This window comes from Amblyomma americanum, chromosome 2 (assembly GCF_052857255.1).
Source record: "Amblyomma americanum isolate KBUSLIRL-KWMA chromosome 2, ASM5285725v1, whole genome shotgun sequence".
Classification (NCBI taxonomy): domain Eukaryota; kingdom Metazoa; phylum Arthropoda; class Arachnida; order Ixodida; family Ixodidae; genus Amblyomma; species Amblyomma americanum.
Genome location: NC_135498.1, coordinates 132,109,665 through 132,229,431, shown reverse-complemented (window position 1 = coordinate 132,229,431; position 119,767 = coordinate 132,109,665). Strand labels below are relative to the sequence as shown.

At 46.9% G+C, this 119,767-nt stretch overlaps 1 protein-coding gene across 6 annotated transcripts; it reads left to right on the top strand.

Annotated features, from left to right (window-relative positions):
• Window positions 1-36,969: 36,969 nt before the first annotated feature.
• Window positions 36,970-110,967, top strand: LOC144121806 (monocarboxylate transporter 9-like). 6 transcript variants are annotated; one of them, XM_077655207.1, is made up of 6 exons: window positions 36,970-37,150; window positions 58,151-58,242; window positions 61,924-62,159; window positions 73,487-73,630; window positions 79,577-80,584; window positions 110,675-110,967. In XM_077655207.1, the coding sequence occupies exons 3-6, from the start codon at window positions 61,967-61,969 to the stop codon at window positions 110,857-110,859; spliced, it is 1,530 nt and encodes a 509-aa protein (XP_077511333.1). In that variant the 5' UTR covers window positions 36,970-37,150; window positions 58,151-58,242; window positions 61,924-61,966; the 3' UTR covers window positions 110,860-110,967. The 6 variants fall into 6 exon arrangements, with proteins under 6 accessions (XP_077511333.1, XP_077511332.1, XP_077511331.1 ...); XM_077655206.1 differs by having other exon boundaries at window positions 61,921-62,159; XM_077655205.1 differs by lacking the exon at window positions 58,151-58,242.
• The last annotated feature ends 8,800 nt before the right edge of the window (window positions 110,968-119,767 follow it).

Below are 119,767 nucleotides of genomic sequence, written 5' to 3'. Positions count from 1 at the left end.
CACAGCCTACCCACCCGATAGTGATCAAACTGCCAACCGTGAGCGGTTGCAGGCAAATTAACGATTTATCGCTCGGGAAGAGCTACCTTGGCCGCGCAAGGCCCACCGCTGGGAAGCACCTGCCGACGCAGTGCAATTGCGCGTCGCTTAGCCTCTGCCCCGCTCCACCTAGGTAAAGCGCCGTGTTTGACCTGCAAACTCTCCTTTCACTCTATAAAAAGTTTTCACCACCACCACTGCGACAGGACGGGCCTGAGGACTCCCAGGGATATATGAACGAAAAGTAGAGCATGCTTTCTGCACATTTGGGAATTGGCACTTTATTGCGTCATGCCCCTAAAGCGGAGCTTGAGAGTTTTTATAGTTTTTTCCGAATCTGCGAAGCTCCCGCTGAAATTTTTTTTTTGTTCAGCGCTCGAGCTGCCTATCCGGAGAAGCCATGCGAAACGCTAGTATTGCGTTTTCTCCGACAACCGTTTATAGTCGTCCAACCCGACCGCGGCGGCTGCGTTTTTATGGAGGAAAAACGCAAAGGCGCCCGTGTGCTGTGCGATGTCAGTGCACGTTAAAGATCCCCAGGTGGTCGAAATTATTCCGGAGCCCTCCGTAGTCCTTTATCCCTTCCCTTACGGCGCGGTTCAGGTGTGCAGCGATATATGAGACAAATACTGCGCCATTTCCTGTCCCCAAAAACCAATTATTACTATTATTCACCTAGTATGCAACATCTGAGCATAAAATCAGCGTCTTCCGACTATTCGGCCGAATCAAGCTCCGATTCTTCTAAATTCTCTCATACTTCACAATCCTTACACCTAACCTGCTTTTTTTAAGTTTGAAGTTTTATTCATTGTTAAACAGGTAACAAAACCCGCAATAACGCTGGAGCTAAAGGCGTAGCCTGACAGGAACTCCTGCGCTATCGAGCAGTAACGGCAGACAAGGTGCAACTTCATCAGGTGCCATTTTCTCTGGAAAAAGGAATATCAGAATCATTTCTTTCATTTTTATCTCCCACAACCTATCTCCTAAGACAACAGTAAAACGAGCTTGTGGGAAAGTTTGTTGCTTTCTTGGAACATAACTGCAGCGCGAGAACCAAAAATATATAAGCAAGGAACAGCCCAGACACGGACTGTCGCAACGATAGCCCGTGTCTGTGGGCGTTTCTGCATTACGTGTCTTTGGTTTACGTGCAGAAGTTATGGCACTTAAAAATAATTGTGACACTTATAAGCTGGAAAATAGACCCCGAAATAACTTTCGTCCAGCCCTGAAAATCGTAGCTGCCGATTGATTAGCATAGCTGCTGGAAACAAGAAACAGCGTAGCTTTGACTACAGTTATAATATAAAATGATAAAAGACGATGACATCAGTTCTCTGCGCGACGTCGCTCCCGTTGTTGTCAGCCCGTCTTGTCCCGGCCGCCACGCGCAATCTTAAAAGCTGTGTATCTTGCTTCCTGACCGCACGCCTGTTTACCTGATAGCTATTGAAGCTTCCTGTATGTAGTCTTGCCTAGAGAATTTGCTATAACAAAGAAAACTTTTTAGTGCCCTAGCACTAGACGCTAGGGAAAAAACTTGCACTGGCATAGCTCGGCTATGCCAGGGTAAACTTAGCGAAGGCTAAGGCATAGCTTGGTTAGCCTTGGTTATTTTGATTGCAAGTCCAGGTTAGTGTGGTTGTCTGGCTTGTAAAATTCACGTTGTTCGTCAAGCGGTTGGTCACGTGACCAGTCACGTGGTTGGTCACTGTGGGACTGCGAGCACGGCGAAACGGCGTGGCCAATGTAGCTTTCGCCACAAAAAGTCGCCTTGTCTGCAACTGAAGCCTCGCGGTGACTGGGTTAAGCTAGGGTAATCTTGGAGGAGCGTCGCGGCAGCTGCAGCCGAGGGCAGAGTGGTTGCAAAAGTGAAGAGCGAGGAACGCGGTTGCATGCATGCACATTCAGGTCCCAGAAAGAAGAGGCAAAGGATGAAATCGCCACAGGAACGTGCAGTGCAGCAAAAAGTAAGTCATGAATGAAGGCAATCCTCCGAGAAATTTCGAAGCCGAAGGACTTGTACGGCGAGCTGAACAGCAACGCAAAAGAAGAGAGCGCCAATGTGAGTGAACGGATCAAGTTTTTATTCACTAATTACCTAATCCATACGGCACTTGACGGTGCGGGAAGAAACCAAGATTGGAGGTCCAATAGTGGTCGCCCCTTTCCAGCCAAATGAAAACACATCAACATAACGATCATCGAGCCGCAAAATTACAGAAAAGGTGAACGGGAAGCCAAATCTGAACCGTTCTGCAGTCCGTTGTCGAATGATTGGACGTATCGCTGTTCTCCGTGGATTGGAAAAAAGCCTCACCCACAGTACCATTTTCACCAATCCTGGGGGTACGATTCCATCTTTCTTAGTACATATCTCCGTCTAATGTTACTGAGGTGCGAAACTCCTGCGCAGCTGTTGTGCTAGTACTTGCCTTTGCTATCGCAACGTCGGCCGGCAAAAACAACTACAACAGCTTTGATCACAGCGCACTTGAAGCTCGTGCCATTAAATAAAAGTTGTCACTAAATGCGTCTAGGGGAGCAATCTATGATTGTCTGCTTATTTTCCCACATCTTTTCAACAGGCCAGTGGCACAGGCCTGAAGATTGGACCGCTTGTGTAACTGCGACAAGTGCCAGTTGCGCGATCAGTCGCCTATTCGGCGCCGCTCGCCGGACTGTAAAGTTACGCATTTGAAGCATGAACCCCATGTTTGCATTGTGCCGACTGCGAGGAGCTGACTACCGGCTGACACGATAACCTTTACACAAGTGCATTTATTCTTAATAAAGACCGTGAAGGGCCCACCGCCGGCCGAGGAGCGTATTCCACACAAAGTGGCGAGTAAGCAGACACCACGCTGGAAGGCATGCGTAGCTCGCTCGCAAGAAGGTGTCCCTTTGGAATAGAGGAGCTCCTTCCTGATTTAATGTGCGTCCACACTCATCATTCGCATGCAGAGGAGCTGTAACAATTATACCCAGCCACACTTGCTGTTAAAACCTGCTAAGCACTGAATAACAAGCCACACAGCCTAAGCAACGAGCAAGCTGAGAAGGCTGTCAGGAATTTCTTTTTCAGTACATTTGCAGGCTGTTGTAACAACACACTGATGTTTCGGTGTACCCGTGATAGAGACATCTGTAAATAATCATGTGATTGCATCCGATCTACTTCTCTTGATATGGGTTTTTGCACTAGTCACACTTGCCTAGTTTACTCCTTCTTAAGGCTTTGCCGGCAACAGCAGCAATTGTGGCAATGTTCGTGTTCTGCAGATAATAAAATGGTATAATCAGGGAAAAATAATACAGGAGCCGTACGGCATAACTCGCAAGCAGGTGTGTTATAGCTTGCTCTACACTGGAGCTCGCATCAAATGCAAAACTTAACCATACACACAGACAAGGCTTTTTAGCATGGCTTAAAAGCATGGCAGGTTTTTAGCATCACTGCTATGTACACAAATAGTCTTTGCATCGCCTATGGAGCTGCGCTTCATACCTTATGCCTTCACTTTTAGTTGGCGTGCACATTAATATTATATTTGAATTTTCAATTCTTCCAGCAGTGTTCTATTGCCTCAACCACAGCATAATTAACATGAGCCTGTACTGAGAAGGAATTTTGCTCTTTTTTTATGAATGAGAATACTAACATTTGCAGTATGCAATGAACCATTTTATTATTAACCACACACGATTTACAGAACAGTTTTCGCTTCAAAGAGCTGTGCCGAACACATTATCGCCTCCTCCTAGTTTTCAGCAGGGAGGGAACAGTACCATTCAGTGTAAATATTGTAATTCACATAAAGCATTAGAGCAGACAAATAAATTAACGGCACTGGTGTTCACGCTACGTGCGAAGTGACATTTATTGTTCAAAAATGACACGGCACTTTTTAAACACTAGCCTATCGCAAGCATTACAACGATTTCTTCACAGTAATCACACACATTCACTTGCAAAACATTGTCGTCTTTATTAAATCATGGGTAGAAAACCTACACACATCTCCACCAGCAGTATCCACACAACACTGGTTAACATCCACGCACAGTGAAACCTCAAATGAAGAAATTACAGAGCACTTAGAGCACTTACACAAAATATCGTTGATGTGAATTCTCGCTGGGCTATAGAGTACACACAGCGTTTGGTTTGAATGCATAAGCTAAATACCTAAATAAAATCAGAAATGTCGGTGGCAGTAAAGTGGTATGGGCTTTCATAATGCCGCCAGATACAATGCGTGGTGGCCATGAGGTTCCAGAAAATATCTAACAGATAAACTTGCATTCATTCATAGGGTTTTTGACTGTGTCCTGAACAGGTTTAACCCTTAAGTGTAATGTGGGTTTAATCTACAATTTATGCACATTAGGGCAAATTTATGTAGTATTTACTAATGTGGATTTACACTAGATTAAGCTGCAGGATAGTGAGTGAAAATTTAATAGTTCATAAAATACATATGTGAAAACCAGTGTCAGCTAGGAACTGTGACATCACTTGAGATTTAAATTTCATCAATCTAGTCTTTAAGTGGCCGGAATGCAGAGGTCTCATATTGCACACTAAAACAGCAAAAATAATCATAACTGAAAAGGCAAAGTGATCCATTTTACATGGTGTTAAGGTGAGCTGCGTCACCATCCTGTGGTTCAAGTCGTGCATAAAATTTTGAAAGAAATTTAGCGGCTTCATTGTTCACATTGTCTCTAAACAATCTCTGGGCCCCCGTAACACTTGCATAATAAACGGGCAACGCCATCAGGAAAGCACACTATGAAGGGGAACTGGCGTCAATAAATAGCTGTCTTGCATGTCTCATGTCATTGGCTCTATTTATTACTTTTTCTATGAAACTTCCATTGTTATGTTTCGTGGTTTAAGCAACCGTGGTTAGAGTACAGATTGGTTTGCTTCTCGGCATTTCACTAAGGAATGAATAAATGTGTGAGGTGAATTTTGCATGAAGAATATTTGCACACACTAGAGATGTATAAGTAATACTTGGCAGCGAAGGGGCGCTTTTTATATCTCAGCCACTTTGGAGAACTTTGCGTATCAATGACTCGATTGTCTCTTGCCATTCTCGGTGTGCTATATATTTCACACACATGCCTCAGGATGACATCCACCCTTCTGCATGAGCTCTTTAGCTTGGTGCCTACACACCTCCAGTGAAATAGTTTCTCATGAATTACAGACCAAACAGCTGCACGGTTGCACAGAAAAAAAACGTGATGAGAGCAGCGAAAACTGTTAGCTGCAAATGGAGGAACATTAGGGTTTGCAGAATTTGTATAAAGATAGAATTATGGCTGAAGAAAGCCTCGGTAAACAATGAAGGTAAGTTACCTGTGTGCTTTCATGGTTAATAAAACTTCAAAGAGCATACAATTCCAATGCATGCAAAAAGAGATTGGCAAGTGAAATTGGTTAAAAGAAGTATTTCTTTATTTTCATCACCAAATATATATGAAGTTTCAGAAACGTAAAACAACACACTATGGCCCTGCAGGCCCACGATGCGGACAATCGACTTCTGCTTCTCTAAGCTTCTCTCGGCATGTGTGTCGACGAATATCGTTCGAGTCGCATGTCAACACCTGTTTACGGGTGGGCTTCTGAGCAGAATGCCTGCCTAAGTGAGGGGTCCTGAGGCCCCCGCTCGATAATGAGTTCATGGTATGCACGAACAAAAAAAAAAGGCTACGCAGCACGCGGGCTTTAGACGAGTGTCTCTTATCACGTTCGCGTTCTCACGGTACGCGCCCACGTACAAAATCGAGGCTATTTGACCTGCGCCACCAACGCTTTCTGAACTTTCTTTGAAGAGTTGCAATTTCAACTTTAGCGTTAGCGCACGCAAACTCACAACGTCAAGAGACCAAATCGACACGATCGGTCACGCAAACATTATATCAGACTGCTTCGGCGAAAATGCAATGTGAACGCCCTATCCACGCACAAGGCCGAATCTCTTCGAAAGCACGTCTATCTTTGTGTGACTGCATTGCACAAATTCACACCCCAACTTATCTGCTGCCGCTTCTCGCCACACATTGCTGAATATTCTCAACTGAGAACACAACATGATGTCGACTCGACGTGTTCAGTGCTGTTTTCTACCAAGAAGTTAGCTAAAAAGCGAAATTCTCGGAGTTACCTCCGGCGAGAGCGGTGCTGCTTTCCCGCTAAATAATGGCAAAGTAGCCAAGGTCCTTGCCCGTAATAATGGATAAGCACTGTGTAAAAACGCTCCCATTTGTCAAACACATCGGTGACACAGGTATTATTCTCCACAGTAGATTCCGTAAAGACGTTCGTCGCTTAGCGCCATTTTGTTAGGCTCGACAAATACGCCAACGGCACAAATTCTGTCTCCGGAGCCCTTAGAGAATGTGAAAATTAAGCTTGTGCTCCGTGGGAAAGACGCAATTAGCCCTCACAAAACAGCGCGGATTTCGGCACAAGCAAACAACGTCCTTAAATCCATAAGCGACGATCAATGCGTGAACCTGCACTCGTGCCATGTTGCCAGACTTCGCAGCACCTACTGAAGTTGAGTTGTGCTCGCAAATAGCGAGGCGGCAAGCCGAGCCTGAGCGACGAGGACGGTATAAGCTTGCTAAACGGGATGCGGAAACAGATGGAGGGCGAGAAACGCGAAGAGCGAGAAAGAATATCGAAAGATAAATTCGCCGCAGACACGTGCAGTAAAGAGGAGTGTACAAGTGGTTTCTGAGGCTACGAACGGAGGAACGACGACTCGAAGTGAAAGGAGCAGATAAATGGGCTTATCGCAAGAGGAAAGCTGGTGAACAACTGCAGAGAACATTTGGGTCAACTGGAATTTTCACGCTTATAGAAAACATAGCAGTGATAAACAAGGCTAAACAGAGGTAAACGTGCTAGTTTACTTAAGTCGCATTTAGCTTAACCAAGTGAATCGAGGGCCAGTTTCTTTCTTGTTTTTTCAACGGGGAAAGTTGGCAATGTGCTAGAAATATTCCTTAGCGAATGTTCACAACATAAAACTTTAAGTGAGAACTCATAATGCAAGCGCTGACTACGTTCCTCTGAGCAAGCAGAGAAGGCGTGTTTCCACCCTGTAGCTTTCGCTCCCTTTCCAGAAAACGTTATCGCGGAGTATACAGTCGCGCGTAGCAGGAGGAGCGTGCTTTCATTCCCCATTAGCTTTACAAGTGCATCTCTCCCTCCCTGCTTCGCTGCGCGCAGCTTGGCTTGTACGACTAGACTTCCCACAAGTGGCGTTTTTCACCAAACTCCACCAACACAGCTGCGGCGCCGAGAACTACACCAAGCGCCTTGGCGCGCGCTGAGCCGAATGATTTCCTCTGTTGCCTTGTCGGAACATTAAAGCCTTAGTCTAAGATTGTTGCTGCAAACATCTACCTCGCTGCTATATTTCGTTCCCACGCTAGCGAAGCAGAAGCGTCGCTAGGTCTCATTACATGGGTTTTCGGATTGCAACAATGAAGGGAAAGCGTGGGAATAGCGTGTTTGCATGCTTTACCGTAATGCTTCCAGAACCACGCCAGTGAAGTTATTATCAGGCAGTCTATATACACTCGACCAGCACTGTTCCGGAACAGTTGTGCGAGATTCTGTTCAGAAATATCGCTAAGCAGTATGACTAATTTGCAGATTTCATGGGAAAAAAGTTGTGGGGGGGGGGGGCTTTCTTTGTAGTGGCAAGAACGACATGGCAAGAGCTCAGCACGTTCGCAATAGTCACACATGACTGCTGAGTGCATTTCCCTATCGATCTTTAAGAATGCGTAGTTATTTAAGAGAGAGAGAGAGAGAGAGAGAGAGAGAGTGTGTGTGTGTGTGTGTGTGTGTGTGTGTGTGCGTGCGTGCGTGCGTGCGTGCGTGTGTGTGTGTGTGTGTGTGTGTGTGTGTGTGCGTGCGTGCGTGCGTGCGTGCGTGCGTGCGTGTGTGTGTGTGTGTGTGTGTGTGTGTGTGTGTGTGTGTGTGTGTGTGTGTGTGTGTGTGTGTGTGTGTGTGTGTGTGTGTGTGTGCGTGCGTGCGTGCGTGCGTGCGTGCGTGTGTGTGTGTGTGTGTGTGTGTGTGTGTGTGTGTGTGTGTGTGTGTGTGTGTGTGTGTGTGTGTGTGTGTGTGTGTGTGTGTGTGTGTGTGTGTGTGTGTGTGTGTGTGTGTGTGTGTGTGTGTGTGTGTGTGTGTGTGTGTGTGTGTGTGTGTGTGTGTGTGTGTGTGCGTGTGTGTGTGTGTGTGTGTGAAGTTACAGCAGCAAGGTGATCGCGAAAGTCTAATACAAGCGGAATTCTATCTAATCTGACCGCACAAGCAGTGCTTCGTAAAGTTATGCTTGGCGCATGATGGCATTAGCTACCTATGTGCCATTAAACCCAACGCGCGCGCGCACACACACGCACGCACGCACACACACGCACACACGCACACACACGCACACACAAACACACCGTCGCGGTGGCTGAGTGGTTATGGCGCTCGGCTGCTGGCCCGAAAGACGCGGATTCAATCCAGGCCGCGGCGGCCGAATTTTGATGGAGGCGAAATTCTAGAGGCCCATGTACTGTGCGATGTCAGTGCACGTTAAAGAACTGCAGGTGGCCGAAATTTCCGGAGCCCTTCTCTACGGCCTCTCTCATAGCCAGAGTTGCTTTGGGACGTTAACCCCCATAAACCAACCCACACACACATACCCGCACAAACGCACATACACGCACGCACGCACGCACACACACGCGCGCACACACATACACAATACTCCGTACAGCCGTGAAATCGGGTGAAATCAGGCATCTCCTCAAATCCGTGAAAATGGCTAATACTGCGTGAGAACTTTTATGGCAATGTAAAAAAAGCTAAAAGCAGAAATAATACCTGTCTACCTCCGCAAAAGACATAGCCTCCTGTAGCAGTACATATGCTCCCTACACATACTAATACTCATTATTTAGGGCATATTTCTAGCATCACCGCCAGATATCAGCTATAGAGGATCACAGCAAGAACAGTGTTTTCATTACAAGGAATTTTAATGCCTTAATGCAAAAGACTTCTATAGACGGCGCCAGCTACAACGCCAACGAAGCGAAGCTGCCACACAAATTGCAACACGTCAGGCGGCTACACTATGTGGTGTTACGTTTGGAGACGCCAACATGCCAAGAATATTCAAGCCACTGGGAATCATCAATCCACAGAGGCTTCAAAGGGCCGTCGATGTGGTTGCAGCGGCACGTGTGCAGTTGCTGGCGTCTACAGGGGTCCTTCACCCCCCCCCCCCCTGCCGTTTACAAGGTGAAACGGCCCTCCGCTGTCTGAGAACAGCTTTGGTGAACCTGTCTTTTGTTCTCAACGCCGGACCCACCCGGGACATGTTTCTCCCGGAGGGGACGACGGGGGAGCCGGCGAGCGGCGGGACTGCAAATGAGCCGTGGCAAATGCGGCCGGGTTTGACTAAGCCAACGTCGCCGAAATCCTCGTGCTTCGAAAACAACTTCGTCTTAGACTGTGCTGTTCCTTATACGTGGAACCTTCTGCAAACTGCAGTGGCAACCTTTCGGTCCCACGCTCCACGTGAAAGCTTCTGCAAACTGCGGTGGCAACCTTTCGTTCCCTCACTACCGCTGTGAAGTGCAGGTGACTGACCTTCGACGCTGCCATGGGACCCCCTTCGGGCGATTCATCACTGAAGCCTGGACAGCGCGGACCATAATCTGCCAGAAGTGGCAAGAGTGTGAGGCTGGGGGCGTCCTGGAAGGCGGACCTGGAAGACTGGACACGTGATTTACATCACAGTGATTCGACGCAATTTTAATGAACTAGATTCCCCAACTAGGGACCTGAGGACAGCGGACCCTATTTAAGCACCGATCTGGCGTGTGATCAGCCAGCTCCCGATTCACTCTTTCGAACTTTGTAAAAATGTAAATAAACCCTTTCAGTCTCTTCTTCACCTCGCAGCCCCTCTCATCTCTTCGTCACCCCCACAACAGCAGTCTCCCGATCCGGAACCCGGGGACACCGACCTTGGCGAGAGACGGCACAGGCGAACCAGGAGCCCGCATCTAACAACTGGTGGCAGCGGTGGGATCGAAGCGCAATCCCCCAACACCGGTGGCCTGCTATGAACTTGGAGCCCCACTCCTAACAACTGGTTGGCAGCGGTTGGATCGACCATGCGGCGTGGTGTTGCTTCTGTGGGTGAGTGCTTGAACTTAGCTTGAGATTCGCCAGGCTTCAAATGTTTGGGTTAATACTTTGAACTGCTGGGAATCGAGGGAAGTTGTTCAGTGAGACAAGTGTGTGTAGCTCACGTCAACAGCTGTGCAGCAAAGTTCAAGGCTCGGAGCAGTAAACGTGGATCTAATGAAGTTGCTAAAGACAGATTTCCTGTCATTGTGCGAAGAGTTGGGTGTAGACGTAGGGGTTAAGATCAAAAACTCGGACATTTGCAAATTGCTCTTGGAAACCGCCGAGGAAGGAATAATTATTGATACATGGGAACTCCTCAATGCAGAGCGAAAGAGAAAGGAAGATGAGCGAAAGCAAGAGGAAAATGACCGAAAGAAAGAGAAAAATGAGCACCAACGGCTAGCGGCCGAGCGAGAGGAACGGGAGCTCAGAAGGTTACAGCTCGTGTATGAGATAAAGAAACTGGACGATGAGATCTCGAGATCTAAGGCTTCAAAGAAAGCGAGTCAGGCCGGATCTTTCCAGTTGGACAGACGTGACAACGTAAAACAGTATTGTGAAACAGCGCACACGTATGAGCTAAAGAAACTGGATGATGAGATCTTGAGAGGCATCACTCCAGAGAGAGCGAGTCAGGCCGGATCGTTCCAGTTGGACAGACGTGACGACGTAAAGCAGTACTATGAAACAGCGCACAACCGTCAGGAAGACTGCGGAGCTGTAATGTTGAAACGCAGTATCGAAAGCCACGCGGCGACAGAGGACGAAAGCTCCATTGCAGACGAGCAGGGCGTTTCAGGGGTAAGCGCTCAGGCCGGTAAGCGGGCGGTGGAGGACTGCCTTCAGGAAAACGAACTGCCCAACTCGGGGGCCGCGGAAGGTCCGTGTGTCAGCAGTGTGGAGCTGACACTGACCTGCGAAGTCAAAGCGGCCAGTTTGCAATTGGATGAATGTCTCCGAGGTGCCTCTGTAAAACTAGATCAAGCTAGTTATGATCAGGAGAGGCAAACGGAAGGGTCTAGGCGTAAAAACAGGAACAGCGCACGGACCAAGAAAAAACGGTTTAAATGCCAAGCCCTAAATGCAGGGGCGCAGACGGGTGCTAACGTTAGCACAGATAAAAGTGCGGCAGAAGCGGAAGAAAAGACTTCCCGCATGGGACCTTGTAATTTTGCGGCTAAAGTTACTGGTCAGGCGGCACGCGCAGATGCTTCTGAAGGTGACGGCAGTAACAGAAAGAGAAAAACTCGTCTACCAAGCAGAACAGGAGCGAGGTTCTTGAAAGGGCATCGGCCAGCATTAAGACCCAGGCAACCCCGACCTGACAGAAAGGCGTTAAAGAAAAAGGCAACGTGGCAGGAAAGATCAGCGGGCGCTAGGTTGCGGGACACCCGGCGCATGCGAGCTCAGGGGTCGAGCAATAGAGACCACGCATTTAGGTGTGTTCGGCGCTCACAATTGACAAGGATGGGTCCTGCACTTTCCGCACTGTATTCGAGGAAGCGCGCAGGGCGAAAGGGTAGGCTGGCTTGCTTGGGGCGAGAACAGAGAGCAGCTTCTCGCTCCGGTCGCTGTCCGTCGCCCGGAATCGGTTATCGGCACTGCATGGGCTACCGGGGCCTTCTGAGCGCGTTGAGGGGCCATGGAGATGACAGTAGCGATCAGGAATGTCTTTTTTTCAGTTGCCCTTTGTCACGAGTTGACAGCAGTACAATCAGTCAGAGCGCGACCCCGGAGGGCGCGGCTGAAGGACTAATCCTTTCGAAGCGGGGTGGTGAGCCATGTTTGACCCCGCGTAGCAATTCGAAGTAGCTGTTTTTTTATTCCTCTTTTTTGTGTGTGCGTGTAAAAACGAGGAAGGAAATGCTACTTTGTTTTAGGCTATAAATTTGGATTTGATCAAGTGTTACTGTTTTCGTAAAACTTAAATAAAGGTGATTGTGTCATTGAGTTAGAAAGGACGTGTGTCAATTTGAGATGCTAGCAAGTGATAAAGGCACTCACAGGAGTTCAGCGAAGACATTTCCCGAGTTGACGATGAGCTGTTTGCTTATGTAGAACCGTTCAGAGCAAGCAAAATTTTTTTGTGTTTGAATTTTGAGCACACGTTTCGCTTAATATCTTTAGCAAATATCAGAAGACAAGTTTTGATGGGGGAGGCCATAGTTAGGTATGAAACGTTTGTCTCATTCGCGACAGTGTAGCTAACACATTGCAGAGGCAATGAGAGTACGTGAATTTGTGCCCATTTGAGTACCTGTGTTTAGCGGCGCTGGGTTATCTAGCCGATTTTGGTATTCAAAGATTACGCGAATGAAGTGAGGCTGCAGAATTCTGCGGAGAACAGCTGTAGCAGCTTTCTGTACAAGTGATGGTGACAAGGCACATGGCTAACTCATTGAGTTTAAGAAAAGTCTCTCGCCAGTACAGGAAGGAGCAAGGATTGCGATGCGCAGTCGCATCTTTGTGAGTTAAACTCGAACAGTTGATTATTAGACTTGAGCGTCAAGCTTCTTTGAAAAAAAAAGCCAGTGGATTAGATTGAGCGTGGGCCAAATTTTAAGCAATCCATCGGTATTCTGGTTGTATAAGGGAATCAAAGCTTTGATTGATAAGGAATAGAGTTTCTAATCAAATTTGTACGCTTTGACACACCACCGCGTATTGTACAACTTGGCAGTCTGTCTTTGGCGACATCAGATAAGACGCGGACGCTCTCTTGACCCTGAATTCGGGCAAAATTGAGGTGCTAGTTGTTTGTTTATTCCAGTTTTGCTTCCAAATTTTCCACCCCTCTTCAAGTCGTGTACGGCGAATCGGGCCTTGGCAGCAAATTTGGCAGACATGGAAGCTGTCCTTAGTAGCCGAGATTATTGCTGTCAGCTACAAAATTTTGTGCTTACGTTTACATTGACAATGCAGTAGTATTGCATAACAGCCTGGCAGCTCTCGGGGGAATTTCGTGCACTGCCTGGGGAGTGGCGCCATGTTGAGTGGCTGATTTTGACTAATGCCTCCGTTGTCCGAGGTTTAGGACTCTACTCTGTGCTTGCAGACAAGATGAAGAAGGGCCTCCCACGCTACAACTCAAGTCATCTCTCCTCGACCAGTGATTGTGACCACTGGTCGATCGAGATTGTCCTGGCCGCGGAGGAGCTGTTACGTTTGGAGACGCCAACATGCCAAGAATATTCAAGCCACTGGGAATCATCAATCCACAGAGGCTTCAAAGGGCCGTCGATGTGGTTGCAGCGCCACGAGTGCAGGTGGTGGCGTCTACAAGGGCCCTTCCCCCCCCCCCCCCTGCTGTTTACGGGGTGAAACGGCCCTCCACTGTCTGAGAACGGCTTTGGTGAACCTGTCTTTTGTTCTCAACGCCGGACCCACCCGGGACATGTTTCTCCCGGAGGGGACGACGGGGGAGCCGGCGAGCGGCGGGACTGCAAATGAGCCGTGGCAAATGCGGCCGGGTTTGACTAAGCCAACGTCGCTGGAATCCTCGTGCTTCGAAAACAACTTCGTCTTAGACTGTGCTTTTCCTTATACGTGGAACCTTCTGCAAACTGCAGTGGCAACCTTTCGGTCCCACGCTCCACGTGAAAGCTTCTGCTAACTGCGGTGGCAACCTTTCGTTCCCACGCTACCACTGTGAAGTGCAGGTGACTGACCTTCGACGCTGCCATGGGACCCCCTTCGGGCTATTCATCACTGAAGCCTAGACAACGCGGACCATAATCTGCCAGAAGTGGCAAGGGCTTGGGGCTGGGGGCGCCCTGGAAGGCGGACCCGGAAGACTGGACACGTGATCTATATCACAGTGATTTGACGCATTTTTAATGAACTAGATTCCCCAACTAGGGTCCTGGAGACAGCGGACCCTATTTAAGCACCGATCTGGCGTGTGATCAGCCAGCTCCCGATTCACTCTTTCGAACTTTGTAAAAATGTAAATAAACCCTTTCAGTCTCTTCTTCACCTCGAAGCCCTTCTCATCTCTTCGTCACCCCCACAACAGCAGTCTCCCGATCCGGAACCCGGGGACACCGACCTTGGCGAGAGACGGCACAGGCGAACCAGGGACCCGCATCTAACAACTGGTGGCAGCGGTGGGATCGAAGCGCAATCCCCCAACACCGGTGGCCTGCTATGAACTTGGAGCCCCACTCCTAACAGTGGCTAGGTGACGCTGTTACCGACGCTCCAGCCTTGTAGTTTTCTCTTAATAGCCCCCTTGCTTGAGTACATGAAGCCAGCTGGCCCCAGAACGTGTTCTACTGCAGTAGCCCTCGCCCTCCCACCACCCTCCCCGCCAAAACAAAACTGTCGATAGAGTTGCGTAATTATGGCAGATGCGAATTAGGTACGCTGGAATTTAGGTTTTCACTTCAGTTTCGGTTCCGGGTCGAGCACAGGTTTTCGAGAGTCTGTAGTTTTTTTATATCAATGGGAGTTTCTGATACCTCTCAAGGCGCAGTGCTGCACAGGTTAAACTCTTCCCCACTGCCCTGCCATGGCAGACGCTGCCCTCACCGGGGCTTGTAAGTCCCAGGTTTTTCTTCCCGAGCAACCCCTCGTGAGTCGTGACCAATGAACTCAACTGCCACCTGCCACTATGGGCGGTTTGCTCACATTCCGGTGGGCAGGTTCTCATGACGTCACAAGGTCACGTGACATAGTTGGATCGCTTGTCGCCTAACTAGGTAGCAGGTGGGTAGTTTAAGGCTGACTCCAACCCGGTGGGCACACAAAGGGACCGCACAAACCGACAGCCACGACTGTTCGGTTCAGTGGAAGCCTCTATACAAGCGAACTAAAAGTCGCCAAGTGTAGCCCAAGCGTGCGCGCTGTTTCTCCTCCCCTTTCTCTTCTCCTCGCCGCTTCTCCACCCCGATAACCTCAGCAGCCCTTCCAAACTCGCGAGGACAGTGGTACCTCTGATGGCTTAGCTGTTTTATGAAGACTTCCTATTAACTGCTGTCGTAGTAAAACTCACGTGGACGAGACAAGAATTAGCAGCGCAACACACGGGAGAAGAGACCGCGGTGGCTGAGTTGTTATGGCACTCGGCTGCTGACGCGAAAGACACGGATCCGTTCCCGGCCGCGGCGACCGATTTACGACGGAGGCAAAATCCTAGAGGGCCGTGTAGTGTGTGATGTCAGTGCACGTTAAAGAGCGCCAGGTAGTCGAAATTTCCGGTGTCCATCACTACAGCGCCCTCATAGCCTGTGTCGCTTTGGGACCTTAAACCGCCATAAATAAAACCAAACAAGAAGAGAAACACCAACACGAGCGCCGCGACACCAACCTGACATGGAGGCCGGCTCACTAAGTGCAAAACTTATCCTGATATTCTGGACCCCTCAAAACAGCGTGTGAATTAAAAGTTGCTTACACTGTGCGGCTGGTGAGTTGCTGAATGCAAGTTATCGCTTTTTCTTTGCTCTAAATTAGGACAGAAAAGCGACACAAATTTCTTCCACCCTTACATAGCACAGCATTTCCGTTCTGCCTATACCGAGTGATATTTTTTGTTGTAATCTAAACTGATTTTTATTTTTAAAATGTTGAGAAATTCTCTGGTCCCGTCAGTGCATGCGTATTTCGCAGCAAGGCGGACATTATGCACTTGATGAACTTAGTTAAAAGACAAATAATGAATTTAAATTACCTAATAAACTTATACTTTTTTTGTTTTAAGCCGGAAGATTATATCGCGAAATTTAAGGTGGTCAATATCTAAGTCGAGTCCAGTTTTCAGATTTTCTGAACCAACAATATGTTAGGGAACACCAAGCTTCAAAGACACGCTTTTGAAAGCTGGTTTAGTTGGCTTTCTTGCTTTGCCCATTCGTAAAACGGGCATGATATCGTTGACAAAATCGCGTTAGCTTCCATATCATAAAAACACCAAATTCACATTTTACTAATGACCCACGCTGGAAAGACAACTTAACCATCTCCTCAAGGCGCGTTTTTCACCTTCAGCATTCGAACCACGTTGCACATTCGGAAAATTGAACAACTGGGCTGACCTTTGAAATTCCTGGCCTTGAATTTCGTGACATAATCTTACTCCCTAAAAGCGTGACAGTCGCCACCGAAGGAATCTTTACCGGTTAACAGTGTTTCGCTTGAAGTTGACTTTGATTAGTAGATTGATTTCACAAGCTCGTGCGCTGCGCCATCGTAGCCGCGATGCACCCTGGGAGTTGAGTTAGGACCGGTAGCCGCGTCTGCACAGCGCATGGTACAGGCGCGAGGCGCCGTCCTGTTTCCGTCCCCATACGGCGTATCGCTGCACGTCTGCTAGGTTTATGTGGCAATTGACTTTACGTGATCGGCGCCAGAGGGGTTCCAAACAGAAGGTTCCAGACGTTTTGTTCTCTCAAAGACAAGAAAGGCACCTAAAAGAGCTCATCGAGCTAGTAAAGGAGGCACCTGAGAAGTCCTGTTAAGCGTATTTGGCTGTCATCTACCTGTATATTAGTGTACATTACGAAATTGTAAAATTGTAATAGCGAACAGTACACAGTAAGGTTCACCTTCACAAAGATTCGGGAAGCTGTATGTACACCCATTTCCGGCCGATATAACACTGTACGGGAAATGCACGAACGCACTGATGCACGATACGTGCATTCACACCTCATGCCTAATGTAGGCAAAGTAGCGATAGTCCATTTACTAATTCATGCATTGAATATTGGCGGCGTTAAAGGCGTCGAAATGTCGAATTAATTCTCAGATTTTTGTTGCAAATCGATCTTTGGGCGAAAGTACCATTACCCTTCTAGCCATTTGCCATTCATGAATCTATATCGAATGCGTCTTCTTGAGCTCTAAAAAATGCAATTTTGATTTGTTCGCTCGTATTAGAAGCTATCAATTAAAATGGTTACCCTACTAATAAGAAACTAGTCAGCCGTATAAATACGCTACATTGCTTTTGCTGCAAAATATAGATATTGCTGTACAATAGAAAGAGATGTTTGTCCCAGGAGCCCGCTCAAAAACTAACTTATATGTCACCAAATTAATAACAAAACAGAAGTGGTGCGCTCAAAATCTCCTCTATTTGCTCTTACATTGTACACAGAAGACACGCATTTGTCAAGAGTTAATTCGCAGAAAACGGCATAACGAAGCTCGAGCTGTTCTCTTTTCTCCCTGGTAAGCTACCAAACGCTTAGTGAATGTATTTTTTTTTTCTACGAAAGTGGCATTAAAGTGCGTGATCGGCTTTTAAACAAATATGAAAGTTAACAAATAGGGCCACCAGCGTATGCTTCATGACAAATAAGGATGCTTAGATGGACTCTGAAGTTGAGCGTGTGACGGAATCCCGTCTGGCCGGGAGCGTACATTTGAAAAATAAGAGACGCCGACCAGTGAAGAAAGGTCCGTTATTGACGTCTCGGCATCCACACGGAAGCCTTGTTCGCAATGAATTCATAATTAAACAAGGGTCGTTTAAATATGGTTGAAACATCGGCGCAAAGAGCGTGCGTATATCGGGTGTAGATTGCCGTCGTTCCGGTTTAGCGTGTGTGGCGTTGTTTGTATGATTAGAGATTCCAGATGAAGTCGTGATGCTGCTACTTTTTCGGTTGCGATGATCCTTGCCTTGTCACAGTCAATTTTGTGGCCATTCACGACGGCGTGCTCCGCTAAGGCGTTGTTGCGTATGTTTTCATTTTTTACGTCCCGAGCGTGCTGCTGTAATCGCTTCCGGTAGTTTCCAGTTTCCCCGGTATACACACCAACCTTTCTTCACTGGTCGGCGTCTCTTATTTTTCAAATTAGATGGACTCTAAAAATGAACGCGGTAAATACACAGTCAAGAAACGCAAACAATGCATGAGGATGTAAAACACGTGCATCGGTATGTTTAAAACCATTCTTACGGGAAAATGCTCGAAAGTTCCGCTCAAGAGCTTTTAAATGTGACCTGCAGCACATCAAGACCGAAATTTCGAGTAACATGTGCAGCACTGTCGCGCCACTTACCTAATGCCTCTCGTCACAGCAGAGGCACCCACTTTTCAGCAGTGCTCCCTGTACCATCTGCAAAACGACCTTCATACCCCAGCCTCCCGTCCTCCACCCCAGATCCTCACAGACCCGCCGTTATGGCTCTGGTTCCTTTAGCTGAACATAAAAGACGCCACGACAGAAAAGTACTGAGAACGGATCTAATGCGTTTGCAGGCTAGATGTAAAGCGCGTTACCGCTCTGACAGCGCCGCGAAGGACTGCAATCATTATGGTTGCTTGGCTGGGTCCCGTAAGCGTGCGCATACACAGTGGGTTTCGCGATCCTGGCCCATGCTTGCCTTGGAATGCAATCGCCTCGTGACGGGAAAACAGAGCTCCTCAATCCTAACAGTGGAGAAATTTTCCTTAGGACTCACTTAAAAAAAAGGCACTCTGATTAAATTGAGCCTCGTCTGTTCATTTTGAAGCACCTCTGATACGCAAAAGACAAACGAAACTATGAAAAAAACGAGAAATTGTAATAAGAACTGTTATGAAGCTGCAAGAGGCGCTTAAAGCAATCATCTTAAGCGAAAAGTGGACAAAAAAGACAACTGCTTGATTGCAAAAAGCATTTCACTCAGTCGAAACCTCAGCAGTGATGCAGGTTTGGCGGAACCAGGGTGTAGAACAGTTTTATGTGAAAATGCTGGAAGATATCTATAACGACCGGAGAGCTACCATAGTCTTTCATAAACTCAGCAATAAAATTCCAATGAGGAAGGGTGTTAGGAAGGGAAGCACGATCTCGCCAATGCCATTCACCGCTGGTTTATAGGCGATGTTCCAAGACCTGGATTGTAAATAGTTGGGGATAAGAGTTAATGAAGAATACCTAAGTAATCTGCAATTCAATTATGACATTGCCTCGCATCGTGACTCGTGTGATGAGCTGCAAAGCATGATCATTGATTTAGGCAGGCAGAGCAGAACGGTTGGTCTAAGAATTATCATGCAGAAAACGAAAGTAATGTTCAACAGTCTCGCAAGGGAACAGCTGGTCACAACTGGTAGCCAGAGGCTGGTAGTGGTAAGGGAATACAATTACTTAGGGCAGGCAGTAGCAATTGATCCGGATCATGAGAGGGAAATAACTAGAAGAATAAGAATAAGGTCGAGCGCATGTGGCAAGTTCTCTCAAATCATGAATGGCAGTTTACCAATATCTCTCAAAAGAAAAGTATGCAGCAACTTTATCTTACCGGTGCTCACATTTGCGGCAGAAACGTGGAGGTAAACGTAAAGGTTTCAGCTCAATAAGTTAAGGACAACGCAGCGAGCTATGGAAAGAAAAATTGTAGGTGTAACGTTAAGTGACCGGAGACGGGCGGAGTGGACGAGGGAACTAACGCGGGTCAATGACCTCCTCGTCAAAATCAGGAAGAAGAAATTGGCTTTGACAGGGTTTGTTATGCGAAGGCGAGATATCCGCTGATCCTTAATGGTGACGGAGTGGATTCCAACACACGGCAAGCGTAGCAGGGGACGGCAGAAAGTTAGCTGGGAGGATGAGATTAAGAGCTTTGTGGGGGTACGTGGCCGCAGCTGGCAAAAGAGAGGGCTAATGTAGGAACATCGGAGAGGCTTTTGCCCTGCAGTGTGCGCATTCAGGCTGCTGCTGATGCTGATGAAGACTGTAAACTGTGGAGCTCTCTTGTCTAATCATGGCGAAAGAAAGACACCAAATAGCGCCTCAAATATTTGAGCACTGCTGTGACCATTTCTCAAACAATTATTGCAACAATTCAAAAGGTAATTCAGGATGGTGTTTTGAAAGTGCAGCGAGCGTTTCATTCACAAATTGAATTAACAGGGAAAGTCCGCATGAACACGGCACTGTGGGTGGTTGCTTAGAGGTGCTCCGCCGCCATTCCTAAACATGGCGTCCACCGAGTCTACCGAGTCTCCTGCGCCCAGCAGGTGAACGCTGGTGATCTTTCCTTCCCAACGATGGAGCCACCAATCATGAGGTGTGGGGCGGGGAGGAACACATTTTGAATTGTACAGCCGTTCTGATCGGCTGATATCTCTCCAGCGCTGCAAGCGACATGAAAGATTAAGTATAGGTGTTGCTATGACATCGAATTCGCGCTACCCGAAGAAGTGCCGCAAGGTGAGGCGCATGCCAATTCCAAACACTGCGTCCCTCAAGCGAGCGCCTCAGCGTCTGTGGGAGCTCAGGCAAACAACCGCGCCGCCTGTGCTTTAGTGACGCGACAAATGACGATAGCATGGGATCTCTATATAAAAGTGACCACAAAGCTTCAGCCGCAGCAATCGTCGTCGCTTCGGCGCAGATAGCTGCTGCCCCCCCCCCCCCCTCCGCTCGTCTTTTTCTCTCTTGTTTTGAATCTTTAAACTGTTCTGCCGTCAAAACCAAGTGATAGCGGCTCGTTTTCTGCCATTCGAACGGCCCTTGCATTTCCCTTTTCTTCCTCCATATCATTACTTAATTCACACGAACTAGAAGCCAGTTTTAGCTTCCTTTCAATAACTTATTACCGGTGCCCAAGAAATACCTTAATACCGGTGCCCGTAAACACTAGAGACAACGTTTAATGTGATGACCTCGGACAAAACGTGATATTTCTACCTTGAATAGCATTCCTTTGGAATAAGCTCTGTCAAGCCATCAGCATAGCCCTTCCTGAACTTGTGTGCTCGCAATTAACAGTTGCTTGTCTTTGAAAGCAGGCACTGCCGTACCCACGTTTCAAAAGCGCGCGCTCACAAAGAGGACCAGGTCTGTTCTCCACAGATCAGCAATCATTCGATGGCACGTTTAGCGGTAACGAGGCCGTGTTTTTTGCCTCGAGCCACGCTCACCGGAACGTTTTCTATTATAGCAAAATGCTATTGCTCCATCATGAAGGCGCGCTATCATTTCCTTTCTGTTCTCGCCGTGGTCTTCCTAAGCACACCGCAAGGCGATATACCTGAGTATCTCGTAGTTCTATATCCTTCTTACTGATGCTAAGGTCACACTAGACTGAAATTGGTTTCGCCTTCTCTCCTTTTTTATCTGTTTCAGAGCAACATGAGCAAGTCCTTTATGTGAAGCTTTAACCATCCCGATCTGTAAGGTGCTGTAAAGAACGGGCTTTATTTTTGTCTGTGATACATGAAACGTAGAGTTCGCATGTAAGGCGCAAATTAAAAATCTCAGCGTATTGTACAGCGTACGTTTCTGTGTGCCTAATACGGTCATAAAAAAGGCGGACACGTAGTGACCGAAATTTCAGCCCATACTCTGCTTAGCACCGCCCAGTGACGAATGAAGATGTGCTTAAAAGCGCAATGAGTTTGCACTGCACACCTAATTCTTTCATAAAATCAACATGGCCCGCTATTAGTTCAGTAGCAGGTGTTCGTCGAGAGCAGCTCTCCCCTGGTAGAACTTACCCACTCTTCCGAGCTCGGTTCGCCTCTGCTGCTGCTGTTGCAGCGGTCCCATCACTCGCGGCTTCAAACAAGCGTGCTGCAGAATTTCCTTACATCTGAGTTCTGCTTAAATTCAATTTTTTCGTGCGTTGTAAAAAAGCCAAGCAGCCAGGCATGCAGTAATTATATTAGTTACGGCGTTGATATAGAGAAAGCAATGGTGTTCCAGGAGCTACTATCAACTACTACAAAAGCAGAACTTTGCGCATTCGCTTCATTTGCGAGCTTAGGACAAAAGTTCTGACTTCATGACCTTATTCGGAATACGCCTTGCAGCAGGCATTTTTTTCTGATTAGGATGAAGTTGTTTACACCGTAATCTAAACAGTCCGTCCCGTATTGAAGCTCACAACAAGGACATGTCTGCAAGTTATCTGTTACCTCTTTATTCTGTGGTTTATGGTTTATGGAGTTTAACGCCCCAAAGCGACCCAGGTTATGAGGGACGCCGTAGTGAAGAGCTCCGGAAATTTAGACCATCTGGGGTTCTTTAACGCGCAGTGATATCGCACAGTACACGGGCCTCTATAATTTTGCCTCAATCGTAATTCGGTCGCCGCGACCGGGATCGAACCCGTGTCTTTCGCGTCCGCAGCCGAGTGCCATAACAACTCAGCCACCGTGCAGGCTGCTTATTCTGTGCTGTAACTTATGGCTGCTATCGAAACCCTATTACACTTCATGAAATAGATCCGTTATTCTCGTGTCGGTCATTCGTGAAACCAGATACGTATGTTTGTTTGCAGTACCCACAATCACTGAATCACTTCCTGCTACAAAATTTCGACCAAAAAGTTTTCAGCGCAGGTACTCTGCTTAAAGTATTCTCTACAAAATATGCTTATTATTGCCTTCACCAATAGCATTACACTACGTTTTAATGAGGAAGCAGTTATGATGACTCACCGACAAATAATGGCTCTCAGAAAAACAGTGGAAGAATTGCAAGGCGCATGAGGCCCCAGGACCCTGCGACACATTCAACCCCTAGGAAGTCGGCCGCATGGACAGGCTTGAAGGCGTTGATGTAACCCTGCTGGATGCCAGCCACAAAGGTGACCGCGCCAACAGCCCACACGCCGCCAACGTGCGGCATCAGCCAGAAACAAAGGGACAAGAGAGCCAAGCTGACGGCAGCGATTTGGCTCCGGCTATGTGTCACATTGTCGACGGTAACAGGAATCGCAAGACATCCCAGAAACCCGCCCACGCATTGAAATGCCACAAGTTGAGCTTTGGCGGCGAATAAAATGTCTTTGTCCTTGGCGTAGTCGACGATTGTAGAGCCCAATATAGGAAGTGTGATATCTCCAGCAGCCATTGCCACTAAGTGCACATAAAAACAACGCGATCTCAAGACCCTTATAGCCTCTGACATAAAACCAAGAACAATGACACTTCGTTGCAGATTGTGCGGTGGCTCTCGCGAGCAGGCAGGAGGCTTTGGTGCAAGCTCTTCTGTTCCTTGTGGTTGTGCTTGTTGTGCTTGTGATTACGTGTTTACTGCTTTTTCCGAACACCTTTTGCCGTGTGCATTGTAGTTGCTTGATGACATCGTCACGAATGTTAGACATGTCTGTTCGTAAAATACCTCCGTACGTTATAACGTGATCTTCCTTCTATAGGTGACCGGGAGCCCTTCCGCCTCTGCGCAAGAAGCCCTTGGTGGGACGGGCGTATCGCAGCAGCCACAACTGATTTAGACTCATCGCTATGCTTCCAGTCAAAATGAGGGTGCCTCCTAGGCTATTCGAACGCTAGGTACGACAGCAGTGAAGGGCCGACGACGCCTGACGAGACTCCCAGAACCTTGAAGCCCGTAGCTACGCCTCTGTTCTGGTCGAAGCATGATACGATGTGCGCCGATGTTCCAATTAAGGTAGTGCCTATTGATGCTCCCGTCAAAGAATAAAGAAAAAGTATAAGTGTTCGCCTGCGTCTACAGCAAGCGACTTGTATTCAGGAGTTTTTTCTGCGACATGATAAACTTGGAAAGACGCTTTCATGCCAAGCACCCAGCATTGCCTAGGAAGAATTCTCGAGTGTACAGAAGAGGCTTGGGAAACAAATCTAGTTGCACTGAAAGAGACTGACCATCGCAGACTTACGGGAAATCTGATTCGGTGACATTGACTTGCAGCGGGTGGCGGCAGGTATGAAAGGTTGAAACCACCCTTAGCTTGGAGGAGTGACTATGTGGGCATGTAACACATCTGCCTACATACTCGCTCCGCCCATTGGCTAGCTCTGTTTTCTTATGGTTACAAGAAAACATGAATTTTACTTAACTAATCGATGCGATATGGTGGCGCAACGAAAGCTGTGCAACTCACTTCTAGCTAATAACGAAAGAGAAGTTTATGTCCTAAAGTGCGCGATGACGACACTATAATTTACAAGAAATGTACGTACGTGATTCTATTAACGCTCTAAACGAAATAAGCGGACGACTGCTTTTGGTTTTTCAATTCCTCAATACCAGGATCTCTGGAAAGCGCCGACAAGGTCCTCTAAGCATAGGGCGCTGTAGCACTTTGGTGGCATCCTTTCTGTCATTACCGTTGTTTCTCAGGTCACAGGTAATGTCAATGAGCTAATTTTGCTGCTGTATGCAATGCGCCACGCGGTTTCAGCCAAGGGAACTAGAAGCGCTTTCCCCGAATTCACGGTAACGGTTGGAAAGCCAAACATGTGGAGGCTGCTGTAAGAGACTGTCGCTTTCCAGCTCGCCTAGATGAAACGCAGCACGATTTCTGACAGCTTCCAAGTCGTATTCATTTTTTCTCTTGCCGTGCATTTGATTTGTTTCTTCACTGCTTTTCTGTTTGTTAGTAACGACTAGCACTTCTTCGCCTCTTTCATATGCACACTGCAGATTTTATTGCCCTACTGAAAGCCCTTCAAGATTTTCTTTTTTCTGAAAAGGAAGTATAAATCAGCTTGCATAAAAAACCCTAGCATGGCGTAGCGAGCACACCTTACATGTTCTCAGTATACATAAGAACACATACTGTACATGACCCCCAAGGTTACCGTCATGAAGGTCATATTTGGGACGAACGCCGGACGAACAGGACACATTATGGCTTCAACTAGGATCCTGTTGTGAATGGACACTGTGCTGAATGGTTCCGAGTGCGAAACCTCGAAAAGAAATAGGGACATTCAAAATAAGAAAGTGTCGACTGGAAAGCTCCGCACTAATGTTGCTTAAGCCGTAAAACAACATGCCGCCGAAATCATAAGCTCCCGTGAAGGTTGAATTTCACAGAAATTGTCGCATGCTGTACAAACGAAAATGCTTTTAAAAGAGTGCGCAATAAACCGGGGAATCTTAGGGTAAGAAACCTATTGGGACCGCCGCAGTGGCTCAGTGGTTATGGCGCCCGGCTGCTGAACCGAAAAACACGGGTTCGATCCCGGCAGCGGAGGCGAAATTCTAGAGGCCCGTGTGCTGTCCAGTGTAGTGCACATTAAAAAACCCCAGGTGGCCGAAATTTCCGAAGCCCTTCACAATGGCGTTAAACCCCCATAAACCATAAAACAAGAAGCCGAATGGGTCATTCATTCTCAAAAGTCTGATGTGGGGCTCTGGACCACCACGGATCTGCCTGAGGAAAGTCGCGAACTTTTATTATTGCACCAGATATTGGGGTGCGCTCAAATATTTGTAGCAAATATAAGTTGGGTACTGAAGTTACATTTAGGCGTAGCCGTTAGCGAAAATTTAAGGCTTAGGAAAAACAATAAGATTCCAGAAAAATTTTATATTGGAAACGAGGCCCACGTAGAGGGGCCGAAATGACTTTTCTGTAACAATATTTTCCGGAACTTCATACTTTTCTGCAATGAACATTGCTGATATGAAGCACTTCCACCAAACGCTGGATTTCAGAAAAAAATTTTGGCACACCATTCTATTTTTATCTATGCATACAAATTTTCCGTTAACGTGAAGAAGGTAAGGACATATTTTACCATGTTTTATGCTGTCAGTATTTATACTCTTAGCTCCTGGTTCTTGCAATTTAGATTATTTTATACAAAACGGACTTCTTTGTTGCTTTGTGGACGATTATTCAACGTTAGAGGCATTTCGTACTACTCAGGCTGCATATATATGCCTCCAGTGTGGTGGAATATTTTTGTCAAGAAATTGTATTTCATGCAATAGACATTTTCTGATGCCTCGATGCAAATGGCAGTCAATGCCAACCCATGTGAAAATGCGAAGCATTGCTCCTAGGAAAGGATACTTAATGAACCATTGCGTTGCCATGCAGTTTCAGCACGGTTAGTTTTGTTTCAGAGCAGAAAAAAGTCTGGTCAGAACCTGTTCTCTGTACGGTAAGTCGGCGTCATTTATAAAGTATAAAGCACGGTGGCCATAATGACGTCTGGTGGAACATTCCAGTGAAGTACTCCCTGCTTCCTCCCCTCCACACCTCGGTAGACATGCAGCGTACGCTCAATTGTACAACATTAACACCATCTCGTGTTGCGTCGCCGTTCCATGTTCTCAAGGTAACAGTCCAGGGTTCATGTTGCCCGCTGTACTGCCGCAATCCTGCGCCCCCTCAAACCAAGTTGGCAGCGGAACAGCCAAGGTCTCTACGCAGAACAGCTCCTAGACCGAGAAGCAACGTGGGAATGTGGTCGACCCAGAGCTCTCTGTATAGGCATGCAGTGAGAGCAGCTTTGAGCTTGCAACGGAGTCGCTCGACTATTTGATTTTTGCAGGCATGGTATGCGGTGCTTGGTGACAAGCTGATGGCAGATGGTAGTAAAGAGAGCACATTCAGACTGCCGGCCGAGGTCCATTGTGACTGTGCCACGGCTGCTGGAGCGCGAGACCTAGTTTGAGTCGAAGGCCTGTGCAACTGTTTCTGCAGTGATGTCCGGAATGGGCATGGCTTCGGGCCAACGGGTGAAGGGGGTCAGTCATGGTAAGGTGGTACCGGCAGTAGTGGGACGTAGGAAGCGACCCAACCGGGTCGAGATGGACGTAGTCAAATCAATGACTAGGTGGCAGGAAAGACTATGTGGTTGATTACTGATTAATGGAACTTCATATTGTGGTGTAACGCTTGCTAATACATTTAATGAACATTTTCTTAATGCAGGCGCTTGTAATATCACAGCGGGAACGTATCGCCCATCACCTATAGACCTTCATATGAAAACTAGTTGTTGTGAGTCTCTATATCTGACCCCCGCGTCTGAAGAACAAGTCGTGGCTATCGTTAATTCCCTTAAAAATAACTGTTCACCAGGTGATGTCGATATAAATACGGTATCAGCAAAAGCCGCTATTAGAAGCATTAGTCCACCTTTAACACATATATGCAACAGAATGCTCCTGACTGGTATCTTCCCTGATAAGGTGAAATCAGCTCGAGTTACAGTAATCTACAAGGGAGGTGAGAAAAATGAGATGAACAATTATCGTCCTATCTCAATATTGCCACTGTTTTCTAAGATCGCAGAACGTGTGGTATATAAAAGGTTACGAAACTTCCTAGATAAAAAGAACATAATATGCAAAGAACAGTATGGATTCCAGGCTGGTAAATCCACGCAGACTGCTCTACTGGACATAAAAAATCGCCTTCTTTTTAACTTCGAACAAAAGCTTTTCACCATCGGAATATTTTTAGACTTTCGCAAAGCTTTTTATTTAATTAAACACGATATCTTATTACTAAAGCTAGAAAAATATGAAATTCGCGGTATTGCACACAAATTGTTGGAAAACTATCTTACAGGACGGTGGCAGTCTACATGGCTACAAGAGCTTAAATCCGACGCAGGTTTAATAAAATTCGGTGTACCACAAGGCTCTATCTTCTCGGCCCTCTACTTTTCATTTTATATATTAATGATATAGTAAATATACACTCCACTTCAACTATAGTCCTCTACGCTGATGACACCAATGTCTTCTTTTCCGGTCCCAACCTTAGCTTGCTTTAATATCGATCCAATACCTGGCTCAATGAACTGCGAACATGGCTTGATGCCAATATTCTTGAACTAAACCTAAAAAAAACTAAATATGTGCTTCTTCGCGCCAAAAATAAGCCCCTTGATCATAATATCCGACTATATGTTAATAACACGCAAATTGAGCAAGTGAATTCACGTAACTTTCTAGGAGTCTATTTTCGCAGTGACTTAGGCTGGACCGATCACGTCAATAGTCTGTGGATTCGAATATCAAGATCAATTGGGATAATTCAACGACTTCGTTATCTTCTTCCATTCCATGTAAAAAAACAGTTATATTTTTATCTTATTCAATCTCATATTATGTATAGTCTCTTAGTGTGGGGAACATGTATTAAAACTGACTCAAATAGGTTTTTCTCTCTACAAAAAAGAGCCTTGCGCACTTTGGGTAGACATACTCTTAGTACTAATGACATGTTTACCTCTTGTAAGGTGTTACCGATTTTTCTATGCTACAAACACTCCTTAGCACTCCTAATCTACCAAAAAATAAAACATGACTTGAATCTTTTTCCCGTTCTTATTTGAATAGAGCAATCACACATAACTTGCGCACAATTTCTTTGATTGGTTCTAGGCCTCGTACTAATTACGGCACCCAGACTACAGATCACCAAAAAACAGTTTTATGCAACACATATCTAACATTAATTGCTTGTGCCCAAGAGAGTGTCAACATTCATCAATTCAAGAAGAAAATGAGGCATCTTTTGAACACCGCCGTGTGAAATTTTGTTATGCATGCCTGCTGCATTTCATTGTTATTCCTACTGTACTGTGTGTATGTGTTTTTCTTTTGTACGCCACTTACTATTGCTCATTGTTGATAACCTCTTGAGTATTATTTTCTACCTGACCAGTGCTTGTGTAATTGCTTATTCTGAATTCATGTCTCGCCGTGTTTGGTGTACCACTGTTCTCATATGTTACTCCGCACCATCTGCACCGACGTGTAATGCGGGTGTTAGGCCTCGTCAGGAGACATCCTAGTCTCCTTTAGCCTCTCCCCGCGGACACCATGTATTGTTGCCCGAAATAAATGGAAAAAAAAGTTGTCTTCTTGTGGCGGGTCACTTTGGCAGACTAGTAAGCGAGGAACGAGCAGGTTCATTGGTGAACATCGCTGCAAATGCTCGGCCAGACATATCGCTGCTTTACGAGGCACTGCATAGCTTGGACGCTAGCATGGCAGGTGTGAAGGGAGCTGAAAGCCGCGCGACGAAAGGCATCCGGAAGGAAGGGGCGAGATATACCAGCCGCTTTGGTGCGACATGTGAACGGCTCCATAGAGCCGTTGCCATGTCGCACCAGACCGGTTGGTTGGTTAGCCACAAATAAAGACAGCACGAACCCACTACGGGAGAGTGGCCAAGACAGAGGCGGTGAAGTTTTGAGAACAGGAGCGTTTAGAGAGGGAAAGGAGTACTAATAGGTTTGGTTTTGGTTTTGGGGGTTTAACGTCCCAAAGTGACTCAGGCTATGAGGGATGCCGTAGTGAAGGGCTCCGGAAATTTCGCCCGCCTGGGGTTCTTTAACGTGCACTGACATCGCACAGCACATGGGCCCCTAGAATTTCGCCTACATCAAAATTCGACCGCCGCCCCGGGATCGAGCCCGCGTCTTTCGGGCCTGCAGCCAAGCGCCATAACCGCTGAGCCACCGCGGCGGCTGGAGTACTAATAGGGTATAGGCTGATACATTGGGTGACGCAACGAAAGGGATCCTGTTAAGTGGGAGATCGAAGACGGGACAATGGCTTTATGTGCAAATTCGAATACAACGCATGTAATGTTTAAATTTCACACTGGCTGAGAGCGGGAGAGAAAAAAAACTTAGAATTGGAGTCGCTCCGTTTATAGAAGAAAATTTTGCACAGCAGAACGCACACTCCTGTTACTTCGTCCAAGCAAAGAAGCGCCAATGGACGGAACACCCGCAGAGGACGCAGGCAGACCCAACTGGTCATACAGAATTTGTAATAGGCGCGTTCTCAAAGAAGAGAAGCAGCGGCAGAACAGCAGGAAGTGGTCTCAGGTACGGAACAAAAAGGGCACAGTGGGGAAACCACCAGGCCAGATCTACGAAAGTAGAAGTTTAGCAGACGAACCCGGCCGCGCAAACGCGTGAAAGAGACCTCCAGGCTGCACGAGCGTTAGTCTTTGCTACTCCAAGGATGCAGAAGATTCTGATATTCGGGAGATGGTGTAAGAGCCGAGGCAGCAAATCCTTGAAATACTGTGTAGCTGCGAAACCTCGCCGCTGCTGTATATGCACAGGTTGGCAGGGCAGCAACAATTGGGCCCCAGATAGAGGCCCCTGCTAAGAAATCTGCTACCTCATTTAAGTGAAAGCCCATGTGCCCCGGTACCCAAAGTCACCTTACCGATTTTAGAGGGAGTGGGATCAGTAGCTTAAAAATGCGTGATGCCCGAGACTCAGTGGGAGAGGGCAATAAAGAGCAAATAAACAGAGTCTGTCATAACCATGACTTGGGAAACGGCATTTTAGAATTTACGTAATGCTACGACTGATTCAGTAAAGAGAACCAGCGTAGCAGGTATTCGGAACTGAAGTGCCCGTTCCGTACTTGGGTGCACAGCACGCGCCGCTCATCTTTATTTCTGTCTTCTTCAGAAATGGCGCCAAGTCGTCGACTGTGAGCGCTCGTCTCAGCGCCTCTGCTGTGCGGCATAGGTGGGCGCTACAGTTAAAACCCTTTCAGAAGCGTTGTGCTATATCCAATACTCTAAAGATTTTTAAAAACCTGAAAAAATTTCCTAATTAAGTTGATCATATTACATGCCTTATTAATGGTGACCATTTCTGCGAGTTATCGAAGGATCGACGACTCAGTATCGCACTTCTGCATCGAAAATGAGTTTCGGCTGCTTATCTTGCATCGGTATCGGAAATGAAATTTTTGATGGCATCGGGCATCGGTATCGAAGATACTCTTCTGAAGTATCTGGCCCTGCTGAGCACGCTAAGCACGTCCAGCAAGATCCGCACGCAGACGGGGAAGGACTGTCACGTGCTACTGCTGACTGACACCGTATAGCAGCACCTCTGCTCAGGGCCAATTGGTGTTTGTCGGGGAACATCGAAAAAGCGACCTTTCTGGACGCCGCCTTCGTCTTTCTCCCAGGCCACGAAGGAGTTGTTGCTTCATACTTAATTACGTGAACCTAGTGAATGCGTTGTGGTGTTTGACATTGCGAAGAATCTTAAAGATGTGTTATTATGCGTACCTGTGTAAATATGAGTATGTTAATTAGGATTTATGTCATCGTGTGAGCGCTGAGTAGGTCACGCGAATGGGACCGAATAACGCTACCGTGTTCTACTCTTAAGAACGAAGCTTAAGCGTCGCCTAAGTTTGTTCCTTCGTCGTGAAACGCAACTGGCCGATTGTGCGATCTTCTTGAAAGACGAATTAGTGTGTCATGCGTCTTTGCGTTCCCGCTGGTTGCTTTTTTAAGTGACGCACATCCCACAGCGAATGTGTTCAGTGATTTGTTATTGGACATGTTCTGGCTTTGTGTCCAGGCAGTTTAGAGTTCGTGCGCATCATCTATTGGTGACCTTAAGAACACTAGTGGACAACGTGTCCTAGTGCGGAACCTGCATACCTAGTTTGGATACAGGAACTTAAAGGGCAAGGTAAGTAATTATTGTGAAATAAAAGAAGGTGTCAGGACAAAAAACTGCAGCTTGTTGGCACCTTTTCGTTTGAAGCAGCCTCTGTCTCACCCGTTCGTCAACAGTAATATGCGAAAGCAACTTCGGCAAATACTGAAGTTGTGAATTATGTCGTGTGCTTGCACACCTCGTCCAAGTGTATATTGTGGGTGCTGGTAATTTCTAAAATAAGCTGATATTAATTGTAATCTTGCAGCGCGGTACAAGACGCATAAGCCGTGCTCGTCCGTTCATCACTGGCGGGAAGTTCATGCAATATTTCCGGAATATTTAACAATACTTCGCCTTCCTGGAGGTGCAAATGGGAATAAATTTCCGCGCTGCTGCCACTGCGACCAATGTATGTTTCTTTTTGTTAAGTGCTTTGTATCCGGGTCCATCTAACTTGGGCCTATCGATGGTTTCTGTTCTTATGGTCATGGTAACATCTTTATTTGAACTGCAAATTTGAAAACGACTAGACAATGCCCAAAACCTTCTTCATTGGTATGAACCGGTGCGGCCTCTAAACAGAGAATGGGGGTGAAATTAAGCAGTTTTTAAGTCGGTGTAGCATCGGTACTATTTTATCGTGGTCCTTTACCCTGAGCCACCTTATTTGTGCCATTCGGTTCTTAAAAAAAACACTTCCTAAACGTACCGCAAATAACGGAGGTGGAAACCTATTTCCCTGGAACGCAGAACGCTCGTCCTATATTACCCGAGAGGCAGTACCTGGTGCGTGCTTGCCAGTATGCATGCCAGCCTCTCGCACCACACGTTTAACAAAAATTTCTAAAAGCGCCCTTTCAATAAGACGCAGTTGGTTCCCCAATGATATTTCCCCATATGCGTCGAAACTGCGTTGACGCGAGATAGCGATGATCCAATTGTGGCCAGGTGCAGTTGGAGGAATCCGCAGGTGGTGGTGCCACATGTGCTTCAATTTTAGGTGCTTTTACAAAATTTTGTCTCGTCAGTGGTCTGATCTTGATACCAGTCACTTAGTTGCTATCACGCGGCGTTAACCTATCAATATACTTTACTTAGTTTTCTACTTCAGTGTGCTTTTCAAAATTTAAAAAATTAGGCTTATTTAAGCAAGGCTTGAACTTCGTTATACGAGCGAAAGCTCTGTTAATGATGGTTGCCTGGCATCTGCATCGAAGAGTTGACGCGCTCGGGCCGGCGCGCGCTTTATCCATGGCGAAACTGAGCGACAGCGCGGCGAAGCCGCTGTTAAAAATCCCGCTCGCCACGTAACCCACAGCGGCGAGGCTCCGAGCGGGCGCTGCTGCGACGCCTCTCTGCAGTGGGTCACGTGGCGTCAGGTCATAGGGTGCACCTCCGCTCCGCCGGCTGTAGATCTAACGCGAGCCAAGTTTGACCTTGAGATTTGTACCTCGAGGAGCAGACCTGTCACTCTAAAAGGGCACCCCCGGCAGTACGCCTTCATAATTCATCTGACGCCGATTTAACTAACCCCGCCGCAGTTACCAGATAAGTCCTAGGGTCCCTCTACCTGCGAAGGCACCACCATTCCCCGTCTCCAGCTAGTTTCCTCCGTCAGGGGGATTTGCCTTTATTTCCTCGAAATACTCCCAAGAGGCTAAAAACGTTTCAGAGCTCATAAAAAAAAAAGGGAAGCTTTACCATTGCTATGAAGCAAGGCTTTAACGTGTTATGAAGTAACGCTTTTCCCTCATTAGGTAATATGGAGAGCAATGTAATCTGCATTGGTTACATCCTGCGCTGCGGATGCTTTGTCTGGCATCTAGCTATGGTGCCTTATTTAAAGCGTTCTAAGCACGGCGGAAGAAAGGCGCTCTGACGGCGTGGCCACGCTGTGGTGAGCAATTGGTCGCTTAGAGTGAACGGATGAATTTCCGCCACTTTGGGCACCACTGTGTTCAGGTTGTTGCTCTCAGATCCCTGCATGGGCTGCGGTTCGCCCAAAAGCCCGGGCCCTGCTGAATCCGCGAGCTGGGCCAGAAAATGCGCTTTCTAGAAGGGCCTGGGCCAGGCTAGGCTTGAATTTGCACGCCCGACCCGGGCGTGCAAATCCTATTATGCTATTATTCGTGCCTCTTAGGGTTTAAAATTTCTTTTCAGGTATCTCTTTGATCTCATGACCAAAAAATCCCAAAAATACTTTCCGCAATTTTTTCTGTTTGCGTGCCTGCCGCGATTCATCTAGGGACACTAGTTGCTGAGCCTCAAGACGTCGGCGCTTTGTGTTCCTCGCATCATGTTGCGAGACTAGCAGTCGTAAGACACGTCAGACGTCGCCAAGTGCTCTAACACACCCCACTCATGCTCTGCTCATTTTTGTAGGGCTTCTGAGCAGCGATTTGCAAAGTCGTTATATCATTCTGTAATAGTACGAAGTCACTTGGCGCCAGCCTCTGATAAAAGCAGTTAAAGAAGTTATTAAAAAGGGCATATATGTATTTAAAAATAAAACATGCATCCCTTGCGATTAATCCTGCCTGTTTTGCGGCTTACATAGCTTAGCGTAAACCTAGTCAATTATTCTTTTTTTTGGCTTTTTTTTTTAGAAGCTTCCGCAAGATGCCTCCACACTACATTTCGATATCATTGGGCTTCAGCGTAGCGAACACTTGCTGAACATTTTCAAACATTTGTGCGATTTCCTTTGCAAGATGTGCCCAGTAAAGCTTTAGTACTTTTTAAACAAGCTCGCAGTGCAGGATGTAAGTACCGTATACATCGGTTGGAGGATACCAGAAAAGAATCTCAAATTTGCGTCGCCTAGTCTAATAGGCAGAAGCAGTCAGCCTCTCAAAACAAATGCGTAAAGACGGTATACTGAAGAGATAAACGCGTTACATAAAAGTCTGACCATGGCAAAAGGCTTTTCAAGCTTTGTACACCACCAGAACACTGCAGTTATATAAGACTGCAAAACTTCAAGCATCATCCGGCCACGGCTCACTCTACGCGCGATGCAGGTCCCTTTACCACGACGGACCTTTGTTGTTCCAAGGTATCCCATACTTCCTTGCTTCAAAGCGCGGACTTCCGGCACAGTTTTTGCAATGCAGCGTGGAGAGCTGAGGCCTCTTCCATGTATTGCTTCGTCCATGCGAAAAGACGATATCCTTCACTGCGACATCTGGTGTATGCCTGCGCGAGCCTCGAAAAGTTTTGTGCTCTCCTTCGAAACCCGCATGTCGGCAGTATTTTGTCCCGAATGCCTACTTTATCCCCAGGTAGTCGAAATTATTCCGGAGCCCTCCCCTACGGCACCTCTCCCTTTCTTCTTTCACTTTCTTCTTTGTTCCTTCCCTTACAGCGCGATTCAGGTGTCCGCCGATATATGAGACAGATACTGCGTCATTTCCTTCCCCAAAAAACAATTATTATTATTATTAATATTACTACATGAAATTATGAGCCCACATGCCATCGGCCGGCATGAGCACCTGTTAAATTCGTACTATTCACATTGCACAAACGTGTCAGAACTATTATCTTCAAGAATACTTGCTTTGTTTGAGAAACAGAAACAGACAAACATCGCGCATGATGCACACAAAACTCGTCATATTTCTGACCTTATTTAATCAACGAACACCATTCTTCACACGTCGGTTGAAGAAGTGTCGCAACACCCCTAAAATAATAATATACTTAGTGACGCTTTCAAAGCGTGACGCTAGCCTTTAGGTGTTTTCATGTGGTGTCCCAAGATGAACTTCAGTGGCATTCGCTGCAGAACACACTTGGCGCCAATTGCGTTCGGCAAACTCACTCGCCTCAGCTGGAACACACTTCACGCTTTCCACCTGAGCTCTAAGCTTCGCTGTTTGGCGCAAATTCGCGTACATTGTGGACCTAGGAAAACCAATAAAATGGCTCGGAGTAGTGCTCGCGTCTTCCACCCAGAGTACATGTGCGCTCCCAATTTGTTGCAAACACTTGCAGCTCAGGAATCAGCTTAATCCCCGCCTCCACGTCTATGGCCCAACAGACTGCATTTTCTCTTTCCAGGCTGGTTAGCGCTTGGACTACACCCGCATCTGCAGGAATAGTGGAGGCTAGCAGTGCACCTAATAAACTGTCACGCAGTTCGTCTCGCTGTTCCTAGAAGACACGCCATGCGTGGACGAACAAGGGCAATGATCGTCTTGCGAAAAACAGTCGTAGCACAACACATGTGCCTTCTTGCCTTAAAACTTGCTAAAACCAGCTGTCTTTCACACTAGCGCCCACCCGCTTCTCTGAGATTCCCTGATGTTGCAGTACCGGAAAATAGAGCACGCATATTACAAATTCAGCAAAAAAAAGCACACAACATTATTCGCGCCGTTTGACGAAATGACGTAATGCTGGATAATTGTGCAGTTTAAAAATATTCAGCTAAATACGTAGCAACATTCGTCCGTGTCGTGAGATGTGCGAGCCTATGCAGGACAATTTTATTCTGTCTCTGCTATCGCCCTGAACTTTTTGTATCGCTAATATCGTCGCAGCGTCGCCGACACTTGACACAAAACAACGATCTGTACTGTAAGCATTCCCATAAAAAAAAGAAACATGCGTAAAGGAAATTTTTTCGGCCCGCAACGCCTAAATCTCCGTGTGCTAATGGGGAGAGTTCATTTACGCATCAATACAGCGACCTCCAAGAGGTGGCTGATTTTCTACTGATGCATTTCGCCAAGGGCTAAAGCATAGCCTGTTGACGGAGGAAGTGAACTGCACTGAAGTTAGTCATCCACAGCTTATCCTTAGCTAGATATCGTACGTATGTGACAACTGCTTGCTTGTTTCTCGCTATCAGGCGAGCAAATCAGCGGTTTAGTTCATCACCACCCTAGTCGTTGACTGCGAGGCTATCATAGACTACGTGCGACGCGCACTCGAACATTGTTTTCTTTTCCATTCGCCTATTCCCCGGTGATGTGTGTACACAGCCTTGACTCCTTTTGTATAACTGACGTCCACTGCGCCAAGGTGGGTGGACGCACGTTATATTATCAAGTTTTCGTGAAAAGGCACTACAGTGTAGATACTGAGTGACACGTGCTCTAGCAGTGTTCTGTCATGTTGCAGTTGCTGCAAACAACGACTCAGATTTGCCGTGCTTTAAGGTATCCCCAAATCTTTATTTCCGCTTTGCGATCTGGGACGTGTATACAGTCCACAATATTAAAGAGACAGAGTTGTAGTCGACGTAAGAAATCCTCAGGTACAAGTATCACACTTATGTTCTGAAAATAGAGCGCCCCGTTTTATTCCCGCTTGCCGGTAGAATAAATAAACCCTTTCGCACAGCTATGACGGGTCCGCCATTTGGCCGTGCTGAAAACAGCTTGAAACCACGCGCTGTAGAAGGAAAAGGAATGTGTGCTATGAGAAACATCACAGACGACAAAACATAACCTTGTGTAACTGGAATTCAAGCACGAATAAAAATTGCGAACAAAAGAACTTTGAAATAGCTCTCTCGAAATGCCGCCTAATTTGCACAGGTGTGCCCCAGCTGTGTTCGCATAGTTTGGCCTACAGTTAGCTGTCATATGTTCTGTGGCGCGTTGGCTGCAGCTCGTACAAAGCCAGTTTTCTTCCAAGTGCGACCTGTGCCAGATGCGTCAACTTGCTCCCTGCCAATAACCTCCCTCAGGCGCAAGTTGTTCTCTTGCCACTTTGGATAGTCATGTAAGCCAGCTCTGCGAGGACCCGGCAAGCGGTGAGTAAACCATGAAACTCTTACACACAGCGGAAAGCACAAATAAAGCTGCACGCCATGGGAACTCAGGCCCGTTTTTTAAACGTTCGCCACCTAAGATCATTTCCTTACAAAACCAAAGGAGGCCTTCGTGCTCCCTGAACTTAAGGTTCTCTACAAGGGCCACCCCGAATTCTGAAAGCTCCCTTTACACTCATTCACGAAAGGAGCCCATCGCCTAAACCTATGAGCCTTCTGCTCTCGAGATTATATCCAATAAATATGAAGAATATATCAATATTTGAAGAAAATTACCGTCTGTAGTTATGAATTTACATTTATATCGATATATCCGGGCATAATACGAATTTTACTGTTCACGTCCACGCTGATAGTATTGAAAATGTTGTATTCGACGGAAAAACCAGCTTTCCCGGCAACAAGTACTTGCTGCGTGCGGTTTTCTTATTTTCTGTCGGAAGCAGTCGGAAGTCGTGGCGCCATGCCCGGCAAAGCATTTCACCGAAGAGGAGGACGACCTCCTTAGTGAGCTTGTAAGTAAATATAAAAATGCAGTGGAATGCCAGAAAACTGATGCTGTTTCTCTCAACGCGAAATCGAGAGTGTGTGAGCGCTCGTGCACAGACTGCAACAGTATGCCCAGTGTTCGCCCACGAAAAGGGAAACAGCTGAAGTTGTGGTACGATTTGAAGCAGAAAGCGACGCAAAGAAGAGAAGTGATGGCTGCGGGTAAGTTTCCGTTTCATCTTTAAGTGACAATCTAGAAATTATAAAAAGTGTCATATTACAGGTGTAGGTCCACCGCCGGAGCATTTGGACCCAAGCAGAAATAGATTTTCTGCCGCATATTGCGGTGAGGGTACCCAACCCGTTTGACAGCGACGGGCTGCAGCCTGTCGTCTGCAGTCTGACGGCCTGACAGTCAGCAGTCTCATTGAGGGCATAATCCTCAAAGAGAGATGGAACGACGGAGGCGGCGATGGTAAGCGCAACGTTCCATTCTGGCAGTGTTGCGGTGGCCGGCGCCGACCTAGCTGCTTGAAGACCAGAGAAATATAATTGAATATTTGAGAGCAAGGAGCGTTTCGTGCAATTTTTTTCAATGCTGTTATCAACGTACCACGTATTTTGCTTTTAATGGTACAACCTCTGTAAAGAACGCAAAAGATGAAGTGATTACGAAAAAGCTTACCACTGTACTATAGTCACGATCAGAATGGCCTGCGACGCTCTAGCCGTCCCCTTTTCCTGGTTCGCGTTTGGCAGAAAATGAATACGCTGTTCTGCACAGAACCAGGTACACGGGCGCGCTGCTGGACAGCTATATACAGAACTTTGCAGCAGCACCCGACTCGCATCGATTCGTGACGTGAGCTCGTACCGCCTGATGTGTGTTGCGAGTCATACTGAGTGGGACAATACATGCTATTTACGCTAAATCAAAATCGTTTTGCCGCTTCCCACAACTTGCGGATACTCCAAATACCCTAATGCTCTCTTATCCGGAAATGCAGGCAGCTATTCTGGAATGTTCATATGCATGTTCTAGATTCCTCAGGTCATTTTTAAAGTCACAATATTCAAGCTCCCACGGCAACACAGCTCGGGAAGCTCGTGTGCCTTAGAGTTTAGTTTAGTTTATAGGGATTTAACGTCCCAAAGCGACTAAGACTAGGAGTGATGCCATATTAAAAGGCTCCGCAAATTTCGACCGCCAGGGGTTATTTAACGTGCACTGACATCGCACAGTACGCAGGCCTCTAGAATTTCACCTCTATCGAAATTCGACCGCCGCGGCAGGAATCGAACCCGCCTCTTTCGGGCCAGCATTCGAGCGCCATAATCACTTCGCCACCGCGGCTGCTCGTGTGTCTTAAAAGGCAGTTGCAATGTGTTTTCTGCCTTATTTGCGGTCTGATTATGTGAATTGGATCACAGCAGCAAATACTTGCTGTGAACCGTGATGCGCGGTCCGCTTTTGTGCTTAAGACACCAAGGAACGAGATCTGCTTTTGTTCAATGACATTTATTTCCTTGTTTGAACCAAGAACGTATTGAAATGCTTGATCACAATTTCTTGCAGCATACACGCAAAACAGCCAACCAAACGGTGTATGATGTGCTCCACAGCCCGCCAGCGCCTACTGTCAGCAATGCTGGGCTTGCAGCCGAATAGGAAGAGGGAACGCCTAGGCCTACACACAGCGACGACAACGGAACCGAGCCAGTGGTTCACCGTGGTTGGCCACGTGGTCGGTCACGTGGTGCGGAGCAGCTGCCGGCGGCGCGGCGCCGTGGCTAGTCACGCGGTTCGTCACGCGGTTGGTCACGTGACCATTAACGTGTGGGTCACGTGTTGCGGTTTCCAGAGGATGCGCAGACCGGCGAGGCGCGCGCGGCGGCGGCTCCGGCGCGCCAGCTGTGCGCAGTGTGACGTCACCGCTTGTCGCGCATGCGCAGCACGGCTCTCCAGGAGCCACTCGAAACTGCTCAACATCCGCCAGTGTAGCTTACGCCACAAAACACACGGCGCTCGTCCGCGCTGCGCACGGGCACGCCCTAGCCGTGCGCAAAAGAGCGCGCCGCGTGCGGAGCGTTGCAGAGAAGCTTGCCTTCAGGTCTAGGAGCGGGGTTACGAAGCATGAAGGTGACATGATGGCTCCCTTAGAGTGGGGAAGCACTAAGGACGCCCTAATTTAAAGCCCCTAGTAAGGGACGTTTCAGAATTGACATCAAGTCGCCTTACGCTGCGTGAGGCGCCCTTAGTAAACTAAGAAGCGTTTTATAATCCGGGCCAATATGCGTTTGCTAACGCTGTCCATCTAGCATGTGATCCAAAGCGAAGTGCGCGTGACACCGTATACCCGATGAGACTCGAAACGTGGTGTACTGAGCGGAAACGCAATCTTTTATTCGTGTAATAAAAATGCAACCAAAGCTCAATACAAGGTCATGCACGATCCAGAGAAAAACAAAGGTTGATTGTGGTGTACGCTCAAAGGTAAAGAAGGATTGGGCATATGAAATAAAGAGCAGGTCGCAACATCAACTTCGAGCAATTTTAATTGTTGTTTAGAAACCATCAAGGTTACTTAGAACTGGTTAAGGTTTTTGAGCGAACTTCAAGTAAACAGTTTTTGTATTTATACTAGCTGCAAAATTTAAGGAGAGTAGTCGTCCTGCTGATGTAGAAAGTATCTCATGACAGCTTCGATGTGCTGAATCGCGTTGTACGAGCGCAGTTTAACTTAAAGTTCACCCTGTTTAGTGTTACTGAACACTGAACACAACAAAATAAACGAAACACTACAATACCTTTCAAGACAAGATGCAGTACAGATGGCGGCTAGTACAACAGACGGAGAAAGTAGGCTAGAGAAAAGTCTTATGGATAATGATCTGATTTTGAATTCAAACTGCTTGGTCTGTACAAAACGCTCGAACTGACATGAGATAAAAATTCATGGCCAGTTTAAAATCCTTGTTGCAACCACCATTTCTGGCCAGGCCAAAATTCACGTCTTGGAGCCTTTGCAAAGCCTTGTTAGATATCCTACTTCGCAGGACCGTTTTAGTGAGAGGGACCGGGCCGAACACTTATTCGACGGCGGCGTTCGATAAGGGTAGTACCAAAAAAAGAGTGCCAGCTCAGACATCGGTGATCGTCGGCTTGGCACCAACATCTGCATTTATAACAATAATAATAATAATAATAATAATAATATTAATAATAATAATAATAATAATAATAATAATAATAATAATAATAATAATAATAATAATAATAATAATAATAATAATATCTAACCCGCACTCTTACCCGCAATTCATTTTGAACCGGCTATCCCTAGCTAGACTGTTGAGCATTACTTTGATTTTCTGCGTGTTAATTATTAGACCTACCATTCTGCTCAGCCTGTCTAACTCATTCATGATTTACAGTCCACCTCCTGAGTGAGTCGGCAAGGCAATGTCATTTTTTTTGGCTGCGAAGAGAATTGATAGTTTCGCGGAACTAGAGATGCTAATGCAGTTCAAGTGAGCTTAACATCACTATGCCGGAAAGCGAACCGCGAATGTGCTGAAGACGTACTTTGGTTTGGGCTAGTTATTTCATAGCTGTAGATGATGTCACGACGACGCGAAAGGAAGAAGGACTAAAGAAGCACAAGCACACAACAGGAAAAGTGCCAACTTGCCACTGTGCTTCGAACCGAAGAAAATCAGCTACGTTCAAATGAACCAAGCGTTTCGGCGGTGCCGGATAGAATTGTTTGGCACTCGCATTGCTCCGCATTTCACCAAATAGTCAGTTTGCGCGGTCTCTACTGCCTTGGATTAAATCTTTTAAATATCATAGGAGCTATATGCAGAGCTCGAGAGAAGCTACCCCGGCCTCCTGTCCGATGTATGGGTCCCTGCCTGCTGCCTTGCGGCCGTGAGTCATCGTAAGCTGCAGTCTCCAGAGAGCATTTTGCAGCGGCTCCAAGAGGGGAGGCCAGCCCCCCTGCCTTCCAACAAAGGCCGTCAGCTTGATCTACACCCTCCCGGCAGGCTAATTTTGGTTGCCTCCCGCGGCACAAGGAAAAGTGCCCGGTGTCCTTGCTGCTCATCGGATGACCCTGCCACATATGCAAGCTGTCTTGCAGTCGTTACCGCAATGCTCGTGAACACCTCGACGATGGCGTCCATGGTGGAGTTCAACCGTAGTTCAACATTAACTACCTATGCTTAGTTTCCTCTGCACCTCTTTTAGGCTACCTCCGTTCTTTAGAGCCTGCCGGATTCTCTCCATATTAAATTGCCTTATGTCGGCTTCCCCTCCCCCTTGCGGTTATTTTTTAACATCGGTATCTCTGGTACTTCTATTCTGTCTGTAGGGTTAGACGCCTCCATGCTTTGAAATTTGTCTCAGATTTTTCGTGTCCTGAGACAACTTGCCGTTATCGTCTCGAACCATCCTATCCCCTACTTCTATGGCGCACTCCGTAATGATAGCAGTGAGACTATCATTCTTTGTTTGAACAAGTATAAAACCTGCTTCCCCCTCCGTTTCGACGCGGCCGACCACCTTCATCTTCGTGCGTAAGAAAAGCACCGGCTGGGCGAGGAGAGAAGTCTCCCTCATGAGGGCAAGCGGAAGCAGCGATGGGAGCGCCATATTGAAAGTTTCGCGGAACTCCGCGGAGCCGAAGAGAGCCTCTTCTGGATCCGGCCAGCATCACAAGCAGTTGCAGTCGCACGCTCTCGTCACCCTCCGCGGGAGGCGCACTGAAATCCGTCGTGCCTTGCTGCTGGACTTCAGGTTTCAGCCTGCGAAGTGAACGCAGCAAACGAGCACTCTCGGCAAGTTCCCGAGCGAGTCCTCGGGGGTGGCTTTGCCCCAAGAATGCGGCGCGCACGGGAAAACCCGGACGCCTTTGTCGGCGCATACAAACGTTCGCCGCCGATACCACCGCAGAAGCGCTTCTGCTCCAGCCGGTAAGTCGGAAGGCCTTCTTATGTAGCCTTCTACTTCCGAGGAATGCCTCGTTGATGTTCTGCAGCTAGCTGGCCCGCTCTGTGTATTAATTGCAATCGTAATAAATAGCATATGAGTGTTCACGCTATGTGGTCCCTGCCTTTGCTCTCTCGAGCACGAACCCCCCAGCAGTTAGCGAGCGGAGACGCTGCATCCACGGAGTGGGAGTGCGGGGCGGAAGACTCTCCCCCGTATGTGCACAAACATTAAGATTGTCTTCCTCAGTTAAAGCCGAATATCTGTTCTCTAGCGAAATCCTGAATTCCTGTCGTTATTGGGCTTCCGCTTAACTAGTTCTTTTCCGTTCCCTCTTCAAATATATGCTAATACGAGACCTTACTATGCTGTGTGTCGCTACAACGCACATTTCTGACGACCTTCTGCACATCCTGCACATTGCCGCAGTAAGCGCATAGTATGAAGTCTTTCATTTTTAGTCTTATCAGGGGAGCTCGTCCAGGTCCACTTCCTGTTCTCTCTTTTGCGGAAGAAGGTATTCATGATTCGTATATTACTCGTATCTGCGAATTCGACTAATAACTCTCCCCTGCTATTCCTAGAACCTATCCTATTGTCACCTACCGCTTTGTCTCCAGCCTGCTTCTTGCCCACCTTCGCATTGAATTCACCCATGAGTACAGTGCAGTTTGATTTTACATTTTTCATTGCCGATTCCACGTCTTTATAGAAGCGTTCAACGGTCTGGTCATCATGGCTGGATGTAGGTGCGTAGGCCTGCGCCACTTTCAGTACCTCCTATTGAGCCTAATTACAATAGCTGCTACGGTCTCGTTAATACCATAGAACTTTTCTACGTTGCCAGCTATATCTTGATTAATGAGGGATCCTACACCTAGTTCTCGTCTAGCCGCTAATCCGCGATATCAAAGTATCTGAACGCCGCTTAGTGCTGTATACGCCTTCAGTGAACCCTGTGATATCCCATTTATTGCCTACTAATTCCTCGAACAGCACAGCTAGGCTAGTCTCACTAGATCAGGTGTTAAACTCTGCCCGGTTCAGATTCCAATGGCGGCCTGTCCGGAGCCAGAGTTTATTAGCACCCTCCGCTGCGTCACAGGTTTGGCTGGCGCCCTGGTCAGTTGCTTCGCTGCAGCTGGGGCTGAGGGCCGAGGGTTAATTTGTTTGCTCACAAAAGCTTGTGGCCAAGTACTACACCAGGGTGGCCAAATCCTGTTCTGCTGAGGGAGGGCGTTTTCGGCCATGGTCACTGAAATCAGGCCCCCACCCCACGCCTGTTTCTGCAATTCCATCGACAAGCAGAGGGTTTATTTTTTAACCCGGTGAAGTCAGCGCTTTCCTATTGTCCCGTTGTTCGGCGCTGTTCCCCGTCACAAAAAAGGACTCTACTGATAACTCCCCCAGCAATTCGTAAAGCCTATGCCATAGTCCCTCCCGCCTGGTCGTCAGCCTGTTTCTTGCGTACCTTGGCATTGAAGTCGGCCGTCAGTGCGGTGGACTGTTTTTACTTTGCTCATTGCCGATTTCATCTCTTCATAGCAACTTACGAAGATCTGGTCATCATGACTGAATGCAGGCTCGTAAGCCTGTACCTCCTTCAGTTTGTACCTCTAATTGGGCCCAATTGCGATAACTGCCACCCTCTCGCTACTACTATAGATTTACTCTATTTTGCCAGCTATATCCTGATTGACGAGGAATCCCAGACATAGTTCGTGTCTGCCCGGTAATCCACGGTAGTGTGGTACGTGTCTGCCCTTTAACACTGTGTACACCTCACCTGTCCTCCTAACCTCCCTGAACTCCGCTAGATCCTTGAACAGCACTCCTAGGCTAGCTTCGCTGGATGAGGTTAGCTTCGCTGGATAGCCTGAACCGTTCCCAGGATAAGTTCAAAATGGCAGCCTGTCCGGAACCAGGGATTCTTAACACCCTCCGCTGCGTCTAAGATCTGACCGCTGTCTTTATCAGCTGCCCTGGAGCCGCTAGGGGCTCAGGACTGAAGGCTAATTGGTTTATTAATATAGGGATTTGTGATCAAAGTACTAGACCAGGGTGAGGAAGTGCGTTGTCCGTTGTGATCACCGAGATCTGGCCAAACACCAGGCGTGATTATGCAATTCCTTGACGACCGAAGTTTTTTATCCGATGGAGAGTCGCTCGGCACCAGGATTCGAACCCAGGTCCTCCAGCACGCGAGGTGGGTGCTGTACATCTACGCCATTCTCACTTATGCGCAATGCGTAACTTAGTGCGTGTAAGAGCCCCACGTAACATACAGGGCGATCACATTTCCCGAGGTTAATCTGACTAAATTTGCACAGGCGACGACAGGAGCTGCAATTCTGTCCTCGTTCTCATCACTCTCAATTTGTTTTCCTTGACGTGGTTGTGCAAGCCTATGTATGTTGGCGCTGAAAGTGAATCTTCTTTTCCGGCTTGCAAAGTTTTCTCGGAAACGCCATGCGTGCTGATGTTACGTAAACTAGGAATCACTTTTCTGCCTTCATGCTGTCGGGAACCGCGCGTTTTTCGACTGCGAGGGTAAATTTGCGGCACCTCTTCGTTCACTCTATCCGAGTTTCGCTGTCACGATAGTTCGTTGCGCTTAAGACGCAGTTTCATTTGTTGGGCCAAACGCCTAAATTTTTAGGGCCACAGCCACAAGGGTAACCGCGTTTTCGAAATTTTAAAAACTGATTTGGATAAAAACTACGGTGGGTTACACGTCTTTATGTTATTAATGGACCTACCAGTAATAGTTTAAAGGTCAACTAGTCAGTGTTAGTTAACCAGACTGCTTGATAGCACATGTTAGCTGTTTGTCGATGTACTCTATCGCTGTTTATTCTATGCCAAAAAAAAAGCGCTATTCTTGCTCACAAACTCTTTTTGTTTAAATTCGGTAGTCTTAGCTGAACCACAGTGCATATATCGACGGTTTCATCAGCTTCTTTCGTATTAAGTGAACGCTAGTTATAACCCCGGCGGTTTTGAGTGGGGCCGACTGTTTTTCTGCTCACATCTTGGGAATATGTTTGAACCCAGGAACACCGAAACAGGTACTTCTCTCTGCAAGTTCTGTAACAAACATTATTAGCACACGTCCACGCAACGCTCGCTAGCGCTGACGCTGCATACAGGCCCCGACGTAAGGTCGATGTGCAAGTTCTCGACTATTTGCCATTTGCTGGATGACTAGAACGTGCGATTTATCTGCCAGCTTGAAGCTGATTTTCTATACCGGTCGCACATTACCGCAGTGTTAGTTGCATTTAACATGTTATGTGGGCGTGTAACCTGATATTTCGACGAATCTCGAGTCCGGAAAAAAGCGCCCTAATTCTAGAGCCATCGCTATGGCTCACAACGCAGGCCCTGGTTGGTTGCATAACCGTTCATTAATTAAGCCTCATGAACGGTTCCTAGTCAATATGTTTCCTCAGAGAGCAATTACTCATTAGCATCTACCTGAGCGCCGGCCTACGGCTACAAAGGAAACCATACACTCTAAGAAAAAAGGTATAAAAAGGATGCATCCCCAAGATGTATGCTATCTGAAGACGCATGGACTAAAGATGCACTGTCCTAACACCCACGTGGACGTCGTTAGTCTGTTTAGAAAAACTGACACCTTTTTCTTTACTCTCTTTAAAACCAGCCCGGTTCCCCCTGCCGGAAAACGCCGTACAACGAAGTGTGCAGCCCGCACCCCCTCCCCTCTTGAAGATAGCCCTCTCCCGAAAGCGGGCTGGCTGGGTTATTTTGAGGACAATAATTATGAGCTATGCTGGCTTCGCCTAGCCTGGGCAGGTAGGCGTGAGTCATCTCTGGAGACACGCTACCCCCTGCATTGATCCTTTTGATCACTGACTAAAGGACGCTTGCGAAACTGGCCGCGCCTCTTCGCTTCTGCAAGAGCCACGAAGGTGCTAGCACTAAAGCCCGGAAGCGTTTTTCATGGACGGACACGTACAGCGATCTCCTCCCCCTTTTTGCCTAACATGGTCGGCAAAAAATGGCGGACGAGGAGGCTTGGTGCGTGCACAGAACATTCATGGAAAAATGTGCATTTTCCGTGATCGGCCACGACAACCATCACGAAAGCAAACATTCTCTTGGCTAGTAACGATCAAAACAATAACTAACATTCGGCGCATGGGCTTTCATACTTACGATTGGGTATCGTTTTATAAACGCAATAAATCAGCAAAGACCGACGGCATGATAGGTTCTGTGTCGCTCCGTTGACCAATTGCAGCTCTGAACGAAATCCACATTTTAGCGGCTCACTCTAACAAACATACCAGAGGCATGATGATTATTTGAATTATAACTTCGATTTATAATTAACCTTTTAATAAGGCAGTAATAAAAGCTTTAAAATGAGCCGTTTTGCTTCAGAGCTCTAATAGTTAGCGTTGTTGTTCATTTTCTAATGGCGTATGGTAAACACCAGGTCACTTATTTACCCCCGTGCAATTCCGAATCACGTTCGCTGCTTTTCGAGGAAACCCTCGTCATAGCACGTGTTCCTTGAGCAAATAAAGCGACATAATGCTATACGAAATCCGCACTACACTCTCTCACCAGACTCATGAAACACGAGGCGAATCGTACCCTCCACCCACTAAGAATGTCCTCGATAGTGCGTTGCTGGTTACGGTCCCTCAAATCTTAAATGGAATATCAACAATGCTAGACAATTAAAGAAAAGGAATTCACTTTACCATGTATAAAATTTATTAAATGGAAGGCAGACGAACGAGCGATATTGTTGACGCAGTAATTTTATGTTAACTGAGGATATATTGTAATGTAACTCATATCCAGAATAAATTGCACTCTCTAGAGTAGCATGCCAGACCGAAAACCAGGCAGACCTCTCCTGTTCCTTTAAAGTCCCGCCTCTCTGTACTCTTATATTTGTGCCCCATTTCCATAAAAATGAGCCTTACTCGCTCATAAATACGTCATCTTCACCACTGATACTACAACGCTGAAATACAAAAACTAGGGAAGGAATAATTCGGCAGATGAGTTGCATTGTGAATGTGGACTGCATATTCCATAATTTATATATATATATATATATATATATATATATATATATATATATATATATATATATATATATATATATATATATATATATACCAGCAGACGAGTTGAAGGAAATGAGGGGCCCGTTTGACAAATTTATGACGGGAGCCAACAGTCACCGAAACCAAGGTGCATAGGGGAACGTTAATTTTTTTTTTTTAATGTGTTATGCTTATCAGTAGGATAATAATTCTTAGATTAATAAATTGCTTAAAGAAAATTACTTATAAAGCAGCAGAAAAAACAACCATGCCGCCGGTGGGATCCGAACCCACGACCTCCGAATAACGGCAAGAGCACCGGACGCGTTATTCGGAGGTCGTGGGTTCGGATCCCACCGGCGGCATGGTTGTTTTTTCTGCTGCTTTATAAGTAATTTTCTTTAGGCAATTTATTAATCTAAGAATTATTATCCTACTGATAAGCATAACACATTAAAAAAAAAAATTAACGTTCCCCTATGCACCTTGGTTTCGGTGACTGTTGGCTCCCGTCATAAATATATCTATATATATATATATATATATATATATATATATATATATATATATATATATATATATATATATATATATATATATATATATATAAATTAACGTTCCCCTATGCACCTTGGTTTCGGTGACTGTTGGCTCCCTTCATAAATTTGTCAAACGGGCCCCTCATTTCCTTTAACTTGTCTGCTAATAGCTTAACGAGGGTCTCGGTTCTGGCAGTCTTGATGCCATAGGTAGTATAAGAGGGCTCTCGCACAGTTTCCGCCCTCGCCGTTAGATGACGTTCTACGTTACACTCGCGGTATTACAGGACGTGCTACGTCCGCCGCTATGGTCGAGGGTGGCGCTGGTGAACATTCTCAAGGCTCGCTTACACCCAGTAAACACAAATACCCACGAGAGCAGAAGCTTGGACAGCCGTCGCCGTAGCTCAGTTGGTAAGAGCACCGGACGCGATATTCGGAGGTCGTGGGCTCGGATCCCACCGGCGGCATGGTTGTTTTTTCTGCTGCTTTATAAGTAATTATCTCTATAATTATCTTTATAAGTAATTATATATATATATATATATATATATATATATATATATATATATATATATATATATATATATATATATATATATATATATATATGTATATATATATGAAAAGTTGTGAAGCGCCTCATTTAGCCATAGATTTATTTTGAGTCGACGTTTCGGACAGAGCTTCTCCTTTCTCAAGACTGCAGTTAAAGCTATCATCATCCTCTTCTTAAGGAGAAGGCTTTGGCACACATGTACGACACATGAACCAAAGAAAGAAACGGAGGATGGAAAGACGATGGGCACAAAGGAAAAAAAAGCAGTAAAGAGAGAGAGAGAGAGAGAGAAAGGAAAAGGGAAAAAATAAAAACAGAAAAACGCGCTGTCCCCAGCTGCCCACCCCGAAGCCGCGGGGAGCCGACTTGGGCTGCCGAATAGGTTTCTGATGACGGAAGTCTCCTGTCCTGTCTGCATTTGATTCTGCTTATTTCTTTACTCTTTATGGCCGGGGCACGCGAGTGCACGCATCTCCAATTTATATATGCTGGACGATTTCGCCACAGCCCGTTTCTGTGCACCTTACTCGCTTAAATGCTCCCACCATTGTCATTTAGCCCCCACAGGACACTTGCCCGAACTCGGATGTTTTGTCATTGTCTGTCTGGGTGTTTTCATGCGCAGTGCACGAGTGTCTATTTAAGCTCACAGTGCCGCTGATTCGGCCTAGACTCTGGCTGCCGAAGAGGTTCCAGATGACGGAAATTTCCGGCCCTGTCTACATTTTATTGTGCTTATTTGTTTACAGTTTATGGCTTGGGCAGGCGAGTGCACGCGTCTCTAATTTTTATCTGTTGGACGTTCCCACCACCGTCTGTTTCTGTGCACTTTACTCGCCGCCGCACTGTTGCCTTGAAGGGTGGCCATTATCCCCTCCCACTCCTCGTTTTTCTTTCTTTTTTTCTCGTCCCGGGTCGACTCCCTGCGGCTGCGGGGTTGGCGGCGGGGAACAGCTCGTTTTCGTTTTTTTTTCGCTTTTTTTCCTTTTTCTCTCTCTTTTCTAGTATTCTTTCATTTGTGCCCATCTTCTTTCCAGCCTCCATTTGTTCCTTTTGTTCATGTGTCGTACATGTGTGCCAATGCCAACCCTAGAGAAGAGGAAGATCACAGTAACTGCATTCTTGAGAAAGGACAGGCTCTGTCCGAAACGTCGACTCAAAATAAATCTACGGCTAAATGAAACGTTTCACAACATTGCATTTTGCCTCTAGCAACCAAATACGTTTATCTTTCTATACTGCATTTCATCGATGGCTGCTAGCAACGCTTCTAAAACAGTTTTTTAGAAATTTCCTCTTCATGCGCCAAAATGGACAGTAATTGGAGATTCACAGACTAAACACCTCTTCAACCACTTTGACGCTGAGAATCGGTGCTCCCAGGCCTTCATTACTCTACATGGAGCCAAGATCAGCGACCTCAAGAATCTACCGGACTTTGTGCCTCCAAGTGTGATCGGTGGGATTCTGCATTTGGGAACAAATGATCTCAGCAGCGACGACATCCAGACCACTATCGGAAGGTATGCATAAGCCTTGAACATCATCCACACTGAGTGACCCAAAATTCAAGAAACATATGCAACGCTGGTACTACCCCGCGTCCCAAACAGCCGGTGACGGTGTAGTAACTGGCGATTCGTTGATAAATTCAATCGCCGGGCTGAGAGGTTCAACTGCCAGCTTGGTGAAGTTTGTCGACGAGAAACCAATGCGTTTTTCTTCAACCATTCGCTGGAGACCTATCCACCATCCAGTGTCCTCGCAGCAGATAAAGTTCATCCAAGTTTTGGTGGAGTTTCAATCTTGTCATGGCACATTTATAACCTCCTCCTTGACTACCAGCGACATTTCCTGACAGAATGGCAACACGACCAGCCGACAAGAGAGGATTACAGCCGGTTCCCCGTGCAGTGTCACACCCGAGTAGCTCGCACCTACTCAGAGGTTTTTAAGAGCCACCAGGAAGAATACATACAAGCCGGAGACCCACAGTTCCCGACCGTCGCGGAGATGCAGCGACAGGTAGAGGAGGTTAAAACACTGGTCCTACAAGGGTGCCGTCCCAAAAAACCGTAAGAAAACCCAGGGCTCTTCTCCGAGATGGCCGGTGCAAGATCAACCGCGACCCAACGCAGAGCTCTACTGCCAACACCAACGCGGCCACCACCTCTTCGCAAATTGGACAGTAAAGTTGTTCCCGCAATCCCGAACTCGCCCAGGGACGCCACATGAGAGAGCACCGCCGAGAGACCCACTTCAGCAACAAGCTTATCCGCTGGAACCCACCGGCAGCAACCTCCATCTAAGGCCAAACATGTGTATACCCCCACCACTCCCAGCACAACACCGAAATCCGGAGCGAGCGGCGCCAGTACTCCCGCAAGCCCAGGCGGAGCATCAGGCCCTTCTAGTGCAGCGCAGCGTCAGCTGCCTTCCACGGTGGAGGGCCAGGATTATATGATACCCATCCAGGAAGAAGGACTTCCCAGCACCCATCTGTCACGCTACGATCTTCGAAAGCGCTGCGGTTCGGCACAACGGGTTCGTCAACAGTGACATTCAGGCCGCGTGAGTACGCCGACTAGCTCTCGATCATCCTACCGACAGCCTTCCTCAAATAACTCCAAATTTTTAAAATTAAAAAAATTGTGGATAAACGATTTAGGCATGAACTACATATTCATAGCCTAAAGGCGTATCTTCAATCAAAAATCGTACAAAAAGGTTTACAAGTGTCGTTAACGCCATCAATGGGTGACCTGTGTGAAGAGGAGAAGGATAATTTAAATCGTATGCTACAATCTGCCTCTTTAAATTTGCTTGAAGTTACCATTGTCCACTTTGAGAAGGCGTTGGTGGCTCTGAGAATGGAAGAGAGTCGTGCTCATCAACAAATTAGCCTTACCGCGCCGGAGGCCACAGAGCTTATGTTCTTTGAGGAAAAGAGAGCGACTGAGGTACGCAAGACCAAACTAAAAATATTCATTCCAGACGGGGCTCCACACCTCGCGTGTTCAAATTCAATAACAAGCGAAAAAGAATCAAGAACGGAAGCAGCTACAATTATTATCCCCACTATCACAGCAAGCTCCAACAACAAATCCAATAGAACGACACATCAACAGTTCAAAAAACACGCGTAGAACGATCTGTAATGACAGAATCTACTTATAATAATCCTGCGCTTCCAAGCGCCGACGTTGCTTTCCAGCATAATATTATTAATCTATCATCCAGGGCCTTAACGACGGAGGAAAGATCCGTCCTCTCTCGAGGCCTAACATTTTGCCCCACCACCGGTAAATGCAACGAATTCTCGCTGTTAAAATATTTGGACAACTTTGCACGAATGTTGCGACTCCGGGAATACTTTTTTGATCGGGCACGGGCTACCGCGAATAGCAGAGAATTCGTCGTTACTAACCGCCACTGGACTCCTAATATAGGAAGGGACAAGCACTTAGACGTGTACGTTAACGCCGTCCAGAAGTTCATAATTTACGCCTACAAGAACCACCCTCCAGGAAAGCAGAACTTGTCTAAAAACGAACGGGATGCATTGAAGGCTCTCAGCAGGACAGATATAATCATAAAGCCAGTGGATAAGGGAGGTCGTAAAGTTATCATGGACAGAGAAAAATACATTGAAGAAGGCTTGAGACAACTCTCTATCATTGGTTTCTATCAACGTCTTGAAGCAGACCCATCTCCGCAATACCGACATTTTGTAGCGGAGACTGGATCATCTTGCGAATAATGGGGACATATCCCTACGGTTATCTAAAGCCCTCACCGCACCACACCCGTCGCCAGGCCGAATTTACACGTTACCGAAAGACCACAGAAAGAATAATCCTGGCTGCCCTATAGTATCCGGCATCGGCACGAATACGGAACCAATTTCCAGTTACATTGACACACTAAATAGACATATTTTAACAACACACGCATCCTACATACGTGACACAAACCATTTCCTTCGCGCAATAGCAGGTCTCAAACTCCCGGAAAGAGCCTTCCTGGCAACACTAGATGTTGTCTCTCTCTACACAAACATTCCTCATTTCGATGGCATCAAATCTCTGATCAAAGCGTATGAACAAAACAGAAAGGAGGAATCTCCTACCCACGTGTTTTAGAAATACTGGCGAAAATCGTACTCCAATATAACATCTTCGAATTTAACAATTAACACTATTTGCAAATCAACGGCACAGCCATGGGTACAAGGATGGCACCGACCTACGCCAATATCTTCATGCATAGTATTGAATCCAAATTTCTGAAATATTGCCCCATTAAGCCCACCCTATACAAACGCTACTTGGATGACATCTTTTTAATGTGGGCTGACACAAAGCAAGAATTCAAACGTTTTATTGAAAACTTCAACCTCGTCCACCCCAACATATCTTTCACTTACACGTACTCCAACACCACAATTAACTTTCTAGATGTTGAGATTTCGGAAAACGAGGGCTCACTTACCACCGGTGTATACAGAAAGCCGACGGACCGCCAACAATACCTACACTTCCAAAGCTGCCATCCTCGTCCCTCTAAAACAAGCATCCCATACTCTCAGGCACATCGATTTAGAAGAATATGTTCCCAAGACGAGGACTTCGGAAAAAAATACAAACGCATCCAAGATGTCATCATTAAGCAACGATACCCCCCCCCCCCCTTCCCCGCCATTGTCATTGAAAGGGCATCTAAACTCAACAAAGAGGAAATACTGGAGGGACGTCGCTACAGCGAGAAAACAGATCACGGGGCCAATCTCGTTCTCACCTTCACCAGCAACCCGCCTAACGTAAGCAAATTCCTGAGAAAACATTTCAACATTCTCGAACAAAGCGAGCGCCTCACAAAAATTTTCACTGCTCCCTCTAAAGCAGTCTACAGACGACCAAAAAACACTCAAAACATTCATTCTGGTACACTCAAAAACATATAACCAGCCGGTTTTGGGGTGCCGGCCCTGTGAAAAAAGTAGATGTCAGGTCATCAAACACATAAAAACATCAAGCTGTGCAGTAAGCAAAGCTTCAGGCTTCAAATGGCAAATTAATGGCAAATTTGATTGCGATTCCTGCAACGTAATATACCTCCTAGAATGCAGTGTGTGCAGTATGCAGTACATTGTACCGACCGTCAACCCTCTACGAATTCGCTTTAATAACCACCGCGCGCATATCTTATCCCTACCCAACCTTCCCTTGTCAAAACACATTAATGAGAGAAACCACCCATTTGATACCATTAAGTTAAGTCCTACAGGGTGGGTTCCACAGCACCCGTGAAAGAGAACAACGCGAGTCGTACTTTATTTACAAATTTTAAAACAATTCCTCACGGCATTAATGAAAGTCCAGGTGTATTGTCCTCCATCCGGCCGTTGCAGGACCGTTGCTGACCTTACGAGTGCCAACTTGACACACCTCGGTCGTTTCTCGCCAACGACATCTTTTTCAAGTTCACACAAATTTCCTCTACCACAACCCCATCCTGCCCCTATCTTCCCACTTCGATTACTTTGCCGAGCGGGGTGCAATTGAAGAACCCTTGCCTAAGTGCTCCCGCCATTCGCATTTACCTCCCACACGACACTTGCCCGAACTCAGATGTTTTGCCACCTTTTACTTTTTCTTCTGTGTGTGTCTGGGTGTTTTCAGGCACAGTGCACGTGTGTCTAGTTAAGCTCACGGTGCCGCTGATTCTGCCTTGACTCGGGCTGCCGAAGAGGTTCCAGATGACGGAAGTCTCCTGTCCTGTCTGCATTTGATTCTCTTTATTTCTTTACTCTTTATGGCCGGGGCACGCGAGTGCACGCATCTCTAATTTTTATCTGTCGGACGTTTCCGCCATCGTCTATTTCTGTGCACCTTACTCGCTTAAATGCTCCCGCCGTTGTCATTTAGCCACCACACGACACTTGCCCGAACTCGGATGTTTTCCCATTGTGTGTCTGGGTGTTTTTATGCACAGTGCACGTGTGTCTAGTTAAGCTCATGGCGCCACTGATTCGGCCTTGAGTCTGGCTGCCGAAGAGGTTCCAGATGACGGAAGTTTCCGGCCCTGTCTGCATTTTATTCCGCTTATTTGTTTTACTCTTTAAGGCCGGAGAACGCGAGTGCACGCGTCTATAATTTTTATCTGTTGAACGATCCCGCCAACGTCTGTTTCTGTGCGCATTACTCGCCGCCGCTCTGTTGCCTTGAGGGATGGCAATTATGACCTCCTGCTCCTCGTTTTTTTTTTCTTTTCCCGGGCCGGCTCCCGGCGGCTGCTGGGTGGGCAGCAGGGGACAGCACGTTTTTCGTTTTGATTTTTTCCTTCTTTCTCTTTCTCTCTCTCTCTTTTCTCGTATTCTTTACTTTGTGGCCATCTCCTTTCCAGCATACGTTCGCTTGTTGTTTTGTTCATGTGTCGTACATGTGCGCCAGTGCCAACTCCTTAAGAAGAGGAAGAAGATCGCTGTAACTGCAGTCTTGAGAAAAGACAGGCTCTGTCCGAAACGTCGACTCAAAATAAATCTATGGCTAAATGAAGCGTTTCACAAGTTTGCATTTTGCCTCTACCAACCAAATATGTTTTTCTTTCTATATATATATATATATATATATATATATATATATATATATATATATATATATATATATATATATATATATATATATATATATTACAAGGATATATATAGTACAAGGATATATATATATCCTTGTACCCATATATATATATATATATATATATATATATATATATATATGTTACGAACGTAGGTTGCGTTGGCTCCGCAGAATAAAGATTTAAGAGAAGTGGGCACTTCTCTTAAATCTATATATATTTATATATATATATATATATATATATATATATATATATATATATATATATATATATATATATATATATATATATATATATATATATGCACGCTCTTTTTTGTGTTTAGAGCACTTTTACTCTGACACGAGCCAGGTCTCACAGTTGCAGTTTTGCTGGTCGCTCTGAAACTTCTCAACACAGCGTAAAAGACGTTTCCTTTCCAACATGTTTACGGATTCTTTCTCTGAACACTAGATAGTGAAGCCCACAGTAATCAGTTTTCAAGACAGCTGCGTTTCCTGGTCATGTTTTGGTGTGTTCAAATGTTTCACACAGAAGCAGTTCGTTTTCAGCTTATTTTAACTTGATAAACAGGGAGCGAGGCGACCAACGCAGTTTCAGTCTATTACGAGCCTGTCTCTTGCTCCTCTCTTGCTGGAATTGTGCTGCACGCTTAGAAGAGCAGAAATTAGCTTAGACTCTGTGTACGTGTATGTAACTTTTAGCTTTTCAGTTGTTTTGTGCAGCTTTAATACAGTGAAGTAGTAGAGATAGGCAGAAATAGAGTTGTCTCCAATTATTTTTCGAATAGTAATGCTATATAAGCATCGAATTCAGCAACAAACCGGGTGGCACAAGAAACTGTAACCAAGGCGCTAATATTAAGGCAGTGCATAGTGAATTCTGATGGAATGGCTCATGGGTCAGGAAATAACTTTTTCTTCTAATAAGTAATGATAATCCGTAAACAGTATATTCTAGTAGATAGATGAAACCCGGAGACCCAAGCTCGAAAATAAATGAAGCTTTGGCGTATAAAAAGATCGTAAGTTGCTTCGGATGACTGAGACTTTTACCTTGTACGCACAAATAGAACTGAACTAAAAGACGCACATCCTATCGCACTGCTGAACTCATCTTTAACAAAAACATAAATTTAGTGGTGGTACTAGCTTTTCCTGAGGAAAATGAAAGCGCGTATTATAGAAGGAATCGCCCAAACCGCCCCTGTTGCTTCAAGCGTCTGAACACGTGCTTGGGCTGGCAGAGCGCTGGCAGTGCTCGATTTCTGCTCAGCAGACCCATCCTTGAGAATATTTCGAGAACTTCGCGTACACACGAGTGTTGAGAGGTGAAAACTGCTGAATCAGCAGTGGTCGACTGTTGTTTGAAACCCTCTTCTGCGCCATCTTCCTCAAAAAAAAACAAATGTCTGGCATCCCCTTCGTTCTCCTGAAAATTCTGAACACTCGGTACGAGTTTACTAAGCTACTTTGGAACAGAGCTGGTTTTTTTTTTGCTTTCTTCGGAATCTCCTGAAGCATGCGCCCCATAAGTAGCAAAGAAAGTTGAAATATAATATCACTATTACGAACTCTTACTGTATCTGACGTGCAATCAGTAATTCTGTAGCATTTATGTAGCTTTTTAGCCAGTTCTATGAATGACTTCGAAGTACAGGAAGGGAAATTTATTTATAGTTAATTTGCAGTGCTTTCCATATACGGCAGTAAATGAGCCAATCCATTTACGGCAACATCTGCGTATTTACCCACACTGTGTAATAGCTGGCTACCACAAAAGCATCAAACGCACACTGCAAGGAAGAGGAGGAACAGTCGAAACAAGAAAAGGCTCGCCGCGCTCGTTGTCTCTGACAGCGAGAGAGCTGTGGACGCTCCGACAGCGCGGAAAAATACGTGCCACAGGGGCAGAGCGGCGCACGCACAAATAATGCAAGAAGCCTGCCTCCTCGCGAGCACGCGGCGTAACATTGGAGCACTGCTGGGAAATATGCTGAGTGACGTTCCATCAGTCAGAGGAGAAAAGGTAAGGAGAGCAAGCGCGGCTCATTGCCGAACAAAAGTAAGACGCAAAGCAGTGTTTTTTATACATTTTGTAATTTTCCCTTCGCTATTTAGGTCACGTGCCTGCCTTTTTGGATTGGCTATTTGCTCCCCTAACGTCGAAGACGAAGCCGCTATTTACCCTAGCTGCATATACTACAGCCTTCTAGAACCCCGCATGTCGTAATTTTTGCGGGGCGTGTGTGTGCGTGCGTGCGTGTTGTACGGGCCCGCGTTTGTTTTGAAATCGGTTGTGCTCAGCGTTTAATTCATCGTGCACGCTTCATCGATGTGTAACGCTGCAGTGAGCGACATCTTCGCGAAAGCGTCAACGTCTGAAAGAAACAGCGCACGCCAGATCGTCGCCGCGAGCTCATCGTACGTATTCTTTGCGCCAAATTTCAACCGTACATTTAAGTGACCTTTTCGTTTGGTCGTACGTGGTTGTTTTTTTTTCACCTACCATCAAATTATGGTGTGTTGAATAACTATGTTTTATCATGGATTGTGTGCGCGAGCCGCTGCTTGTTGCTATTTTTTTTAAAGCCGGATGTGTAGCGGCCGGAGGGAGCCGATTCGTGTATAGGCACGATCGCAATGGCGCAATGTGCATCTTTCTTTTTCGCTGCAGGCTCTGATCCTTCGTCTCCTCCGCGAAAGAATTTTGCCTGTCGTCTCTTCAACGCAACGTATTTGTCCCTGCTTACGACCATTTTGGATCAGGTATGTCCAAAGCACAGTATCCGTTCAGAAAAGGGGAGAGTAAATTAATGTGCACGTTTCTGTGGCACGTACTGCGCGCAGTGCTCACATCTTCCACAGTACTGTATCTTATTTTTATTGGACAGTAACCGTGTTATAATTTTAGCGCTACAAGACGACTCCACCGGCCAGGTTTTTTTTTTTCTCTTGCGGGTGAATGGACGGCACCAATTTTTTTTTTTTACCATGGAGCAGAAAGTAAACGATAAAACAATAAACGTGGAACGTTGATAGGCAAGAAATTCGCAGCTCATTTGTGCTCTACGTTTCCTAGCGGGCGGCAATTTTCGCACATATATTGCAATATTCTTTGCTAACCCACAGAGTGACTGATCATGCCAGCAGTTTTACTGTATTTGAATGGAAGGTGCGTGTGCGAATGGTGTTAAGTTGATATGTAACTTGTTCTTCACTCAGGTTGAGAACTAATGGTGAAAAGTGGTCTTGTTTAGTTCTTTGGACAAGTGAAAGGCTCTGGGCTGTCTGGTGACCACAAATTTGACCACAGAAGCATTCAGCCTATGTCACCTCTTTTTGTGGTGTTGTATTCTCTTAAGTTCAGCTCAACGCGCAATCCTTGTTGGAGAGTGTAGTCTTTGTAATGTAGTTTCTAAGCTTTTCTGTTATGAAATTTTGAATCTCCTAAACAGTAACAATATAGTTCTTTTTCTTCTGCAGTTGCTGTTGTTAGACAAAATGTTCGTTATGTTCGGCACTTAGTGACAATTCACTGGTACTCAGCGATTGTGGTGTATAAGTTTGTCTATGCTTACTGTGCGAGCAGCTGTTCGGTAAAAACTAGTGCACTGCGTCAATTACACCGCTTATAAATACGTGGCAAGTGCTGTAATGGATAAAATTTAGATTCAAATGTTGTAGTTTCTTACTGCCTAAATATTCGTGTTGTTTCTTGAGCGTGTGTGCTGCCATTACGTGGTTTAATGATTATAAAAGTTATGGTCAACCGTTACACTAATGCTAACAATGGTGCCTCTTTTGCAGTGCACCTGGCAGTATGAGGGATGCAAAGGCGCACAAGCAATTTCGCTACTGGCACTGAAGTTCAGCCTGCCTTATTATAACCGAAAACGTAGCATATGGACGGGACGTAGAAGGGTGAAGGCAGGACGATTGCTACACTTACAACTGAAATGAATGAAATGCGACAGTAAACCACACCCCATCGCAGAGCAACAACACGCATGCGCATAACATAAAACAAGGTAAAACAAACTGATAATCTTAAAACGTGTGGAAAAAGATAACAAAGGAGAAAAGAGAAAGAGCTATAGATAATAAAAAGTGCTAAGAAAACTCAAGTGCGTTTTAAAAACTTCAATTCCTTCTCCATCAGATACACAGATGGGGTACTAATGCACATACCTTCACTACATTTTGAAATTTCCTGGGCTTCCAAGATTTCCCTAGCCAATTGGGTTTTACCACGCCCTACAATCTTAGTACTATTAAGCAGGGGAAAACAACACTTCTATATATATATATATATATATATATATATATATATATATATATATATATATATATATATATATATATATATATATATACACCACTGTATAGTGCATAGATACCCTTTGCAAAAGGGCATAAACTTGTATCTCTAGAGGGGTAACATTATCCACCATTTGAGGGTATACACTGGCACCACACGGGTGCAAACTTTGTTCTCTTTATGTCGGTCTAAGTTCAATCTTTAAGAGAGTAACTTTACACCTCTAGACGTAGCATAAATTTACCTGTTAAAGGGGTAAACTTGCACATTTCATGTTAGGTTACGTTTATGCTGTCTGCAGACTAAAACTTACCCCTCTTAGAAGGGCGTAATGTAATACCTTGCTCGCTTAATGTTGCTCTTCTTACTGCAGTGCAAGTTTAGGGTATTAGGAGCGTAACATTACACATGTGCAAGAGTATTACTTAGTCTCCAAGAAACAGCGTAATCTTACACCAAAAAATGATGTCAGCTCAGCGACAAGTGGCTTAAGCCCCAACTCGATGGACACATCCTAGACATACCATGGAGTGCCTGCGCGCCCAGCGCCGCGCTGCGACGGGCGTCGAAAAAAGGCATCCAACCCCATCCTCCGTGTGCTGCTTGCGCGTTCCCCTCTCGAGCCGACCGAAGGAATTTCAAGCGTGAAGGGAATTTGGGGGCGCTGAAAGGACAACTTAAACCGCGAAGAAAAGTTCCAGGAACCTGAGAGAGCTTCAAGCCATGAAGAAAAGAGTGCCCCGAGAGCCCCGCGGTCCTCCTATTGTTGTAAACCGGACCCCGCTTCCGATGCGCGCGCAAGCGCGCTCGCTCAGGCGCGGATGTCTGACTTGTACAGATATCTGCGCCCTACTCGCGCCTGCGCGCGCGTCACGCTTTGCGCATGCGCATACAGGATTCAGCGTACGCCCGCGCGCCTAGGCGCTCTGCCGGTACGCGTAGGATGTGTCCATCCAGTTGGGGCTTTACCCGCCAAAAAGAGTAAGATCACACTCTTTTTGTTTAGAGTGTAGATGCAGACAAAGCATTCGTGCAGGTCCAGTGATCTCCCGTAAAACCGCCTTTACAGGCGTAATGAGTAGTTACACCTTTATTAGACATTTTACACCACATTCGTGGTTTCCCAAATATATTTTAACAAGTTTATCCCATTCTTTTTTTCCTAATTTATGAGGAATTTTTAACTCCACTGACAGGTGTTGCGGGCCAAATATCGAGCTTCTTTGAAGTTGTCACCGCTTGTGTTCATGCCACACTGCCACCGCTTAAAAGTGTTTTGAAACGCAAACCACCCAAGCTCCGAGACACCTGCAGTGATAGTGTTACGTGGCGGCCGGCCTAAGAATGGATAACAAAGCCAAAGAGAAGATTTTAATAGCAACTGGCCTAGCGCGAGCGCTCCGTCCCGCGCCACTGCCAGCTTCGTCTTCTTATTCACAATAATACAAGACAGGAACGTTAACGGCAGTGAACTCAAATTTCTACCCCTTTTTGCATCCTATTTAGCGCACGCAGTTAGTAAAAACACTATAATTTCATATTAACGCCTTCTCATCCCCACTTCAAGGCTTATTTGGAGAATAGTTGAGGTCTGAAAACTGAATAACAGTTAATACCACTTGTTACTTCAAGAGCGTGCAGAGTCTGCATGGTGTCGTACTGCGTACACTGCATGCGTGATCTTTTAGGTAGAAATAGAGGTTTTTCGTTTTACTGAGGCGAGCGGGGAAGAACAGAGGAATGGAGCAGAGAGAGAAGCTGTAGCTGAAAGCGGACAGCTTGAGTGATATGCAAGAGTTTTGTGGCAACTTAGCCCTTATAAAAAAATGGTTTGTCGACTTCTTATAGACTCTCTTGCTTTCTTGCAGATATTTCAATATGTCTATTTATGGTGTATCTACTAAAACTGTATGCGATAAATCTATAGTGTGTCTATAAGCCGCCTATAGGATGGCATTGTCTATATATTAGCCTGTAGAATTTACCTAAAAAAGGCTATAACCAAATGCCAAAATTCAGACAGTACATATGCTGTCTAAAGAAGTTTTTATGCAAAGAAATTCATTGCTGCAGCAGTTTCGCCTAGCTTTTAGATAGTAAATCTCTAAATTACTTTTACTTCGCAGCAGCAGTGGAGAACACCCGCAGTATTTTCTACGTTCTGCAAGCAGCATGCGCCCCTCACCTGATCTCGTCGACGTCTGCTGGGCCGTGCCATTTCTGACGGCGTGCGCCAGCTTCTTGTTTTCGATGCCCAAGACCAACTCTGGCATCCTGTTCGTCCTCTTTGTCGACCATTTCGGAGTTAGCCGGGAGACCGCCTCCTGGCCGAAGACAATAGAATCGGCCGCAAGCAGTTTTATGGGTAACACACTGATCTGTGCACAATCCCGTCCAGCACATCGTTGTACTGCTTTTTCTAGATTTCTTGCAATATATGGAGCAGAGTTCTGATTTTTCGAGGCAGTGATTGTCGAGAAAGTTTCTGAGTCAGCGATGCAAAGGTTGCATTCACTGAGGCACCCCTAGCTGCAGACATGCCCAATCTTAAGCCAAGAAATCAACACGGCCATTTTTAGAGGAGGCGCGCAGTTACACAGTTCGGTGGCGTATTCATTCACCAGGGTAATTTCCAGTGGAAGGACTAATCTCTTCGCGTTCAGCAGGACTCCGGAACAAGGAACAGGCACGCGTACCATATAGAACGGCTTTCTCCGGCAACCAATCCAAATGTGCTACAGCTATTTATCCCTCCAATATTAAAAACACTGTCTGCAGAAATGAAATGAGACTGGTGCCGTATTTTCCGCACGTAGCCAGGCTGCCGTGAGCGCACACAAGGCGCACTGAAGGCAGACTGGAGATGCTGCGGTAGCAATCCCTTGTAGGCGTCGAGGGTAACCTACGTGGCGTGAACCTGCCCCATTGCTGTCCTCCTGTGGCTGATAATAAACATCTGACCTCATCAGAAGCGAATAGGGTAGCCCGATAGCCGTTGAAGGTTTTATGTGTATTACAGGGGTGCTGTGAAATTGACAATCAGAATATGTAAATAAGCGAAAAACGTAGCGCAATGCAGCCCAGATCTTCAAATCTAATTAGTAGCAAGAGCGCTGTAAATGAAAGCGCAAAATGAATGTGTATTTATAGTCAACCGCAGCATCGCTGTGCAGCCGTGGCTAAATCCTTATAGTATCACACAGTGGTCGGGCCAGTTCAGTAGTGGTGCTTTAGCTTTCTGCCGTAGATAGCTAAAGCAATTGTAGCGTATTTCCTTTGCACAAATAATTTCAAGTGGAAAGCAATGTTGTAGAGTCTCGAGAAGGGCTGTGCTTGTTAATAATCTCCGGCTCGCAGAGAAATAACTGCATATTCTATTTGAGCAGTTAAAGGCGACGGGTAGCATATAATGAGGTAACGTATGCACATCATGTCCAGCATCATTGGAAAAAAGTTTTAATTACAAAATTGTAAGCTGTTGTTATAGAACCATTGAAGAAAATGGTTCATGTTTTCGACGCGCAGCAAAGCCTTTCTTTTAAACGTTTTCAGTCACTCGCATGCAGTAGTTAGGACAGCCGTCGATAATAAATGGGGAATGGTTTTGACGATAGCATGGACGTTACTACGAAAACTTTTCAAGCTTGCCATTGAAATATCAATGGAGATATTGATTGATATTGTGAAATCCTACAAGTTGTGAAAAAATTGCGTTCATGAAATCTTTCCTGTTTAAAAATGTTTTCGTCCAGAATTGCTGGGTATATAACTGAGTAGAAAACTAGCTTTTGTCCTGATTTGCTGGGTAGAAAACTAGCCGCAGTGACAGGCATGTTATCTCGCTGCCGACTTCTTCCAACACAGGCCAAAATCCAAATTTATCGCGCACTGTTTGCTTCACATATTGACTACTGTGGTCTAGTATGGGCTACAGCGACAAAAGGAAACGTTGCAAACATAGTTGTACTTCAAAAGAGGATCATGCGACATATTGCGAACCTTGACTACCTGTCTCCCACGCAAAGTACTTTTATAAGCTACAACATCATTAGTGCTGAATATATGTATATCGCCTGCTGCGCTCTTTTTACTTTTCCACTGTAGCTTTCCATGATTTTTAATGAATCTAGGATCTCTAAAAAGAAGACATGTTACACTATTCACACGTAATGATGATGTAGTCAAGAGTTCGACGGAAATCCGTCTGGTCAGGCATGGTGATGCAATGAAGTGAAGTAGCAGTCACTGACCATAGTCGAAAAAAGAAAGACGTTTCGAAACCCGTACGGGTTTCTTGTTCACAGTGAGCAGGACAAGAGCGGTGGCGAATTTATATCCGGAGGATGTGACGTAAAGATCGGGCGTAGATGCCTGGCATGGGGCCAGCGTTCTTGTTTAATGTTGCTTGTGATGTTTGGATGAATAGCGATTCCAGAAGAAGGCGCGTCGTCAGGTTTCTTTCCTTAGATAAGATGGAGGCATTGCCCCAGTCAATCTGGTGGCCAGTGTCGTGTGCATGACCCGCCAGCGCATTTGTGGCATGCTTTTTGTTTTTAACATCACGTTGGTGGTCCTTTATGCGTCTTGAGAACTTCCCTGTCTCACCGATGTAGGCATGATTGCAGTTCAGGCATGGTATTTTGTAGACGACTCCTGGAAACTGCTCATTTGGTAGTCGGTCTTTCACATTCATTAGCTGATTCCGCAGCTTGCTGACAGGCATGTGGGCCACGCGTAAGTCGTAGTTTGAGAACACACGAGACTACGCTTCGCTGATACCAGGCATGTATGGAATGCCTGCTCGTGTTCGATACGTCCTACAATCAGTGGTAGCTGGATGTGGAGCTCGTTCTTGTAGCTTTGATATGAAGCGGCTCGGATAACCGTTGGCTGACAGTTCTTCGTGCACTCTTTTTAACTCCTTTTCTTGATCTTCTCGGCTTTTGCAGACACAGTCGCACGTTTGGTCAGTGATGTGACGACGGAGGCTTTGTGCGCAACTGGATGATTTGAATGAAAATTTAAGTACTGGGCTGTGTGCGTAGGCTTTCTGTACACAGAGAACGAAAGGCGATTGTCCCTCCGCTCGACCAGGACATCCAAGAAGGGAAGGCGGTTTTCTTGCTCAAACTCGGCCGTGAACTTCAAGCTTGGTTCGACACTGTTTAGTTCATGTAGAAACCGCGACGCGTCCTCTTTCCTTAATATGCAAAAACAGTCGTCGACATACCGGTAGAAGACCTTGGGTGCTGGAGTGAAAGCATTCAATACCTTGTCCTCTAGTGCTTCCATGACGAGGTTTGCTGTGGTGACCGATATGGAAGCGCCCATCGCAGTGCCTTGGGTCTGTCTGTAGAACATTGAATTAAAGGAAAAAACGTATTGCTTAGGCAGAACCGTAGCAGTGTGCTCAGCTCTGGAACGTCGAAGGGCGTACGACTTGCCAGATTGCGGTCCTTCTCCAACGCTTCCTCGCACGTGGAAACGGCTAGGTCAACCGGGACACTGGTGAAGAGTGCCGTGACGTCGAAGGAGACCATTACGTCCTCTGCGTCCAATTCCAAGTCATGCAGTTTCTGAACAAAATTTGAAGAGTTCCCGATGTACGTCCTAGTCTTTCCGGATAAAGGGCTGAACACTTCGTGGAGGTACCCCGAAAGTCGATACAGTGGCGACCTTGTGAAGTCCACTATCGGGCGTAGGGGGACTCCAGGCTTGTGGATCTTCGGTAGACCGAATATAGCAGGAGCCGAACCATTTGTGCATAGGAGGCGGTAGTAAAGTTTCTTGTTATCAGGGGGCACGAGCTTAAATAGGCCCTCCAGCAGTTCTTGCAATTTTGTTTGCAATCTGGCCGTAGGATCGCGTGGTACAGACAAGTAGGTGCCGTCGTTCAGTAAACCGATCATCTTGTCATTGTAATCACTGCGGTTGAGCAGGACGGTAGCATTCCCTTTGTCTGCCGGTAAGATGGCAATCTCCGGGTTCCTTCTGAGGTCGCGTATGGCTCGTTTCTCAGCCACAGAGAAGAGGGGCTTATGCCGCCACTTCGAGAGAACGCCAATGGCGCGAGTGCGGGCTTCATCTCGGACGTTCATAGGTAACAGGCTTACCGCACGCTCAACCGCACAGATTACCTTTTTCTTTTCTGGTGGGCGATCTGTATTAAAGCTCAAACCGCGGCAGAGGACAGAGGTTTCAGCTGCGCTTGGCTTGTAGGAGGAGAGGTTCACCACAACCTGTCTTTTGTTCTCTTTCCTTGGAATCCGAAGAGCATCAATCTTCTTCTCATGCGATGCCTTGCAATGCCGTTCTCTTACTGCTGCCGTGTAGTTGGCGTGCAGTTGTACGTCCGGAAAGCGCTCTTGGACAATGTATTCGAGCTGTCTCCGCGCGAAAAACGAGTCGGTCTCGAGGCGCTTTATCTTCTGCCGGCATTCCTGAACACGTGCAAGTACCAGTTTTCTTTCGGCGTGTTGAATGATCTGGTGGTCCCAGACGGAGTGGACGGGAGTTTTGAGACGGAGAGACTTGGGTACCAGGTTCTCCCACCTGCATGTCAGGTTGAAGTCTAGATGGGTCTTGAAGGCTGCGACTCTTGAAGTTAGTGAAACAAAGCGACGAATCTTGGTGACCACGTCTTGTCCGTAAATGCTCCGAAAGTTCATGTAGTCAAGAGTTCGACGGAAATCCGTCTGGTCAGGCATGGTGATGCAATGAAGTGAAGTAGCAGTCACTGACCATAGTCGAAAAAAGAAAGACGTTTCGAAACCCGTACGGGTTTCTTGTTCACAGTGAGCAGGACAAGAGCGGTGGCGAATTTATATCGGGAGAATGTGACGTAAAGATCGGGCGTAGATGCCTGGCATGGGGCCAGCGTTCTTGTTTAATGTTGCTTGTGATGTTTGGATGAATAGCGATTCCAGCAGAAGGCGCGTCGTCAGGTTTATTTCCTTAGATAAGATGGAGGCATTGCCGCAGTCAATCTGGTGGCCAGTGTCGTGTGCATGACCCGCCAGCGCATTTGTGGCATGCTTTTTGTTTTTCACATCACGTTGGTGGTCCTTTATGCGTCTTGAAAACTTACCTGTCTCACCGATGTAGGCATGATTGCAGTTCAGGCATGGTATTTTGTAGACGACTCCTGGAAACTGCTCATTTGGTAGTCGGTCTTTCACATTCATTAGCTGATTCCGCAGCTTGCTGACAGGCATGTGGGCCACGCGTAAGTCGTATTTTGAGAACACACGAGACAACGCTTCGCTGATACCAGGCATGTATGGAATGCCTGCTCGTGTTCGATACGTCCTACAATCAGTGGTAGCTGGATGTGCAGCTCGTTCTTGTAGCTTTGATATGAAGCGTCTCGGATAACCGTTGGCTGACAGTTCTTCGTGCACTCTTTTTAACTCCTTTTCTTGATCTTCTCGGCTTTTGCAGACACGTGTCGCACGTTTGGTCAGTGATGTGACGACGGAGGCTTTGTACGCAACTGGATGATTTGAATGAAAATTTAAGTACTGGGCTGTGTGCGTAGGCTTTCTGTACACAGAGAACGAAAGGCGATTGTCCCTCCGCTCGACCAGGACATCCAAGAAGGGAAGGCGGTTTTCTTGCTCAAACTCGGCCGTGAACTTCAAGCTTGGTTCGACACTGTTTAGTTCATCTAGAAACCGCGACGCGTCCTCTTTCCTTAATATGCAAAAACAGTCGTCGACATACCGGTAGAAGACCTTGGGTGCTGGAGTGAAAGCATTCAATACCTTGTCCTCTAGTGCTTCCATGACGAGGTTTGCTGTGGTGACCGATATGGAAGCGCCCATCGCAGTGCCTTGGGTCTGTCTGTAGAACTTTGAATTAAAGGAAAAATAAGTATTGCTTAGGCAGAACCGTAGCAGTGTGCTCAGCTCTGGAACGTCGAAGGGCGTACGACTTGCCAGATTGCGGTCCTTCTCCAATGCTTCCTCGCACGTGGAAACGGCTAGGTCAACCGGGACACTGGTGAAGAGTGCCGTGACGTCGAAGGAGACCATTACGTCCTCTGCGTCCAATTCCAAGTCATGCAGTTTCTGAACAAAATTTGAAGAGTTCCCTATGTACGTCCTAGTCTTTCCAGATAAAGGGCTGAACACTTCGTGGAGGTACCCCGAAAGTCGATATAGTGGCGACCTTGTGAAGTCCACTGTCGGGTGTAGGTGGACTCCAGGCTTGTGGATCTTCGGTAGACCGAATATAGCAGGAGCCGAACCATTTGTGCATAGGAGGCGGCAGTAAAGATTCTAGTTATCCGGGGGCACGAGCTTAAATAGGCCCGCCAGCAGTTCTTGCAATTTTGTTTGCAATCTGGCCGTAGGATCGCGTGGTACAGACAAGTAGGTATCACGCGATCCTACGGCCAGATTGCAAACAAAATTGCAAGAACTGCTGGCGGGCCTATTTAAGCTCGTGCCCCCGGATAACAAGAAACTTTACTACCGCCTCCTATGCACAAATGGTTCGGCTCCTGCTATATTCGGTCTACCGAAGATCCACAAGCCTGGAGTCCCCCTACGCCCGATAGTGGACTTCACAAGGTCGCCACTGTATCGACTTTCGGGGTACCTCCACGAAGCGTTCAGCCCTTTATCCGGAAAGACTAGGACGTACATCGGGAACTCTTCAAATTTTGTTCAGAAACTGCATGACTTGGAATTGGACGCAGAGGACGTAATGGTCTCCTTCGACGTCACGGCACTCTTCACCAGTGTCCCGGTTGACCTAGCCGTTTCCACGTGCGAGGAAGCGTTGGAGAAGGACCGCAATCTGGCAAGTCGTACGCCCTTCGACGTTCCAGAGCTGAGCACACTGCTACGGTTCTGCCTAATCAATACGTATTTTTCCTTTAATTCAAAGTTCTACAGACAGACCCAAGACACTGCGATGGGCGCTTCCATATCGGTCACCACAGCAAACCTCGTCATGGAAGCACTAGAGGACAAGGTATTGAATGCTTTCACTCCAGCACCCAAGGTCTTCTACCGGTATGTCGACGACTGTTTTTGCATATTAAGGAAAGAGGACGCGTCGCGGTTTCTACATGAACTAAACAGTGTCGAACCAAGCTTGAAGTTCACGGCCGAGTTTGAGCAAGAAAACCGCCTTCCCTTCTTGGAAGTCCTGGTCGAGCGGAGGGACAATCGCCTTTCGTTCTCTGTGTACAGAAAGCCTACGCACACAGCCCAGTACTTAAATTTTCATTCAAATCATCCAGTTGCGCACAAAGCCTCCGTCGTCACATCACTGACCAAACGTGCGACACGTGTCTGCAAAAGCCGAGATCAAGAAAAGGAGTTAAAAAGAGTGCACGAAGAACTGTCAGCCAACGGTTATCCGAGCCGCTTCATATCAAAGCTACAAGAACGAGCTGCACATCCAGCTACCACTGATTGTAGGACGTATCGAACACGAGCAGGCATTCCACACATGCCTGGTATCAGCGAAGCGTTGTCTCGTGTGTTCTCAAAATACGACTTACGCGTGGCCCACATGCCTGTCAGCAAGCTGCGGAATCAGCTAATGAATGTGAAAGGCCGACTACCAAATGAGCAGTTTCCAGGAGTCGTCTACAAAATACCATGCCTGAACTGCAATCATGCCTACATCGGTGAGACAGGGAAGTTCTCAAGACGCATAAAGGACCACCAACGTGATGTTAAAAACAAAAAGCATGCCACAAATGCGCTGGCGGGTCATGCACACGACACTGGCCACCAGATTGACTGCGGCAATGCCTCCATCTTATCTAAGGAAATAAACCTGACGACGCGCCTTCTGCTGGAATCGCTATTCATCCAAACATCACAAGCAACATTAAACAAGAACGCTGGCCCCATGCCAGGCATCTACGCCCGATCTTTACGTCACATTCTCCCGATATAAATTCGCCACCGCTCTTGTCCTGCTCACTGTGAACAAGAAACCCGTACGGGTTTCGAAACGTCTTTTTTTTTTCGACTATGGTCAGTGACTGCTACTTCACTTCATTGCATCACCATGCCTGACCAGACGGATTTCCGTCGAACTCTTGACTACATGAACTTTCGGAGCATTTACGGACAAGACGTGGTCACCAAGATTCGTCGCTTTGTTTCACTAACTTCAAGAGTCGCAGCCTTCAAGACCCATCTAGACTTCAACCTGACATGCAGGTGGGAGAACCTGGTACCCAAGTCTCTCCGTCTCAAAACTCCCGTCCACTCCGTCTGGGACCACCAGATCATTCAACACGCCGAAAGAAAACTGGTACTTGCACGTGTTCAGGAATGCCGGCAGAAGATAAAGCGCCTCGAGACCGACTCGTTTTTTCGCGCGGAGACAGCTCGAATACATTGTCCAAGAGCGCTTTCCGGACGTACAACTGCACGCCAACTACACGGCAGCAGTAAGAGAACGGCATTGCAAGGCATCGCATGAGAAGAAGATTGATGCTCTTCGGATTCCAAGGAAAGAGAACAAAAGACAGGTTGTGGTGAACCTCTCCTCCTACAAGCCAAGCGCAGCTGAAACCTCTGTCCTCTGCCGCGGTTTGAGCTTTAATACAGATCGCCCACCAGAAAAGAAAAAGGTAATCTGTGCGGTTGAGCGTGCGGTAAGCCTGTTACCTATGAACGTCCGAGATGAAGCCCGCACTCGCGCCATTGGCGTTCTCTCGAAGTGGCGGCATAAGCCCCTCTTCTCTGTGGCTGAGAAACGAGCCATACGCGACCTCAGAAGGAACCCGGAGATTGCCATCTTACCGGCAGACAAAGGGAATGCTACCGTCCTGCTCAACCGCAGTGATTACAATGACAAGATGATCGGTTTACTGAACGACGGCACCTACTTGTCTGTACCACGCGATCCTACGGCCAGATTGCAAACAAAATTGCAAGAACTGCTGGAGGGCCTATTTAAGCTCGTGCCCCCTGATAACAAGAAACTTTACTACCGCCTCCTATGCACAAATGGTTCGGCTCCTGCTATATTCGGTCTACCGAAGATCCACAAGCCTGGAGTCCCCCTACGCCCGATAGTGGACTTCACAAGGTCGCCACTGTATCGACTTTCGGGGTACCTCCACGAAGTGTTCAGCCCTTTATCCGGAAAGACTAGGACGTACATCGGGAACTCTTCAAATTTTGTTCAGAAACTGCATGACTTGGAATTGGACGCAGAGGACGTAATGGTCTCCTTCGACGTCACGGCACTCTTCACCAGTGTCCCGGTTGACCTAGCCGTTTCCACGTGCGAGGAAGCGTTGGAGAAGGACCGCAATCTGGCAAGTCGTACGCCCTTCGACGTTCCAGAGCTGAGCACACTGCTACGGTTCTGCCTAAGCAATACGTTTTTTCCTTTAATTCAATGTTCTACAGACAGACCCAAGGCACTGCGATGGGCGCTTCCATATCGGTCACCACAGCAAACCTCGTCATGGAAGCACTAGAGGACAAGGTATTGAATGCTTTCACTCCAGCACCCAAGGTCTTCTACCGGTATGTCGACGACTGTTTTTGCATATTAAGGAAAGAGGACGCGTCGCGGTTTCTACATGAACTAAACAGTGTCGAACCAAGCTTGAAGTTCACGGCCGAGTTTGAGCAAGAAAACCGCCTTCCCTTCTTGGATGTCCTGGTCGAGCGGAGGGACAATCGCCTTTCGTTCTCTGTGTACAGAAAGCCTACGCACACAGCCCAGTACTTAAATTTTCATTCAAATCATCCAGTTGCGCACAAAGCCTCCGTCGTCACATCACTGACCAAACGTGCGACACGTGTCTGCAAAAGCCGAGAAGATCAAGAAAAGGAGTTAAAAAGAGTGCACGAAGAACTGTCAGCCAACGGTTATCCGAGCCGCTTCATATCAAAGCTACAAGAACGAGCTCCACATCCAGCTACCACTGATTGTAGGACGTATCGAACACGAGCAGGCATTCCATACATGCCTGGTATCAGCGAAGCGTTGTCTCGTGTGTTCTCAAAATACGACTTACGCGTGGCCCACATGCCTGTCAGCAAGCTGCGGAATCAGCTAATGAATGTGAAAGACCGACTACCAAATGAGCAGTTTCCAGGAGTCGTCTACAAAATACCATGCCTGAACTGCAATCATGCCTACATCGGTGAGACAGGGAAGTTCTCAAGACGCATAAAGGACCACCAACGTGATGTGAAAAACAAAAAGCATGCCACAAATGCGCTGGCGGGTCATGAACACGACACTGGCCACCAGATTGACTGGGGCAATGCCTCCACCTTATCTAAGGAAAGAAACCTGACGACGCGCCTTCTGCTGGAATTGCTATTCATCCAAACATCACAAGCAACATTAAACAAGAACGCTGGCCCCATGCCAGGCATCTACGCCCGATCTTTACGTCACATTCTCCGGATATAAATTCGCCACCGCTCTTGTCCTGCTCACTGTGAACAAGAAACCCTTACGGGTTTCGAAACGTCTTTCTTTTTTCGACTATGGTCAGTGACTGCTACTTCACTTCATTACGTAATGATGATGTCTGGGTCCGCCCGAAATTTCCAAATAATTATAAATTTCAGTCACTACAGCATAATCTGTCATTTATTCTAAATGAGCATAAATGTATGATGAGTTGAGGCGTAAAAGAACTGAGAATGTATTTTCTATTCAAATTATGAATGGCTATGCGTGTTTACCTTTTCATTTGTAAGTTCTGTTTTTCGTGAACATGTATGTATTCTATTTTTCTTTATATTTCTGTCCGCTTAACTTCTCTTGTTGGTATTGTGCTGTGTTCAAAACTATAAGTACAGTTACTATAGACACATTTTGAAATCATATGCTGTTTAGTTGATAATTTAATTGTATTTCTAATATTGTATAACTCATTGTTCTTTGCATTTCTTGATGTCAATTAATATGGACACTACCTGTTGCTGTAAACCACTGCTGCCTTGTAAAAAGGGTCATGGGCCTAGTCAAGCGGTTGAGACAGCTTTTAGCTCTTGACCCTTTCCATGATCCATTATTTATGGAAAAATAAAGAATTGAATGGAATTGAATATTTTGTGTGAGACACTGCGCCTAACTACACAGTCCCGCAGCCAAGCCAGTGATGCCCGCCGCCTGTCACAAACCTCGTGAGTGCGTGCGATACTTCCCGTCCTGTGTCGTGCTCGAGTAATTTTAAAGAAAAATTAGTTTATCTTGTGCGCGGTCTAAATTCGGCCTAACTTAGCTATGCATTTTATCCTATTTCATTTAGCTCTTGTCGCCCTGTGTTCCAAGTGGCAGAACTCGCTAGCCAGCTAGTTACATCGTTTGAGCCCTTCACGAAGACCATAAGAAGTAAAAATTCAACTGAAGCAGAACGAGTTCTTACAAGAGCGCCAGGCTCATCCGGCATGCGACGTGGCGCTGCGGAGAATAAATTCTTAAAAAACAAGTTATTATTATTATTTTTAAACATTAATTAAACAGAGTATCCTGCCTGTTCCTGACGCTGACTCAGGTATGAGCTGCTGCGCAACCTTCGTCAGCGTTGAGAAGGAATTCGGCTCTAAAGAACAAAGGACACTGCAGCACTCCTGCCCATCTCGTGTGTAGCATGTGCCGAAGGGTCTCAGCATTAATTTTATGAATTGATTTTATGAGTTTAGTGCATGATGCCAGCCAAGATCTTTTCTTTCGTCGTTACAGGATTTGCCATCGGTGCTGCTCAGCAACGATTATCTGTCTATAGTGTAATCGCAGGAGGCGCAGTTCTCTGTCCAATCGCCGTCATTGCTTCGGCCTTTGCACCGAATATGACATGGATGTCGGTCACCGTCGGTTTCCTATATGGCAAGTACCAAAAGATATTCTGGGGAGCCGGCACTTTTTCTACTCACTCTGTGCAGCCCTGTTTAAATTGATGTATGCCACTTTACATCTTTTCAATGACTCCATAACTTTTACCGGGGAAACAGTATACCAGTGGTTCATAGAGAAAACTCCGATGCCGCCTGTAGGGAGCTTCGGCGATTAAACCTCCACCCCCACGGAAGAGCCACTCAGCAGCCACCGACACACGGCACACTCCGCAAACCGCTTAAAGCCCACGCAGAAGCGAAACCAAAAGGCCATGCTGAATTCGAAATCAAAGACGCAGTAGCAAAGCCAGCTGTCCTTCAGTAACTCCACCCACCTGCCTACTCCCCATCTCACCCCCTACCCACTCATCGCCTTCCTCGACTCACCTACGCACCTTCCTCCAGGGGCGCCGCTCACCTACCGTCACCCTCCGTAAAAATTGTCGATTTTATGAAGGCTCGCTTGGCTTAGAAGTATTCATCAGAATAAAAGCAGAAAAAAATTACCATCGATGGTAAATCCAGCTGCTGTAGCTGCTTTCTCGCAACTGGTTTCAAGATCATCCTGGCAATTTATTGATATACAGTCAAGCCCTGTTTTATAGGCCGCAGATATAACAAACGCTTGTTTATTACGAACAAGTGCGGTGCTCCATACAAAGTATGCGTTACGGCAATGGCAATTTCTATCGGGTACAACAACACCTGTGGTCGCAATACTCCGCTATTGCAAACGAGGAGGCGCTGTAAACGTGTTCCTGAGCTGAAAAACTCAGTCTTGCAGCTTAACTCAAAAAACGAAAAGCGTCTCTTAGCCCCCGCGACACTGGCGCGGAAAGTGCATGTTGATCTGAAAACGCAATAAAAAAGGTGGCATCGAAACTGCAGGCAACTGCAAGAGAAGTGCGCACCGATAGACTATAATGTCAATCGTTTCCTGCGTGCGCGCTGGCTAGGTGAAACATCCCAAATGGAAGCACAAGCGCAGTGACTTCGAGACAGTGGCAGCATCGTAATTATTCCAGAAGTTTGGATTCCTTGGTTGGCACGCTGGTCACGTGGTATGCGTCACCTGTCCAGTCGGCTTCACCTTTCTTGCCCTTTATTGCACGTGCACCTTATCACATTGCACCTTTTTGCACGTCCAGGCAGCCCCAGGTCGAAGACAGTGAAGCGCACACATTCTGCGTACTTTTGTTGCTGCGTGGAGCAATGAACGGTAGACGACGCTGTAGAAAACACACCTCAGACGCTTGTAGATTTGCAGCAAGACGTGGCTGATGCATAGCTGGTCGGATGTTGTCTCGGCGGACTATGTTCATGCCAACGGCGACATCGCGGAGCAGTGCTCAGACGAAAAAATATTGCCGGATTCAACATGACTGCTGCGTGAGAAAATACGAACACAATGCAAGGAAAACACTTATAAGTCGGACAATCGCAGTGAGTGGTTTTTCGCGCGGCAGTTATATCGAAGCTAACTTACCAACTTGCCCAAAATCTCGTGTTACTGAAGCGTAGTGCAGGAAGTTCGAGCAATCTCCTCCAGTTAGAAGGCTGATTCACATGGCCGACCTGCCACAACTGCCTCGAACACTTCCAACCACGGTTAGTTTTGTCCCGTCAATAAAACAAATGGTTGGCAGCAAGGATCCCGGTGAGGAAAACCTCACCTCCCTGGAGAGCCCGGAAAGCAGCGCGGTGGGGTCTGGTTTGAAGAATTAGACGCACCTGACGCAGTCTTTAAGGAATGAACGCCACTTTTGGCGAGCTTGGCGTTTTTGGCTGTAATACGGGCTGTGCATTTAAGCCGAACATCGCATGCAGCGAACGCAGTCCGCGAGACCGTCAGCTTCGTTATAAGTGGGCTCGACTGTAGTGCTCTCACGCGGCAATTTTCTGCCACGATCGGTACGTGCGCAAAGTTCTGCTTCGCCTTGCTTCTTACATTCCACCTTGTTCAAGAACACGCAGAAGTATCTGTAAGGCAAGCGGTCGGCATTCATTAACAAGAGGCATCAATTCTCTGCTGCAGCATATACGACTACTAAGTTCACTGCGCATCAAGGGAGATGCCGCTTTAGTGGACGGTATTAGAACCCGGCGCAATGGCTGAAAACTACCCGCCGTGGTGGCTCAGTGGTTAGGGCGCTCGACTACTGATCCGGAGTTCCCGGGTTCGAACCCGACCGCGGCGGCTGCGTTTTTACGGAGGCAAAACGCTAAGGCGCCCGTGTGCTGTGCGAAGTCAGTGCACGTAAAAGATCCCCAGGAATAAAGATCCCCAGGAAGAAAAAGGTGGGGGCGTGGAAAGCTCCGGAATAATTTCGAACACCTGCGGTGGGGGTCCCCACCCCACGTGGTGGTACCCCCTGGTGGTCCACCAGGTGGTACCACCTCAGGTGGTACCACTCAAGGTGGTGGTCCACCCCAGCTGGGACCACCCCAGGTGGTCGAAATTATTCACGAGCCCTCCACTACGGCACCCCTTTCTTCCTTTCTTATTTCACTCGCTCCTTTATCCCTTCCTTTACGGCGCGGTTCAGGTGTCCAACGATATATGAGGCAGATACTGCGCCATTTCCTTTCCCCAAAAAACCAATTAATATTATAGTTGAAAAGCAGCGGCCTTTTACCTTCTCATTTCATTACAGCACCTCTGAAGTTCAGTGCGGAATAAATATGTTACAGCCCTTGTTAAGGACCATTTATATAAAAGTTGGTCATTATATTTTCGACGTTGAGAGGCCGTAATGTTTGCAAGAGTACTGCTTGAAGATTTATACTCAGAAACCTTGCGCCACCCATACAGGGATGAAAGCTAGGCAATAAAACTCACATAAATGCGCTTGTCAGAGCAGAGAAAAATAAATTGTCTACGCAGAAGAACGAACTTATGTGAGTCTATTGTTTCGCTCTCATAAGAGAATTATATATTCTTTACAAAGATGGGGGTGATTACGGCGGCTTACTGTTTGATCTACCTGCCTGTATTTCAGCGCAATTCTTGTTTTGCCGTGAGCTTTTACTTGGAGCACGAACTTTCCTTCACACTCCTTCCCGCGCAAGTAACTCTGATAAATGCCTTGCTGCGCGTAACGCTCTTTTGAATGGGCAGCCTACCGCGCTATAATAAACTTGAGGCGTTTTAATAACTAGGAGCACTATTTCAAAAAAAAAATGTACGCTGTTTTCTTCCTTCCTTCCGCGATTTTTTTTTGTTTTATGCATGCAATAGAGCAGATTACGGGTTTATGAAAGGCTGCACACGTTCTTACTGTGCCTCTAAATGTCTATTTTTGGCACTCGTGCCTCTAAGCGCGCATAGTTATCTTGGGTGCTTAAATGGGTCATATTTTGAAGATCATATGTAATACAAGTAATGTTTTGATGACGTTCACTTGCATGCAGTCTAAGTTTTTCGCTGTAGAACAGGCATTTGTTCGCCGCACCAAAACTGCAACCGAAGACAATTACAAAAGCATCAATACACACTAACCTTACGTTTGTGATATGGAAAAATTCTCCGAAAATTTGTGATGAAGATAAAAGGCTTTGATCAAGCCACTGCGATCATTCCTCGCAATAGTAACCTTCTAGAAAAAGGAGACCTTACATTTCATGAAAGTCGGTCATGTGCCCGACAGTATCAGCGAAGCTGCCACTCACGAAATGAATCTGAGTTTTATTGCTCATGTGCGAAATTGTTTTGTCCTCCGAGGAAACTGGTGGTTTCGTCCTGGCATGGAAGTTGACTTCGGTGGTAGACGTTGATGTTCTCCTATCAATGCGGTTTTATGAAATGTTAAATCATAAAGAACGCAGTAATTCTATGAGAATATCAAGGTACAAGTTAGCTTCTCAAGCATATGCAGATGTCGAAAATACGTTTCTAGCGAGCTAACGAATTTCTGAAAACAAGAAAAGCAATTTCAAAACTTCATAACAAAAACTGAATTGTAGAAGTCTATTCCATTATAGTTTTAAATTAATTCCACCAAATGCCTTTCTTATTGTGACATTTGACTCGCGAGCGATATGATACGGCACGCAGTTTTTTTTAAATATATACCGAACGGTTGGACAGCCCTGTGCACTCAGAATATGCCCCTGCTAAAACTACCCAGGAGCATTCAGACATATCAATTGTTACGATTCTGGTCACCTTCTGCCGACGGATCTTGCGCACCTGATAGTTTATTTCTTAGGTCATAATTTCTTCACCCCGTGGGAAAAGATAATAAGTAATTTATGTCTTTCAAGAGCCGCTGTGGTGGCTCCGTGGTGATGGCGCTCGGCTGCTGACCAGGAAGACGCGGGTTCGATCCCGGCCGCGGCGGCCGAATTTCGATGGAGGCGAAACTCTAGAGGCCCATGCACTGCGCGATGTCAGTGTACGTTAAAGAACACCAGGTGGTCGAAATTTCCAGAGACCTTCACTAGGGCGTCCCTCATAGCCCGAGTTGATTTGGGAGGTTAAACCCCCATAGACCATAAACCATTTATGTCTGTCACTACATTACCTATAGACGAGCACAGTGCTTACAAACATAGGAGGTGCTTGCCTACGCCGGAGGCGGCCGCTATTCCTTTCCGCCGTTGTCTCCTACGGTACGGGGTTTACATAACACGACGTTTGGATACTGCCTATCATGTTGAGCTGTCGAGGTTTTCTAATTCGAACGACTGTAGTCTCGAACAAACTAAGAGCACGCCACAGCTTGCCCCATTCTATGTGAAGATTGCGCATTTCGGAGGGAGAGACCTAGCTAACTTGGCACCCAGTCGCTGTGTCGGGTGCGTCCGGCCTCACAACTAACGTTTATAATGACGTTTAAAAGAGATGTCAGCTTCCAAATGTTGATAAGTAATTTTAAGCACATTTTAAAGTACTAGCCAGCGGTCAACGAGCAGCTGCATTCATGGGTGCTCTGTGAAAACACAGAATTATTTCGCAATGTTTTGTTTACTTGCGTCTGCACGGGCGGCGGCTCTGCCCGATACCCCACCCGGTGGTGACTCCCGCACAAGGGCATGATCGTGGTTTAAATATATATGACGTCCGGAACGGCGTTTCGTTTATTCGCATTCTATTCTCGGGTGTTCTCTGATTTTTTTTCTCACGACGGGATGACCGTACAGGTACATTGCGAAATGAGAAAACTCCTTTCAAAACATTTGTTGCTTGCATCCCCATTGGCCGTACACCAGATGTTACCCCCCGCAGGCGACAGCAGTTCCACAGCATCTTGCTTACGTCACATATCGGTGCCGGTACTATCAAAATTATAGAAAAGATTTGAGAAGTCAAGAGTTCCCACACTGAGAATTGGAAACCGACGGCAGCCATACAGCTAACAGATAATGTCCAGTACATTAGCCGGGGACTGTAACCTATTATCCAGTTTGCGTTTCGAGTCCATTTAGTTCTCTAGCAGAGGCCACTGGTTAGGTGCCGTATCCGAGTCTTTAAAGCGTCCCTGCGAAATGACAGGACTATTGACTCATTGGCGCCCGGACCCCACCGCTGGGCACACATACCACCCAATGGTGAGCCGGCGAGTGCGGCCAGTGGCGAAGTCTACCCTGAACGCTGGGACTCGGTACCTTGTGATTTCTGTGACTGGCCACTCGCGGTTTGATCTGATGCTGCGTCCCCCTGACGCAGCACGAAATAAACGGTATCATGGATACTTACAAAAATACGGCCTCAAGGCCTTCGGCACTTATGTTCATAAAAAACTTGAAATACTTGAGAGACAAAGTACAAAAATGAAATTAGCCGTATTAACAACAATAAACTACTTTCCAAGATAGATGCAAGCGGCCGTTTCAAGTTTTGTTGGCCCTAATGTTCGCACTAGGCACTAGGCACTCTGCATATCTGTTATCAAGACGGGCTGTAACTTGTCATTCTGCATGATTATTTTCTTTACAGGAATATCTTTTGGACTTCTAATAATCGGAAGCTCAATTTACATCGTGTCATACTTCGAATCCTACCAGAACACTGCGGCCGGAATCAAGTTTTTTGGAGTGTCTCTCACCGGAGCCATCGGGCCTTCGCTGTTGTCGCATCTGGCGTCCACTTACGGCGTCCAGGGTTGCTTACTAGTGACCGGGGGCCTATTGTTAAACCTAATTCCCTTGACACTGATGCTTCGAAACCCCCGACCGCTCACCTGGCCTCAGTTTTTCTGTCGCTGGTGTTGTACTCTAGCAAAAAACAAAGCAGGCATGACTATCTCCGGTGAAACAACGCTAGAAGGCACACAGAGCATGCAAAATGAATTCATCGAACGTGCTCAGGGCGAACAGAATAGCATATCAGGAAAGCCTGTTGACAAAGCAACGAGGGCTAGTGCAATCAGAGAGAAAGACGAGTCGCACAAAGAACCGCGACTTCCGGCATCGCGAGAAAAGCGCGCCCAGCAGTCGGATTCTTTTGCACATGGTGATGACATGAATAGAATCATTGCTCAACTTGCGTTTGTTCTCAGAAAACCATGCTTCTATGTTATCTTGGTAGCCATGGTTGCTGCAGATTTCACGCTCCCTCTACTAGGCTCAACTGTCGTAGACTACGGTAGGGACAAACAACTGCCACCGAAGGACTCCTCCCAGCTTTTGTCATACCTGTCCTTGGGTGCTTTATGCGGTTACGCGCTCATACCAATCGTGTCTGACAAGTTTTCACGCAAGCGTTGTCTTATTGCAGCGCTTAGCTTCACTTTACTGTCGGTTTGTTTCGGCCTAATGCCCCACGTGTACAGCTCTGCTTCTACTGCAGCGGTAACATTCTTTAGTGGAGTTCAGCTGGGCTACGTGAGCACTCTCAAGCCGGTCCTGGTTGCCGACTACTTGGGTGTTCATGCCATCGCCGTTTCCTGGGGTCTCATGGGCCTGGCATCGTTGCCCCTCACCTTTTGCGAGCCTTTGATTGTAGGTAAGTGTTCTCCCGTGTTTCCTCATTATTTGCGTTTTCATCATATTGCCGCGAATCTTTTCAGTGTCTGTTCATTCTTCAAATCTGCCGCCACGCCGTTTGATCGCTTTGCTTGCGATGCAAGACGCGATCAGATTTATCTCGATTGATTGCATTCAGGCAGAGCTGATTATACATTGTTCCAGAATGTTCTAATAACTTTAAACACTTTACCTCGAATGATCGCTATCAGCTTTAAATTTAGCACGGCCGAAAGCGGTGGGATTTCTGTTCGACCACCACCGAGCACGCTTGTTGCTACACCGTCGCCGAGTGATTCAGTCCAGTGTGGGCGCAAGTCAGCCCAAATAAAGAGTATTGTTTAGACACCATTACACAACCTCTCTGCTTTCCGGACAGCAATCACCACTTTGTGACATCTGTTGGAGGTGCTGCGTAGCCTTCCATGTTCCGGACGCCCCCTTCAAGACTGGACACCAGCCCTTTGAGCTTCGCGCCGGAGGGCGAACCAGCAGTTAACCGAGCCAGCAGACGTCTTCAGCGAGAGAAGCCTGAGTTCCGGACCCTGCCGGACCACACCCGACAACGAAAAGACGCTGCTCCAAGCACCATAACCTCGCCAAACATGTCGACACCAATCATACTGCAACAGCCGCGGGTGCCGCCAACTTTCAACGGATACCTATGCGAAGACCCCGAAGAATGGTTGGACCAATTTGAGCGCGTGGCATCATTCAACAATTGGGATGATGCGGCCGAAATTCGACACATATTTTTCACACTTGAGGGTTCAGCACGTATGTACCTAGTACGAAAGCCACAAGTCGTCCCTAACGACATGGGGACTATTCAAGAAGCAACTTTGAAAGTATTCACCAGCGTCGTGAGGAAAGAAAGAGCTGAACGACTTTTCGAGTACAGGATCCATCTTCAGAACGAGCCCGTCCGCGGTTAAATTGAAGAGATGAAGCGCCTTTGCCGCCACGCCGACCCCCGGATGACCAAGGAAAAGAAAGTTCAGCTTTTAATGCGCGGCGTAAAAGAACAACTGTTTGGCAGCCTCGTCTGGGTCAGCCGCCAAAAACAGCCGACCAATTCATGCAAGAAGCCTGCACGATTGACAAGACTCTCAACATCTGGGCTCGGCAGTATAACCGCCATTCTTCTCTCTGTGCAATCCGCCCGGACACGACCACAACCACAGCGATAACTTGCGGGAGGTTATCTGCGAAATCGTCCGCGAGGAGCTACGCCGCTTGCTGCCCTCCTTCCCGCAGCCCCAAGCAACTACTCTCATGGGTGAGGTACGGGAAGAAGTGCAACAGGCACTTGGCACCCCGACGGCCTCAGAAACCCAGGCCATGACCTACGCAGCTGCAGTACGCACTCCTCAGCCCCAACGACAACCTCAACGTCCTCCGACATAAACAACTTGCTCCTCAACGACGCGTCCCTTCCCCCGCCCGCCCAGCCTATGAGCGCCGCTGAAGCCCCAGGAAATGCGATGCCTGGAGGACTTCCGACAACCGGTTCTTGTGCTTTCAGTGCGGTGAGGCCGGCCATATTCTTCGTCACTGCCCGTACCGACGTATCGCTCTTCGAGGAATTGCCGTCGACGCCCCACGACCATGCTTCGGCCAACGTTCGCAAGAATTCGACGAGTGCCTGCGTCTAGAGGAGTACGCGCCGAACCGCCTTTCGCACTCACCATAGCCGTCAACCTCGCGCTTTGCTTCGCCACGCCGCAGATAGGCAGCCGCGGTACCAGGAAGGTCTCCGCACCCCTGTAGGAAAAAGTAATGACAGCACACTTTGGAGGTGAGGTTGCTCATGTGCGAAACGCTGAAAATCCTCCACCAACCATGCCGCATGAGGAAGCTACACTCGCTGCACCGACGCCGCCCAAAATGACAACCCCGACAACGACGCGAACTGCCGTCAAAACGCCGCCGCCGCCAAGAAAAGCTTCGACGACACACCCAACCCTCGACTTGTATACACGAGGAAGCCGTGACCTGGCGCAAGGGGCGACGTGCAATGCAAGAGCCAGGACATCCGTCTTAGAAGTGACTACAGATGGCCGGAAAGTTACCACTTTAGTCGAAAAAGGAGCCAATTACTCGGTGATGAATGGAACATTCGTTGCGCAGCTGAGGAAAATCATGACCGCTTGGGATGGCCCACAAATTCGCACCGCAGGGGGCCACCTCATTACGCCATCAGGACGTTGCACAGTGCGAGTGACTGTCAAAGGACATACCTATCCTGCGACCTTCGTTGTGCTACGGCAATGTTCCCGCGAAGTGATCTTCTGCATCGACTTCCTTAGTGAGCATCTGGAGATCATCGACCTGCGATCCAAGCTGATCACGCTTTCAACGGACGAGGCAATCCCTTCGATGAAAACTCTGAAAAATCACGTCGCCATGAGTGTCCCGGAGGAAGAAGTCAGCGTCCCACCTCGTTCAAGCGTTATCTTGACCGCAGGCGCCATGAAAGCCATTAACCCTGAAGCCATCATCGAGGGGAACATGCACTTGCTTCTAGATCGAGGAATCAGTATCGCAAGAGGCATCGCACATTTCGGCAATGGCCAGGCCGAAGTACTGCTCACAATCTCCAGCGAAAATATCGGCACATTATTAGAGGAACGACGATTGCTTTCTTCGACGAAATATCCTACGTACGAGACTCCTTCGCCCTCTCCGACCCCTCTGCAGAAGATTCGCCTGCGCAAGAGAACTCGCCCACTTTCGACATCAACCTTGTCCTGCCCCAGAACAGGCAAGACCAGATCCGCAATCTGCCTCGAAGCTACAGCGAGTGTTTTTCGTCATCGGCAAATGTCCAACAAACACCAATTGCCAGACATCGCATTATAAACGGCCAGCACGCCCGACCCCTCTGTCAAAGCTTCTACCCTGTGTCGCCACGAGAACGACTAGCCATCCGGGACCAAGTGGAAGAAATGCTTCGCGGCGATGTCGTCCAACCTTCAAACAGCCCATGGGCGGCACCGGTTGTTCTAGTGAGAAAGACGGCGCACTTCGATTCTGCATTGATTACCTCCGCTTGAACAACATAACAAAGAAGGACGTCTACCCCTTCCCCCGCATCGACGAAACACTGGACCGGCTCTGCAACGCAAAGTATTTCTCATCGATGGACCTCAAGAGCGGCTACTGGCAAATTGAGGTCGATGAATGAGATCTCGAGAAGACAACATTCATCGCTCCGGATGAGCTCTTTAAGTTCAAGGTGATGCCATTTGGTCTCTGTTCCGCACCAGCGACGTTTCAGCGAGTAATGGATTCAGTGCTGGCAGGCCAGAAGTGGCAAATTTGCCTGGTATATTTAGGATGACGCCGTTGTCTTTGCCTCGAACTTGGAAGAGCCCCTCAAAATACATCAAACAGTACTAGACGCCATCAAGTCGTCTGGCGTAACCTTGAAAACAGAGAAGTGCCACTTTGCCAATGAAGAGCTGCTGCTTCTAATCCACATAGTTAGCAAGGAGGGAGTATGCCCAGACCCGCAGAAGACAGCTGCTATTGAACAGTTTCCACCACAGGCCGATTAGAAAGCAGTCCGCAGATTCCTCCGACTGTGCACATATAACCGACGGTTTGCGAAAAACTTTTCGTGCATCGCAGAACCCCTGACCCAAATGACGAAGGCAGACATGCCATTTAAACGGGAAGCGCCGCAAGCAAAAGCCTTCAAAGTACTTCAGCGTCGTTTAATGTCCCCACCGATCCTCGCGAATTTTGATGAAAATGCCGATATTGAAGTTCATACCGACGCAAGCAGCGTGGGCCTATGGCGCCCTCCTAGTTCAAAAAAGCGACGGGCCGGAGAAAGTCATCGAATACTCTAGCCGTTACCTTTCCAAGGGCGAGGCTAACTATTCGACGATGCTGAAGGAGTCCCTACCCATCATCTGGGCTACGACGAAATTCCGCCCCTATCTGTACGGACGACCGTTCAAGGTGGTCAGTGATCACCACGCGCCGTGTTGGTTTGCCAATTTGAATGACCGCTATAGCTGCCTCGCTCGATGGAGTCTGCGCCTTCAGGAGTTTGAAGTCACCGTCGTTTACAAGTCCGGACGCAAGCAGTCTGACGCCGATTGCCTCTCACGAGCCCCTCTAGATGCGCCGCCGCCGGATGACGATGAGCGCTACTTCCTGGGACCCATCAGCCCTAGCTCTTTTGCCCCGCAGCAATGCTCAGACCCCGACCTAAAACACCTCATCGAGTACTTGAAAGGCAAAGTTCCTTCACACCCCGCCTCATTCAAGCGAGGCCGGTCTTCGTTCTGCGTACAGAATGATGTCCTCATGAAGAACTTCGCAGCGAACAAAGCCTACCTCTTTGTTGTACCTGCTTGTCTCCGTGAAGAAGTTCTACAGGCTTCTCACGAGGAGCCGACAACTGGACATCTCGAGTTTACTCGCAACCTACGCCGCATTCAAGTCAAGTATTACTGGTTACGACTGTCTGCCGATGTCACACATTATGTGAAAACCTGCCCAGATTGTCAGCGATGAAAGTCCCCTCCCACCCTACCAAACAGAATTTCTGAGCCCCACTGAACCCCTCTCAGGGCCATTCAGCACATCGGCATGGATTTTCTTGGTCCTTTCCCAAAGTCAACGTCTGGAAGTAAGTCGATCATCATAGCGACCGACTACCTTTCCGCTGCGCCCAGGCAAAAGCAGTACCGAACGAAACAGCAGCACAAGTAGCCAAATTTTTCTTGGAGTGCATTCTTCTGCGACACGGCACCCCCGAAATGCTCATCACGGAGAAAGGAACAGCATTCACGGCGGAATTAATGCAAGCCATCCTGCGTTACAGCCAAACCAGCCTCGGAGAACAACTGCATACCATCCGCAGACCAATGGACCGACCGAGCGCCTGAACAAAACCGTCGCCGATATGATCGCCATGCATGTCGATACCGAACACAAGACCTGGGACGTTAGCCTGCCTTACGTCGTCTTTGCCTACAACACCGCAGTGCAGGGGACCACCCAGATGACGCCTTTTAGGCTCCTCCATGGCAGGAAGGCCACGACCAGGCTAGACGCCAGGCTGCCTAACGTTACCGAAGAAGAGAACGTCGACGTCGCCGCCGACCTTCAACGGGCAGAAGCTCGAAAGCTTGCCCGTTTACGGATCAAAGACCAGGAGCTTACCTACGCCATACGCTGCAGCCTACGACGACGCAACGCGGAATACAATCCAGAGGACTAAGTCTGGGTTTGGACGCCCATTCGCCGCCGTGGATTGAGTAAAAAGCTTTTGCGCCGCTACTTCGGACCACACAAGGTTCTTCGTCGGCTAGGTGAACAGGATTATGAAGTCATCCCTGAAGCAATGACTGCATCCCAGCGCCGTCTACGACCAGAAGGTCTCCATGTCGTCCGTCTGAAGCCCCATTATACGCGGTAAAGGAGGCTGCATTTCCGCGCTCTATATTTATTTTCGCACGATCCGATTTATTTGTTGCTAGTAGCATTATTTGTTTCAATGCGTCGGGTTGACGTTTCTTTGAGACGGGAGTGATGCCGCGAATCTTTGCTGTGTTTGTTCATTCTTCAAATCTGCCGCCACGCCGCTTTATCGCTGTGTTTGCGATGCAAGACCCGACCAGATTTATCTCGATTGATCGCATCCAGGCAGAGCTGATTCTACGTTGTTCCAGAATGTTCTACTAACTTTTAACGATTTTTCTAGAAAGTTCGTTATCAGGTTTAAATTGAGCACGGCCTACAACGGCGGACATTCTCTTCGACGACCGGCGAGCACGCTTGTTGCTACGCCGCCGCCGAGTGATTCAGTCCAAGTTGGCTTACACACCATTTCCCCAGCCTTTCTGCTCTCCGGACTGCAGTCGCCACATCGTGATAATATTATTACGGGGTTAGTTCACCAGCACGAACGATAGGCCGCACTCAGAAGATACACCAAAACCCATGTCGGTCAAGCACTGGATGCAGCGTCCTCGTCATCGTCTACTGCCCAGCGACAGAACAACGTCCTCTTTTTGGCCAACCACCCCCCCCCCACCCACCCATGGGTACGTGCCATCGTATTTCAGACATCGACAGCAGCAACTTCGTCTTCACTTCGCGACTGTGTACCGTAATACTACCCCCCCCCCCCCCCCCTCCGCCACGCGGAGAAAGGCACTGTACCTGGGCGTCCAAAGGTGATGTGTGCGAGTTGTAGGGTTGAAGACCGGCGACGTGCACAAGCTGGGTGGAGGGGGACGCGGAAGGAGAAGTCGGGTGCAGCGGCGTGAGTTCGCAGGTCACATCGTTCAGTTGTCTCAAGATGCGGTAAGAACCGACGTAACAAGGCAGGAGCTTCACACACAATCCCACACGGCGTGCAGGGAACCAGAGAAGTACCAGGCAGCCGGGAGGGTAGTGGACGTCAAGGTGATAGTGGTTGTAACGACGTTTTTGAGTGGTCTGAGAAGCGTAGAGACGATGCCGAGGGATTTGGCGGGCGGCGTCAGCACGGACAATGGCGTCACAAGCGTACCTGCTGGCAGAAGGGTCATGAGGCAGTAAGCTGTCAAAAGGTAGCAACAGGTCACGGCCAAAGAGCACGTAGAAGGGGAGTATCCGGTGGTATCGTGGCGTGAGGAATTGTAAGCAAACGTCAGGAATGATAAACTGACGTTCCAGTCACAATGGCGGTCGAAGACATACACAGACAGCATGTCTGTCAGGGCGCGATTAATGCGCTCAGGAAGACCATTTGTTTGGGATGGTAGGCCGTCATGAACTTGTGACAGGTGGAGCAGGAGCGGAGAATCTCGTGGAACACTTTAGAGACAAAGCAGGGGCCTCGATCTGTAAGCACTTCACGAGGAGCGCCATGAAGAAAGACGACATCATAGAGGAGAAAGTCGGCGACATCTGAGGCACAGCTTGTCGGGATAGCGCGCGTGATAGGGTACCGTATAGTGTAACTGGTCGAAACGGATATCCACTTGTTCCCGGAAGTTGATGTGGGAAAAGGCCCGTAGCAGATCGAGACCAACACGGAAAAATGGGTAAGTCGGAATGTCGATGAACTGAACAGTGTGATTAACGAAATCACGCAGCTGCACCCTAACTCTCCTTCCGCGTCCCCCTCCAACCAGCTTGTGGACGTTCCACGTATTAAACCGTACCGCTCGCACATACCACCTTAAGGGCGAACCACATGGAGCTAACTTGCGCTGCGGATTTTGAGCCGCTCGGTGGAACGCCGACTCACCACCGCCGTGCAGCACCACAAGCGGCGAAAAACGGGCGGCTGCCGCGCAGACCGCTGCCGCCAGGATTTAGGAACGGTGTGATTCCATATGCTTAGTAAAATGCTGAAAAGAACTGTTGTGCATTTACGATTAGGCTATTTATTCAATGACGACAAATAGGACGAATTATTCTTTGTGACCACTTTCTGAACCAAAATAGTTAAACTGTGTGAACCTCCCGCGCTTTCTGACGTCAACCGACGCGTAGTGCCTAAGTATAGCAGCTTTGAAAATCCAGAAGTATTCTGAAAATGTGGCGCCTTTCATCGCGAAAATTTTGTGCTGCTGCGGGCATATAAAGACAAAGCGAAAGCTTTGCGCGACATTTGTTTTCCGTGAACATGAGGCACAATGTAGCGGCAACAAGTTCGTGGTGAAGCGAGAGGCCGCTTCGGCAGTCACGGCCATATTGTAGAAGCGGGCGGAAGTCAGACGCGTTCGCGTTCTGATTGGTACGCGCTCACAGCCAGGCGCCCTGCGTCCGGCCGCCGGCGACCAGACGCCAGTTTTCCGCAAGAAAAATCTCCATGTGGGTAGCCCTTTCGTATTCCCAGGGATTGTGCCTTCCTCCGTGCGGCGCTGGGCAGTGATTGATTTTTAATCGGCTGACTTAAGCAATCTCAGTTATGAGTAATCAGATATCGTGTACCCTCCCCCCCCCCCCCCGCACCATTCAGGTAGACCCCACTAAGAAAAGTGACAAAGACGAGACCGCGCCTTCACTTTCTTGATTTTCCTCCATTCACTCTTTTGCTACCGAAAATTCAGGTGTGCAGTTAAAGTGAAGTATAGGGGCCCACCCAAGCAGCAAGATAGAGTAGCCACCATTTCCATCCTATGATCCACTACCTTTAGAGGTTTTCGGTGCCGCTTTTTTCTGGACGCTGCCGCCGTCACCGCAATTTTCTGCTGATCAACCATATATTCCTTTGCGTTAATAATTTCGAACGCCTGGGGAGCTTTAACATGCACTGACCGCGCACAGCTAATAGGTACGACAGTCTGCTGTACAAAGCAGGAATTAAGAAAAATGGGAACTTCGACACCAACGTTAATGCGAAGAGAGCCCGCTCTTTGTAGAAGAGCCGGAGGGCAACGGAAGCTAGCGTAATTTCATCCCTGAAAGGTGAAAAAAAAGAATGCTGCGCAAGGCTGGTATTTCTTGCATGGGTTGACGCTCGCACGATTACCTTTCAAATGATTGCGTCCACTCCCACACTATACAGAAGAATACGACACGGGCCGTCTCACTACTACCCGTTGACGCTTTAAAAAACGACGAAAAGCTGCGACTCGCTACAAGGGGGGTGACAGCTGCTCAAGGAACAGCGAAAAGAGAGAGCGAAGCTACATTGATGCTTTCCTCGCCACGGAAGGTGATGACGTAACGTGGCGCTGCTATTTGTTTAGGTCGCTGCTCCAGCGATCATCTTGAAATTGATCGCGACTGTACAGTCGCTAATGATGGAAACTTGCATGGCACACAAGGCACGCCAATGCTATTCACCGCCTGCTTACAGGAGGTATTCCGAGGCCTGAACTGGGAACAGTTGGGCATAAGAGCAAATAGAGAATACCTAAATAATCTGCGATTCCCTGATGACATTGCCTAGATGAGTCACTCAGGACGGGAACTGAAAATCATGATCAATGAGTTAGACAGGCAGAGCAGGACGCTGGGTATAAAAATTAACATGCAGAAACCCAAAGTAATGTTCAACAGTCTGGCAAGGAAACAGCAGTTCACAATTGACAGCGAGGGGCTGGAAGTGGTAGAGGAATACGTCTACTTAGTACAGGTAGTGACGGATGATCCGGATCATGAGAGGGAAATAACTAGAAGGATAAGATTGGGGTAGAGTGCATACGGCGGGTAATCATGAACGGCAGTTTACCAATATCCCTCAAGAGAAAGGTGTACAACAGCTGTATCTTACCGGTACTCACCTACAGGGCAGAAACGTGGGGGCTAACGAAAAGGGTTCATCATTAAATTAACGACAACGCAGCCTGCTATGGAAAGAAACATGATAGGCGTAACCTTAATAGACCGGAAGAGGGCAGAGTGTGTGAGGGTACAAACACGTGTTAATGGCATACTAGTCAAAATCAAAAGCAATAAATGGACTTGGGCAGGGCATATAATGCGAAGGCAAGATAACCGCTGGTCCTTAAGGGTAACGGAGTGGATTCCAAGAGAAAGCGTAGCAGGGGGCAGCAGAAGGTTAGGTGGGCGGATGAGATCAAGAAGTTTGCAGGCGAAGGGTGGATGCAGCTGGCAAAGGACTGGGTTAATTGGAGAGACATGGGAGAGGCCTTTGCCCTGCAGTGGGTATAGTCAGGCTGATGATCATGATGATGGTGATGCGGAACTCGATGGATTGGCTTGATAAAAGACATATATGTTCCATTTGCAAGAAGCTTACAATTATTTGCTTTCTTGTGGGTGCAGCTCAGGACAAAAAGTATGCTGGGACTGGAAAAAGTTTGAAAACTAAAGTGTCCTATAACCCGTGCTACAGAGGACAGGAAGAAGTGTTGGACACAAGCCCAGGATTCTCGTAGGCTTATTTTATTTTTAAGTAACAGCAGAATATTGCAACTTAATAATATTGAAATATTGAAGGTAACGGTTCATGCTTGCAATGCGTATAAAAATCTTTCTTTTGAAGTTTGTCCATCGCTCGCAACGAGTAGTTAAGACTGCCACCGGAAACCGGTTGGGAACGTTTTTGACGGTATCATAAACGTTAACAAGCAAAGATGCGAGCCTGCTGATAGATTGATTGTTTTAGTTGAATCTTTATGTGAAAAAAAAAACTCGTTCATACACGCGCGCCCGTCCACTTTTTCTAAGTATGCTCGCTGAAGGCCGCAACGCCACATGTGGAATATGCTGCAAGGAGAAAAGAGAGAAAGGCTTTTCTTGCCACGCAGCATTATTTGTCTAGGATAACCTGTGCCAGAGACACTGTAGCCAAATCGTCTGACACTTGGTCCAATGCTAGCCTGGCAAGAGACGTTGAGAGAGGGCGCTAGTTGGGGCTCATCATCATCTTGCGGACTACGCCCACTGCGTCGTAAAGGCCTCTCCCATGTCTTGAATTAACCCTTTATTTTGCCAGCTGCGGCCACCGTTTCCCTACAAACTTCTTAATCTCATCCACCCACCTAACTTTCTATCGTCCCCCTGCTACGCTTACCTCCTCTTGGAATCCAGTCCGTAACCTTTAGGGACTAGCGGTTATTTTGCCTCCGCATTACAAGTCAATTTCTTCCTCTTGATTTTGACTAGAATGTCATTAACCCGCGTTTGTTCCCTCTCTCACTCTGACTGCTTCCGGTCTCTTAACATTACACCTATCATTTTGAAGCGAAGACCTTCACTACGCCAGCTTTTCGAGCCGTCAGCGGGGTTGCAAGAGTGACGTTGAATGTAGCTAGAGGTCACGGTGGCCGCAAAGTTCACCTTGAATGTAGGTAGAGGTGAAACCATGAGCATAACTGGTGGTAGTCAGGTTTAACACATGTGGTCAGGTACAGCAGCGACACCAGCGGCTGTTAAACCATCTATCTCGGCTTTGATCCTTGACCTTGAATTTTTACGTTTGACTTTGACCTTCGGTCAAGCGGGAACGCGTCTGCCGGCATCGCATGCGCAGGTCATGAAAGTTGATTCTCCATAAACGCCGGTGCACTTATGATGCTTTCAGCGGAACGCAAGGTATGATCGATGCGACGCCTGCTGGGGAGACAGACACCCGAACCGCGCCCGTAAGGTACAGAAAATGAAATTAAAATTGGTTCTAAGGAAAGCAAATTACACCTGTCTCACATGTCCAGGTGGACACCCGAGCCGCGCCCCTAAGAAAAGGGAAATGAAATAAAGTTCGTTTTAAGGAAACGAAATGACAACTTTCTCACATATCTCTAAAGACACCCGAACCGCATCGTAAAGGAAGTGAAATGAAAGTTGTTTTAAGGAAAGGAAGTACACCTGTCTCACATATCTTCGTGTACACCCGAACCGCGCCTTAAGAGAACGAAAATAAAAGTTGGTCTTAAGAAAAGGAAACCGCGCCTGTCTCATATTGCGAAGCTTGATTTCCCCCCCAAAAAAAACAATTTCTCTTTCAATTTGCCTTTCTGAAATTATCTGCAGGGTTTGCGCGTCGTTTGGAACCGGATTTGGTGCCATATCTCCGCATACAACGAGCAATAACATGGTTGTAAATATCTCCGAAGCTATATTAAATATATACTGTCTTCTGTGAGCGCTTTTAATGTCGTTTCAAAGAAAGCAAGATGTTTAACAAATAAAAAAATGCCTACTACAGTGTACAAAGGTAGCCGGGGAGTTGCAGCTTTTTGCTTTCGACCATGGTTAAGCAGAGTTAAACCGCTAGCAATTTTTTTCCTCTATGGCGTGCTGCGTTGTCCTTACGTTTAACCCTTTTCGTTAGCCTACACGTTTCTGCACCATAGGTGAGTACCGGTAGTATACAGCTGTTTGTATACTTTTCTCTCGGGAGATATTAGTGAACTGTCATTCATGATCTGAGAGAACCTGCTATATGCGCTCCACTCCATTCTTCTTTTTCTAGTTATTTCCCTCTCATGATCCAGATGAGCGGCCACTACCTGCCCTAAGTAGACGTATTCTCTTAGTTGGGGTTAGCAGAACCGAAAATCAACATGGCATTGAAAGCCTCAAGCACTGCCTGCAGGAGAAAATAAACAGCGCTCACGGCGTCCTCCTTTCCATTCCGCAGTGTACTGAAGGAGAGATCCGAAACTTAAAATGAGCAGGCATGCGCAATTTCACCCCACGTTCGTGAGTTGTATACAAAGAAATACAATGTCCGAATAAATGAATGTTGAGACAGCGGCTGCCCAAAAAGGGAGTCAGCCAGCCAAATAACAATATTTTGGTCCCGTGCACTTGCATTGTACGTAGTTTCCAAGATGTTAGGAGGGGAAGGTGGCTTTTAAATTCCAAAAAATGCCTCCAAAAATTCATTTTTGGGCCATTGTTTTACCCGGTGGTATGCCTCGTTTTTTATGCTGCTCCGAAGTGTCGCTGCGGAAATCAACCGGGAAATACTTTTAAAAAATTATCTCATGAACCGCGGCGGTGGAGTATTGAAAGGAAAGGCTCAAACGACAGCGTTTTATCTGTTCCGGTTTTCTGCCCAAGTACCCACTTTATTGAGCAGAATTATTTCAGACCATTTAATGTAATTAAAGGCAGTTTGTATTTTTGCATGCCTATGACAATAGTGTGGGCAAAGATATTCCGTGTTTTCAAAGTTTTCAATTTTAAATATTTTTATTTAATTTTCTTCCCGCTGCAGACACCTCAACGGACACTGAAAAGCATATATTCGAAATAAAGTTCGTTCTTTGCAAAAAGAAATTCCCAGAATTTCTTGATTTGTCATACGCCAGTAAGAACTCAATGAGTCTACGATCAGGCTAGCCACAAGCTTCTGCCACATTTTCTTAACTCTGAAGCTTTTCCGCAAGATTAAAAGGAAGATATCTTAAATAGAAAACGATTTTTTGCAGATAAAAGAGTGAGATATTGTTAGTGCAGTAATAAAATTATTTATATTATTGACCGAAAACTTTGTGATGGATGTTTGTTCATTCTTGAAAGCTGCCTCACGAGGCTTTTTCGCTTCGTTTGTGATGCAAGATGCCACCAGGTTTATCTCGGTTGATCACACCAGGGTTGGAATAAATCCTTCGTGGTTCCAGGCAGTTGTGGGTACGTTGTAAGCATTTTCTAAAATTTCGATGTTAGCTTTAAACTGAGCATAGCCGAGGGCAGCAGCCATGAGCACGCTCATTGATATCACCGCCGCCTTGTCATTCAGTTTAGTGGGCGCAGGTCCGCCCAATAAGCAGTTCCTTTGGGAAGCCATTTTCGCTTTCTTCTAGACTGCTAGACTGCGGTCACCACAATGTGACAATATGCTTTGAAAATTTTCTTGTAAATCGACCCAGAAATATTTTTTTTTCTTGTTGAAGGCCGCATCCTCGCTTTAAATGCAAAATGGGAAGCATCTGCTCCTCCACTGTGGTACACCTGTACGAGGGCAAACGGCTCTTTTCCTAAGCCACTTCCAGACGGCATATTGTTACGACGAAGTGTCAGTGCGAGACGAAGTGGCCTCTCGCGTGAAAGGACGAACAAAGAAGAGGAGGTTAATGCATAATATGCCTGGGGTGAAGGAGAAGAAGCTCCCTGTTTGCGCTGTGCCATATACCTGGGGTGAAGAAGAAGAAGAAGGAGAAGTGTTGGTGCTCCCTGCTAGGAACTGTTTATTCTAACCTCCAACACTTGTAAATAAATGTAAATAGCATTTCCCCGTAACTCTTCGGTGGAGATGCGTCAAGACGGAACTACGTAGCGGACGATACCTACCACGGCCAACAATGACGGAAGCATCCCCCCAAGATTCGGCAGCATCGGTGTCCTCCGTCGTCCTCACTCACCCTCGTGATCCTGGACCCTTTTCTGGGGATAATGACGCCGACGTCGAGACTTGGCTTCGCAGGTATGAACGGTGCAGTGCTAACAACCCCTTGGACCAAACTTTCATGCTTTCGAACATAGTTTTTTACCTTAAAGGCACGGCATTCAAGTGGTATGATACCAACGAAGAGACACTGACCAGTTGGGCTGACTGCAAGCAGAAGCTTATCGACCTTTTTGGCAAACCTCTCGGCCGGCAGCTTGCCGCTAAAAGAGATCTTGCCAGTCGCGCCAGTCATCCACGGAGCCCTACGTCACTAATATTCAAGATGTGTTGTCTCTATGGTACACAGTGGATACAAAGATGAGCAAGGCTGGCAAAGTCGGACATGTGCTCAAGGGCATCACAGACAACGCCTTCAATCTGCTCATCTACAAAAACTGCGACAAGATCTCCGACATCATAAAAGAATGCCGCCGCTTCGAGGACGCCAAAAGCCGACGGATCACCCAGCATATCGCACGCCTGCCCAACACGGCGGCGTCTTCCTCCTGCCAAGATCTTTGTTCTCGGAACCAGCCTACCTCACCTGAGAACGTGACCCGTATTGTGCGCAGTGAGCTTGAAGCAATTGGTCCGGCTCCCTTAGCAACTCCTGTGGCCGACCAGCCGTTGACCCTTCCTCTTATTCAAGCCTTCATGCGACAGGAATTTTCTAACTTGGGTTTCAACTCATTCACCGCTATTCATCACCCCCCCCCCCCCCAAGTACCCGAAATCCCTCCTCTTTATCCTGTCCGGCCTGTTTACGCCATACCTCGACCAAGCAATCCCTCCGAGTGGCGTACGCCTGACGACAGGCCCATATGCTTTCATTGTTCCCGTGTATGCCACATCGCCCGTCGTTGCCGTAGTCGATGGTACTCCTCCCAGCGGACCCGTTCCTTGACTCCCCCTTTCGCCTCGACGCTGCCCGCTCAAGTTCTTTCTCGCAATCCTTGGACCCATAAAGCCCCACCACCGACGTCTCGCCGCCCCACTTCAGCCGCTCACCATCCCTACAGCGCCGCCAGCCCCGTTCGCAGCAACAACCACGAGCGACCTCTCCTAGCCCCTACGGACGATCAAAGGCGGAAAACGAGCTTCTGCAGCGTCTAAAAGTGATGCTCCAGTGACGACCCGGCCCCAATATCTTCGTTTAGTTCTTCCTGACCCGCGGAATTTACTAACAATACAAGTCGATGGAGTTGCCGTCTGTGCTCTTCTTGACACGGGCGCCCACATTTCTGTGATGAGTTCCGACCTTCGACGTCGCCTCCGCAAAGTACTGATGCCTATTCCTACAGATGTTGTTCGAGTTGCCGAAGGCACAACGTCCCCAGTCCTCGGCCTATGTGCTGCTTGTGTGACGATTTCTGATCGCTAAACCACAGTGCTCTTTACCGTTCTCAACCGCTGCCCTCATTAAATCATCCTCGGCCTTGATTTCCTTAGTGAGCACGCAGCCCTTATTGACTGTGCTACAAGTGTTGTTGAGTTGGACCTACCGGTCTTCTTAGAGCCACCTGCCCCAGTTGTGCACTGTCTCTGTACTGCCGAGTTCACCCGCTTACCACCAGAAGCTGCTACTTACGTTTTGTTTAAATCTTCCACCTCTTCCCAACTGCCAGTATGTCATCACTCCTGACCTTGATTTGCCCGTCACGAAGAATGCTGCCCTCACAGTTGTCACAGTATCGGCCAACAGCGCATGTCTACCTGTTCTCAACTTCAGTACGCACGTCCAGACGCTTCCTCAAGGCATGCGCCTCGCCATGCTGTCCCCGACCGACGAGTACGTGATCTCCGTAGTCACAAACTCTGTACCGCCTATTCGGACGGTCATTTCACAGGTATTTCGAGACATGACCATTATGCCAATACGATCGCTTCCGATCTCTCCGCAGACCCAGCACAGGCGCTTACCCATTTACTGGCATCATTTCAGGACTTAATTGATTTGAATGACCGCCCTTTAGCGCCGTAAGACTATTGTGCACCATCGTATCAACACCGGTGACGCCGCTCCTCTGCACCGCCGGACTTACAGGGTGTCCAGTTCCGGACGCCATGTTATACAAAAGGAAGTCAAAAAGATGCTCGCTAAGGACATCATCGAACCGTCCTCCAGTCCTTGGGCCTCTCCCGTCGTCCTTGTCAAAATGAAAGACGGCAGTTGGCGTTTCTGCGTCGATTACCGCCACCTGAACCGCACCACAAGAAGAGACGTGTACCCACTCCCAAGGATCGATGCCGCTCTCCACTGCGTCCACGGATCTTAATACTTTTCGTCCATTGATCTTCGTTCCGGTCATTGGCAAATCGCTGTTGATGAGCAAGACCACGAAACAACAGCTTTAGTCACACCTGACGATTTATACCAGTTCAAAGTCACGCCATTCGGACTTAGTAATGCACCAGCTACCTTCGAAAGGATGATGGACTCGCTCCTTCGCGGATTTAAGTGGACTACTTGTATGTGCTACCTCGACGATGATGTTGTCATCTCGCCCACCTTTGCCTCGCGCCTTGAATGTGTCAGCAGTATCCTGACTGTATTTCGTACGGCTGCGCTACAGCTCAACTCGTCCAAATGCCAATTCGGCCGCCGGCAACTAACCATTCTTGGACACCTCTTCGACGCCTTCGGCGTACGTCCTGATCCCGCTAAAGCTGAAGCGGTGCAACACTTTCCTCGTCCACAGTCCCAGAAGGACGTGCGCAGTTTTCTTGGGCTGTGTTCCCAGTTTCGCCGTTTTGTTCGAGATTTTGCCCTTATCGCTCGTCCCCTCACTGACCTACTGAAGACCGACACCGATTTTACCTGGGGCGCTGATCAAAAATATGCGTTGACCACGCTTGTTCGCCTGCTGACGTCATCACCGATTCTGGAACATTTTGATTCCGCGGCCCCTACTGAACTCCGCACAGACGCCTGCGGCTACGGGATCGGAGCAGCGCTCGCACAACACTCCTGGGGTCCAGACCGCGTCGTTGCGTATGCTAGCCGCCTGCTTTCACCTGCCGTGCGAAATTGCTCGATTACCGAACGGGAGTGCCTCGCCCTGGTTTGGGCTGTAGCTAAATTCCGGCCATACTTGTTCGGGCGTGCATTTTCTGTTGTCACGGACCACCATGCCCTTTGCTGGCTGTACTCGCTGAAAGACCCCTCCGGGCGTCTTGGCCGCTGGGAGTTACGCCTTCAGGAGTATTCGTACACTGTTGTGTACATGTCTGGACGTCTTCATCAAGCCGCTGACTGCCTGTCGATCCTGTCGAGCCACCTGATCGCAGTGACACTGATGATACCCCTTCCCTGTCTGGCATTTCTGATCTACACAACGTCCCCGAGGAGCAGCGCAAGGACCCATATTTGCAAATCGTCATCGAGGGCCTCAGCTCTGGAAGCTCGAAGCGCTCCCTGCAGCTCTTCGATACCAAGAATGACATCCTCGATTGCCGCAACTTCCGTCCTGTCGAGTCCTCCCACCTTCTAGTCATTCCCCAGCAGCTGCGCTCTTCTATAATCGCAGAACTCCATGACCTTCCTGCAGCTGGACACCTTGATGTGACAAGAACCAACCACCGGATACGGCTCCGCTTCTTTTGGCCTTATACCGTAGATTCCAGCGTTACGTCACCACTTTCGACCTCTGTGAACGCAGGAAGAAGCCTTCGGCACCACCTCCTGGTCTTCTGCACCCTGAAGACGTCCCAATGGAGCCGTTCCACTGTATAGGGATCGCCATCCTTGGACCATTCCCGACCTCGGAATCCGGAAATAGGTGGGTCGCAGTAGCCACCGACTATTCCACTCGCTACGCTTTCAACTGTGCATTGCCATTCGAGCTGCGCAACCGATGTCGCTGACTTCCTTTTGCATAATCTTATTCTGCAACATGGTGCCCCTCGTCGATTACTCACGGACCGCGGACGCCATTTCATGTCTCGAGTTGTTGAAGACATCCTGCGCTCATGTTCAACTAAGCACAGGATTGCCACAGCATACTACCCGCAGACGAACGGGCTAACCGAGCGCTTGAACCGGACATTAGCAGACATGTCTATGTACATCTCCCCCGATCACAAAGACCTGGATCTCGCCTTGCCCTATGTGACGTTCGCTTACAACACCTCCCGGCATGACACAACTGGTTACTCTCCGTTCTATCTCTTATATGGGAGACACGCCGTCCTGTTTTTGGACACACTTGTCCCATCCGCTGACCGTCCCGTCACCGCCTACGCCCGTGACGCCATTGTTCTAGCTGCAGACGCTCGGCAAATCGCCCGTACTCGGCTTCAAGTGTCCCAGCAAGCACAGAAGTCTCTGTACGACAATCGCCATCGCCACGTCACCTACGAACCAGGGTCGCTCGTTATTCTGTGGTCTCCTTCACGCCGCGTCAGTCTCTCTGATAAACTTTTGTCCGCCCCACCATGGCCCTTATTGTGTGGTGCGCCAGGTCACCGACGTCACGTGTGAAATTGCTCCCCATACGCCTGCACCCTCATCAAGTATACCACCCACCGATATTTTTAACGTCATGCGCCGCAAGCCCTACCACCTCGCTTCTCGACTGCCGGCCTAGCGCCGAGACGGCGCTCGTGCCGCCGGGAGTCATGTTACTGCGAAGTGGCAGTGCAAGACGAAGTGGCCTCTCGCGTGAAAGGACGAACGAAGAAGAGGAGGTCAATGCAGCTCCCTGTTCTTGTTGGTGCTCCCTGCAAGGAACTCTTTATTCTAACCCCCAACACTTGTAAATAAATGTAAATAGTATTTCCCCGTAACAATATTATATACTGCGTCCTCCGACCCCAAAGGACCCCTACTTTGCCCTTTGCCCTTTACAATCTTCCATCTCTCTAAACGACCGCGGTGTATGGTGAATTACTCTGGCAAACCCTCGTACGGCTCGTTTCAGGGTAAAAAAAACAAACTTATTTTCGAGCCGTGGCCGCTACTACAGGTCAGAAATGGTAGCGTAACATTAAGAAAAACATAGTGAAATCGCCATTTCTCACACTTCAGTACGAAATAATTTACTACAATAGTGCTTATTGTGCTTTTATAGGTAATTATTCCAGAACTTGTCTTTTTTTTTCCTCAAATACCAATCACCCCAGCATCTACACAACCACTGTATACTGAGTTTTTTTTCTTATTTCTGCGTTCTCCCAACAGTCGTTGCAACTATTTGCTCACAATCTGCAAAAGGCAAGAAAACCGACAATATTTCGGAACCCGAGGGATGTACACGATGTCAGAAGAATTTATAAACTTAATAGAAATTGCTTTCCGTGTGACATTTAGCCCCCAATTTCATAGTAAGATGGTCCGAGTAAAGTTTTTAAAGTAGTTGCTTGCGTAGCAACATTTTATGAAAGTTATTTGCCTAGTTTAAAACGAACTCTTTTTGTTGTATTTGAGGAAAGCTCAGAAGCCGCGCACTGCTCCTGTGATACTACGTGATCGGTCTTGACTGGAGTGCATTCAACCGCCGGAACTAATCAGAAAGAGAAGCATCTCCCAGATGGAACCCAAGTGGCTGTCCCCGCTGCTTCTGTACAGAAGGGGCGTTTGGCCCGCTCATCTAGGTTTAAACACTTGAATCTCCTGAGTTGCCCATGGTGGCGTAAGTGCGGCCTGCACAGCTGAGTGTGATACAGGCTTTATGTACGAAGCGACCGTATTTCTTCCAAAGTTCCACCATTCTTTCTTACATCACCGAAAGGCTAACACAATCTTGTTGTCTTCTATACTCACCTGAAAAGCTGATTTGACGCTTTGTATAATGACGAGACATAAAAGAACCAGCTGGCTTACCTTTACGTGTTTCTTCATTCTGACTGGCACACTAACCGAAGAACCCACTCTGTTTCACTCTCGCCGTACAGCAGGTTGCCTAGGAAAATTTCTCAATTTGCTTGCTATCTGACTGCAACCTGTGCTATCTGACGTAAAGGGTGGTTCGGGTGCTGAGAGAGAAATACTTTATTGTCACGACTCATGTCCGAACCACTCACATTACAAGCTCTATATTGCATATGTTTAGGAACACTGAGCACAGTGTTCACGGCATCTGATGAGGGGGCGACGGTGCAGAGATATTTGGTCCCAGTCTTCCATTTCCTTCAACTCTCTCTTCCCTCCTCCCGCCGCAGCCTGACCGCTCACTGACTACAGAATACAACAGAATTTATACCACTGTGCAATGCGGTAACAGCATTTCCGTCGTCAGAGTGCGCACCATGTTTCGGCGCCCTGCTGCAACCTCCTCCGTTGTCTTCGCTGCATCTACCCCGTATCGTCCAAGCCTTCTCCTTCATTCGGGTCTTCCTCGCCGAGCAGTTCTTCCACTGTCGGCGCTCCTGCAGATGGCAGCGGACTGCCGGGGCCGACTGCCGTGAGTTCTTCGAAAGCCGCGGCCGTTACGCAAGCTTCTCTGGCTTCGAGGATAGGATGACCCCGCCAGAAATAAATCCGGTGTCCCTATCTAGGGCTGCGCGCTTTTCCCGCAGCCAGCGTCTTTCCTACACTGTTGGCCATGCGTACAGCACCAGCTTGCTAACCCCATCGCCATTTATTACTGTTCTGCAGCATGTAACGACCTCCACACTTAGTCCGCACGCACAAACGCAGACACGCACCACTCGCTCTGCACGCCCTCGGAGGAGACGCAGCACCGCGCACTTCAGTCCTTCGCTCCAGTTACCACGGAGGATTTAATAATGCTCCTGCTACACGGCACCTTCAATTTTGATTTCCGCAACCATGCCCGTGAGCCTCTTTAGCAGATAAATCAAGCTGAACCCACCATTCATTCGGGTAGTGGAGAGCGAGGGAATAATGTTTATTGAATTTTAGATCCCCCTCCCCCGTCCCGGCCCTTTCATTACTGTGGCCTTCCTTGCAGGCTATGGACATGCTAGACGTGATCCTGAAGGATGGTAAAACAGGGTTGGCTTTGGGGAACGAGCCAGTGATTAAGGCAGGAAGGACAAAGGGCTGGATGCGTAGCGCTGAGCATCCTTGGGCTCTTGGGCATCTCCACAAAGTGCGTGTGAAAGATTGGAAGTCCCCGCGGTGGGGACAGATAGGGGGATTGGGGACCGGGTGAATGGGAACTTGTTTGTAGGTTCTCAGAAAATGGGCATCTGCTCAACTTCGTGTAGGCTTCTTTGAAGAGAATATCAAGTGATTGGGGGGGGGGGGGGGGGGGCAGAGCTATTCTGTTTTCTGCGAGCTCTTACAGTGAAGCGCGTCTTCTTTTGTGTATGATCTTTCGTGCAGTCCTCTTGTATTGGAAGTCTTGGCACGAACAGGGGGGCGCACATAATTGTATTCGAGGATGAGACTGCGCGCTGCCGCTTTCCCCGGCACTTCTTCGTCGGAAGGAATCCACTGAATTCGGATTGGAGATGCCGCGTTCGCTTTATGGATTGGTGGAAAATTTGGTGTTTATTAATATGTATGCTCCCTTAGCTAGAAGACCCGGTATGCATCTTGACTGTCCGTCCGTTCAAGGACAGTGTCATTTTAGTGCAATACGACTTTAATACTGTGCATGGCGGCCAATAATTGATCATATGCCGTGCAGGGTATGTCCAGATGTAGATGTGTGTTATGCCAGTTTTACAATAATTAATTGAGGGTTAATAGTGTTCTGTGCCCGGCATCCGTGTACTAAAAGCGGATGTCTGGGTAAGGAGGTCGCTTGCTGTAGCAGTACGCCCTTCTGCGTTCTCTGCGGCTGTCCAAGTTCATGCTTGTAGATGTCGGCTTTGTTGCGATATCGGAGACGTGTTCGAATAGAGAGAATGGGTTTGGTGGTGTCGGCGACAGATGTGCAGTAGCAGCATTTAGTTGGCAAAGCAAGTTGCTGCCTTGACGTGAGAGAGTTATCCTTTTCTGCGTATGTACAGCCATCATGACACGTTTCTGGAGTGAGTTAGTTTCCGGTGGCTTCTACAAGGCGATTAGGAGCGAAACCAGGTACTCCAAGTATGAAGCGTGTGAAATAGCTGTGCATTTTATTAGGAGCTCTTGTTTGCGTGCTACTGAGAGGAACGTACGGGTACTGGTACATAATTCTACAGTGTACTAAAGCCTCTATTATGTGTGCCAGCTGGTTCTCCTTAACTCTACAATTTTTTCGTGTTGTTCTTTGCAGTATGTGCAGCAGTTGTGATAAGAGAGGAATTTGTTTGCTCAGCCAGGCGTCAGGGCGGCCGACTTCTTTGACGTAGAAACCGTGCGCTTTGAATATTTTAACCGTGCACTTTGAAAAACGGGACAATGCTCTCGAAAAGGCTTGCAGTAAACGGATAACCGATTCTGTGCTTGGCATGACAAATGAGTCGCCTATTTTCGTGAACAGCGCCTCTGCCCTCAAATGGAGCGGCTTCTGGGAAGGGCTATCGCACGGAAACGCGAGCACGACTTGAAGTTCATGTGGGTGAAGAATGTTAGCATTTTTTTTGCGCCAGACTGAAACTTCGCCTATCATTCCTAGCATCAGAGAAAGCGACATCAGCAAGATCTGCGCCGCTGATTTAGCGTAGACCGAGTGTTTCTTAGTCTTTGTATTCGGAGTACCGGTCTGCGTGTGACATGCATGTTAGGAAACTGTATTTTGCCTTAAGATATTAATAATGCATTTGGTCCACAAACAACTAAATGTTTAAGCTTGCTGCATTTGAACGCGCGTTCAGTTCAATCAAACGAGATGGCATATCCTTATTGATAGAATCATGCAGCTTTGACTTCAATATCATTATGCTGACTGAAACATGGTACACAAAAGAGGCAGAATACCTTATATTTCCCGGCTACGATCACTTCTGTTTAAACCGTCAGATAAGCAGAGTTGGCGGTATCTCAATTCAAACACTTATACCTGGCTGTGCAGTAGTGTCCGATTACAGTCTTATAACAGAAAATTACGAAGTGCTGTGCCTCAAAGAACGCAACAACTTATTCGCAGTTGTTCATCGTCTTCCCTGTGGAAGTCTTTCAGCTTTTTTATTACTTTACTGATAGTTTTCTTCTATTTGAAAATGATGCTGGACGCAAACCTCACAATTGGTGGAGATTTCAACATAGACCTTTTGGAAGACTCAACGCCTTCCACAACATTCTCATTTATACTTGAGTCTAATGGTTTCTTTGCTACTGTCACCTCACCCACGCGTATGACCGAGTTAACGTCATCATTACTCGACACATTTATAACAAATGAGTCTATAGAGGATACAGTATCCGAACGATAAGCTCTGATATCAGCGATCGTTTGCCAATATTTTTATCTGTGAAACAGCATCTTGTGCCCGCGCGTAGTGAAAACAAAAATTATACGTATCGTCTGCTAACGCCAAGTACGCTACATAGTTTCAGAAAAGAAATAGCTAAAACCAATTGGAGCGGAATTATGGCCGTCAGTTATTCAAATAAAGCATTAGAAAATTTCCTAGCTACGTTAAAAATAATATATTGTCAGTCCTTCCCTATTTAAATGCATCGCAGGCATAAGAAATCACGTAAACCGTGGGTCTCCAGGCACCTTATTAAGCAAATTAAAATTAAAAAATAAACTGTATCAGTCCTTCCTGCAAACTGATTACCTCAAAGTTGTTTGTTCTTGTCTTGCTTTAACTAGACCCATCCTTTTCATTGTTCACCTACTTACTGTTCAATAACTGTTTTATCTGGAAGTTGTGTATTTTTTGAAGTGCACCCACCCCTGTAAAAACCCCGGTTGGGGCTGACAGTATATCGAAATAAAAAAAAACCCCGTGACCCAAGGAAATGGATGGACTTTAAAACACTTCGAAATAAAATGAACAAGAAGAAACAGAAAGGTACGAGTGAGTACTATTATCGCATTTTCAATAAGGATAGCATAAAGAGAAATGACGTCATGTGGCGGAAGTTAAACATAATGATGAATAGAAAATCTGGTGGCAGACATATAGACGGTCTGACTCTCGATGGCGAAACAATAAATTGGGTAAAATTGGCAGATAGATTCAATTACTTTCTTGTTGAATTAGGGGACAGAAACAATGACTTAGATACTGTTTCAAGCATTCCAGTTGTTACACAATGAATATTCTTCCCACTCACTTCCATCACACCAGCTCCGTATGATTTCTCTGAATGCTAGAAGTATAGTTAATAAGGTGAACGAACTTGAACACATGTTATTGCAGTATGATCCGCACATCTGCGTGCTAACTGAAACCTGGTTGCACGATATGATTAGAGATGATGAGATTATACCACCAGGATATAAAATGCAAAGAAGAGATAGGGCTTCCCGTGGTGGTGGAGTAGCGATCATTCTAAAAAACAGTATCGATGTCTTTGAAATCGACCAGTTAGAAGACCATGAAAGTTTGTGTTTGAAGGTTTCTATTTGGGGGAACACGTTTGTTCTTTGTGCAGTTTATCGTGCGCCGGACTCGGATGATTTGTTTTTGAGCAGGCTATACGATTATTTGCTGAAATTTCGTGGTAAGAATATAATTATTACCGGTGACTTTAATTTGCCGTCTGTTAACTGGAATGACTTGAACTATGGCCTCTCTTCGTCTAATGATTTCATTTTAGATATGATGTTCTCGCTCAATCTTGAACAGATTGTGAATGACTGTACACGGGGATCAGCGATCTTGGACCTGTTGTTTGTGAGCGAGTCGTTCAGTAATGGCACTGTTCACGTAGAGCGTGGCATCTCCGACCACAAATTAATATGCTTTTGCGGGAAAATCACTGGTGATAAGACCGATAAAACCGTTAAAGTGATCAGCTTCAGAGATTTTAGCAGAGCTGATGATGTCGCGATTCTTGATTATTTGGAATGTCACCTTAGCTCTGTTACCAGTGATGTTGAGGGTTGTTGGACACAATTCTGCAATGCAGTTAAGTTTTGTATTGACAAATTTGTTCCGCTCAAGAAAGTCGTTAAACGCAGTGAAAATCCTTGGATTAATAGAGAGATAATTCATGTTAAACGGAAACTTAAAAGACTTAGGAAACAGCACAGGACAGGAACTCCACTGTTTGGGTCATTAAAAAGCAAGATGGCAGACAAAGTAAGAGAAGCCAGAAATAGCTTTTTCAAAAACAGGCTTGAAGAGTTCATGAGGTCGGACCCATCAAAGTTCTGGCGCCATTTGAATCCTTCCAGGAACGAAATTACGAAGATAAAAATTGACGAGGTGACTATAACAGACGCTAATGCGATTGCAACGCATTTTAACAATTACTTCCAGAGTGTTTTCACGAAGCTAGATGATTTTAAACCTCAGTGTGTTTGTAGTAATGATTATTCTTCTGTTTGTAGTAACGAACTGATAATTAGTCGCGAAGGAGTTTTAGCAATGTTACTTAAACTTAACACAAAAAAATCTTCCGGACCCGATGGTGTTCCGAATTCATTTCTTAAACGCTACGCGGAACAAATATCTCAATACTTAACTGATATGTTTAACTTGTCTTTGACAACAGGTGTTATACCGTCTGATTGGCGTAAGGCTCGAGTTGTCCCTATTCTTAAGAAAGGTGACTGCCAACTAGTTACCAATTATCGCCCTGTTTCTTTGACGAATAATTGCTGTAAGTTGTTAGAGCATGCTATTTTTTGTTATATTGTAAAATTTTTAGAGGACCGTAATATTTTAACAGCTTACCAACATGGTTTTAGGAGAGGTATGTCTACTGTTACCCAACTTTTATCTGTAGTGCATGAATTTTCAAGAGTGCTGGATGCTTCCGGACAAACAGACGTCTTATTTTTTGACTTTAGTAAAGCATTTGACAAGGTGCCTCACGGAAAATTATTGTTTAAACTTGAATCGATTGGACTTCCCTCTTTTATAATTCAGTGGGTGCATGCCTATCTTACAGATAGGCAGCAATTTGTAGCAATCCAGGACTCTTGTTCTAACATGCTGCATGTGACTTCAGGGGTTCCTCAAGGCAGTGTCTTGGGACCCCTGTTATTTTTAATCTATGTAAATGACCTAGTGGATATTGTTGAAAAGGATGTAGAGGTGCGGCTGTTTGCCGATGATTGTATAGTTTTTAAAGAGGTAGTAGGTGATTCTGACCACTTGTCACTTCAAAAAACTGTATTAGCAATTGCGGACTGGTGTGAGCGCTGGGGCATGGATATTAACCCAAACAAAACCGTACTATTAAGAATCACAAGGAAAAAAGTGCCCAGATTTCACAGTTATATACTTCACAATCATCCCATTTTAGAAGTTGAAAGCTATAAGTACCTCGGAGTAACCCTCACGAACAAACTTACTTGGTCCACTCATATCGCTGACATCTGCTCATCAGCAGTAAAGAAATTATGGTTTATTAAAAGAAAACTCAGAAACTCTCCCGTGAGCACCAGAATCACTGCATACAAGGCTTGTGTTAGGTCCCGACTTGAATATGCGGCAGCAGTGTGGGACCCGCATAAGAAGAAAGACATTGCTCAACTGGAACGTGTTCAGCGAAAAGCAGTTCGTTTTATTTATGGGAAATATAGAAGGATAGACTCTCCAACTGCATTAATTCGAAAGAGTAATTTACAGTTCTTGGCAATAAGAAGAAAAGTTACCCGTCTAGTACTGCTTCATAATTACATGTCTGGAAATCTGAAGGCAGATCTTCCTGATTGTGTGAAGCTGGCGAGCACTAGGAGAACACGTCATGTACATGAGCAGTCATTAGCACCAATTTTCGCGCGAACTAGTGGGTTTAAGAACAGTTTTTTTCCGAACACTGTCGCGGAGTGGAATGGCCTTCCTTCGGGTCTATGTAAGTCTAGGAATTTTGAGAAGGAGCTCAAGAACTTATTGTATGGCTCCCAGTATCTTGTTTGATGACTCTGGTTTTGTGTCCTGTTTACTGACTCGCGGTTTTGTAGCTGGTGCTCTTTTAGAAATTTTTTTTAGTTCTATGCCCCTCCTGCTTGGGCCAACTCTGGCTTGCAGTATACTGAAATAAATAAATAAATCCATGAAGTCTGTACAATTTTTAATGGCTTCAAAAACAGCCATTCCCCATACGCGGGTGGCATAAAAATTTTGCCAGTGAAATATGTAATAAATTTAATTTCGCCTGTGTTAACACACATTTTGAATGCTGCCCTTTCCACTGGAGTTTTTCCGGAACAGATGCCGATAGCAAAGGTCGTCAGTATTCGTAAAGAAGGCGATAAAGATAGCCTAACAAACTATCGCCCAATATCCATATTGCCCATATTTTCGGAAGGTCTAGAAAAAAGAATTATTGTCCGTATAGAGAGTTTATCACACAACCATTACCTAATTACTGACTGTCGGTATGGATTTAGGAAAAAAACGGTCTTCTGAAACTGCTCTCTTGCTACTAAAAGACATGATCCTAGGCAATTTTGAGACTCATGACGTTGGGTATATACTTAAATTTGAGCAAGGCTTTTGATAGCACAAATCATAAACTACTTCTCTGTAAACTCGAGTCCTATGGTTTCCGTGGGACGCCATTAAACTTAATTAAGTCTTATTTAAGCAGACGAAGTCAGTTCGTCAGAATACATGAAGAGAAATCGCGTAACCGACCGATAAAATCTGGTGTGCCGCAAGGTAGCATCCTTGGCCCGGTACTTTTTCTTTATTTTATAAATGATATTTTAGCAAATAGTAATGCCTGTAAGTTCTTTATTATTGCAGACGATTGCTTCATATACGTGGAAGGAAAAGATTTGGGAAGCATTTTAAGACAGGCAAGCTCTGCGTGTTGTAGCCTTCAAGATTAGGCTGTAAAGAATAACCTAGTACTAAATGAATCGAAAACAAAATGTGTTCTTTTTCGTGCAGCAGGGTCTCAAACAAAAGTGACTGGAAGCATTACATTAGGCCCCCCTCAATCACAGTCGATAAACACGTTAAAACATTTAATTTTCTCAGAAAACATGTCCAAGAATGAACATATAACGCTGTCTACAAAAATTCGCAATTCAGTTGGTGTGATGCCCCGCCGCGGTGGCTCAGTGGTTAGGGCACTCGACTACTGATCCGGAGTTGCCGGGTTCGAACCCGACCGCGGCGGCTGCGTTTTTATGGAGGAAAAACGCTAAGGCACCCGTGTGCTGTGCGATGTCAGTGCACGTTAAAGATCCCCAGGTGGTCGAAATTATGCCGGAGCCCTCCACTACGGTACTTATTCTACCTTTCTTCTTTCACTCCCTCCTTATCCCTTCCCTTACGGCGCGGTTCAGGTGTCCAAAGATATATGAGACAGATACTGCGCCATTTCCTTTCCCCAAAAAACCAATTATTATTATTATTAGTTGGTGTGCTTAACAGAACCCGGCATTCACTTCCTGTCGCCATATAAAAACTCATATACCATTCTCTTTTCCATTCTCATCTATGTTACTGTGTGTCAGTGGGGGGAAATACGACGTCGCAAAACCTGCATAAATTGACTATTTTACAAAAGAAAGCAGTACGAGCGATACAAAACGCACATTTTCTTGAACATACGGAAGGATTTCTTTTCAGAGACTTAAAATACTTATGCAGACATGTATAATAACAAACTACTAAGATGCTATAAAAGGGCAATCCATGGAAAACTGGACTCATTTTTACCAAATGCCAACCTCAAATGCACCCAATACGTGTACCCATATGGAAACCAACCCGATGGCAAATACGATTTTCACGCACAGAGTACGGTCGGCAGCGGACAAGTTCTACTCTACCTAAACTAATCAACTACTATGATCAACTATGTATCGATGTATTGACACTAAATGATCGGCGCCTAACAGAATTATTCTTGTAGTTTATGTGCCTAAAATTTCACGAGACAAAATTGAATGAAATAATCAATTATAAGTGCAATCGTGTTTTTCTGTGTCTCTTGTGCACTACGTGCATCTGCCTTCCAAGATTACATCTTTGATAACCATGGACTATTTCGGCACAGTTTCTGTTACAACATACGCTATCATAAATGACAGATCTGAGTGATATTACTGTCTTTGCAACCCTTGATCAGCATAGATAACATGTTTTTTTTACTTTCTTATCAGTGCGTGTGTGCATGTGCGTTTTCTACATGTACTATAGCCTGTCACTGCTAGAGGGGCGTACGGGGCTTTTGTCAAGATGTGAAACTTGCAGCTTTTTTTCTGCCGCCCTTTTTCACCACCTGTACACTCTGTTGGTGAAATAATTGCTCTTGATTCTGGGCAGGGAAACTTCATTGATTCGGTCAGCGGCGGGATAGTTCTCTTTCGCTTTAATCCCGGCAGCTGCATGTACAGCAGTGAAGAGCTATAGCACAGTATCATCGAAATAGGCCACGCCTTCTGAAATAAAGAAACTGTTCTGCTGAGTAAACTTTCTGTTTCGATTAAATTTCCCCTAATAAATACCATTTAATGGTACTGTGCAACGCGCTCTCTTTCATACTGTTACTTGAATCGCGCACTTTTTAATTTCTGGCTTATTATGTCGCAGAAATTCTTGTGTTAAAATTTAACTTTTTTTTACTAATTTTGTGTACATTCCTTGAGTTGAGAAAGGCATTATCAGCTTCTCTGCCCAGTACCGAACATAAGAAAATAGATACAATATCTTCTGTGAGCAGGTTAACGTTGTTTCAAAAAATGGAAACTGCCATGCTTTTGTACTTTCTGGACGGTTTGTCTTGGCAAATGTAAGAAATTGTTTCAAAGTCATTATGTTATCACAATGACTTTTATTCACTTTAAAAACAGCACGGCCAGCCGCGAAACTTTTCATGATTTACTTCAAAGAAATCGAAGGTGGTCAAACGCTAAGGCAGGTTGATTTGGCGTGGAATAACACTTTTTGGATTTTCGAGGCGTTCCCCTTGAACGAAGAATATGCTGCCGCTGACTGAAAGCAGCGTCTACTCAGCTTTGTTTGCGAGGAAGGCTCGGATAATAGGCATTATGATAATGTCACTCGTCTAGAACATAAAAGGGCATGGCGTCGCTAACGCTTGCCTACCTTCATTCGCAATTAAGCTTATTAAGCCTCTTCCCATGCTACTCTCTTCTGCCACTGAAAAAAGGTGCATTCGAAAAATAAGCTTCCGTTAACACGAGAAAACTCCGTTTTTAGTAATACAGACTTCATTGCCTTTATTGTCCTAAAGAGAGGCAATCAGTTCTACATATTTTACCTGGAAATGACTCCGTGTGGCCTCATTTCTTCTTGCTGCCACAGGTGTTTTCCGGGATGACAAAGGCTCCTACGATGGGCTGTATTTCTTTTGCGGTCTGGTGAGCCTTCTAGCCGCGTCTGTGCTGTTCTTGCAAGCCTGCTTTGATGCTCGCAAGTGGAGCGCGACGTTCCAGACGGCCCAGAAGAAAGGAGAGAACTCCACTACGCAGCACCTGTCCAAATACTAGCCGATTTAACTGCTCACAATCATGCCACCGCTAAGAGCTCTCAGCGAGGCAAGCGTTGCGACTCTTTCAGCAGCGTGTGTGTATATGAGTAAAGCAAGTGTAACTAGATCACTGGCTCAGTGAACACCTCATTCGCGCATTGAGTAGGGGGTGGTGGAAACATTTATTGAATTACAGGGGACAGGAGGTATGTTTGGATCAGCCCGTAATGAACCAGTCCTTACAAAAGCTAGGTGGAGGTGCCTAGTTTGGTACCCCAGTGGCGGTAGCCGCCGCCCGGGCGGGCCCGACTAATGCTTGTTGCGCCTGCAAGTCGTGGCAGCCGAGCAGGGTCACCTCCGAGTCCTCCTGGGTAAGGTTGGGGATGGTGGGAATAGCCGGGTTGGAGGGGCAGGCCCGCACCATGTGATAGGTGTCCGGAGATACCGCTCTACAGCGCGAGTATCTGCCGCTAAAGGAGGAGTCAAAGATACTACAATATACTATCAAGGTAGTCATCGCCTCTACCCCCGCCCACATAAAGGCCTCAAGAAGGCGAACTGTCTCCGTCACCATCTTCTCACCGATACATGGAAGTGCTCGGCGCTGTGAGTAGGCAGTGGCATCCAGCTACAAATTGAGGCTGTTATGCGCCCTTCCTTTTTTTAAAAACCAGCGAATACTTTAGAATCTGTTAATTTGAAGAAAGGAAAGGCTCATAAATGGCTCCCTGGGTCAGTGCAAACCTCAGTCGCGCTTTGAAGTACCTGGCGGCGGCTCACAACTCAAAACACTCTGCTTTCATACAATATTTCGTGCTTAGCAGTGCCAAACCGCAGGTATTCTTTTTTCTCGCACTCGCAGTGCTTCCGGTGGACTAAGCGTTCTCAGGAGAACAGTATCAGTGATCTTCATAAGAGGATACCGTAAAATAGGAGCTGCAGGCATACCCTACCGCTACAGCGTACAGAGCCTGGTATAGCAGCTTAGGTTTACGTCCCGAAGCTCGACGAGCGCTATAAGACTGTTTGTAGCGGAGAGCTCGGGATATTTTAATGCGTCACCATTAGAAGGGCCTGGGCAAACGGATGCGGCGACCGGGTTCCGTCAATAGCCAGTGGCAAGTGACCCACCTGCCACAGTGGACAGGTTGCAACCCGCCCATAGGGCTATGAACGAATTTAAAATACTATCTATACGAACTTTTTATATTGCCTCTAATAAACCGAACCTAAGTATGCCACCTCTAAGGTACCGAACTCTCGCGTCTGGACTTCGGATGTAACAAACTGAGTGCTTGACTTTGCATATACTGACCGTTTGTGTGTCAGCCTCAGATATAACGAACGTTGCTGCTAACATAATTATACAATCCACCTAGGATGATCCAATATTTTTTAAAGGTTGCCAATGATTTTCTGTTGAGCAATTTTTTATATAAAATGCCGTAAGCTCCACTTCGCTTTCAGAACGCAGCCGCTGTGCAGTGTGACGGCTTGAACACTACCGCGTCCTGCGCAGTCCATCATATGTCATTGTTCTATGTTCAGATGATCATGTTTTAAACCGTAACAGGGGCGCAATCATGGCATCTTCAGCAAATAGCTCACATTTCTTGCTTGCTTATACATCATCCGAGCACTAAGGACGATGTCGTCTATTAGCTCGTGCAATAGGCATTGCTCTGCTGATAACACGAAACTAATGTAGGATAGGTGAGCGCAAAACCTTCTCATTTATTGCACAGAACAAGTTTTGTTGTGAGCTGGTCGGGAGTTGGCATGTTCTATGGTGTGAACTACTAGCAAAAAGAAAGCCTTAGAGAAATAATAAAGGTCTTGGCTGTTGAGCTTATATTTTTGGCAGGCTTTCATATAATCATATTGTGTTATGACCGTTATCTCGGCAATTATATGTTTTTTTAACGAAAGCTTTACTAGCCAGCAGCGCCGATTTCCCTGTGTCTGCACCAATGACACTGATCAAGAGGAGCGGAGGTGCGTAAGTAACCACGTGACGTACCACGTGACTCGCAGCAGCTGCAGCCGCGGGCTCCGCCGTCGCCGCGGCCGCTTCGCCGACCGCTGCGCGCTGCCTACCAGTGACTCGCTAAAGTCAGCAGGAGCCGACGTCCTCGAGAGTGGGTACTCGCAGACGTCGGACCAAGCCTGATCACCCGGTCGACATTGCCAACTGGTCGAGGGATTTAGCAATCGATAGGGAGAGTAAACGCGCTAAACGGCCAGCCAAAACCGATGAAGAGTGGGAGCTTCGCCTGGCTCAAAGCGGAGCGAAAGGTGCCGAAAGAAGACAGCACCAAACCTTGGAAGCAGCCACGGCGGACCAAAGCTTTCGCTTGCATAACCAGGGTTAGCTGAACTAAGCCGCAGGCTTTCTTTTATATCCGCAGTTGTTACATCGGCCTGACGTCGCATGTAAACAATTACATACACTTCCTGATAAAAGGGTATTTAAAAAAAAAGGCGCGTCCCTCAGTTGCCTTGGACGTTAAACCCGATAAAACCAAACCAGAAAAACGGCAGAGGCTTCAATTTAAGTCACCATAATTATCTGCAGCAGGCATGTATTTCACTGGCCTGCTGCTCTGTAAGACAGGAAAGGCGAGGAGAAGAAAGAGGGTTTTGTTGGGTGACGAGGAGATCCCAAGAAAGAGGAAAAGATATGGAGACACATCCTCAGCGCGAACCCGCCGCGGTGGCTCAGTGGTTAGAGCGCTCGGCTACTGATCCGGAGTTCCCGGGTTCGAACCAGACCGCGGCGGCTGCGTTTTTATGGAGGCAAAACGCTAAGGTGGCCGGGTGCTGTGCGATGTCAGTGCACGTTAAAGATCCCCAGGTGGTCGAAATTACTCCGGAGCGCTCCACTACGGCACCTCTTTCTTCTTTCACTCCCTCCTTTATCCCTTCCCTTACGACGCGGTTCAGGTGTCCAACGATATTTGAGGCAGATACTTAGCCATTTCCTTCCCCCAAAAACCAATTATTGTTATTATTATTATCCTCAGCGTGACTGCGTCGCCTGCCCCTATGCCGGCTGCGTTAGCCACAATACTATAACAGCGTCTAAGACAAACGAATGAACTAAGAGACTGCGCAGACTAAGCAAATGCACATATTAGCGCTTTCGCCACTTATTTTGAAAAATCGAATAACAATTTCAAAACTTCCTGCGTTAAAGATCGCCATTACAACTGTAACTGACACAGTGTTGGCCTGTCCGGTGCTAGTTCTTTTTCTCGTAGCAAACAGCTTTTAAGATTCCAAGGTGAATTGCATCACAATGTGGACAAAAAGTGTGAACTCTTTTTGAATGGAAGAATTCGTTAATGTCTCCTAATTTTTGTCATGTTTTTTATGTACCGCCTTTGCTAAATGTAGCACGGCTACATGGATTCCTTCTTATGCCACCCTTCAAGCTATAATTATTTGTACTGCAATGGGAACCCTTGTCATCACCTGTTGACATCGTTTGTTCCTTATGAGAGTCTAGTCGTAGAAACTGTACTATACGAGCTATGAAGAAGATATGCACCCTGGTTACATTCGCAAAGATGGGACTTTCTTGGTTGTGCAGTTCTCATTATGTACCATTCCGTTAAAAAAAAGTGAAATTATATGAAAAATGATTATCGCATTGGAATTTGCAGCACTGTCATTGCACCATCAAAAGCAGCCCCAGTATATATATTCTTTTACACAGGGTGGACATTTCACTCATTAGAGCGCTGTTCAAGAGATGTGCTATCCAAGTATAACTCCGCATATGGTAAAACCTTTACTAAATGTAACCACGCTGCTCCTAGTCTTCTCTTGGATTCAGTAGACTTTCAATCGTACACAGCACGTTAGCGATATCACAGGTTCAGTTCAGAGCCGCCGCGGTGGCTGAGTGGTTATGGCGCTCGGCTGCTGGCCCGAAAGACGCGGGTTAGATCTCGGCCGCGCCGGTTTAATGTCGATGGAGGCGAAATTCTAGGGTCCCCTGTGCTGTGCGATGTCAGTGCACGTTAAAGAACGCCAGGTGGTCGAAATTTCCGGAGCACTTCACTACGGCGTCTATCATAACCTGAGTCACTTTGGGACGTTAAACCCCCATAAACCAAACCAAACCAAACAGGTTCAGTTCAGGTATGTTATCCTTGGTGCTGACGAGGAGTAGCGGCCTCAGCATCGCGGCTTCGCGGCAAGTCGGTTTCTGTCGCGACCACGGCAACGTATTTACATTTGGCAAAAAATATGCATGACATGGTGGATAAAACTGTCAGCACAAAGCGCTTGCGAATATTAAGTAAATAATTTGGTAATCACTTCGCTATGCTTTGTCAGTCCACCGCAAGGTGCTAATCTCCATAACGTTTTCTTACGGTGCAGCCCTATCATCAGGTAAAAGAAATAACTTCTGTTTAATGATTGCTAGAAACACATAACAGCCCCTGATCATTTATTGTCGCTGCGGCCTTTACGTTAGTGCGAATTTTGCCTTCGCGTGCTGGCTCTGTCGAGACAGCACGCCCAACAACGACGATAATACGCAGGGGGGGGGGGGGGGGGGCTTATCCTGTAAGCGCCTCATTTCTCATGGTCGATTTCGCTCCCATTTAGTCATCTGTCATTGGTCACTCAGATGATATACCCGAGGCTGTCAAGCGTTTGTGGGAATCAACGCGGCCATTGGGTGGTGGATGGTGACCGGACATCACCATTGGGAGCCATGACAGAATCCTGCGAAGTACTTCACCATTTGCTCCCCCAGACGTCCTCCATTTTCTGCCATTGGCTGCGAGATGAAGCCAATGGCAGCCAGTGGGGGAGGTCTAGTCGCCAGTCATCTTGTGGCCGGCTTGCTTCCCACATACGCTTGAAAGCCGCGGGTATATTTTCTGTGACAAATGAAAGAGTGGCTCCCATACAGCAACCCCACAAAGTAAACAATCTTGAAAGGTGTGAACTACGGTTCTTTTCCACTTACAATGATTGAGAGCTTAAAGTAAGCCATAAGTGCTCCACTACATGGCTAAAACCCACACTATGCTGGGAAAACGTTTGGCCAAGGGTTTACAGTCGGTACCTCCGTCATGCCCTAATGCGTGCCGATTGAAATACAAGAGAAAGGTGTCGAGCTAGTCGCTTCTGCATACCGAAAGAAAACACGTTGAGCAACCTGTGTCCAACCTTCCTGTGTCTTTGCTCTACGCATTCTTTCCTTTCGGTATGCACTGGGACAGCCGCGATAATAAGTTTTCACAGGTCACGCGCGCACCTAGGGACCAGACTGCCTTCTCTCAGAAACCCAGGGAAAATGTTAGAAGCGGCCCGACTGCACAACGCAGTAATAATGAAAGAGAGTTCAGAAGCCGCTGTGTTCATGGCATATACAAAAATTGCTGCCACACTTTATGGGCCCTGAACCATCACTTTCTTGCTGAATTATTTTAGCCTTCCTCTCTACATAACACTAGTAGCTGTCCTTGTAGCATAAATACTTCCACAGGGCGGCCGTCGCACAAATGAAGTTAAAATTATTTGCTCAAGTGTTCAGTGTTGTTTTACTAAGGCATCCATTCGCTGTTGCTTTTTCATGTGACTAGTTCGCCCTTCATTTTCAGCCTAATAGATTAATCTGCAGGACAAGTCCTCTGACTCAATAGCTCAAAGTGGTAGATAAACATGATGTCTTTGCAGTATGTGGCTATGCTTATACTGGAAAAGTAGAGGTTGCCGTATATTTAGAGTTCCTGACTAAGTGAAGTTCTTTTAGCACGACGATCTTCCGAGGTAAGGACTGAGAACTTGCAACCTAATCCGCACAATTACAAATGCGACACAGTGATGAGAGGTGCAGAGCTTCCTCCGGGTGGCACGCAGCGGTTGTGTATGGTACTTCATCTGCGAAGGGTTTACAGTCGGTACCTCCGTCATGCCCTAATGCCTGTCCACTGAAATACAAGAGAAAGGTGTCGAGCTAGTTCGTTCGGCATACCGAAAGAAAACACGTTGAGCAACCTGTATCCAACCTTCCTGTGTCCTTGCTGCACGCATTGTTTCCTTTCGGTATGCACTGGGACCGCTGCGATAATAAGTTTTCAGACGCCATTCTTGTGCGTTTTCACTTTCGGTGTATCGACAAATCGCCATACTCAACAGCTGCTAACTACTAAAAAGGAGTTTCGCTTTACTCGTAGCTGTTTTGAATGCGTATATATGTCGATTCAGTTAAGAAGTTGAATTGAAATATCGCGCTAAACCGTTGTGCAACGACGATTCTACCAGCTCGAAGTCTGTAGAAATACGACCGCCTCTAGACTTTCAGTACATTATCCATGCTGCGATTAATTAGTGAAAAGTTTATTACTTGATTTTAGGTCAGCATGACAGTTGCCTTTATTTTATTCTCTGTGATAACCATAAATTGGAAGATATCACTCAGAGCAGAAATGTTCGCCCACGTATCCGCGAATGAACGAACTCATGCGGCATCAGGTGCCGAATGCAAGAAAGGGCCTATGAACTTCCATGTGGAAGGCGCCTTTCGCCAGCTCAACTGCAACGCGTTTGCACAGCCCCATGAAGCCGCGAAAACGAAAAAAAATGAACGTCAAAGCAATGCCCAGTGTACAATACCGCAGGATATGTTTCCCGTACTATTCCCCAATTTTTATTAAAGAAATTTGATGGCTTGAGAGACTAAAATTCATGATCAGCACCGGCTGCCAAGCCCGTTACTGATTTAGGAACAAGTCGATTATGCACCTAGCAGACGAAGGTGGCCTGAAAAGCTGGATGGGTTCAGATCACCAGAACCGGTACTAAAAACAGTTCAAGTATTTTGCCTTTGCTCTTATATATGACAATGTCGGCTTCGTACCGCCCACACGCAAACCGGCTAGAAGTTAAAAACAAGATGGTGAAGTCATAGTTTTAGAAGAAGGCAAAGCCGCGGTAACTGTCTCGTTCTGTGCAGACGCTTTAACCTTTCCTTGACAGAAGAAATGAAGACAACGGAAAGTGTAAGGTTGAAACTGCCAGGCTGCATTCATTTCGTTCCATTAGAGATCCTTAGTCTCGCAATTCATGCGTGGTCATAGGAAGTGTCTCTCCCACATAAATTCCTATCTCTCTCGCCATTGCGCGTACACAACGTTTTAATGCAGAGCGAACACATTAGGAGAGAAAGGAGAAAAAATCATCTTGACCGCGAATTTTCTGCTGCTTACACTTGCGAATGAGTGCATTCAACTTGTCGTTTAATACTTGCCCATAACGAAGGCGTGCTGTCCTTAAGTTCACGTTTTTGGAAAAGGTTGTAACGGTGAGCACCCTACTCGTTTACGTATTGGAAACCGCATTCGACTAGCGTTCCTGTGAAAAAAATATTGATGCACAAATATGGGCTTTCATGCAATGGTCGTTTTAGCTATCTCTGACAACAGCAGCAAGTGTAACATCTGCCTGGACTATGCGCTTTGGTTCTACTAGAGCGTCGAGATCATTTTCATGTGTGCTGACCGCACTTTGCTTAGCGAGCAGCCAAGCCCGGTATTCGCAACAGGCCTAATTATTACCAGTCATCATGACACTTAATACATATAGATCCACGGATGTGACAGACGGCCTTCCTATGCTGTCTATGCCTTTTTTTTTCTGGAAATTAACATTGTTGTGAGCAGGTGTCTTCTTACAAGGTGTTTCTTTGTCTGCAACACGTAATGAAAAAAGCATTAAACAAATACACACGCCTGACAACCTGCCCCCCAAATTGTGACCAAACTGCCCATCATAATAGGTGGTAGTTCAATCAACGGGGATAGAATGCTCGGGAAGGGCAACCTATGTGTCACAAGCCCCTACCATCTTAGGACATGGGGCATCGCTTAAACGCTGCACCACTGCGCTAGGAGTGGTATGAGGACTGCCACGGATCTATGAATGTAAAGTGGACAATGACTAATTGCGCATATATGGGCATTAATAATAATATTAATTGGTTTTTTGGGGAAAGAAAATGGCGCAGTATCTGTCTCATATATCGTTGGACACCTGAACCGCGCCGTTAGGGAAGGGATAAGGGAGGGAGTGAATTAAAAATTCCATTTGTGTACAAAGGATCCCAACACCGAAACCGAACTGAAAACCGAAGTTCTAGGGCATCGAATGCGATTTTGGCCTAACTACGCAAATCGACCATCCTTTTTCTTCCGACATTTAGCGGACGTATCTTGTAGTTCTGGAGTTTTTAATACAGCTAATATTATTTCAGCTGGTTGCTAAAAGAGAATTCAATGGTACTGCTGCATGATCTTTTTATTGTTTTTTTCACAACACACAGGGCACACACTGATAGTTCACAACCTTGCACTCAGTCCTAGTCCTGAGTCATTTAAGAACTTGAACGGCCAACGGACATGTGGTAAAGTGATCTCCCTTTGCTCTCTCTTCTTTCTATCTCTCCTTCCGTTCCCCTTCCCACCCACGTGTAGGGTAGCATACCGGGCGTCACCTAGTTAACCTCCCTGCATTTCTCCTGCTGTTTCTCTCTCTCGCTCTTTGTCACAAGCGTTCCTGAGTGCGACATACTTGTCTTCTTCAGCAAAGCCAATGTAGCTAACCATATCTTAATTGCACACCTTGAACCTGTATGATGGGGCATTTGTGCGTGTTGGTCATTCTCAGCATATGCTATTACTCCTTCGCAGGAGTTAACTCTTTATGGACGTCGCAACGTTTCAAGGACTAAGAATAAGCATGGCACAGTTATCACTTCGTCCTATGCCTCATTGCGAAGCAAGCATTTATTATATGATATATATTTGTTAATAGCGGGTACAAGGTGCAGCACACATGGTAAAACACTTGAGCACGTAGTTCTGCAGCTACAAGGTACAGCACACAAAGGTAAAACACTTGAGCAC

What these genes read in the sequence shown, in the direction of transcription:
- LOC144121806 (XM_077655205.1), top strand. Translation starts at nt 61,967, where the DNA reads ATGCGCCCCTCACCTGATCTCGTCGACGTCTGCTGGGCCGTGCCATTT. An exon ending in CACCGTCGGTTTCCTATATG is followed by an intron (nt 73,631 to 79,576) that starts GCAAGTACCAAA and finishes TTTTCTTTACAG; the next exon opens with GAATATCTTTTGGACTTCTA. An exon ending in TTGCGAGCCTTTGATTGTAG is followed by an intron (nt 80,585 to 110,674) that starts GTAAGTGTTCTC and finishes TTGCTGCCACAG; the next exon opens with GTGTTTTCCGGGATGACAAA.